Source organism: Gobius niger (genome assembly GCF_951799975.1).
Source record: "Gobius niger genome assembly, chromosome: 13".
Taxonomy (NCBI): Eukaryota; Metazoa; Chordata; class Actinopteri; order Gobiiformes; family Gobiidae; genus Gobius; species Gobius niger.
The window spans coordinates 17,463,028-17,584,923 of NC_136864.1; the positions used below are offsets into that span (position 1 = coordinate 17,463,028).

At 40.8% G+C, this 121,896-nt stretch overlaps 11 protein-coding genes across 13 annotated transcripts; 3 read left to right on the forward strand and 8 right to left on the reverse strand.

The window, feature by feature from the left end:
• Window positions 1–11,073: 11,073 nt before the first annotated feature.
• slc1a7a (solute carrier family 1 member 7a) lies at window positions 11,074–48,482 on the forward strand (the record flags this gene model as incomplete). Of its 2 annotated transcripts, none has more annotated exons than XM_079569956.1 (11): window positions 11,074–11,214; window positions 15,198–15,277; window positions 31,172–31,387; window positions 34,277–34,319; window positions 35,464–35,695; window positions 35,805–35,904; window positions 37,018–37,251; window positions 39,298–39,492; window positions 44,779–44,913; window positions 45,064–45,169; window positions 48,222–48,482. In XM_079569956.1, the coding sequence occupies 11 exons, from the start codon at window positions 11,074–11,076 to the stop codon at window positions 48,480–48,482; spliced, it is 1,743 nt and encodes a 580-aa protein (XP_079426082.1). The 2 variants fall into 2 exon arrangements, with proteins under 2 accessions (XP_079426082.1, XP_079426083.1); XM_079569957.1 differs by having other exon boundaries at window positions 45,064–45,163.
• Window positions 48,483–56,975: 8,493 nt separating this feature from the next.
• Window positions 56,976–64,918, reverse strand: scp2a (sterol carrier protein 2a). The gene is made up of 16 exons (XM_079569960.1): window positions 64,771–64,918; window positions 64,187–64,244; window positions 64,046–64,117; window positions 63,507–63,638; window positions 63,370–63,434; window positions 63,085–63,211; window positions 62,940–63,003; window positions 62,285–62,371; window positions 62,063–62,213; window positions 61,848–61,995; window positions 61,655–61,762; window positions 60,458–60,611; window positions 59,473–59,569; window positions 59,070–59,199; window positions 57,324–57,403; window positions 56,976–57,218 (listed from the first exon to the last, which is right to left on the reverse strand). The coding sequence occupies exons 1-16, from the start codon at window positions 64,822–64,824 to the stop codon at window positions 57,123–57,125; spliced, it is 1,623 nt and encodes a 540-aa protein (XP_079426086.1). The 5' UTR covers window positions 64,825–64,918; the 3' UTR covers window positions 56,976–57,122.
• A 1,591-nt stretch (window positions 64,919–66,509) lies between these two features.
• czib (CXXC motif containing zinc binding protein) lies at window positions 66,510–68,197 on the reverse strand. The gene is made up of 8 exons (XM_079569261.1): window positions 68,088–68,197; window positions 67,915–67,998; window positions 67,612–67,668; window positions 67,450–67,531; window positions 67,353–67,384; window positions 66,837–66,914; window positions 66,684–66,749; window positions 66,510–66,605 (listed from the first exon to the last, which is right to left on the reverse strand). The coding sequence occupies exons 1-8, from the start codon at window positions 68,091–68,093 to the stop codon at window positions 66,528–66,530; spliced, it is 483 nt and encodes a 160-aa protein (XP_079425387.1). The 5' UTR covers window positions 68,094–68,197; the 3' UTR covers window positions 66,510–66,527.
• Window positions 68,198–68,502: 305 nt separating this feature from the next.
• uck2b (uridine-cytidine kinase 2b) lies at window positions 68,503–72,336 on the reverse strand. Its single transcript, XM_079569287.1, has 7 exons — window positions 72,212–72,336; window positions 70,767–70,926; window positions 70,239–70,335; window positions 70,006–70,148; window positions 69,818–69,915; window positions 69,699–69,747; window positions 68,503–69,630 (listed from the first exon to the last, which is right to left on the reverse strand). The coding sequence occupies exons 1-7, from the start codon at window positions 72,314–72,316 to the stop codon at window positions 69,494–69,496; spliced, it is 789 nt and encodes a 262-aa protein (XP_079425413.1). The 5' UTR covers window positions 72,317–72,336; the 3' UTR covers window positions 68,503–69,493.
• A 266-nt stretch (window positions 72,337–72,602) lies between these two features.
• aldh9a1b (aldehyde dehydrogenase 9 family, member A1b) lies at window positions 72,603–75,743 on the forward strand. The gene is made up of 11 exons (XM_079569429.1): window positions 72,603–72,932; window positions 73,084–73,229; window positions 73,311–73,440; window positions 73,728–73,862; window positions 73,945–74,141; window positions 74,343–74,483; window positions 74,567–74,755; window positions 74,831–74,918; window positions 74,988–75,129; window positions 75,228–75,340; window positions 75,430–75,743. The coding sequence occupies exons 1-11, from the start codon at window positions 72,758–72,760 to the stop codon at window positions 75,522–75,524; spliced, it is 1,551 nt and encodes a 516-aa protein (XP_079425555.1). The 5' UTR covers window positions 72,603–72,757; the 3' UTR covers window positions 75,525–75,743.
• A 112-nt stretch (window positions 75,744–75,855) lies between these two features.
• Window positions 75,856–78,721, reverse strand: zte38 (zebrafish testis-expressed 38; the record flags this gene model as incomplete). Its single annotated transcript, XM_079569625.1, has 12 exons — window positions 75,856–76,095; window positions 76,174–76,222; window positions 76,299–76,430; window positions 76,591–76,676; window positions 76,753–76,901; window positions 76,992–77,059; window positions 77,140–77,166; window positions 77,226–77,246; window positions 77,320–77,356; window positions 77,437–77,500; window positions 78,316–78,460; window positions 78,671–78,721. 12 exons carry the CDS (start codon window positions 78,719–78,721, stop codon window positions 76,028–76,030), a joined length of 897 nt encoding a protein of 298 aa, XP_079425751.1. The 3' UTR covers window positions 75,856–76,027.
• Window positions 78,722–79,150: 429 nt separating this feature from the next.
• Window positions 79,151–80,553, reverse strand: prdx1 (peroxiredoxin 1). Its single transcript, XM_079570066.1, has 5 exons — window positions 80,420–80,553; window positions 80,115–80,268; window positions 79,899–80,021; window positions 79,659–79,789; window positions 79,151–79,470 (listed from the first exon to the last, which is right to left on the reverse strand). The coding sequence occupies exons 1-5, from the start codon at window positions 80,523–80,525 to the stop codon at window positions 79,388–79,390; spliced, it is 597 nt and encodes a 198-aa protein (XP_079426192.1). The 5' UTR covers window positions 80,526–80,553; the 3' UTR covers window positions 79,151–79,387.
• A 3,982-nt stretch (window positions 80,554–84,535) lies between these two features.
• On the forward strand, window positions 84,536–87,593 carry LOC306972896 (nuclear autoantigenic sperm protein-like; the record flags this gene model as incomplete). Its single annotated transcript, XM_079569603.1, has 12 exons — window positions 84,536–84,640; window positions 84,763–84,843; window positions 84,907–85,022; window positions 85,257–85,880; window positions 86,053–86,162; window positions 86,397–86,473; window positions 86,544–86,617; window positions 86,698–86,886; window positions 86,958–87,130; window positions 87,201–87,248; window positions 87,317–87,376; window positions 87,444–87,593. The coding sequence occupies exons 1-12, from the start codon at window positions 84,540–84,542 to the stop codon at window positions 87,591–87,593; spliced, it is 1,803 nt and encodes a 600-aa protein (XP_079425729.1). The 5' UTR covers window positions 84,536–84,539.
• Window positions 87,594–89,317: 1,724 nt separating this feature from the next.
• Window positions 89,318–101,527, reverse strand: gpbp1l1 (GC-rich promoter binding protein 1-like 1). The gene is made up of 12 exons (XM_079569366.1): window positions 101,353–101,527; window positions 99,306–100,352; window positions 97,640–97,754; window positions 96,796–96,931; window positions 96,321–96,649; window positions 93,912–93,987; window positions 93,626–93,822; window positions 93,383–93,526; window positions 91,943–92,098; window positions 91,699–91,820; window positions 91,353–91,455; window positions 89,318–89,875 (listed from the first exon to the last, which is right to left on the reverse strand). The coding sequence occupies exons 3-12, from the start codon at window positions 97,697–97,699 to the stop codon at window positions 89,705–89,707; spliced, it is 1,494 nt and encodes a 497-aa protein (XP_079425492.1). The 5' UTR covers window positions 97,700–97,754; window positions 99,306–100,352; window positions 101,353–101,527; the 3' UTR covers window positions 89,318–89,704.
• Window positions 101,528–103,055: 1,528 nt separating this feature from the next.
• On the reverse strand, window positions 103,056–106,327 carry ipp (intracisternal A particle-promoted polypeptide). 2 transcript variants are annotated; one of them, XM_079569975.1, is made up of 9 exons: window positions 105,951–106,327; window positions 105,755–105,879; window positions 104,918–105,137; window positions 104,679–104,834; window positions 104,441–104,608; window positions 104,221–104,358; window positions 104,014–104,136; window positions 103,659–103,879; window positions 103,056–103,579 (listed from the first exon to the last, which is right to left on the reverse strand). In XM_079569975.1, the coding sequence occupies exons 1-9, from the start codon at window positions 106,276–106,278 to the stop codon at window positions 103,355–103,357; spliced, it is 1,704 nt and encodes a 567-aa protein (XP_079426101.1). In that variant the 5' UTR covers window positions 106,279–106,327; the 3' UTR covers window positions 103,056–103,354. The 2 variants fall into 2 exon arrangements, with proteins under 2 accessions (XP_079426101.1, XP_079426100.1); XM_079569974.1 differs by having other exon boundaries at window positions 103,060–103,579; window positions 105,668–105,879.
• Window positions 106,328–113,593: 7,266 nt separating this feature from the next.
• On the reverse strand, window positions 113,594–119,511 carry LOC306972304 (phosphatidylinositol 3-kinase regulatory subunit gamma-like). Its single transcript, XM_079568878.1, has 10 exons — window positions 119,173–119,511; window positions 117,380–117,485; window positions 117,150–117,248; window positions 116,883–117,060; window positions 116,681–116,797; window positions 116,445–116,587; window positions 116,170–116,346; window positions 115,993–116,067; window positions 115,735–115,905; window positions 113,594–115,205 (listed from the first exon to the last, which is right to left on the reverse strand). The coding sequence occupies exons 1-10, from the start codon at window positions 119,225–119,227 to the stop codon at window positions 114,923–114,925; spliced, it is 1,404 nt and encodes a 467-aa protein (XP_079425004.1). The 5' UTR covers window positions 119,228–119,511; the 3' UTR covers window positions 113,594–114,922.
• Window positions 119,512–121,896: the final 2,385 nt, after the last annotated feature.

Sequence of the window (121,896 nt, forward strand, 5' to 3'; positions counted from 1 at the left end):
GAGTGTAAAATGGCTCTACACAAGTGAGGATTGGCAGCTTGTGTGAATTAGACGCAGATCACACATAACTGTTCGTCACACACTTTGTTTACAGTTAAAAAAATGTAAAACTATCAGCTCAAGTCTATCACATTACTGTAAGATCTCCTGACGAAGGTCTCTACAACACTGCAGGATCAATTGTTTTGTAGGTTTTCAGGAGACAGGGTCAGTCAGCTTTGAAAACCTTCCAAAAGATTGGTCCTGGAACTTCCTCGAGAGCACTGTGATTGAAAGTAAAGGCGCCATGCTGACCACTCATACAGCCACTGGGTCACTACAAGGTCAAATATCAGCTTTTTTTTCCTGCATAAAAGGTCCATTCAATTTAGTCAAATGAACATAATGGTTGATGTTCATTCAATTTTGACTAACTTTTTCTGCAGGAAAAAAAACAACAACAAAAAAAACATAATGAACATAATGGTTGATGTCTCGGGGTCTTGTTCACGAGTGAGGGACGGATGGAGCGTGAGATCGACAGACGGATCGGTGCGGCGTCAGCAGTGATGAGGTTGCTGTATCGGTCTGTCGTGGTGAAGAGGGAGCTGAGTCGGGGGGTGAAGCTCTCGATTTACCGATCGATCTGCGTTCCCACCCTCACCTATGGTCATGAGATTTGGGTAATGACCGAAAGGACAAGATCGCGAATACAAGCGGCCGAAATGAGTTTCCTTCACAGGGTGGCTGGGCGCACCCTACGAGATCGGGTGAGGAGCTCAGTTACCCGGGAGGAGCTCGGAGTAGAGTCGCTGCTCCTTCACGTCAAAAGGAGCAGCTGAGGTGGCTAGGGCATCTGTTCCGGATGCCTCCTGGTCGCCTCCCGCGGGAGGTGTTCCAGGCATGACCTAGTGGGAAGAGGCCTCGTGGAAGGCCCAGGACACGGTGGTGGGACTATGTCGCCTCGGGGTCCCCCCAGAACAGCTGGAGGAGGTGTGTGTGGATCGGGAAGTCTGGGCATCTCTGCTGAGACTGCTGCCCCCGCGACCCAGCCCCGGATAAAGCGGAAGAAAATGGATGGATGGATAATGGTTGATGATCATGTAATAATTATATAATTACCCAAGAGATATGGTTAGAAAGAAAAAGCTGCTGTTACCAAGCCACATGATTGATTGTGTGGATCTGTTTTGTTTTTTTTGATATACTTTATTGTCTGTCCCCGAAGGTGACAGAAATGTGTCTTTGACAGGCTCAATACATGCATACACACTTCCATAAAAGCCCAAGGCACATTTAAATCACCATAGCAGCAATGAACAACAGGACTATTATTTGAGCCTGCCGAGAGTCTTCAGCTCACAGCGCAGCGCCTCTCCCCATGCAAAGATATTGTTTAAATGCATTACAAATATTCTTTGCAAAGCATTTAGACAATATCTTTGCAATAGAAATCTGACATTTCACGGTTTTCCTGTTTTCTGCGGTTTCAAAAGGAGAGCCAGAGCACACCCCCACTTAATTACATCTTTACCAAACTAGAAGGAAAATTACTGCCTTTGACCAATGTCACAAGAGAAAAAGAGCTTTGTTATGATACTGTACTCGACATTAAAAAGCTTCTTGAAAAATATTTTGTATAATTAAATCTCATGTCTTGACAAATGGCACCATTTGATTTGGATAAATGGCCAAGATGACAGCTGCTGGTGGACATGTCAAAGGTACAGTGTCTGCATGAACACTTACTGTTAATGGCATTACCAAATATGAAGAAAAATTGTGTTGGTTAGAGGCATTGCCTACTGATTTAAACAAATACTTTTTAATTGGTAAAGTTCTTTGTTGTGGATAAATCAACAAGACAATTTAATTTTTATTGTACTCATCAGTGAACACAGAAATCCTAATTAGCTTAAAGATATAGTTAGTGTTAAGATGTACTTGTTTTTTGTCATCTTTGACCCATCCTTCAATGCTGCTGGGGAAAGCTGAAAGGGCCACATGTAGTGCAGCGCCCAGGGACCCATCTCCCCTGTGGGGCCGGGACAAAGCCCAGCCAAACTCTATACAGAAAGCCCCTTACAGTCCTGGGCCCGTATCAATATGTTCCTATCCAGTGGCAGGTTTACACTGGACTAAAGACAGCTGTGTGCAAAAGCTTATGTGATAAAGGTTAAGCTGTTTGTTTCTTTACTTGATGCCAGGTTTGATGCAAAAAATGTAAAACAGAAGAAGCTACGAATGAACTCAATATGAAATTATGTTTTTCCCCATGAAGGCAGTGTGAAGTGCAGGGAAAAGAGTCCAATTATACAAATGACTGTAATTACAGCATGAACTTGCTCTCGCTCTGGTTATGGTATTAATTTCAATTGATTCATCGAATGTATTTAAATGTGTTTTTCTCATACATGGTTTACATCCACTTTAAAAGTGGACGCATTCCCAAATGGACAAGACGGGGATGCCGTAATTACTTCCCCTCTCTACTTAAATAAAGAGGGTCACTTCATCTGCCATCCAATGGAAAAGCACATCATACTGAAGATGGGCTGTGGCAACAAAAGAAAAGAAAATCTTACCAGAGAGAGAGAGAACAAAATAAAAAATCCATTCATCCATTTTCTTTCTCTTTGTCCTGGGCCGGGTCGCGGAGGCAGCAGTCTGAGCAGAGATGGCCAGACTTCTCGATCCACGTGCACTTCCTCCAGCTGTTCTGGGAGGGGGGGATCGCGAGGCACCATCTCAGAGACATAGTCCGTCCAACTTAAACATAAATTATAAAAATTTAAAAAATTTAAAAAATGTAAGCAATGTAGTATTCATAGACTGACAGCCTACTGCTAACTTATACTTTATAACTTATATGTATTATGATCTACAAGCATTTCAATTCAACCGCCAGAATCTGGACAGCATTGTATTAACTCAAAAACTTAGGGTTCTTGTTTCTCTAATGTTTGCCCCATGAACATTTTCCCCCCACACCCATTTACACTAGTTATCCAAGGCTCCATAACTAAAGTGCACTTGCTTTTATATGCCTTGTCCGTCTGAATAAGAACTGCCTACGAGGAAAAAATAACACCAGCGGCTCGAGAGCTTATCAAGCTAATCTAGACACTGGTTGAAATAGGCCTTTGATAAATGCTCCGGCTGCTCTCCTGGAAACATTAAAAATCCAACCACGTTCACACATTTCAAGCATTTAATGATATTAGCATTTCTATACACATTTTACACAAAAGAATTTCAATACATGGGTCGATTGTACATTTCAACGAGATTGCTTAATAAAAACAAACATTTAGAGCTGTATGAAATAAATACACAAGTGGGGGCAGCAGAGGGAAGGAAGAGGAGAGTTCAGCTTCATGACACCCTGAAGGATGAATGGAGCTCAGCCTGTCTGGTTCTGGTCTTTACGCGTGTGCTTAGACACGCATTTAGCCTCTCCTCCTGTCCTCTTCGACGGAGGTGAAGAAAATCGACCAAGCTCTTCCACGTTTTCCCTATTTAAATACAGTTACGTGAATGTTTACACGATCCAAGTATGGTCACACAAAATTAAACACGTCAGTCTTCTTCGCACTTCGACTTAACTGATACGTCAAAGTGCTTCTAAGGTATTATTACGATGCTTACAATATAGTGCCCCTTTTATCCGCTTAGAAAATCAACATGTTTAAAGCAGTATTAAGTAACTCATGCCCCGAGAGGCCATACACGCCACTGCAGGTCTCGTATCATGTTGCGTTTTTGTTTTACTCATTAATTATCCGCAAGAGTAATCACTACACTGACAGAAAAGACAAAGGGAGAAAGGGATATTGTACATCCAATTACACAATGAAGATAATTTTTTTCACTTAAACTTGGCTGTGAACACAGCTAGCTTTACCCGTTAGCTACTTCTTCATGATTCCATTAGTGTGTATTGGTGGCTCCGACCCGGTGCAGGGAAGTTGCAAGTGTGGTTTTCTGGCCAGAGACACCAGGGGGAGATGAAAGACCCCCCAATCATCCCATCAACACTTGTATTACCCCCAGAGGGACTACGGAAAGGATTTATTAAGGTAAACAAGGTACTGAGTTCGATTCCCACCAGGACGTCGACCACTCCTCCTTATGGGTTGCCCCAGCGGCATCGAAGGTCGGGTTAAATGAAAAATGTATAAAGTATACAAACAAACAAACAGGTATGCATCAACTCATCTAAGCTAAGGTAAGAACATTATCTCAGTATGCAAAAACGGTGGCCTATTCCTTTAAGGGACATATATAACATATTAAATAATAATACTTCAAAAACAAATGAAAGTTGAAATGTCATCGGGGCACATATTATCAGTGCACAGCAAATGTGGGGGAGTTGTTTGAAGCCAGGCTTGTTATAAAAACGTGAAAGAAAGAAGTGATTATGTATAAACTAAATATGAAATGAATATTACAATGATGTTTTTTCCCCATGAAGGCGTGTGAAGTGCAGAGGTTTATGTAAAACGAATACCGATAATTACTGTAATTACTGCATAAACAACTGCTCTGGCCAACCACTGTTTCCCAGGGTGACCATTTATTAGTTCTGTGAAGCACTTTGCTGTTTGGGCATGTAAATAATAATTTTGAATTTTAATTTCTGTCAGGACATGGCATGTTCTCCCACGTAGTTTGATTTCACCTCTGGTTTCACCTTGTTGAGTCATAAAAATCCTATATTTCTTAAAATATAATACTGGCAAATACACAGTAAACCGAAGAGCTGTTTATTTCCCATAAAAGTCAGGAGCATTTACTTTATAAGTCATAAACAATGACTTCATAAATAATAGAGCAAATGCAGCTGATATCACACATTAAACACATTCCCATAAATTATTCAGAACTCTTTCAAGTCATTGGCTGCACAACATGTCACTTTTCCTCATCTTTTCTCATTTGTTTCCATGCAGAGTTGGAGACCAATTTACAATATGTCTTCCAGCTAGGCCTCGGGATTTTCAGAATTCATGTTTGGGTCTTTGGCTTGAAGCAAACCTCACTGTGAAGCTGACACAAGCAAAATGGTGCTTCAAATAATTACCACATACTCTCCCCACAAAGTCAGCATCATATTCAATAAGCAAATATTAAGCAGACGCCATTGGATATTTTCTAAGCAACATCACTGAATTAATACTTGTTTTTTCCAACCCAACACTGAAAATCCTGTTATTCCAAGATAACAGGATTCATTGTGCGCAAACTGTGAAAATTGAGAATGAATGTACGGAGGAACAACTATGGTCACAATACAAGATCTTTGTGAAAAATGAATGCAGCTCTTCATGGAGACACATCACAGAAACTCTGTGTGACCACATCGAATGTGCACTGTAATCAAAGCTAAAGAAGCTCTTACCCATGTGACCAATCCATTTGGGAAAATGATGTCTCATTTTGTCCAGTAAATATTTTTTGCTCACAAGGAGTGAGCAATACGACAAAAAATACCACTACGTCACTACACGTCAATACGTCACTACACGACACGCCGATAACACAAAGGGAAGTCACGTTAAACTACGCGAGATTAGGCTGTCGAAAACTGGAAGAAAAATTCCAGACCGTATGCAACAACCAAATGTGTTTTATTTAGTTTTAATCAGTCACACAAGTTACAGTGTAATCATGAATAAATGCACATCACCCTGAACAGATGAATTAGGCCACGAAATGTTTAAAGAAGTGAACTAATACATTGCAGAGAAAGCAGTTGTATTAGTCTCTCCTGAGAGTCATACCATGTGTGCCATCAACATGGCGTTAGCCACATAGCATAATTGCCTAAGTCATTTTGTATTGTTAAAATGGCAATAAGAGAAGAACAATGTGTTTCCTAAAAAAAAATATTTTTACATGTTTTCCAAAAAATGAAGAAATGGGTTAGGCAATTATGCTATGTGGCGAACAATGTTTCTTATCTTATCACAGTAACAGAAGTTACTGACGATGTATCAAACAGGACACCACATAATTTAAGGCTACATTTGGTTCTGTGATTTTTTTGTTGTTGTTGTTGAATTTAGCAATCTTATTTTGGTGACAGTTCACACCCTGGCTGAGAGATTTCACCTGCCATTGCAAGAGGCCCTTGTAGAATTCAGAAGGGGGCCAAACAATGCTTAATTTGATTCCCCGTTTGGGGGAACGCATTACCCCGATTCAATTTTTTTCAGCGTAACGGATCCGGGAAATATTTTGGAGGATCCGGCAAAAAATGTATCTGATATAAAGGTGTCTAATGAGAGTGTTCCGGCAAATATTTTGGCCTGTTCCCCCAATCCAAAACGTCAGAGCAAAAGTGTTCCTGAAAATACAAATTTACAAATTAACTGGGGCCAAAGTATGAACCATGGTAAGATTATTATGTTAGAATTGATGGACATATTTAAATGTGCACTGCAACATCTAATCTGAATTTGTTCTTTTTGGACAGTGAATTGAACATGATTAAGGAGGCACTGGTGAGACACTTGCCAGAGGAGGCAGCAGGGAAGCTCCAAGCCTTCAAAGACAAATTGCAAAAAGCGCTCTCCTCTGAAGCCTTTCTCAGCAGGCTGTAATGGGCCATAGCCAAACATTTTTGAAATGAAACAAAGTGTATTTGATTCCAATATTTTTTATGTATTTATTTTGTGTAGAGCATATTCAGTGGCTGCATTTCACAGAGCCATTCACATAACATGAATTCATAAAAAAGCATGTACATAAAATACCAGACAACAATATAATGTTATAATATTCACTACATACATATTTGACAGACAAAACACAACAGTAATGAATGTCTGCTTGTCACAAAATGCCAAAGGAGGCGATGGGCATAAAGTTTTCATGGCGTGTGGTCTTTATGATCAGTAATGTGAGAGCATGGGTGTAGGAGTGTGTGTAGTGGTAATAATGGCTTTAATTTGTAATGTGCTTTTCAATGCTGTGTTGACAAGTTTCTCAAAACGCCACAATGTAGTCTTTATTCATTCACTCCACACTGGAGAAACTACTGTTGTAGCCACAGCTGGGTAAGAGTAGTCAGGCTGCCAATCTGTGCTATCGGCCCCTCCGACCACCACCAACCAGTCTCTCATTACGTTCACACAGGCAATGTGGGTGGGTGAAGTGTCTTGCTCAAGAACATACCAGACTGCACATGTGGCAGCCAGTATTCGAACCACCAACCATAGGCCCCTTTATAAATTAATCTACAAATTACACAAAAGCGCTAACATTATTTGACTCATTATCTCTTGTCCTGAGCCTCTCGTGGCAGTCATAGAATATTTTCCACTTCAAATCCCTATTGATTAATTGTTCTTTTTTTTCTAAGTCTGAAGTAATGGCAGCTTTTGTGGGCTAATTTGCTACTTTAATATTCATAAAAGTCGCCCTTAAAAAGTATTTTCCCAGTATTAGTGGCTACTTGGGCTCATACCCCCTTAAGAAACGTGCAGTGGGCGTGTCTTGCAGGCCGCAGACAGATACATTTGAGTTAAGGGGACTATACGGAGTTTAAAAATGTTAAAATTACTTGCACCAGCAATGTCCTAATGTGTAGAATGAGTCCAGACCTGTTCACTGGTCTGGACTCTAAAATCCTGCACTGTCACTCATAAAGGTGTTGATTCGGGTCTGAAGTGCCGTCATGCACGAGCTTAATATAAAGGCTGCTGTTACATGTTAGACCTGAGGTGGCAGTAGTGAGTATGAAAATGACCAAGTTGCATCTAGCCCCTTTAAAAATTAACTCGCAGTGGCACTACCTTTTTACTCAAGAGTACTGTCTAGGGGTGTCCAAACTACGGCCCACGGTTGCTTTAACTGAATATCTGTAATCTATAATATAAAACGCAATCGCGAGTAGGGCGGGGCTCAAGCTCCATAAGGGCGCCGCCATGTTTATTTCCCAGAATTCCGCGGGCGGCCCCCACGTCATGGTCCCTCCGCCCGCGAGCATTGGCCATGGGTCAATATGGACCGCGGTGCATTGCTGTACTGCTGTCCAAGGACAACCCGGCGTCACAACAACGCGAGTGCACGAGATCTGACTGCCGTGCCTGTGTGCCTATCCAAAGGGAGCGATGTGTGTCAGCCTCACTCACCGCTAAACTGCAGCTGTAGACGCTCCGCACAGGTACAGTGACATCCTCCAAAACACATGACATCTGCGTGTCTTTGTTTAAGTCTCTCCTGCAGCGACCTTGGCTGTGGTTCATTATAGATCCAGTGCTGCGTAATGTCAGAGGCGCAGACAAATGCGTGAGATCCAATCCTGGCCATATCCGTCTCCAAAGTTTTGTCTCCGAAAAAAAGTACATGCACTGGCCAAACACGAGCTTCAAATCAAACGCGCTGCTCCGAGTGCTTTAGCCTCTGTGTGAGGAAAACGAAAATGAGACCACCACTTAACGAGCGCATGGCCTGCACTGCGTTGCTTTTTTTTTTTTTTTTTTTTTCACTTTGGTGCTGTACCATTTATTTTCATTTGCTTTCACGTATTGTGAGCCCAGAGGTACATTTTATTATACAGCAGCTTTGAAAGCATTGCCAATTTTATTCTAAGATTATAAATACTGCCTAATAACGACCATTAGGCTATTTCATTTCAAAACCCACTAATTATTTTTTAGATTGCACTTGCACCGTGATGCACCAAGCCACGGTCCTGCACCGTGAACCAAACCGTGAGAGCTGAACCCCTAATATTTATCCATAAATATTTCACTGTCTCCTGAATTCTATTTCCTAAGTTTAGTGAACACATTGCAGATGTAGTCGCTCATTCTGCTGGTGCTCTGGACAACAGGCTCACTCCTTTCTGCAGCTGCAGTGAGTAGGTAACTTTGTACTACACCACACAGTCATTACAGTGGTTCTGAGATTGCAGCGGCTCAGAGCTTTGTCTGGTCAAAGGGTCAGGTCATGAGTACAAATCATCAAATATAAGAAAGGAGTACGGGTTCATAAAACACTCTATCTTTAGCATTAATTATTTTAAACATTTGTAGTGGCCACAGTTTTTGGAATGGGTTGGGAACCACTGGTCTACTTAGTGCGGGTCTACAGCTATACTGAGTGACGGGTTATAGGGACTACAGTGGACATTTCTTTGTAATAACTCATAATCTCAGAATATCACATGTAAAATAAATGAAAATCCATGAATAGAAAGCTGTGATGAAGACTGTTCAAAAAGCATATTCAAGTAAAACGCATAGTTAACATTTTATTGAATTTGTTAACTTAAATACAATGAAGGTGAAGTTATATATCTGACCTCTAGTGTGTGCGGCCCATTTGTTTGTATATTTTTCTGTATGTGGCCCTCAGTGAATAAAGTTTGGACACTACTGGTCGAGATAGCCTATACTTGATTATAAAATTACTTAAGTAGAAGTTAAGTACTGTATGAGTTTCTTCAAAAAGTACATTTACTTAATTACATGTATTTGAGTAAATGTAACTGTGCACAACCCACCTCTGAAAATTACATCATATCACCTTAGGACATGATTTTTTTTAAATTCTTTATTATTCTGAATTTTTAGCTAGCGCAGTACATGGCCTGCAACTGAAACTATCTTCTAGAGTTTCCTCAGGAATGGCTTGCTTAATTAAACCTCCGGACTCAGACCACAATGGAAGCTGACTTACATGGGTGGAAGTATGAGAGTGTGTGACAGTATGTGAGCAGTTGCATGAAAGAGAAAAACAATCCACAGTGGTCAGATCGCAAATCAGTTTTATGTTACGTCACCCACACAACTAATAACTTCTTTCCAATATGCCTTTGTAGATTTGAGGTTCAGGCTAAAGGACTTGATCCTTAGTCCTCAAGTCCTTGGCTTTACCGCCGTCTGAATATACGCTCATTTGTAAACAAGCTTTGAAAAATGGTTCAATATTTCAATAGTCAGGTAATTAAATGAAAATGTGTTATCCTAATTTTGGGAGCAGGACTACACCTCACCTACACCTCGTCCTATATAGGCTACCTCAGAGTCTACCTGGCGTTTACGAGCCCCTCCCTCACACCCTTATTCCACTTCTTTAATTCCTTCTATCGTTTAGGTCAGGGGATGAAAGTTTAAAAGTTTACTTGTGAGTGAGTGATTAAATGGACACTGCTAAAAATAAAAATAAAAAGGGCTTGACTTGTGACTTGTGACTTTGACTCGATTTAACTGGACTGGACCTCACAATATTTTATTGACTCACCTTGCACTTGAAGCAGAAGTGAGTAAAACGAAATATCTAACAGAGAACACCGCAGGAGGCCTTAGCTTTTCCGCTGCCAAACAAACTAAAGAGCGTTCACATGAGGACAAACAAATTATTATTGTGGGTAATCATCTGGTAGGACAGACTTGCAGCAGCGTATAGGCTACGCAAGACCTCGGAAAATGCAGGTCACACTAAATTGTTTTGTTTTGTTTGTGCCATGCCAATTTTTTTCCCCTGCTTCTTTACTTTTGTTTCATTGGACAGCAACAATCCGCCGTCCAATTGTTCAGAGAGCTCTCTAATCCTGCCTAGAGTCGTGCAGCACTGCCCTAATAGGATCGCAGTATTAACCCTGATGACAATGACGCCAGCTGTCGGTACAGCCCCCTTTTGGCCACTGGAGGAACTGCATGAGGGGAGGAGGGGAATGGGGCATTGGATTAGAGGTTGGTGACTGATGGTCAGTGAGGCAGACTGACATAGATTGGATGACAAGAGCAGGTGGAATAACCAAAGACGCAACACAGACGAGGATACGTAGAAACTGCTCTACTTTGGGACTACGTCTGCTTCTTAGTTTCTCTTTTCTTTCTCCCCATTTCAAAATCCATCCTTTGCATCACAATCTTGTCCCATCCCAGTGCCCAACCTTTCCCTTCAAAACCCACCCAATCCCATACCGCTTTGGCCTATGCTTTTTATCTCTATGGCTGAATAATCGCCATCGGACAGGGGCTTAGTTCTGGTTAGGCCTGGTGTGGTCAAGTCGTAGTCCGGACCAGAACAAGCCACAGGGAGGACAGGCGGAGGCAGGAGAGGAGGTCGGAGAGGATGGCGGTGGCTCTGGATGAAGTTTGGGGAAGGGTGAAGAATGTGTGCAAGCAGAACGGGCTGCTCATCCTGTCCGTGCTGGCTGTGGTCATCGGCTGCCTGCTGGGATTCTTTCTCAGAGGCAAACAGCTATCAGAGCAGGTCAGTGGTGGACAAAAGTACTCCAGCAGCCCACTGTGTAGGGTCACAGCATAACCTTTTGAATGAACGGACCTCTACATAACATCATTTTGCCATAAATGTTGGAGGAATATTTTAGTGCTCTTGCATTTTTTATTTTGTAAAGGAAAAAAAAATACACAAAAAGAATGACAACATATTTGAACTAGAAGATATTTGTTTGCATTTTTCACAACACATTGTAAAATATTTGATAGTATTGAGTTTGATGTAGTGGTGGTGGGGTTTCTCATCTGGAATTGGCACAAAAGTATAGTTTTTATATTAATTTGGCAATGGTTTTGCTTAGTGCGGCTTGAAATGCCAGGGTTGAGGAATCATCAGGGCTATAATTCAAAAGCCATTTTACTTAACATAAATAATTCACACTACATAATCAGTCTTTTTCATGTGTAGTCCTCCAGATGTAGCTTGTAATACCCACTAAATGCTCAATTGCAATGCAGGCCTAAATTATTCAAAATCTGCTTTTTGTTCAGCAGAACTATTATTTCTGATCTGATCAAAAAACAAACAATAATAATCTGCCAGATAGCAGTGTTTTCAAATGTAACATCTCCTCTCTTCACATGGCGGAATTGCATATGGCCCGAAGGATGAATTGTGGGAGTCCATTGAAAGAGATTGCAGTCAGGAGATTATCACCCACGGAGACATTAAGTCAACAACATACCGTTCGTGTTACATACTTACATAATTCACTGAATAGAAAGAATTAGTTCCAAGTCACGGCAGCTGATGCTGATAAAAGGAGGAATATAGCCACATGTAGATCAATTCTGATTTGAACATTAAGATGAGTGCAGTATACTGTTTGCAATGCATAAATCAATTTACAGTTTTCCCTTTTATTAGCTTTCTCATTCTACCCTGCGTATATATATTGTGGCATGCAGTATTAATGGTAATGGTAAATGGTCTCAACTTATATAGCGCTTTTCCACCTACATTAGGCACTCAAAGCGCTTTACAGCAAGGATCCACTCACCCATTCATACACCAATGTACGCAGACACTGGGGGCAATGTGGGTGAAGTGTCTTGCCCAAGGACACAACGACAGTGTACACTTTCAGCAGGTGGGAATCGAACCCCCAACCTTCCGATCACGAGACGACCCTCTCTACCATCTGCGCCACCGTCGCCGGCGCCACCGTCGCCCGTATTAAGTTAAATTACTGAAATTATGGACACAGTGTGCATGAAATTTAAATAAATGTATTTTGTGGTCACTGACACACAGTGTAAAATGCTTTTATTTCTGGCTGTGGGTAAAGCAGGAGCCGTACAATAGCTGCCTACAGGGTTGTGACATGTAAAGATAGTCCAAAATAATGATTTAGTTGTTTCTTTTTTTTAGATGATCCTTGATCCTGGGCTTAGTTTGTCAAAGACAAATACACAGGGTCAGAAGGGCTGAACAATAGCATTTACTATTGCACTGATAAGTTAGTGTTGTACTAGTGTTTCTCGTGTCTGTTTGGCAAAACAAAGAAAAAGGCACAGTAGTGGTTTTCAAACTGTGGATGCCACTTTTGTATAAATTACAATCTGATATAAATTGGCCTGTTAAAACCACCACACAAGAAACAGGTTTATACAGGCAGAGGTGCTTTAATTCAGACGTCCACTCTAGAACCAAACCTTTAAATGCTTGCTTTATTATGTGTACTGTATGTATTAGATCATGTCGAAGTGCAGGGCATGTGACTGGTCACCCAAAGCCACGGGGTACACAAAGTCCCTCCAAAAGGTTTGGGAACCACTGGCACAAAGGAAACAATGGAAGACTACCAAAGGACATTCAGTAGTGTTTTTTAGTCTCACCTTGAGCTCTCCTTCAAAAGGAAACGAGGCGCATAAAGAGCAACTCTTCATCCTACCGTTGGCAGTGAGAGGCAGGGGATGAGAAATTAGCTACTGATAGAATTATTTTTCTGCCTGAAACCAACAGCACAATACCAACTGGGTTTTGTGTTTCATTAAAAACAAAGTGACCACTCGCAACTTACAGAAAGCATTTGCTTCATCAGTTACAACTCAGCATCATCATCTTTCTACAACTCGCTCTCCTGTCTAACCATCAGCTGCACATCACTCAACAAGTTCTGCCTCGATGGGAAACGTTTTTCTAACATTTCTGTTCAATCACGGTTAAAAGGTTTAAGATTTGTGTGTAGCTCAGGGGAAAAAAATAATAATTAAGGCAACATTAATATGCCAGTGAAAGTATGATCATAATCAGTGTTACATGTTAAATGTCCCTCATTTCAATAAATATGCTAGAAGCATTAACACAAACCTAATGAAGAGATAACCACTGTGCACAGTTTAGCAGAATTAAATAGGTGGTTTCGGTAATTGCATTCATAACACCATGATCATTACTGATTTGTTTATGAGGCGTATGAAAAACAAGCTTTTAATGCTGCTCGAGTAAAATTAATCTTAGTAATAGGCTGTGCACACAAATGTTAATTTTCCTGTAACAAATGTTTTCTGCTCCTGTTAACAATAAGATTAAAAACTAAATAAAATATCAGGTACATTTTAAATGAATTTGTGTTTGAAGTAGATTGTTCTGATTGCTATTAAATATTTATTGTGAGTCAAATGAGGTTGCAACACATTAATACAAAAGTCTCCACTGGTGAAGTATTTACATCCATCATAAAATCATAAATGAATGTTTTCTGCCTCGTACAGTTCAAGTATACATGCGCTTCCAGTGACATGCAGTGAATGCAGTACTATAACATGTAACAATATCTCTACTCAGGATGAAAATGAAAGATAGCAGATTTTTATGTACTCGTATTCATTGCTCAAGAAGATAACAGTAGAGAGACCGAGAGTTTATGTGATATAACCAGCAAATGTGGCACAGGCGTAGCAGCTCTGTCTGTCGAGCTACAGCAGGATTTACTAAAGATCTACTTCACTCCTCAGGCTAAAAAAACACATCAAAGAGGAAACAGAAAACCCTTCTCTGTGACTTTCACAGTTTGTCATGTCAACAGAGTCTCAGTCTGAGTCAATGTTTAAGCTGCTCAAGACGTTAGCATGCTTCCGTTTAGCAGCAATCAACTGTCAATGGCTTCAACACGATAAACACATGTGTGACTCAAATCTATAAACGCTGTCACATGTTGTACATGTTTGGAGTTTGGTTCAGGGTTTTCTCTTGGAGAGGTCAGACCTGAGCTGCTGAAGCTAAATGCTAACCGGTAGCATGCTAATGTCTTGACCAGCTTAAAGAGACTGGATGCAAGTTGCTCATTTTATGCTCAAAACTGCCAACTCAGGTCTTACGCATAACCGCTGTCTCTATATTAAGCTTGTGCATGACGGCACTTCAGACCCGAAGTAACAACTTTTTGAGTGACAGTGCAGGATTTAAGAGGCAGTTGTGGTGAGTAGGTCTGGGCTCATTCTACATAGGACATAGGACATGGTTGGAACATGTAGGGGGGGAAATACTTAGTTTTAACATTTTTAAACACTGACTCACTGGTTTCATTACATAAATGTGTAATATCACAGTCCATGAGTTGTCTTTCATTTATAACCTGAGTAGAGATATTGCTACACCAAGGCACACCAGACAATATCTCACGGCACACTAGTGTGCCACGGCACAGTGGTTGAAAAACACTGCCCTATAGTAAGTTCACATTGCTAGACTGAGCCCATGCCATCCTTTCATTGTGAACTTGTGTTTGGCTATGCCGCTGCCATGATGGCATGATATCTGCATGCCCTCTATGAACCAAACGTTTCATGCAGCAGAGATAACCAATAGTTGCTATGGACATGACTACCTTAGCAACATTGATCATGAAAATTTAATTCAAATTAAAATGGAGGATGTAGTGGTATAGCAATCAGCTGCCAGTCCAAATACTAATTTACTAAACTTCATTATTGTTTCTTTTTCATTTGCAGGAAGTGAAGTACTTCCAGTTTCCCGGAGAGCTACTGATGCGCATGTTAAAAATGCTGATTCTGCCTCTTGTTGTATCTAGGTAAGTGAAATTCTCATCCATGCTGCCACTGCCTATTGTTATTGTATCATTGGAACACTGAGTTGTATTATGTTGAATGTGTGGTTGGAAACGCCATTGTCAGCCACATCTCTGTCAGCCAGCCTCAGGGGCAGCAGTGTTCACAGGAGCAGCTGAGAGGAGTAACGGAGTTCATTAATACTGTTTTTGCGGCTGAATTTTGTGCTGGAATCAACCCACTACATCGTATGTACTGCATACGTATATATTTAAAGACATAAAAATCCATACACTTTTGTTTTGCTGCTTACTTTAAAGACAACTCCAATGCTTAGTTGGTGTCATTTGCCCAAATCTCTTGCTTGCTGAAATATATGAAAATTGTATTGCTTTTCATTTGGTTTAAAGAGTATTGTTTTGTTCATCAGTGTTTTGTGTTTGACTAAAAACAAAGTGACCACTCACAGTCACTCCACACACACACACACACACACACACACACACACACACACACACACACACACACACACACACACACTCTGTGCCTGATCATATAGGAATGAAAGGTAAAAGAGCAAAATTATTCTCCATTTCAATTTGAATATGCCAAAAGCAATGAAGCCAAACCCAATGAATAGATAACCATAGTGCATAGTTTAGCATAATTAAGGTGAGGCACTGCAGGTGAATAAGGAAAATGTTTTAATTTAAAGGTATCAAAATGAAGCTTCTGTTGTAGATTACTGGCATAAATATAAGGGAAAAATATATTGCAAGTTTTCAGTCATTTTAAGTTTTCATATAAAATGTAAACATTTTCTGGCAACAAAATCTGAATAATAGATTGAGCAAGATTCAAATGTATGGTTTTATTTTGTTAACATGTTTAAAATTTTAGAAAAGCTGTTTTTAGTGGAAAAATCAGATTATTATTTCTGCCGATTTCAAATCCCAGCGTGTGTTAAACTCATCGGTGTGGTGTGACCAGTCGGAGCACAAAACCAAAACTGTGGATTTAGGAACAAACAGAATTTTAGATTCTGAGCAACTTGGGAAATATTTCAGAGAAGAAAAAAAAAAAGATTGCGCTTAATAGTGTGTTGCCTCTATTACCCAGAGCAAAATAAGAATTTATATCTAATCATCTGCTGATGTAAGGTACTAGCCACACTTTTTTCTCTTTATATTTGAAATAATAATAATAAATAATCTTTTCAGCCTTTAAAATAGACCTGAAAATATTAGGAACTTTTTCTAATGATCCTCCAGAATCTCTCTTCTCTGCTACTGGACCAACCCCCGCCATACTGCCACTGGGTCAATAAAAGGTCAAATACATATTTTTTTGTATTAAAAATTCCATAAGGCACCTTTAAGCTCTTTTAAAATGATTTTGTCATGTGGTGAATGTGTGCATTTGATGGAGAGTTGCAGGTCTCCATGGTAACGCTAAGAGGAGGAGACTTAGAGCAGCATGTCTTTCATGTCTGTTGTAGAGCGCCATCATTTACATTTAAAATGTGGTTTAGAACCCAGAATATCAATGAAATATTGTTAGTTATTGATATACTGTGAATACAACAATTAAGAAGAATATTGCACACAAACATTTTTGGGAGTGTTGAGCAGCCTGTATGCCTCACACAGAGGACATATTTTTTCTGAATTGATCAAAGTGAAGCTATAAATCATCAGTTGGACTTAGATGAGGATGTTTCACTTCAATCTCAGAAGCTTCTTTGCTCTTGTGGTCAGAAAGTGTAAGAAGTATGCACAAGTTCTACGTCTAGAATATAGGTTAAGACTCTGGCTCCTCCTAAGGAAGGGTCACGACTGCCATCATCCCACACTTGTTTACTGTAATTAGCAAAACCTTTGTTTTAGGTAATACCGAATATACCCATCTGCATGAACAAAAACCTGTTGTTCCCTTGATCTGAGAAACCCATTGTACAAATATCTCATCCTCCACTCCTTTAAAAAAATATGGGCTTTGCCAACAACCCTGAGACCAACATTTTATAATTCACTGAAACTGTTTCAACAGTGCACAAGCTGTAACCTAAGACCTCACTGAGTCAACTGTTGTTTTTTTAGCATTTGTTATCCAAACAAAGAAAACAGTCTATGTTAATACTACTATGGGTTTGTGTTTTAAATAATGCAGTATATTCTACCTACGCTGCTCTGATGTGGTGCCATGTTCATGTGCAAACAACCTCTGCAGAATTTCAGGTGTGAAGACCTGCATGAATAAAACATTTAACTGTGTTGGATATGTTAATAGACAAATCACTGAGAATAATGTATCTTTTGTCACTCCCAGAGATGCCACGTCTATGTTTCAGTATTTTTATCAGACTGTACCTGATTGCGGCACACTTATAGTGTGGTTAAAAACTGATATTTAGAGTGACTGCAGATGTTGTGAGAGAGGGAATTTAGGGAAAACATGCAAGCTGTCACTGCATTTCCCTACTTTGGTCTATTTTGAGTACAAAGCTCTTAGTTGCCAGTTTGAGGTCAGAGAAGTACAACAAAACCAAAAAACTCCCCAAACAAATCATGCAAAAGCGCCCGGTTACATGCTGGCTGCTTTGTGCAATAAGCTACTTACAATCTATGCAACGGCAAAGTCTGGATGAGAAGTTAATCCTTGGTTCCCTCTGTCTGCCTCTCATTCTGTTGCTGCCCAGCCCATGTATGCTCATATCTTTTCATAGTTGTATATTTAGTAGGCGATAGCAGCTTTTAGGGTTATTTCAGTAAAGCAGGAGATTTTGCCTCAAGTTTCAGCCAAAGGTCGTGGCTCATGCTGCAAAGTGATGTTAATTATGCAATCTCAAATGAAGCAGGTGGGTTCTGGGCTATAAGCTGCTGAATTCAGTAACGTGGAATCAGAAAATGGCAAAGCCATTTGGTATATGCCTTGAGTAAAATTAGAAACTCGTTCAAATATTGCCTGGAGCATTTTGTGTACTCACACTCAATTCAACAATGCAAAAGTCTCACATGTTTTAGTTAAGCTGTAAATTATCTTTATAATGAGCAACCATTATTCCGTGGAATGAAAGCCAAGGACTAATCTATCTTTTAGTTTGTGGGGCAACAGTTGTACTTAGCTGATCCCAAACTAATGGGTTAGTAGTTTGATTCCCTCACTGATCCAATGCTCCTAACTACTGAGTCAAACCTTCCTAATCCTCCACTATACTGTACGCTCCAGTCACATTGTGGGACAGCAGGCACAAGGGGAAAAGGCACGCACACACACACTCACATCACGAAAACCCTGTTCAATGGTGAAAAAAAATGTTCTCCTGGTGAGCTGAGAAAGTGATCTCTACTGCAACAGCACGAGTCTTTTCACACCAAACTTCAACTCGTGCTCAGTACTGTAGGTTGCACAATCAGTCCATCTCAATCAATCTGAATAGTCGCAGTTAGCAAATACAAAAACGTTGAACTTTGAAGTGCGATTAACATGTGTCCATGCAAACTCAGATCTAACCTATTCTGAAATATTTCGTTCTAGTCCTCTGAAATGTTTATGCTCCTGGACATGTTTAAAATGTGCACTGTGAACTGAAATTCAATGTTAAAGATAATCTCATCTTAATTGCTACACTTGCCAGAATAAAAAGTCAGTTTTATATTTTTATCGAACTTCAAAGCTGAACTCTGTACTGTTGTGAGAATCAGTGTCAGGTTGATGTTGTTGACATTTGGCATTTATATTTCCCATTTATTTATTCAAGTGCATATAGCCGGCTGTTTGGACCTGCTGCTGCGATGTGGTACAGAAGGGCTTATCATGGGGATGTGGTATACAGTATCTGCCTATAGCCCGCTGGGCAGTTGATATCCTCCATTCTTAGCCATCTGTGCCACCGTCCAAAGCGGAAACCAGATTATCTTGTGTCGCCGTCATGCACAATCAATGACCTGCTCTTCTTCTCTCTGCCCCTTGTATTTTTATCTTATTTTTTACTTTTGTTTTAGTGATTCAGTTTGCAGACATATTCCGGCACATTTTTTAATTAAACTCAAAGCCACGGGATCTTGTTCATTGCAAAGAGATCTCAAGGTCAAAGGTGACGCTGTTAAATGACATGTGCTACATGCGCAAACATATGGCAGATCAAACAGCGGTCAGAGCTGATCAACGCATCTGTATCTGAAATATGGCAGAGGTGTTAGTGCATTTTTCTGCAAGGCTTCGAGGTATAGAATTGGAACCAAATGATAATTTTCAACATTTCACTTTAATTATTAATGCTCTGGTTTATTTATGTCATAGTGCAGTTTCTCTTCCATGAGAACAGAGTGGACCGTTCATTTGGCCAATATGCACTATTTTTATCTGGCTGCAGAATGAACAACACACAAGCACTTAAGTGCAAATTGATGTCCTTGGACTTTTTCATAAGGTTTGGATGTAGGTGATGTGGCTGTCGGTTTCAAACATAGGTTCACTCAAATAAAGGAAAAAAAACTTTGATAAATAGTATTGTCAGAACCACGTTTCACAGAATTTCACTGTATCATTTTCTTTTTCAAAGACTCTAAAATAATTTGTAAAGACTACATTTTTTAATCTATTCATTTCTCATGTCAAGGGATGGTGTTTTATATCATCATCGCTTATGAGTGCACCAGAAAATGTTTGCATAGCACAGATTTGGTATATATACAGTACTGTTCAACTATTTAAATACAAACCTGCAATTCATCTAATTTCAGCAGGCATGTGCCAACAACATAGTAATAAAATATAATAAGTTAATAATAATAATTACATTTAATCATTTTTGAAAACCAGTCCTAGTTTCAACCATTTTACAGAGACAAAGCACAAGTGCTATCAAATTACAGTTCTTTAGTTTGATGAATTAAAGCCAAGGAATGAACACTTTCATATTTACAGAAAAAAGGTCTCGATGGCAGTAGTTCAAACTCATTGTTTAGCGGATGGGAAGAGTAATTTGATGCGCACTGCCTTCTGTTCCAAGTGCTCCTCATATAGACTACCCAAAGATCCCTGTGGCTTCCCAATGATCTTTGAGCTTATGTTCACGATCCTTTGGAGTTTGTTCTTATTCTTCATGCTAAGGTTTCCATACCACATCAGCATGTTGACAGTGAGGATACTCTCCACAAGGCTCTTACACACCGTTTCAAAATAGCCTGGCTCCATAGATTTAATAATTAGAGCTAGATGATTACCTATTCAGCCCCATTCACAGTAAGTCTCTGACCAACTTGATTATGCCTCCATTAACACCAAGGTCCATAAGTCTGCGCAGTAAAATATGCACCTGCATAGAACTGAAGGCTGACGTAAAATCCACAAAGAGAATTCTGGACTAGTGATCAGAGGCCTGGAGATGTTTGGCTGAGGTGTTGAATAGCTGCATCCTCTGCTTCTCTGACTTTTATAACTGTAAGTTGTCCAAACAGTTTGATACTGTGGACATGTGTTTACTTACAGTTCTCTCCATGGCTTTACACAAGATGGAAGTGAGTGCAAAAATCATTCAATTCCGATGCTCCAGGTTTTTTACAGATGGGCACAAGATTTTACTAAAAACATGTACAATAGGCCAGGATGAATGAGCGTGTGTTTGACAGTACCGATGGCGGACGACAGATACAAATTAGCCCAAGGCTACAATCCGGTGTGGCGTGTTTACATGCATGAGACCCATCATTAAAATGCACTGCCCCGACCAAATAAACAAATAAATGAATGCTGTGAGAGCTTCCATGACAGGGCATGTGTGTGTTTGGAGAAGAAGATTAAAAAGCAGTGTAGAAAGAAACCCTCTTCAACTGATGGACACAGCCTTTCAAGAGTCCCTGTGAGGCCATCAGGCCCGGGGCTTTACCTGGTTTGATGCAAGCTAAACTAGCAGCCACTTCCTGCTCAGTAAGTACAATGGGGTCATATTCTGAAATCAAACTGCAAACATCATCACATGCTATACTGAAATCAATCTTATCATTCATGAAGTGCCAATGTATATATTGTTTTACAATACAAAGAAAACCATGTCAGTCATCATTATATTGAGCACACGTTTAATACTTTTGGGCCGGCGATAGCTCAGAGGGTTGGAACAATTCATGGTTTTGTGATACGTTTTTGTAGGGAATGTTTAAGTTCCTGTTGGCCAGTACAGAGTAAAGACAGCTTCCTGTCAACACTCTAACGTAAATTAAAAATGAAATAGGATTTTTTTTTAAAGAAAGAAAACTTAGACATTAAGCTAAGGAGAGGAGCATTGTGACCTTCTCAGCTGCTCTCACTGTGCACTGGAGAATCCATTAGCAGGGTGTAATGCAGGCACCACAGTGAACACTCAGTTTGTGAAGAAAATAGAGGCTCTGATGACCTTTCTTGGCCAGTGATGTTCTGTTTGTGAACCAGGGTAGGTTCTCTGTGTTGGGCACACACAAGGTCACCCGAGACTACACAGCAGGACTGTTGATGACCAGAGGAGAGGAGCATGCACTCTCCAAAAGTTCACAATAATCGTCTTTTTCCTGGGAATACCCATGCTGCTGTGTGTGCTCCAATCATTTCGAACTTCACAGCAGCCTGGGGACCATGGCCAAAATCTTAATCCATGTGAAGATGATGACGCACTATTCGACATACTTGTTGTTTACGGATACAAAAAAAGTTTATTTACAGATCTAACATGACAGCAGCAGACACAACGCCCTCTTTCAAACAAGCTTTAGACCGTGATCTAAATAGTTAAGCTAGAAAGTTTACAGCGGGTACGTCATACGTCATCTGATACAATTGATGCAATTGGCTATGGCTACGTGCAGACACATTGCTTAATTTACCGATAATAACTTTTGTTTACATATGACTAAACTGTAGCCTAAACAGAGACAATGAAATATTTACAACTGACCTAATAAAGTATAACTTACTTTTAAGTCCTTTATAATAATATGAAATACAATTCTAAATAGTCCACCTGGCCATTTATACTGTATATAAAAATGCTTGGTACACAGTAAACAGTCTCAACTTACAAAGCTTTTTTCCACCTACATTAGGCACTCAAAACGCTTTACAGCAGGGAACCACCCATTCACACACACACACACACACACACACACACACACACACGCACGCACACATATATACACACACACACGCACGCACGCACACGCACACGCACACGCACACGCACACGCACACGCACACGCACATGCACACGCACACACACACACCAATAAACGCAGCCACTGCTTCTCAAACGAGCACTACAATTCTGCATTTACCGTTTTTTTATCACTTTTTATTGTTGGGTGGTTAATGATGATAATGATATTGGGTAGAACAGATTGAGAAGCATTGACTTAATTGTGCTTGAGTAGCTTCCACGCTGTTTACTCAGGGCCTGACGTTGATGGTTTGCTCATTTGAGATATTACATTACAATCACATTTTATTTATTTATTTATTTTTGCTGGCCAGTTCTGTTCCGATCTACAAATTGTTAATTTTTTGTCAAAATTATTGAGTTTTAAATATAAAACCCACAACAAATGTGCCAGCTACCGCACACCTTACCTAGACTGAGAAGTAAACAAAAGCACAGGATGGAGTGGACGCTGCCACCGCATCTCGCCACTACATTCACTTCTGTGGGCTGTGGCCATCAGCTGCATGGGCCAAAGTCGCGTGCCTCTGCGATTTGGTAATCACGGTTATGTAATATCGCAATAGCATTGCAAATGCGATAAATTGTTCAGCCCTACCTTTGACTACAGAAAAAGGATGAGCTCTCCTTCAGTCAGTTGGTCAAAAGAAAACTATCTAAACGCACATTGACGAGTGATGTCACACAAGCTTGTGCCAATGAACCGGGGCGCCGACTGCAGGGCAAAAGAAAAGTGTTCTAATATAATATAATATATAATATATAATCAGTGTGCCTTTGACACAAACAAATGAAGGAGGGAGAGAAACACAAAGTTTAATAAATTTTAATCCGATTAAACACGAAGAAAACAACAGCTAACAGCAACTAGGATGAGACGGAATGACGGTCCCATGACTAAATTTGCTCATTTCACGTCATTGGAAAAATAAATATTAAAAAAAGTTACAACCATCAAGTGACTTGAGCCTACATCATATCTGCTGTGTAAAGCCTTGCGTAGTAGACATTCACATGCTGAGCAAGTGGGCCATACTGAGGATAGTCCAGCTACATCAGGTTCGATCAGGTTTATGAAACATGCACTAAATGTACAATTTGTCCAAATTGTGGAGATGGTTTGGCAGCCTTTGTATTCTTTGTATCACCTTGGTGATTTTAGTAATATGTAAGTGCGGACTATGATGAAAAAAAAATTTTTTTTGTTGACCTGGCTAAGGCGGAAATTTTTATGGTATGGCTGGAGTATTTGGCACAAATAATACACTCATTGCTTTCTGCTCTTTCAGTTTCAATTTGTTAGGTGGTCTGTAAAGTGACTGTATTGCTGGTGGATGTCCGCGGACCACAGTTTGTGAATTACAGCTCTATAGGTACAGAATATGCTGAGGCACTTTTGCTGTGACCTACCTGAATACTGCTGAATACCCACGTGGCACGTTAATTGAGCCCACATTTAAGTCAAAGCCCTACATGTTATAGACCAGGAATGGTGTAGAATGGGATAAAGAAAATTGCTTCAGAGTCAAGGTTGTAGTCATCCACATGACCAAGTTCTTTCCAAGCCTGGGTAGATACAAAAGAAAACGGTTAGCAAACTATGTACACACTCACAAGCACAAACCAGCAAAGAGTTGGACAGTAACATTGGTGGATGAATAAGCTGGGCACATTTCATTTGCAGTGCACATATCAGAGATTGTTTAACAGTTCTGTAGTTTATTGCCAAAATAAAAGCTATCAGAGTGTTTAGAGATTATGCTTAAAAAGTATTGCTTTGGGACGTATAAGGAATAGGCATCTCCCTGATGACTTGAAAGATATTCACTTTCTTTTCATTTTGATCTTCACGGAAACAGCAGTTTTTGATTTGCTTCCGAATTGCAACTAAGCTTTTGCTCTCACAATGCAGTCCATGGACAGATAACAGATCGCCATATCTCCAAAGATTAATGTTTGTAATGCTTCCTCCAGTTCCTCATGTTATGATATTCTTTTCTTGAGGTTGCTCCCCTTGTTAGTTGTAACTTAGTTGAACACTGAACATGGAGATTGACTTCACAAACAGTATATTGTTCGAAATGGAAAGTTATAAATTCACTATTACCATGACCATGTACTAGCTTACCTTGTCTACTCAAACTAACATGAGCAAAAACAGCATGAAAAGGCGACAAAAGAGCAGTGGAACATGCTCCATGTTGTAAAATAAACTAGGGAAACTTTAAATTCAACCAGAAGTGACTGGATTCACCAACTTGCCACATTCATCTGACCAACATCAGCCACATCATTATGTCACCAATTTCAGACCCCTACATGAGACAGTAATTTGACCTTTGTTGAACTTTGTGAGTTTATTTTCGTTGCATGTGAATAGATTAAGCCATTACAGTCGAAAATGCAGCATATTGACGGTTATTATAGTTACCACAAAATAATTATCAGCTGCACCTACTCAGTGTTAAACTGTTAGACTGTTCAGAATATTGTGCAGGACATTCATTGACATCTGAGAGTTCAGAAAATATGCAAAAGTTTGAAATTACTATTTAAAAAGTAATTTCAACCTGGGCCTATACATGACTGATATGTGGTTGGACTTGGAAATCTACTAATCCTACAACTTTTGAACGTTGGCTCAAAGAAAGGATCTGCTATACAATTGGAACACATTTATATGGAGAAGGAGCATGCTTGCTGGCTCAGCGCCAGATTCTTATCAGAATTGATTGATTGGATTTGGATTTTTATTTTTTTATTTTTTTTTTATTGGATTTATCAAATGTCATGTTTTGCAACAGAAAGAAATAGAAATAAAAATTAAAAACAAGAGAAGGGGGAAAGGAAGAAAAAAAAAAAAAGTAAATGACAAGATCAGCGTTTTCAAATTTATGTCCAGATCGACTGCAGCGCGTTGTGTGTGCTGTTGAGATGGTGATCAGCTGTAGGCTAGCATCTCTCGAGGACCTGTACATCTCCAGGACCCGGAGGCGTGCAGGTCGGATCACATCCTGGAAACACACTATTCAATCTTCTCCCCTCAGGCAGGAGGCTACGGTCCATCCAGACCAGTACCTCCGGCCACAAGAACAACTTCAGAGTCACGAACACTAAAAGAACATTCAATCACTCTATATCCAACTCATGAACACATAATAACCTGGTCTAGCCATTTGCACTGCTCTATTGCTCTATGTGTGTGTCCACACTCATATCTGCTGCTAATACTTAATGCCTGTGCATTTGTTAATCCATTCATGCAGTTGGAATGGAATGCCTTTAATAGATTCATAGTGACAATGACAATACATCTATTCTGATAAGAATCTGGCGCAGAGCCAGCAAGCATGCTCCTTCTCCATATAAATGTGTTCCAATTGTATAGCAGATCCTTTCTTTGAGCCAACGTTCAAAGGTTGTAGGATTAGTAGATTTCCAAGTCCAACCACATATCAGTCATGTATAGGCCCAGGTTGTCAGATCAGAAGAGCATGGAATTTTTATCGCACTGGAGAACATTTCACACTGGGAATGGGAGGTAGCAGGGAGGTAGACAGTTGTTGTTTTAAAAAATTCGGACAAATTTACAGTGATAGCAAACTAAAACATGCAGGAGCGCTGCTTGGATATCCTTGTTTTTTTCAAAAATCTAACTTTGGTGCTCTTCAGTGTAGGGATCAGCAATTGACTTTAAAAAGATACAAAACTGAGGCACTCAAAGAATTATTGCAGCATGGCCATTAGATTGAAACATTGCCTACGCGTTTCAGCCGTATAGGCCTTCGTCAGGGCAGTACTTTCTAAATTTACAGTGATGTTTGGGGCTCTTTTGTCAATTTTGAATACTGGTAATTGAAATGATTGCTTAATACACTGAAAGGCACAGAGTCCAGAAATTCTTGATGTAATTTGTCCGTCAGAGGCATGACTTCACCTTTTACCCAGTTTATGGTATACTCTGATATCTGACCAAATGAGATGACATAATAAAAAGAATTGGAATAGAGGTTTTGGGATAAGATAATCCAATAAGCAGAACATATATTGCCTGGAAACCAGACTCATTGCTGTGTGTCCCTCTGTATCAAAAATACAGGGTTATCATGGTCTCGTAAGGCTGGAACATCTACATACAATGTCACACAGGTTTTATCAAATCCATTTTTATTCCCTTGATTTATGTTCACAAATAGCTACAGCTAAGCTAATGACTCTTTCCAAGTCATTATTGAAGACGAAGGTGGACAAAGGACCTGAAAAGGACCTTTTTTTTTTTTTTTTTGAATAATGGCGGGTTGAATAATTCTGCTCTACCTTTCATGGGTGACGATCAAAGGCAGTTTACTTACAGTGTTATAAAAGTGATCAAATCAAATTGGTATTCAATTTTTTAGACTACTCAAAAAATTCGACAAATATTTATTACATTTGCTAAAGAAGGTCATTAGGTTATGCAAAAAATAAAACACAAAAAGTAAATTTGAGGGCAACTGAACTCTCTTACTATAATACTATATTGTTACATGAATATTGACAAGCAACAAATTCTCTCGATTTACTACAGTAACATACCTGACATGGGTACTGCTAGCAAGTCTCGTCTTTGCTAGCTAGAAGCACGCTGACGTTAGCCGTGACTTTTTTAATGTGAAGGATGCAGCAGAAGGACATTGAGGTAGCTTTAACTGCAAATACCACAGTACTGCACTTCAAATCTTGGAGTTTAAATGTTATGTCAAAACATATAGGCTATAAGTAAAGGGTGCCAAACATCACAGAAAAAAACTGAAAGAAGATATAAAACATAGGGTAGACTTGGAAATTGATGAAGATGGCAATCCGGGTATGTATGACGTATACTATCCCCATTCCAGGCTCACATTAAACCCAGACTTTAATGTGTGAACCCGGACTTCATTGTACCGCGAAGTCCGGGTCCGGTCATTGAGGCCGGCCAGCGGCAACCGAAAGAATCCACAGAATCAAAATGAGCAGAATCAAATCTGTCTTCTTGGAAAGGGGCACTTTGCAAAGCAGCCACTTCACACATTCACCTTATTCCGGATGTTTGCGTGGGCGCCGGCGCTATGAATTGTGCCCTCCACTTTTCTCCTATCAGGACTGGAGAAGTCCAGATAAAATCAGTTACTACACAAAAGCAAAGCCGTTTTTAGGCCGTGCAGAGAAACGGTGCAGTGTTGACTAGTTGGTGCAAATGAACATTGGACATTTTACACATATCAATCTACCAAACATCAGATTTGAGCGGCGAACATTTTCCCTCATCCTCAGTTTAAATGAACGGGCTTCGCCCTCGACCGGAAGTCTCAGGACAACGGAAGTGCCGAGAAAAAAGAGGCAAAAGTGGGTGGGGCGGAATAAGGTGAATACGAGGCTATTTATCTCATGAACTCGTCTCGCACCAAGAGCGTGACCCACGCACTAATAATAATAATGCCTTACACATGTATTGCGCTTTACAAGCCTGTACTACCAAGTTTCTCAAAGCGCTAACTGTCGTGTCATTATTGACTCACTCTTAGTGGTGGTAAGCTACTGTTGTAGCCACAGCTACCCTGGAGTAAACTGGAAGCGAGGCAACCAGTCTTTGCCATCGGCCCCTCCGACCACCACCAACCACTCACCCACACACCACATTCACCCAGGCCTCCTGGTGTTCCCAAAAGGTCTCCCATCCAAGTACCAACCAGGCCCTTCCCTGCTAAGCTTCCAAGATGTGACAGGATCTGGCAGAGCAAAGGCAGTATGGCCACTTCTGTTCTCAGGAGTGCCGTTTCTGTGCCTGGCGCAGGCTATGATAATAAATGTAAATTTATGTAAATGTATTAATAAAAATTATCAAAAGTCCTATTTACAATAATCACATTAGACATACAAATTCATTCAGCTTCACAAAAAGTCATCCATGTACACTTATCTTAATGTACACATTACAGAATAAAGACATTTACATACCCACTAATTCTTTCAGTGTTAGAGGAAGACTATTCTCACTGAAGGTGAGGCCTGTGGGGGATTATCAAGTCTCCTCTGGTAGAGGCTCGTGTGGTCCTCTGTGAATTATGGATGTGATGGAGGAGCGAGGGAGTGTAGAACCTTGTGGATATCAGACAGGCCATTTTCAAACTGATCATGTTTTGAAAATCCAATCGTTTAAAAAATTTTTTAGAACATGATAGTAGTGTTTTTAATGACTTTTTAAAGAGACTTTCTATGATTTTAAGTGTTGTGGGCCAAGCAAGAGACCAGGTAGTCAAGCAATAGTCAAAATGAGATTGAATGAAAATATGTTTTAGCAGCACATATTTGGTTAAATTACTTCGAATATGCCAACAATTGCCACCTTTTTTTTTTTACATGACTTTTGAAGTTTTATCAGCAAGAGTTTGGTTTGTTGTTGCTGGCTTCCAGTGTTGGGGGCAACATATTACAAAAGTAACACAAATATATTTATATATTTTATATTTATGCTTTTCTCAGTAACTAAGGAATATAATACTTCCAAAAAATACATATATATTTTGGAATATATTAGCCATTACATTTGAAGTAACTTGAGTTACAAGTGCATTTAAATGTATGAACCAAAAAATGACAAACTCCCCCCAAATAAAATGCAGCACCAAATCAAGTTGGTGTACAAGATCTGCAGTCTGTAGCTAATGTCATCAAAACACAACATCAGAGAATCTCTGACTGCACTTTTGCTCAGTGGCTTTATTACTATTTTCAGTTTATATTTTGCCAAAAGTAACTCAAAAGTAGTGTAGCTCAGCTACATTTCTGAAACAGTAAAACATGTTACTGTTGTGTGCTATGCGCTCAGGTTATTGTATAGACGGACAACTCTGCTTTTATATAGTCACTTATTTGTGGCCGTTTAATTGGCACTGTCTTTGTGGCCATAGGCTTATACTGTTCTCTGAGCTAAACAGAGAAGGTTCTATGAGCAAAGACATGTTCTCTGTTGAGTCTGGCTAAAACTATTGTCCAGTGTGTGTTATCATGATGCATATTGCACAAGTTTGCATACCGTTTTATTGCCTTTTTCTAGTTTACGATGCTGTTTTAGTGTATCTTTCTTTATATGGTGTGACTGATAACTATTGAATGGAATAATCATATTTAACTATCAAACATTTATTAAAACTACTCCAGAATGCAGGAAATCGTATTTTCAGATATTCAAAATCATGTGGTACTTGCTTTCGTGGGTAAAAAAAATTAAATACTAGAAATATTAGAATGACTGTCATGCATGGCATGTTTTGTTAAGTGATATCAGGGTCAATTTAAATCTGAAATTTTGATGGACTAATACAAAGCAATACATGATGAATTGATCATAAAACACAAGTCAAACTTAAACATTGTCTTCAGTGTGGCGGATGTTTTAAACATGTTCCGGACCTGCATGTGACTGAATGCTTTGTTTGATTGTACCTTTTGGCAGGGCCGTAACGATGAAGGGGGCGAACTGGGCATCTGCTGAGAGGCCCCCATTAATCTCACAAAGAAGAAATTCACTTGTTACATTCAGCTCTCAAGAAAAAACACTCAGGGTGTGCAAAATAGACAGGAAATGTGCAGATAATTAAATAGTAAATAGAGGTTTAGGGAGCAAAAAGACTGTTGCGACCAACTTTGCCCTGTGCAAACATCCGCTCTGGTTGCAGTGTTTAGGCGTCTCGGACGCGTGTCTTCCTCCACAAATAACAAGAAGTATTCTGTGTTCCAAGGTTTTATTGGCGTACCTCAATGCCATCCACAATACACAGATTCCAGTCGTAGATACGTCGACACGGTCAAAAGAGGTTTGCCTCCACACTGCCACACCTGAGTGCCCCCGCCTCCCCCCTTATATAGGGCAGGCAATTACATAAGCGCACACACATCGCCACGCAGTGGCAGGAGGAACAAACATGGCTGAAATGGCTCCAACAAAGACAATAAAAGATAAAATAAGCAGATTAAGAAAAAATGTCAGTGTTGGCACTGTCATCAAAGGTGAAGTTTATTTCTAGAGCACAAATACAACAACCACAGCTGCCCAAAGCACTAGTTAGTTCAATCCCATTTGCATTTTGTCAAAGTAGCTCACAGAGGGAAAGGGAAAGAACTCTGGTTTAAAAAAAACTCAAGGTTAGTTATTACTCTTAAAGGATTTTAAACAATTGTGTGAATTTTATAATCAGCCTTGCACAGCAGCCTGCAGCACCAGCGTGTGCTCCGGGGTTTTTCTTTTCTTTTGGATGTGTCCATGGGAAACATGTTACAAAGCTGGTAATATAAATGTAAATGTGGCTCTGTCTCAGTAGTAGCTGAGAGCCTCATTCAAAGCTTTTACTTGTGTACATTGTCGTGCATAGCCCTCTGTGGGCCTCTTTCAGCGGTTGGTTGCAGTGCATTACATCACCATTAATGATCTGTAAATTGCTTCATTCGTTGTTAGGTTTCACCTGGTCTGTTGGGTTTGAGAGACTCTTGTAACAATATGTAACAACTACAACATGCATGGGACTGGTTTATTGCTTATGAGTAAAGTGTTTCAAATGTCATACACGGGAGAGGTATCAGTACATTGGTTCACTATAGCACATTGTTGATATGTTGAGTTGCATTGTATTAAAGTTGGACTTATTTAGAAATCAGTTTGATGCACTGGTTCATTATTCATCACACAGCTTTTCCTGTTTTTCTGCAGTTTGATGTCAGGCCTTGCTGCTTTGGACGCCAAGTGCTCTAGCCGCTTGGGAATTATGACCATCTCCTACTACCTCTGGACCACTTTTGTGGCTGTGGTGGTGGGTATTGTCATGGTGTACATCATTCATCCGGGAGGAGCGGCCCAGAAGGAAGATTCTGAAGACAGAAATAAGCCCATGACCAGCTCTGCCGATGCCCTGCTAGATCTTATTCGGTAAGTGTAGAGTGACAAACTGCTGTTATTTAAGATTCAATGTTTTACAGTATATAGAGACAATTTTTTTATAGAAAATGAGCAGTTCAGTCAGACATTTGGAGGCATGCCAAGAAGATACTGAATATTTATCATGAAACATCCAGCAACTTAACAGCCCAATACTCAACCTCTCTTGTTAAAGCTGAGGTGTCTGACTTGTTAATGTTGTAGAGTAAATTTATTTTTGCCGCCTCAGATTATGTTGGAAACCGCAAAATACAGACCTTGTTGCATTGTCTTAACACACATTTTTGAGCGATTGAAAAGAAAAGTGATTCATTTTGTCACCGCTCAAAGCTGCACACGAGCGTGAAACGTGGTAAGACTTAAAAATGCTAATAAGAGAGAAAAAAGAAAGAAAGTGGATCGCCACAACTTGAGTAGCTACTGCTGCTGTGGTAACCAGATGTAAAATGCTCGCAAGAGGAAGGCCAGGGCTAAGCAGTAATTAAATGATGTGAGGAGTGATTAGTTGAAGTATTGTTAACATTTCTCCAATATCTTTTGTGAGTACTGCGTGTGGCTGTCTCAATGGCTGTGCCAGAGTGACACAAGCCTAAGCCGTGCGTGCCAGTAGGTTACTGTACTAAGCTAATTAGCGATGCTAAAGGTTGGCGGTGTGTTAAGGTGAGCCTGAGTCAATTCAAGTGAGACTCATGAAGACAGTCAGTATGTCAGTGGGATAAGGTTTCAGCAGTATACTGAGAAATGCTGAGGCAGGCATGTTTCAATCTTTAAAAAACACAATTTAGAAGAAAATAAGAAACATCACTGGCATAACATAATTTTGAAAGCACAAAAAAATCTTGTCTAATTATTAAAGTAATTAAAAACATACATTTATTGGCCGATTGTGGGCTTAAAGTGGCCTACGCTTCACTTTTTGACAGAAATAAAACATAAATTTCTGCCATCAAGTCACACATTTTGATTTGCATATCTGAAACGCGAAATCGACCAATGATCATGTGCAGCTCTAGATCACCGGCCTGCCTGCGTCTTCCTGGGCACAGCTGTGCTTGGATTTATCTCGCAAAGCTCCCTTAAAGCCCTCATCCTTCATGCAGCTGACTGACTGACTAGTGTGTGCACGCTGTATAAACATGAACACACTAGGGGTCAAAGTGTTTCATTTCTGCTTTTCAACATCTTGGTGAAAAGCAACTGATTGCCTGTTTCTATTTTATTTCATACAATATCAAAAGGACTGATGAGATTTGGAGTTGGTGTAAATATGAGGCTGTTGTGTTGTAATATACACAGAGGTGGGTCGAGTAGCCACAATATTTACTCAAGTAAGAGTGGCGTTACTTTAAAAATAATTTTACTTATAGAAATTAGATGCAAATTGGTCATTATATACTACTACTACTACTGCCACCTCAGGTCTAACGCGTAACTGCAGCTTCTATATTAAGCTTGTGCATGACGGCAATTCGGACCCGAAATAACACCTTTTTGAGTGACAGTGCAGGATTTTAGAGGCAGTTGTGGTGAACAGGTCTGGGTTCATTCTACACATTAGGACATGCCTGGAACATGTAGGGGGAGGAAAATACTTAGTTTTAACATTTGTAAACTCCGTGCAGTCCCTTTAAATAAAAATTAAAGCAGTACTAAGCAACTTGTTTACCTTAAAAAATCCTTTTCGTGGTCCCTCTGGGGGTAATACAAGTGTTAATGGGATGATTGGTGGGTCTTTCATGTCCCCCTGGTGTCTCTGGTCAGAAAACCACAATTGCAACTTCGCTGCCACCGGGGTGGTGTCACTAATACACACTAATAGAATCACAAAGAAGAAGCTAGCAGGCTAACGGGCAAAGCTAACTGCGGGCTAGCGCCACTTAAACAGTATTTACAGCTACGTTTTAGTGAAAAAAATTATCTCCATTGTGTAAAAAAAAAATGCAACATAGACACCTGCAGTGGCACTTATGGCCTTTGGGGCTTGAGTTACTAAGTAAACAAAACACAAAATACATCTATTTTAGCATCAAAATGAAGATTTGTCACTTACAGATTGACTCACAGTGGCACATGTTACTATTTTATTTACTCAAGTGCAGACACATTTATTTTAATATTACTCAAGTAGAAGTACTGTATGAAAAAACTACTTGCAAAAGTACAATTACTTCAAAAAGTAACTTAAGTACTTGAGTAGCTGAGTATTGCCCCCCTCTGAATACATAATTATACATGATGATACCTGATTTGTGATGAGATTGATGTAATGTTTGTCTGCTTTGTTGTATTACATCGATAGAGTTGTTTACGTGTGTCTTTTTCAAAGCCTCACACTGACAGTGAACTAGCCTGCTTTATTTCATGCTGTTCTATATTCAATTAATCTTGGGAATGTATTGATAAAGTACCTGTACACTGAGTAATATACTGTATATTAATGTATAGCCATATAGAAAATAATTGTTTTTCAGGCAGCATTCTGATGTTGACAAAACTACAAGAAACAAAAGAGTTTCCATAAATAACCCAGACAGTTTCTGTCAACCTTTTGCCCATTTCTGAAATACAGCTACATCTTCTGAAAAACACTCTAGATTTAGTTGTTTTTTATAGACACTATTTGCGGATCAGGCTCTTACTGACAGATTTAGACTCTCGTTCAGATAAAAGACAATTCAAAACATTTTGTTGTAAAAATGTTTGTGGAAAACATAGCTTCATATGGAACCCTAACCGTATGGTTTCAATAGCTGCTAATCATAATTTTGCTCTTGCTCTTTTTCGTATTTCTTGCAAATCACATTATAAACAAATAAACAAACAAACAAACAAACAAAAAACATGTTTAACTTTTTCTTTTGTCTGTGTGTGTCCCTTTAGCAACATGTTTCCAGCCAATTTGGTCCAAGCTACTTTTCAACAGGTATGTTTCAATCCCTTTCCTTTATTGATATACAAATGTTTACTTTTGTGGAGGAGCAGAAGCGAAAAAAATGAACTGACCATATGCTGCACAGTACGTGATGCTTAAAGGAACACTGTGTAACATTTTGCATTATACTGTGACAGTTAATAATAATGGTTTACACTTGTATTACACTTTACAAGCCTGTTTTATCAAGTTTCTCAAAGCGCTACACTGTAGTCATTATTGATTCACGCCATACTCGGTGCTGGTAAGCTACTGTTGGGGTAGACTGACGGAAGCGAGACAACCAGTCTGCGCCATCGGCTCCTCCGACCACCACCAACCACTCACTCACACATTACATTGACCCAGGCTGACTGGTGTTCCCAAACAGTCTCTCATCCAAGTACCATCCAAGCCCTTCCCGTTTATCTGCTGAGATCTGACGGGATCGGGCAGAGCAAAGGCAATATGTCTCTGTTGTTATTATGTATTGCTAATGTTATGTTACACTCCTAATGAGCAGCTACACACAGAAAATGTTAATTGCAGTGGGTTATCACAGAATGGATTTGGATGAGGACTTTAAATGTCATATTTAATAAACTTTATTCAGCTGCTATAAAATGCTTGTATTTTATTTTATTTATTGGGTGAAATGTGACTTTAAACACACATTTCACATGCATCTGTTCCCTGTACCTACATCTCAGTCCTGCAGCTTCTGTGTTACTCTGCCCATTCCCCACATGTGGCATTGGTTGAGTCAATATTTTTTTTATTTTTTTTCAATTCAACCTTTATTTAAGTCCCACTGAGGTTGGGAATCTCATTTATTGGGGAGTCCTGTCCCAGCGGGGCACATTATTGTCCATGTGTTCAGCATCAGCAAACCCTTAATAGACAAAGCGAGAGGATGCAAACTCTACAGACAACCATCTAAAACACCACCAGGAATAACAATGAATCTATGGATAAACAGAGAAAGAAGTCTGCATCTGTAGAAAAAATACCTACAGTTAATACTTGCCACTGTAGCACTATAAAATGAATAGAATCAACTGTAATGTACCTCACCTTTGAGATGGAAGCCTGTGGAAGAGGAATAAATTCTTACTTCTACTTCTAACTAAATTTCTGTCAAATGTGTTCCTAATAGTATCGGACCCAGAGAGTACCAGAGCTCATCCCTAAACCGACCATGGCCCAGCTCTTGGATGAGACGACCACGCGGCGGATTTATATTTATGGCATACAGGACGACAATGGCACCGATGTCCAAAACTTCTCCTTGGACCTCACGCCTCCTCCGGACGTCATCATGAAGACGTCCCCTGGCACCAGTGAAGGCATGAACGTACTCGGCATAGTCATTTTCTCTGCTACAATGGGTAAGAGGCCTTCTTAGTTGCACTGGGTACTTGCTGCGCAGAGAGACACCATTTGTTTAAGTAGTTGCGCAATCATGTATGCTCACAGTTCTTTGTGTCTTTCTTAAAGGCATCATGCTGGGCAGAATGGGGCCTAATGGGAGTGCGCTTGTCAACTTCTGCCAGAGTTTGAACGAAGCCGTTCTGAAGATTGTTGCCATTGTCATCTGGTAAGAGCTGCGCTGCTGTGCCACCCGTAACACAGTCTGTTTGAACCATCATTTTTATTCAGTCATCAGTAAAAGGGTTCTTTCTGATGAATATGTGAAGACTGGCCTTAAATTGGACCAAAATTACACTATCACTCTATTGTACATGAATAATTTCTTCGGATACTCGTAAAGGGGCTAGATGCAAGTTGGCCATTTTATACTCACTACTGCCACCTCAGGTCATACGTGTAACTGCAGCTATATTAAGCTATATTAAGCTCGTGCATGACGGACCCAATTAACAGTTTAACCCAATTAATTGACAGTGCAGGATTTTAGAGGGCAGTTGTGGTGAATAGGTCTGGGCTCATTCTACACATTAGGACATTGCTGGAACATGTAGGGGGAGGAAAATACATAATTTGAACATTTTTAAACTCTGTTTTTTAAACTCCTTTTAAATAGATATCAACTGTTCTGTTTTATTTTTCATACCGATTATAAATCAGCCAATGGTCATTAAAGTTTGCCAATGTTCTCTATCGTATCGAAACGATCTCTTCACTCAGAGAACCGTGGTTGCATTCTGTAACTGTAATGTTTTGGAGCCAATATGAATCATTTTGAGCCAAATGATACAGTATGATATGAAATTGTTGTTAACTAAATTAATTTCCAAGTAGCACACTGCTATGCGTGACAAGGGAACGTTATATCAGTAGCAACCCACTGTGGACGTGAAGCACTCAAGTAATCTTTGTTGTCTGAACTAAATTGTCCTTTGCTGGAGCTTTGAGAGAATGTATACATCTGTCTTCATTGCCATCGGCCAATTAAGATTTTTACAGTCCTTGAAAGATCTCTAGCGACGATTCTTTTCATTCCTATAACAATCTGCTTTTGTTCACTCTACTTAACTCAAGCACTGCAGGTTTGAGTGTTTTATTTGAAGCAAAAGTTCATATTTACTGTGAGAATCCACTTTATATTCACCACTTGAGAAGTGTATTGAAATGAGTGTCACATCTTCAGCGTCTAGAGGAATGTTGAGACACGCTCCATGAAATCACCTTTTCCATATGTTTTCTAAAGCTACTACCCTACAAGCTCATGTTTACTCTTTGGTTATAGGTATTTTCCCTTTGGGATTGTCTTCCTGGTGGCTGGTAAAATCCTGGAGATGGATGACCCCTCGGCAATGGGGAAGAAGCTGGGGTTCTACGCCATCACGGTGGTCATGGGTTTGATACTCCACGGCATGTTCATCCTACCCGCCATGTATTTCTTCATCACCAAGAAGAGCCCCATAGTTTATATAAGAGGCATCCTACAGGCTCTGCTCATATCACTGGCCACATCATCCAGGTAAGAGGCAAACAGCTAAAACACCTCTCTCCTCAAACACTGTATAGTTACTGATGACATACGTTGTACTTGTGTCACTTAAGCGTTTTGGCCCTGTTCAAGGTGTGATGGTCATGACACTTATCCACATTTAGCCTGCACGTTGACAGGCTGGATGTTAACAGCATTGAAATAAATTGCCCATTTTATAGCTTTGATTACACTTTTCAGTAAAACTCACCATCATCAAAAGTACAAATTGATTAAAACGGAGCCTTATATGTTTCATCATTATTTCTTTCACAGTTGAAAACATCCAATTCATAATTTTAGAACACCAAAAGCTACTGTGAGACTGACGAACATTTTAAAAGTGGGGCTCATTTCTTAATTCATAGCAAGCCGAAGAATTCTTATATAAAACCTCCTTTATCCTTCCTGTAGCTCAATTTGGCTCTTCTAATATAAATGAACAAACATGAACAAACTCTCCAGGTTTGATAGACTTTTGAGAGAGAGTATTGTGTTATGTTTAACTAAACTATTTGCTCTTTTCAAATTAAAATAATGGCAATTTTATTAAAACAAATGGAGTTTCTATTTGTTCATTCATTCAAGCGTTTTTGAATATATTATACACACCTTTGTTCAGTACGTCAACTTTTTGATTTCTTTCCTTTATCATGTGCAAAAAAAATTAACAACAAATTAAAACATAACATAGACAAGCATATACGAATATACAAAACAAGATGATATACACACATTGTCTGTGTTGGCAAATTAGCATACACAATTTATGGCTGGCTTCCTTTTTCTTTCCTTTATTCCTTAAGACATTTATACAGTTTACTAACCATTGTTAACAAGTATAAGCATCTACACATAACGAGGACAAGTCACAAACTGTTGCTGTTAACACGTGTTAGGATTAATGGCAAGAATTCTTGCGCAGGGCAAAAAAGATGATAATCATCAGACAACGGGTCGCTGGTGTAGACTGTATAAATGCCAAGGGAAATCTAACAGTAGCCGGACAATCACGCCTTTACAAGAGCGTCCACATCGGCAGCATCGAAAAGCTACTCGCAGCAGAGCAGCCATGTGAGAGAAAATGTCTAAGACATTTAGACATTTTCTTTCCATTCAAATTAGCCATGTGGACTTGCAGTTTCGTTAATAAGCGAACACAAAACTACACAAAGCTGCCTTAATTTAGATCAAAATGTTACAGTAATCCACATTGAGAAACTGCACTGTGTCTTTGCTTTTGACTTGTCCTGTTTAACCTGCGTCTCTACACACCGTGCTGTGCGCTCCCTCCATTGCCTGTTGCTGCTCGCTGCCGTCGCCATCGGCGCAACCTGGGTTTAAATCAATTTTAATTGCAACACAACAGTCTCCACAAATTGAGGATGATTCGTGACATTCATGAAAGATTTTTTGGATGGCAGAAACATTCTCCATGAATGTCAGAAACCGATGCGCTCGAAAAATGCCATTCGTAACGCATCGTGCCTATCTTCAATGAAGGTTCTGAGAGCCTACACAGATGTGTCAACCCACATCAGGGACAAGTCAGAAATGGTTAAGTTTAGGAAAACAGTTTGGGCATGTTGTATAAATCAGTTTGACTGATCAATAAAGGTAATCACTATTTAATTCATCATATGACAATACATAGCACAATACAAAATTAAACACGGACTCAGGTGCTATTTACAAAGGGCACAGTTTTGGTACGTTTTCAGCCAAGACTTAAACCTTGAATTTAATATTTTAAACTCATTTAATTCTTAATAATCACTGTCAAATAATAATGAAGATTAAACAAGCAAAAATAATGTCCATCACCACCATTCTAGTTTGTATGTGGTCTGTATGTGAAAATAGTGTTTTAAATTACTTGAAGCACCGCATTAGTAATCTCACAGCTACTATAGCAACACAACAAGAAAAATACATACATTTGCAAAGTAATTTCATTCCATGTGCAGACTTGTGTAATAACTGGTATTCATGAAAGTGTCTGTAATTGCTGTGTTGTGGTTTTCTTGTCTCGTGCAGCTCTGCCACTCTGCCTATCACCTTTAAGTGCCTCCTGGAGAACAACCACATCGACAGACGCATCATCCGCTTCGTGCTTCCCGTGGGGGCCACCATCAACATGGACGGCACTGCGCTGTACGAAGCAGTGGCGGCCATTTTCATCGCCCAGGTCAACAACTACGAGCTCGACTTTGGACAGATCATCACCATCAGGTAAGACACAGATGATGCTACACCCATTAGTGACGCAAGCAAGCCCCAGTCTGAAGCCTTAATAAATACGAGCAGTGAGCCATGGTACACGATTGTGCAGTTAAAGGAATAGGCCATACTGAGATATGTTCTTACCTGAGCTTTGACGAGTTGATGGTCTTTACACGTGCGCATTTAGCCTCTCTTCCTCTTCTCTAAGGTGTCAACGGGGTGAAGTTAGAAGCGACCAAGCTCTTCCATGTTTCTCCTATACAAATATGGTTACATGAGTAGTTACACGATCCAAGTATAGTCACACAAAATAAAACATGTCGATTTTCTAAGCAGATAAAAAGGGGTACTATATTCTATGGCGTAATAACACCTTAGGAGGACTTTGACGTCCGCACAGTAATATCTTCACTTCTATTCATTTTATTCCGCCCCGCCCACTTTTGCCCCCATTTTGCTTTGTCTCGGCACTTCCGTCATCTTGACACTTCCGGTCGAGCGCGAAGCCCATCCATTTAAACGGAGAACGAGGGAAAATGTTTGCCGCTAAAATCTAATGTTTAGTAGATGGATTTGTGCACCAACATGTCAACACTGCACCGTTTCTCTGCTCGACCTACAAACTGGATTTGTTTTCGTGTAGCAACTGATTTTATCTTGACTTCTCTAGTCCTATGTTAACTGATGGGAGAAAAGGGGCGGGCACAATTCATGGTGACACCCACGCGAACACCCGGAATAAGGTGAATATAATTCTCTGCGCGGACGTCGAAGTGCTGCTAAGGTGTTTTTCTGCTTTAAAATATAGTACCCCTTTTTATCTACTTAGCACCATATAGCACCTAATAGCAGATAACAACATCTTTGGTCTTTCTGCGTGACTGAGCACACCCGTATAGACCAGACAGGTACGCATCAACTCATCTCATCTCAGGTAAGAACATATCGGTGGCCTGTTCCTTTAAGGGGTTGGCAGATCTGTTATGAGAAAAAATCTCAATTTCAATCAACAGCTTTTTGCCCTTACTGGACACGGTGTATAGACTGAAGCTTTGAACCAAAGACGTGATCAATTCCACTGCTACGGCATAATTCAGTGAGACAGACAAGTGGCAGAGACAGCGGTGACAAAGGAACTTTATTCTGTCTACATTGGGCTTGTTTTAGAATCTGCTTTTCAAAATCGAGTAAACAAATACATCCATGTTCTAAAAAGACACAAAATAACCTAAATAGAAGGGAAATAAACACAAATTAAAAACTTCTGCATATACTTATTAATATTCTCGTCTGTACTTTGAGATAATTTCAGAGCAATATGCGAATTAATCTGGTACCACACTTTTTATTTAATTCTGAATTAATAACAAATTTGATGGGATTTATAAATGTAAATGTCACACAGATTATGCCTCACATGAGCTTCTTAGCCTGATCTGGTTTTCGCTAAATCAGTCTGCATGCTGCAGAAATAAAGAGACAGACTGACCGCCTTTAGACGGACACAACTTCCCCTCTCCCATTTCCTCCCACAGGTAAATCACTGAGACATGTCCCTCTCAGGCCAACGTCCCCTTGATTTGATGACTCCTGTGGCTGTAATAACATTAAAAGACCCCGTTCATGGCAGCAGTTTGTGGCCATCGCCTCATAATCCTTTGGCAGTAAAACCCATATGACCTGTATTACTCTCGCCGCAGTCACACCAGGACCATAATCATTCGGTCTCTTCCTCTCTCACATTCTCTCTCACACTTATTGCCCCCTGCTGTCCAGCCCTGTCTCGCTGCCTCACAGGACTGTTCTCCTGGGAAAATATTTCACAAACTGATTAACATTGGCACTGTAATATCTTCAATGTCTCCCATTTAAATCGTTCCAGAAGAGGACCAGGTTTTTCGGACTAAACACGTGGCACTATTGCCGTGAGTGGGCGGGGTTTACATTTGACAACACTTTTATCAATACAGACTTACGAACTGCAAATAACATTTTTAAATAGTAAGGGGGACATTTACCCAGCGTTTTCTCATCTGCAAAAGTGGATCAGCAGCACAGTCTTTTGTGCTGTTTTTCTTTTCTCTTATTTACATGTCTAATTTAGTGCCCTAATTCTGTAATGCACATTTCAACCTGAAAAGACTCACAGAAACGGAATGACGGTATGAGTGTTTTATAAACGAACATGAATTATTATTGGGGCTCAGACCCCGGCGGAAGACTGAACGAACGATATGGAATGCATGGCTTTGACGAATGATAGCCATGATCTTCCCCCTGGACCCTGGTGGTGGTGGAAGAGACCTGGGTTGGCCACTTGATGAGTGGAGTCGAGGAGGAGCCAGGCGGAGAAAGGGGTGGAGGAGGGTCATAGCACGGCTGGGAGACGGCTGAGTGATTGACCAGGGAGCTTAAAAAGGGGATCCTGAGCGATGAACGGCTGGTGAGGGGATGAGCAGCTGCGGTGATTGGCTGTTGTGAAGGTGCGGCTTGAGCGGGGCCCGTGATTGGATGATTGGAGTGCACTGCCGGTGATGAGGTGATGAATGATTGCAGCTGGTAGGTCTTCCAGGTTGAATTTGCACATAAGCTTAATTTCTGTAAATTAGGGGCTACGTCCACAAAAGGCTATCTTCTATTTTCCAGCTTGCACTCACTATTATGCACCTGTCCTTTGTTGTATAGCTACGTTTTGAGACTTGGCTGTGATTGGCTAAAACAGCTGAGCTTGATCCAAATAGCTCCAAATATGCTTCTGAGAGTCCATCCTCTTCTTGAACGATTCATACAAGAGTCTCTACAGACAGATATTGCGTTGCAAAGGGAATTTACACTGTTATATCAATCTATATCAAGGCACATTGAGTTGCCTTGTGTACGAAATGCGCAGTATAAATAAAGTTGCCTTGTCTTGCCAATCTGGCTTTTGTCAGCATGAAAACAAACTGCCATGATAGCAAATCGAATCATGTTATTGATAAAACAAAACAGTGCTTGGCAAAATAACTGCCATGTGATCGACTAAGGGGACAGTCCTCGGGTCACCTTTAGAGTGTCCTTTTCGTGGGTTGACAGTGTCTGTTTCACTGTTTTGGGCAGTGTGGGAGACTGACACAGTTGTTTGGAGTTAAAGGAATAGGCCACCGTTTTTACATACTGAGATATGTTCTTACCTCACTTTAGTCGAGTTAATATATCCCCGTCTGGTCTTTGTCCGTGCGCTCTGCCAGGCAAACGGAGCACATACGCAGCCTCTCCCACATGTCATATAGCTCCAAAAAAGCTCACGATAGAAGCTACCAAGCTCTTCCACGTGTTCCCTATTTAAATAAAGTTACGTGAAGTGTTTTCATGCGAAGTATATTTACCCAGAAATGTAGCATGTCGATTTTATAAGCAGATAAAAAGGGGGACTATATTGTGAGGCGTAATGATACGAGGAGCAAAACGTCCGCGCAGTAACTCCTAAAGGCTATTGACGGAAGTGAGCGGGGGAAGTCTTTAGGAGTTACTGCGCGGCCGTTGTGCTCCTGTATCATTACGCCTCACAATATAGTCCCCCTTTTTATTTGCTTATAAAATCGACATGCTACATTTCTGTGTAAATATACTTTGCATGAAAACACTTCACGTAACTTTATTTCAATAGGGAACACGTGGAAGAGCTTGGTAGCTTCTATCGTGAGCTTTTTTGGAGCTATATGACATGTGGGAGAGGCTGCGTATGTGCTCCGTTTGCGTGACAGAGCAGACCAGACGGGTATATATTAACTCGGCTAAAGTGAGGTAAGAACATATCTCAGTATGTAAAAACGGTGGCCTATTCCTTTAATGCAAAAATAGAAAATAATTTTGACAGGCAAAATAAAAGTCTGGTTGAAAATGAAGAAGAGATATTTCAATTTCTCACCCTCGCTCTCTTTCTCTCCCTGTGGCATTTGGCCGCTAACCACTCTACTCCATCTATAAGTAATTAAATCTATAAACTATAATAGAGTATCCGCAATGATAACACCCGGTCTTAACTGCCAATCAAAGTGGCAGCTTATGGGAAGGTCAATTCTCCAGTCTAATCAATATGGTAAATGTACTTTGTTTTTTCTTCCATGTGGGAAGACTTATTGGGTCTTTTTAATCTATTTATGACTGAAGCAGCACAAAATGAAGGTTCAGAAATGTGCAAACAATATGCATGTGCCTTTTTTGACCCTTGATCCTTTCACGTATGCTGATTATTTAGAAAAGCATTCAGAAAGGACCCATATTTAAAAGGGTTTAGTGAAGTGTTTAGCATAAAGCTTAGATACTCTGAAATTAACATGAAATAATTTTGAATACCCCCGCTAAGTGCTAATGCCCCCTGCTTAGAAAGTGTAGCTTCATTACATTATCAGAAAGACTGTATTCTGCAACACAGTGTTCCTCAAAACCCATTTGCTTTTTCACTGTGCTTCCCATACCTGACGTCACCAAAACCGGTCAATGTGACCTCGGCAAAAAACATCTCTTCACTCATTGGATAAACTGAGGGACCCTTTTAACTTTGAAATAACAAAACAGCTTTGATGTGTTTTTTTATTTTTATTTTTCATGTGCGTTCCCACAAGATAATCAATGTCAGTAATTTATTCAATTGTTACCTATTTCCAGAAATGGCAGACTGAATCACACTGAATTGCAATTTCAGCATTTTTCTTGTAATCCATTGTCTCCGAAACAGCCCCTTTAAAGCAGTACTAAGTAACTTGTTTACCCATATAGCTAATTGATTTCTGTAGTTCCTCTGGGGGTAATACAAGTGTTAATGGGATGATTGGGGGGTCTTTTATCTCCCCTTGGTCTCTGGCCAGAAAATCACAATTGCAGCTGCGGGTTGGAGGCAACACACACTAATGGAATCCTGAAGAAGAAGCTAACCGGCTAACGGGCAAAGCTAACTGTTGGCTAGCGTCACTTAAATAGTATTTACAGCCAAGTTTGAGTGAAAAAAATGATGTCCCATTTCCCTCTGTCTCTTTGTCTTTTCTGTCAGCGTAGCATTTATTCTCACGGACAATTAATGAGTAAAAAAAAGCATGCTAAGACACCTGCAGTGGCTCTTATGGCCTCTAGGGGCATGAGTTACTTAGTTCTGCTTTAAACCAACATTAAAGCATCGAAACTTGCACAAAGAGTATAGATATATATAAATATAGACACACATTTACAAACTAGCCAGCAGAGCCTCAAATCAATATTTGCAACCTACGTGGAAATGCACCTGTGATCATATTGAACCCCGATTCTCTCCCACAGCATCACAGCCACAGCAGCCAGTATAGGTGCGGCCGGGATCCCACAGGCCGGACTGGTTACGATGGTGATTGTGCTGACCTCTGTGGGCCTACCTACGGATGACATCACTCTTATAATCGCCGTTGACTGGGCTTTGTAAGTCAAAGCTATCTTCTTTTAACGTTAAAAATCCTGCATTTTGTGTCGTGTAATGACGTTTAAAATTCAACAATTGTCATGACACTATGTTTTACACATAACTAACTTTTTGGGGGGTTTTGGTTGACCTTGTTTTTTTTCCGTCAGAGATCGATTTCGGACCATGGTGAATGTGATGGGTGACGCTTTGGCCACAGGCATCATGGCTCACATCTGCAGGAAAGATTTTGTAAAGGAAGGCGAGCAGGTGAGGCCAAGTCCATGTGTGATGTTTAGATGTTTTGCACAGCCCAATCAAGGCAAGGCAAGGCAAGTTTATTTGTAGAGCACAATTCATACACAAGGCAATTCAAAGTGCTTCACAGTTGCATAAATACAAGAAAACAAATAGAATCAATAAAAACATCAACATAAAATTAATCAATTACAGTAAAAGGCGAGAGTGCAGATAAAATACTTTCAGTTATATGCATCGGTAAAAAGAACTGTTTTCAGCCTGGATTTGAATATTGTCAGAGTTGAGGCCTGTCTCACATCCTCATGAAGACTGTTCCAGATTTTAGCTGCATGAAACTGAAACAAAGCCTCCCCGTGTTTATTATTGACTCTGGGAACCACCAGGAGACCCCTCCCTGAAGTTCTCAGGGCCCGAGATGGTTCATACGGCTCTAACATGTCAGAGATGTACTTTGGAGCTAAACCTGGACTAATATGGTCGTATTTTCTGGTTCAATCACAAACAGGAGTGGCCTCCACAAAAAGGGTGTGTGTATGCATATTCTTGCTCACAATTAGTTATATATTAGATAGATAGATATTTTACATTGAAGACTCAGGACCACCATTTAATTGATAATAGTTTTTATACCAACATTTGTATTGAGCTCATGGTAAAAAATGTTGATAGAAACAAAGGTGCAAATATGAAAAATGACTAAGGTTCCCCATAGGGAAATTTGTATCTGACCTTTGAAAAAGTACTGTGTTGACTCAAAAATATTCTAAGGTTGTTGCATCAAAAAACTCAAATTAAATAATAACTCAACCTATTCATTTCGCTCATATAGTTCTTGAGATAAAAAAAAAAACAGTGAAGAGGAGAATACTTTAAAAACGAGCGCATCTAAGGCTCAGCTGCACAACCAACAAAAAAACAAACCAAAAAAACGGATGAAAGCTCAAAAACATAATTTCTGTACTGACCAGCTGGTACCCAAGATGACAAACAAAGCCATTTAAAGTTGCGTAACAAACAATATTATTTAATTATAGTTATTATAATATATATATAATAAATAAATGAATGTTTTTTTTTTATATATTTCTAAGTCTTTGTCTGTTGTTGAGAAATGTAAGACAACATGTCCTTGGCCAGAAATTAGTGAATGCTGTATCCATTTATCCCAACTTTTTAAAACTTTTTGGGACAGGGGACCCCCAAATGTAAGCTACTCCTAATGTATGTGCCATTGCGGTGAATCCTGGCGTTTAAAACCGTGCGTAAACCAAATTTAAAGGGACTATATGGAGTTTAAAAATATAAAAATGAAGCGCTTTCCTCCCCCTTCATGTTCCAGCCATGTTTTAACGTGTGTATAATGATCTCAGACTTATTCACCTCAACTGCCTCTAAAATCCTGCACTCAAAAAGGTCACAAGCTTAATATAGAACCTGCAGTTACACCCAAGACCTGGAGTGGGAGTAGTATAAAAATTTACCAACTTGCATCTAGTCTTTAAGGACCACCTATTTTGATGTACTCTCGCCTGGCTAAATTAAACAGTAACATATTAAAATTACTGTTAAAACAACATACTTTGACCAAATTGCTTATGTGAACCATCATAGGAATCAGGACAAGAATTAGCTTCTTTGTACATTTAGAAGGACATTGTGACAAAAACATGTAAAAAGGTTCTTTAGTTATAAATTTAATAAAAATATAGCTTTTACATATCTCGAAACTGAAACTGAAACTTCATAGCACACACTCCAAATTGAGTACAGTGTTAACCTTTCTGGTACTCAGCATGTATGCAAAATTTCAGACGTCTAGGTCCAAGTATGTTGAATTTGTAAACTTTTCAATTTTTTGGTGCTATATCTCATTAGCATTGTGCACAAATCTCTCCAAGTGCCAAATGTTATAAAAGCAAAAATATTTTCACATATGTGTCAAACAAAGTGCAGTAGTAACAACAAACCTCCCAGAAATTGACTTAATCAAAGCAAAATGAAGTGGGTGATTTCTTTTCCATATTTATCTCAGTGCACAAAGGTGCATCAGTCACACCCTTCCCCCGAAACAAAATGGCCGCCTTGTTTACTCAGAAAAGAGCCCCTTACACGTCTACATTCACTGTTGATATGAACTATATTGTTGGGCAGAGACAATGAACCTCTACACAGATGTAGGCCTACCACTGTCACCTGTGAAATCAATGGCCCTGTGGACATTTTAGACAAGTTTGTGTCTAAATGCTAATGTGGCTAACATGTGGCTAACATGGCTCATTTTGAAGAGAATAGTCATTAGGATTAAGGGAACAGAGCTGGAATTGCCAAAAAGTTTGTTTACAAGAAGATTTTATCATTTGTGGAGTATTTTTAGGTAATTTCTGACCGTGAAAATTGAAAATAATACCAAATCTTCCAAAAAGAGTATTTTGTTGAAATTTTTGTTGAATTATATTTTACTTGAGTATTTTGGACCAAAAAAATCCAGTCAACCTATGATTGGACCACAAATAATTTAATATGGAAAAGAAATGCTTAATTTTAATGCTCGATTTTCATGTTTTTTTTATTTTTTCTGTCCTTAATTAATGTTTTGATTTAAGTGATTGTGTTCCCTGACTGGAATAGATGTTTTGGGGAGAAGTGCCTGTTTAAAAATCTGTGCCACATGTCTATATTGGTCGAAATATAATGTACACTGTATGCAAGTAAATGGAACTGGAATCAGTCCCTGATCAGGGACGGCGGTCCTGAACAGGTTAAAAACTAAAATCATATGCAGTAGTGCTCCTACAGGTTGCCCCAGTGGCAATGAAGGATGGGTCAGAACAATGGTATTTCTCGTGGATCATCCATGAGTCATAAGCTTCAGCAATCTAAAGCCTCAGCCAATTCACGGTCAAAAGAGCTGTAATTATTCTGAACTTTTTCGACAATTACTCAGTCACTTTTCACAGGTGTTGGTGGAAGCTACAGCACATTAAGTAATCACGGCTTCACTGGGGACCAAATCGTGCGCTTTCCTCCTTTAATGTTTTATCTCTCCACGATTTTTCCACTTTCCCAGGTGCCTCTGATCTGCGAGACCAAACCCATGATCAGCATTCAGCAGATGATGAACTACCAAAACCAGAAAAACGGCTGTTACCAACCTCCGCCTCCGGGCAGCAAGCACGACCACATGTCCCCGGACGTGGCCCGCCTCATCCAGCTCGAGGAGGGCGTCCGACCCGCGGAGAAGAAGAAACACGCGCACCACCACAAGAGGGATCACAGGGACAAGGACCACTGCTCGATCGACATGAATGGACTGGAGACAAATGTATAGAAATTTATAATAATCACAAATATTTATCAAACAAATATATCACAGATGCCCTACCGGAGCTTTTGGGACGTCCACAGGGTCAAGAGAGGAGTAAAAGGAACACTGTGTCTTCAGCTGAAGGCTTATTGTGGATTATGTCCTATAAAGAGACATTTTAATGAGTTATAATGATCTACTTGCATGTTACTGTTTGTGTGTGTATATATAATTTATTGTTATAACGTTATATATGGTACGGTGGTGGCAGTGTACAGACCAGGCTATTGAATAAGAACATACAACTCTCACCTCAGGCCGATTATAGCTGGGGAACACTGGACCAAAATAGCCTTGTTCTACTTCTAATGCAAGGAATCTGTCCCCACGGACTTTGAAACACTTTTCTTTAAATTCACTTTTGTTTTAAGCAACTTGTTTCTGGTATTTTGTATGCCTATTTTGCTCACTCCCTGTAATAAAAGGACTTTGGTTTGACCTTTGAAGTTTTTTTGTCCCGCTCAACAAACCGTCTGAAGCGCAGCTTAAACTCATTCATCAAAAACGCAATTAGAATATAATACATACTCGTGTCTGCCTTGTTATGCTCTGAAGAAATTCAATGCGGTTTGATATTGAAAATGTTGGCCAAAAGTTCACTCACTAATTGAGTGCCTTGTTGTGCTTCAGTATTATGGGCAGGGGGGTCTTCAAGGTGGGAGTCTTGAAAGCATGGTGTGTGGTCTCAAAATCATATGGTTTATTTGACATATTTAATCTATTTAATTATTCATTTATTTGATAGGGACATTTATGAACAATAAACACGTACCACACTACAACATTTAAAGCCAAGGCTAATTTGCTGTGTATTTGAGTAATCATTGAATTTGCCCTGAAATTTAACTTATTTATTATGGAATTTGGGCCTTGGTCTGAATGTCTAAGACCCCTGACATGAGTCACATTTGCCACTCATTCCTCAAGGGACAATTCTAGCATTGTACAAAGAAATACTCCTTTCATCACCATATGCATTACCAGTGAAATTATAGGAATAGCTTTGTGGTAAAATGTTTTATGCCCATTTTATTTTTTAAGGCAGTACTAAGTAACTTGTTTACCTTAAAGTAAATGCTTGATATACAGAGTCTTCCTAATGATTTTGGTGATGCAGTTTCATCATCTCACCCTGTGCCGCTGTTCATCCCCATCCTGCTTCTGCTTTAGTGAGTCATCCCACTAAACATTAGACGTCTTATGGACGTGCAGATCATGTCTATATTGCGTCCGTCGGTCCAAGACCAATTCTGGACGTCTAAATGACGTGCAAATTAGGTCCACTATTTGGACGTCCAATTATGACCCCATTTGGACGTCAATATGCAGTTCAACATTTGAACGTCAGACTATGTGACTTTTTTGGACGTCATGGGGACGTCTAACACAGGTGCAGGAAAATTACGTTATAAATATAATACTTTTGTATTATTATTCATGACAAATATCAACATTGTTGTCATCAATTTATATTTATTGTGATGATCTGTGATTAAACATTTATTATCTTTTATTATTATCATTTATTATCTTTATATTATTTTACTAATTTAGGTATTTATGTATGTTTATTTATTTTAAATTTGGTGCAATTATAACCTACAAAAATGATTATATTTCCTATTTATGGGTTCAACCAGTAAACGCCGCTCTGATTGGCTGAAGCAATACATCATCATGACCCAACCAGTAAACGCCACTCTGATTGGCCGAAACACCGCGCCGGGCTTTTGGCGCAATTCAAACTTTTTCCCAGACAGAGACGGTTGCTTTTTCTTCATCTCTCCTGGTGAGCCAAATGAACGCACAGCTCTGCCCAGCACGTCAAACTCTTGTTCAGAAGGTAAGTTGAAAGCTTGGTCGAGTTAGTTAATTGCATGTTCATTCATGTATTTTTAGTCTTAGCTAAAAATACATAGCTAAGACTATGCTGTCGGGTCTCAAACCACCGGAATCTGCTGCTGCTATTGGCATTGACCGCGATCAGCTAACGTTCGCTATTGGCTATAGTTAATTTGAAATGACTAAAAACGACCAAACGCCTCAAAATATTCTCGTTAACTGAAGCTTTGTTGTCAACAACCACTGTTTGGCCATGAAGTAACTGCTCTAACCAAAGCTAGGTAAGCTTGATGGCAAACTATCAGCTTAGGTTGACTCTCTTTGGCTAACTCGCTAAGCTAGCGTTATGCTAACTAGCGGTGGTTATGCTAGCAGCTCCCACAAGACAGATGATACGGTTTTTTTTTATATCAAGCACTGGGTGTTTGACATATAAAACACCCATCTGTTGGGACAATTTGTAGCCAGCTGTAGGCTGAAGAGAGGTGGTGGTGGGGGTAATTTTAGGGCAAAAATATTATTTGAAGCAAATTATTTTAGTTTGTAGTTTGTCAAAGTTAAGGCCAGAAACTGCAGGGTGAATAGTGATTTTTTTTAATGTAGAGATATCGATTTGAAACTTTTGCTGTAGATTATATTGCAAGTGTTTGTGGTTCTGGCATGGCTATTGCTCCAGGTAGGTAAACAGCATAAAGCACTGCATCAGTAGTGACTGGCTTCTACTGGTTATGTAGCCCGTGTGGTCTTAGTGTCTGTCAATTTCGTTAAAATCTTGTCTGTCTTTTCTGCTTCCTTTGTGGTTTTATTTTGTAAAATGTACATAGGTTTTCCAATCTAGACTTTTATTTTGATAGCGGCAGCGCGTGCTACTTCCGGTCCCTTTGCGCTCGTCTCCTCAGTTGCGATGAGGAGGACGGAGGGGAGGTGAGCCGCCGGAGTTTCTCTTAATCAGTTAATATAAGAAATGTCACTAAAAATTATATTTATGTTAAAAATAGATTAGATCTTTGTTGGAAAGGTATTTTGGCACGTTTTCCTGCCAGTTAATGTGTGAATCAGAGTTTTTTTTATGTTTAGTACATCTCTCTAAAAAAAAAACGTTACTTATCAACTGAAGCGACCGTTGCTCATGCGCGTGCGGTGTTTTCTCTGTTCAACAGACGCAGTAGTGAAGAGGCTGTACTGGATTTTTGTGTTTTGTTTCACACAGGTATGTGGCAATGTTTATTTTATTTATTTATTTATTTTTGTTTCTTGAATGTATTAATTTTTTCAAATCAATTTTTTATCAGAAATCTAAAAAATGTCATTTGATGGGGAATTTATGGATTATATATAAAGAATTGTTTATTGTATATTATATATTATTGTGTATTGTATATTGTAATTTGTATTTATGTGAGTTGCGATGAGGAGGACGGAGGGGAGACGCAGTAGTGAAGAGGCTGTACTGGATTTTTGTGTTTTGTTTCACACAGTAAAGCCCCCCCTCATCAGCAAACACCTGTGTACGGCTCCATGATCTATGACACAACGCAGAGAGTTCGCCTAGCTGGTGGTCGTGCAAAGTGAAGGGCCGACCCCGCTACAGTTAGTCACCAGCTCTTCTTGTTAATGGTATCGTTTGCCCCGGTGATTTAAATAATTGTAATGGTATTAGGTCCAGCAGTGAATCCAGCATCAAGTTCTGACACATAAATGTGCCCGGTTACAGGTGGAGGTCGCGGCACAGCGGCAGGTCCAGGTCCAGTGAGGGCTGGAGACGCACCAGCCAGTCCAGGTCACAGTATGGTGATGTTTTGAGGAACACCAGCTGCTCCAGGCCTGACGGTGATCTGACCCCCGTATTACAGGCTAAAGCATGGTGAGTTATTGGAAGACCATTTCATCAGAGCACTTAGCAATTCATTGTTTTGTACTGATTGTTAGTTGATGTCTAATTTATATTTCTCTTCTTGTGCTGCCCCAATCTGTTGATACGTTTCCAAATTAAACTTTCTGTGGTGCAGATGTAGTCACCCATGGAAAGGCGGAAGGACACCAAGGACAGTGTCCACAACTCCTTAACTGGTATGTTTCATTTTCTGATCCTTCTCTACATTTGGCATAAAACAATATCTGAACATGTTATTTTGTTTCTTTTTCATCTATTTTGAGAAGTTGACAGCATTTTAGTTTTATAGACCAGCTCTTCTGCAACCCTTGGGTACTCTGATAAGTGTAGTTTAGGCTTGATGATCGTGTGAGGTTCCTAAATATATCATTGAAATTGATATATAATTAATTTATTTTTATTCAGGCTCTTCACTAACGGCCAGATGGCAAAATTGAATATGAAGAGGAAGGGGGGAAAAGGACAAGAAGCCTTTCGAGAAAACTCGTGTTTATGAAGGTAAGTCCATATAATGTTGAAAATGGAAAACAAGTCACAAACAGTACACAAATAATGTACTCTCCTGTTGGCAGAAAAAAATGCAATGCCAATTGTTTACCGTAGCCATTTTTAACATTTGCTGTGATGTTTTTTTTTTTTAATCCAGTATGGTAGGGATGTATTTTGCGTTCAAGTATGGGAATGGTGTATTACAGCAGATTGCTTCATACCACTTGTCTTTTCTGCTCGTACAGATGGAGTCATGAAATTGGATTCAACAGCAACCAAGGGCTCCATAAGACTGTGACTCTGAACACCTTAAACATTCACCACAAAGACGGGGAGGTGGAGATCGCGCCACCGTTTCTCAGGACTGAAAACCTCCAATCAGGGACAGAGGAGAAGGTGGTGAAAGACTGTTGTGGAGCAGAGGAAGCTGCAAGAGGATGGAGGAGGTGCAACCAACCCGTGTCGGACGCCACGCTCTGAAACAGGGACAAACCCAGGAGGCACTGTACGGTTTTAGAAGATCAGATGGAGACTGAAGGCAGCCAGGTTTCTTCCGGGTGCTACTGTTTCCCTGACCTCCAAAAACATGCTGCTCAGTTTTGCCCACAGTGGTGACGCAGCTTGGGACTAACACCTGAACACAAAAAGTGCTTTATTTGTCGTCGTACGACAAATAAAGCACTTACTTACTTTATTCTTCAAGCCAGTTATCCATAACTTTTACTAGTTTGCAGGTTGACCTTTTTTGCCAGTGTTTAATAAAAACGATAATTGAATGGGGATTGAATTGTGATTCATTTGTAAAGGTGTAGGAGTTCAGAAGTCCATTTGCATTATAAATTGTATCATTTTGATCATTATCAGTCCAAATGGATTGTGTTGACTTGATTTCTTTTTACCTGAGACATGGTTTCCACAGTGTTTTGAAAAAGGTAAATACTGTCTTAGATTGAACTATTACTGATTGATCTTATAGTAAGACAGGGTTGTTTACCTGCTTAACTAGTTTGTCTTATAGTGTCTAGTGTTCTTGTGTCTTATTCTAAGAACAATCAGTAATGGTTCCCACCGGTCATGGAATTTCCATAGCCATTTCCAGACTTGGAAAGTAAGGGAATTTGATATTTGTGTAAAAAAAAGTCAGGTAATATGGAATTTTGGTAATGGCGTTGTGTTGCCCCCTAAAGGTGATATATGATCTAGCCCTAAACTTGGTCTGGAAACGGGATCCTGAACATGGAGATTGATTGGTTTAAAATGCTGTGTTTTAAGGTGAAAATGCATTCAGGCGGTATATTGTATAGGTATTTATAGAGAAGGTCAAGGAAATTCCGCGTTTTACCTGCCACTGTCTGAAATACGTGTAGAGCCTATATAGACCTATACAAACGGACAAAAATAAATTTAAATTTAACGTAGAAAAGACGTCGACAACGACCTAATTTGGACTAGAATTCGACCTCATCCGGAGGTCCTGGGAACGTTAATACCGCACGTCCAAAAGACGTTGAAAAAAAGACGTCATCTGGAGTAACAGTCTGCACCTTCAGGGGACCAAAATTGGACGTCCAAAAATGACCCAAAAAAGACGTTGTTTCAACGTGTCTTTGCGCAGTGGGATGGTTCCCTAATGTTAACTTATAGTGGACAAACCTTTTTTCCTCATGGCTCCACCAGATTATATTTCTAAAAATGAAACCAGTTTATTGCAACACTCTTGATGACCAAAGAACCTCAGCCTTCTGTTCTGAGGGAAACCTATGCAGAGAACTGCATTATGGGAGTTATCAGGTGACCTGCTCCTGCCCAAATGACGTCCTCTCTCCCAGTGCGCAGTACACCGAGTGGCCACCAGAGGGCCCCCTACCGACATTCTTGCTTGGGGCCCCTTGGTACCCATGCTACGCCACTGCCAATACACACTAATGGAATAATGAAGAAGAAGCTAACAGGCTAACGGGCAAAGGTAACCCCGGGGGTAGCACCACTTAAACAGCATTTACAGCCAGTTTCAGTGAAAAAAATGATCTCCATTGTGTAATTGGATGGACAATATCCCTCTCTCCCTTTATCTTTTCTGTCAGCATAGTATTTACTCTTGCGGACAATTAATGAGTAAAAATCGAAACATGCTACGACACCTGCAGTGGCGCTTATGGCCTCTAGGGGCATGAGTTACTTACTACTGTTTTAATACTGATCAAACTGATCATCTAAAATTAACCTGGATTTGAGTAGATCCGGTCTAATTCTGTTCACTACTTACTTACTTACTGACCTATGTTTCTGTCCACCTGTCTGCTCACAGCTCAGTGCATATCCTAATGCAGGCTTCCTCCTGCAGCTGTTCTCTATGTCTGATTATGAGCATTTGGCCAGTGGGACGTCCTGGCGGCGAGACAAGGGGGGGGAGTGGCGGGGGGCTAAAGAGAGGGGGCTGGGAGCATTTAGAGCACAGCACGGTGCTGGCAGAAGGCGCACAGGGGAGGGCGGAGGGGAGCAGGCCAGCAGGGAGATGCCGGGATTGGCCTAAAATTAAGTGGACATGTGGAGACAGAACGGAAAACAAGGGAAGTGGGACACAAATGTTGAGGCCAGACACTGCAAACTATGAGGTTTTGGGCCAGCTTGTTCTCTCAACATAAACTTCTATCATCTTGACACAAAGAAATGGTCTATTCTCCACAATGAAGTGAATCAGCAATCTTCATTTGTGGGAACTGTAAAGACACATTACATTGGGATGTTATTAACAATAGCGTTTTCACCACCAATAAAATGGTTCACTCAAGATAACAAATCCAACAACATAAAAATAAATAAAAAAATAACCTGGTTCTATCAATTATTGGTAATTTTGTACATGAGCATTTGTGTGGATTACGCATGGAATACACACTGGAAAAAACTTCTAGGCCTACTGGTATTACTTCTTTCTTGGTGACCAAAAACTCAAACAGAACATTGATAATATGATCTGAGTTGTATTTAAGGGCCTATACTTGTTTGTATTTTTGCTTTTGTTTTCTGAAAGTGGGAAATACATATTATTGTATAGTGTAAAACCTGACATTTGTGAACAGGCAGAGTGTTGTTACAGTTCAGTTACAGCATTACGCTCCTAAACATGTCTGTTTTTTAAATTTGGATGTTGCATCAGGAATGTTAGGGATGAGTTTGCACCACAAATATCAATTTAATCCCTGTTCTATTGTCATATCAGGTACAGTTAAACCTCCTGTTGCGTCAAACAGAAGTTGGAACCTAAACTAACACCAAAATTAAACTAAATCAGCATAAAACAAAGCAGATCTTGAGCTGCAGTTGTCTATGTATTACTCTTGTACAACACACTAATAGCAAGGGACATATACTAAAACATTTTCATTTGTTCATTAAAACATAGTTTTATTTTTCTAGTACAAAATCATTTAATAACCTTCACTCAAACAGTGGAGGCATTTTCCATATAGATCTAAATTAGAGGCACATCAGGATTGACATAATTCTGAAATATTCTATATTTAATTAAATCATTCAATGTCAGTTTATGTCGATAAAGTCATTAAAGACATATACACATTGTCTACTAAGCGCAGAATCTTTTGAGAAAGAAAAAAGAAAACATGTCTCATCTCCGCTGATATGAGTAATCCTAATTGGATGAAAATGGCGTCTTCAAGTCCTATTTCCATCAAGTGCCCTTGCAGGAGGAAGTGAAGCTCTCCTTTTCGTGGAGAGCTACAGCGCATCACTGGGGCTGAAATGAATCTGTTAATTGTATGCCGTTGCATAAGGACAGTGGACCCCCCAAAGGAAGGAAGGAAACGCCTCCACCTAATCTGGCTAATATATTGTGTTCATAGCAAGTGCTAATCAGATAGAAAAGGGATCTGTATAAGCTCTCGTCCAGAGGTTTTCAAAGGAGTCACTCAGGGTCCCATTGTAGTTTTCTCCACAGTCTTAGGTTAGAATTGGGGTCGGAGCTGTCAGTGGAGGAGGATGCAGGGAACAGCGACTGGGTTCAAGTCATGTGAGTATGCAGTGTGGAAAAACAGCGCTAATACGAGTCTGGAAGGATCGCTGTTCCCCAAAAAACTCGCCGTTCTTCCGTCCATTGAGAGCAGCGAGACTGGGGAACCCAAGTCCGCACCAATGTAGCAAAGTCAACAATCCGTTCCAGATGACCACTTTTTTGAAGCCATATAAAATAAACTAGCTTTGACAGTAAATTGGCAGAGGTTTTTGTAAATGCAAAAACAGCTTTGATTTAGCCAAATGTATTGTGTAACATGAAATTAGTTGATTAGTGAAAATCTATGGAAATTAGGTAGTGAATTTCATGTTGAATCCAATAACAGCTGAATGTGCCCGGGTCATCACAGCTTTGCTTTTCCTGGAGCGATCTGGAGGTTTTGCAGCTTCATGGCCATGCCCATGTTCCCGGTGATCTTCAGTTTCCCTTTGAAAAACGCCTGTCAGAAAAAGAAATAGGTTATAAAGGGCTAAAGCAACAGATGGGTCGATATGAAAGTTCACATCTTTTAATAACACCTATAGGCGACAGTTGTATAGCCTACCGTCTGCGCGTTCAACTTTCCAGTCATCAACTCCAAAAGATCTTCATCGCTCGCAGCTAAAGTACAGTCCGCTTTTGTGGCTTAAGGGAGAAAAAAAAAGATCCATGGTTAACAACTACTCCCCTCAAAATCAACTTTGAACCTTTGCCAAAGATTTCCTGTCAGAATGAAACTTTAGCATGAATGAGCTTGTGCGGCATCCCACTTTCAGTGACATGGTGAGAGATTTGTGAATGCTTCTTGCGACAGATTACAAACTGGATTATAATGGAGGGGTAATATATTCGTGTTGCTGCACACCGTTTTATTTGTTAGCAAAATTGGCACAAACTGTGACAATCAATGCTTTGTTTATAACACAAAATCACCTGCTGAAGGTAAACCAAGAAACGCTGATTAGAAGAAGAAAATGCATTTTTCAAGAGTTATCTGTGTGCAGTCGAGAGACCGAAGCAGCAATCAAAGGATTGCTCCTGTACATTGAAATCAGAAAAAGGAGAAAGTGTTTTCTGTGTGACAAATCAAGGGAAGAGGAAGAAGAAGAGGAAGAAGAAGAGGAAAAGGAAGAGGAAGAAGAAGAGGAAGAAGAGGAAAAGGAAGAGGAAGAAGAAGAGGAAGAAGAGGAAGAAGAGGAAGAAGAGGAAGAAGAAGAGGAAGAAGAAGAGGAGGAAGAAGAGGAAGAAAAGGAAGAAGAGGAAGAAGAAGAGGAAGTAGAAGAGGAAGAGGAAGAGGAAGAGGAAGAAGAAGAAGCTACTGCACAAGTCCCTCTGACCACCACCATACATTCACTCACACACACACATCATTCATCCTGGCCTATTGTACATGTTTTTAGTGGTAGGGGAAACCGGAGTACCTGGAGGAAACCTACGCAGACACGGGGAGAACATGCAAACTCTACACAGAAAGGCCCCGTCCAGGTGGGAATCGCACCCAGGACCTTCTAGCTGTGAAGCGGAGGTGCTAACCGCTGCGCTACCGTGCCGCCCGTGCACATCTTAAGGAAGTGGACAGAGGGTCTTCTCTACTGGATGCTCACTGTATCCGCAGTAGTCCCTTTGTGCTGCTGTGAATACTACGGTGCACTCTCCAATTGGGCTGGATGTGGAAAGGTTCCCAAAAGCAGCACAGCGACAAGAACCAGAGAGTTTGAAAATCTTTATAATGTACCTCTGGCATTTTCGGTGCTTTTCTAATGCTGGAGTCAGGATCTTGGTCAAGATTACCTAAACTGGTGGCCAGTTAGCCCAATGTGCATGTTTTTAGAGGAAGTGCCCAAAGGAATACACAGAGAGAATGCATCCTCCACACAGAAAGGCCCAGCTGAAAATATGGTTTAATTAATTACTAAACAGAAAAATACGTCCAAATGTTTTCTTTTAGCCCCGATTAGAAAATGACAGATGGTGTGAAATACTGTCATTGTTGTTGTACATATACAGCCAACATTGGCTTCATTGTGATATGTTTATTGCAATAACAATTTTCCACGGAGATCAGAATTGTGTTGTCGTGCAACAGCTAATCCACATAGAATACTGAAGGTTAAACAAAATGTAAAATACTCAATTTAGCATTCACACCCAAGTATTCTGCAGCTACATAAATATATTGATGAAGATGAAGGTTTTCTCTATCTTGAATCTATTGGGCATCCTCACAGTAACTAGGGCACTGTGAAACTGAGTACAGCTCCCTATTCTTCTGTCTATAATAGACAATATTATACACATATCATATTCCTACCTGGATCATTGCTCACAGAGCCATTGCCATTCTTCACGTCCACAATCCACGTAGCCTCTTTGCCCTCGGGTCCATCCTTTACTTTAAAGGCAAATACTCCTCCAACCTTTTTCACAAGCTGTGCTCCGTCCTGGAAAAGCATTTTCAAATTGGTTTAATGGAGGCTGTTGGGCATTCTACGCCACGATCAAAACAACAACAGGCTAGAGTGAATAACCAGAGTAGTGTGGAAACTTATTGAGAAACCAAAGACCAACTATAACTTTATTCTTTATCAGAAAGTAGAACTGATCATGAACAAAACCCTGAAGACCTGACAGTTCTGATTGTTTTGACAAACACTGTCCCTGAATTACATTTTCATTTCATCATGTTCTTTAATTATTGTATTAACAGTCATTACCTCTTTAAGATGTTTTTCAATCTCTTTGAAGACAAGGAATGATTTAAACTTTTCCAGATTGCTGCCTGCACTTGTGGGAACAGCTGAAACCTGCAATCTGCCAAAGAATCGACTGTGTAAACAAGCCGCACATGTCAAACAACATATGACAGAACAGAAGTACAATACCATGTTATCATTTGTACGTGAGTTATATTATTGTTAATCAATTCATGTATTTATTTATTTAAATCTTTCTTTTACCTGTTGCACTATACCAGTCTGCTTTATACAAGTCCAGAATGAAAACCCTCTGTATTTTTTAGTACAGAGGCTCATAAGTGATGTAGCGGAGAGTCTGGATGAGTAAGGTTATTAAGGAGGAAAGGTTCTTAGCCTTTCTAAAGAGTCTGCGTCACCATAGGTAACGGTGAGTGACAGTGGCTCAGACGGTAGCGCGGGTTGTCCAACAACCGCAGGGGCAGATTTTTGTTGTGTGTACCGCCTGTATGGATGTAGTGAAGCCGAAGGAGCAGATTGATCACTTTCATCGGTCTACCAAATTTGTCCTCTGCATTTGACCCATCCTTCCCTGTAAGGAGCCGTGGGTGACCACAGAGCAGCACCAGATGTGGAGCCAGGCATCAGGACCATCAGGTCAGCATCACCTGGCTGGAGGATTTACCTATTGTACATTTTTATTTCTATTGTACCATGTTTTGTATTGTACCATGTTTTTGTAACAAGTGAATTTCTCCGTTGTGAGATCAATAAAGGATTATCTTATCTTATCTTTTAGTGGTAGGGGAAACCCGGAGGAAACTTGAAAACACGGGGAGAACATGCAAACTCCACACAGTAAGATCTCGTCCAGGTGGGAAACGAACCCGGGACCTTCTCGCACGCTAACCCATGTCAGACACATTTCCTACAGATTTTCTAGTCCAATTACTTTCGAGAGCAAAGCAGAGTGATGAAGTTATGTTGTAGAAGAAAACATTAATACCTGGCTTCATCTGGAAATCCCCGCCTGTAGAGCGTGACCACTACTGCTCCTCCTAAACCAATGTTGTGCTGTAAGCCCACTCTTGCTCCTTTGACCTGCCGCTTGCCTGCCTCCCCTCGGAGCTGCCAGCACAGCTCAGCACACTGGGCCAGCCCTGACAAGAGGGGAGAAAAACAGTCGATCAAAGAAACTTCACAGCATGGAGCTCTCCATCACCTCCTCTCATACACATCACTCTCTCCACTGACACCAGGTAGGGTAAAGTTCACTGATGTGTGCTTTATATTGATGTCTTTAAGCCCGAGCCCTGAGGTTAGAGAATTCAATACACCAATTTTAATCACATTCTGTATGTCTCCACAACAGGGCGAGGAGTGATGCCTAATCTGACAAGTCTCATCCTAATCACAGGACAAGCTACTGGTGACACACACACATCACATCCCATCTACTTAATGAGCTTTTGCATTTTGCCATTATCCCACAAGGAGGAGGTCTTAGGAGAAAAAATACAAGAACCTTCATACATCTGTGTCAATCTTGTAAAATATCAATGATCAATTACAAAGAGAAGAATATACAACCACTACTAGTTAGATAATGGTAACCTTATTCGTGCATTTTATACACAAAGCAACTCAATGCGCCTGGATTTACATTCAAACCTAAAACGATGCACTCAAGGTCGCTATATTTATGTTGCCAAATCACTCAATCTCTCAAAGGCCACTGGTTTCTATAGGATGGTTGTCAGGGTCATTCGATTACCGTATACACCACAATACAAACAATACGAACAAGCTTCTCAAACTGCGCTCGAGCGGGCAGCTGGAGCTCCTCAGGGATATTAGGAAACAGAGAGAGGGTAGGATGTCTGTGTTGCCATGAGAGAACGTCCCAAAGAAGGTCAAGGGCCTTCATAATGGAGCATGGAGGGAAAAAAACATGTTTGTCATATAAAGCGCTCCATAAGCAGGTGAGGAAAGAAAAAAGGCTGAAAAATGTGTGTGTATTGAGATAAATTCCATAACCAATGCTAATAATATGAGAGTAACGCCATCTAGTGGTCACTTGAAGAGGTTACGCTTCACTGAAAGGAGCCATAGCAGAGAAGGTTTTAAGTCATACATCAATGTCAAAACTAATAGATAATACTGGACTATTAAAGCACTAGTAGTGGAATGAATCCCCACGTACCTGTGGCGCCTAAAGGATGCCCTTTTGAGATGAGGCCGCCACTTGGATTGACCACAAACTTGCCGCCGTACGTATTGTCACCCCTGTCAATAAACTCTCCTGCTTTGCCTACAAATAAATAATGAATAATCATTTGCAGCAGTAGTAAGAGTCATATTAGTTCATATGGATTATACACTTAGTCACTGCTCACCCACTGGACACAGGCCCAACGCTTCATAAGTAATGAGTTCATTGGCTGAGAAGCAGTCGTGTAATTCAACCACATCCACATCATTGGGATTGAGCCCAGCAGAATCATAACACTTTTTGGCCGCTGTATGTGACATGTCATAGCCAACCTGTCAATAGGCAAAAAGGCAAATTAGCAGAGGGAAGAAGCACCGCAAGTTGTACAGGCTTACTTACCATTTTGATGCAGCTGTTTTCGTCAAATGTTGAGGACAGATCCGTCACCATCTCCTGGGCCAGGATCTCGACGGCCTGCTTCTCCAGATGGTGTTTTCTGACAAAAGCCTCACTTGCCAAAACAGCAGCAGCCGCACCATCTGACGTGGGACTGGAAGAAAACGGCACAGGTTGTTTAAAGGACATCTCCACTTTCTAAATGTTTGCAGTCAGGTGCCTTACCAACACTGCAGCAGCGTGAGATATTCAAAGACCTTTCTGGAGCCTTTGACTTGATCCAAACTGTACTCCGTCTGGAACTGGGAGTAACTGCAACCATAAACGAATTAATCATCTTAAATGCAGTTAAGTTTAGTTGCTTGGTAACGTGGTTAAACACACAAGCTAGATTAGAGGCTCTGGCTACTCAATACAAGACAGCCACAGTTTAGAAAAGACCCTTTGCGAATGTTCTTAACTAGTTTTACAAGAGCAAGGGAAGCTTTTGAAGACTCAATCTAGCCCAGTCGACAATGGATCATTCCTGACAAATGAGAGCCTAAACACCAGCACTTATCAATACTTTTAGGAATGTTTTTAGTTGGTTTCTTATATTTTTAGGATGTCCCAGTGTTTCCTCTGTAGGAGCCCTCTGCCTCGGGAGCGGTGGCTGTGCGGGTGCTGTCCGGCGAGTGGGGCGGGTGGTGGTGTGCAAGTGTGATTGATATATCGGTATAGATTCGAGGTGATGGGACGGTGTGCCTGGCGTGATGTTTTCAATGTTGTAATCTGCGAAGCACTTTGTGAAACTCTGTATGAAAAGCGCTTTATAAATAAAGTTTGATTGATTGATAGATTGATTGATTGATTGCATGAATTGTTGTGCTTTGTTTCTTACGGGTTGTTTGTAGAATGCTTGTGATTCTTCCAGGCTATTTTGGCAAAGTGCTCAGGTTTAGTTCCTGGAAAAATATAAAATTTGTATATAAATATCATTGAACTACTACTAGAGGGGAAACACCGGTTTAACAGACGGCTTTTACCATATTTCTCCATGTGTTCTCTGCCAGCATTGCCAAACATCTGAGGAGCTGCAGGGGCTGCTGCCATGCCATAGCGATTGATCATTACTTCCATGTGTTTGTCCATTGGATTGGTTCTGTCCATAAACTAGAAGAGATCAGCATGGTGTGTTTACTCCCCTGTTAACTTTGCCCTCCTTCTTTATGTCTACTCACATGTTTATGCAAGAGATTATGACAGAATAACGACATAGGATGCAAATAAAATCTGCTAATTGTAATATTTATTTATGGTTGAATGAATACCTTTGCGGAAAGAGAACCCCTCTCCATTTTTTCAAATCCGAGTGCAAGGACACAGTCAGCAAGCGCTGCACAGTGACATCAGTGATAGTCATGAAAACAATTTCTACACCAAACACAAATGTCAAAATCCCACTAACCTCCCTGAATGAGTTGCCGTGCCATGAACAGAGCAGTGGAGCCTGTGGAGCAGTTGTTGTTCACATTGATGATGGGGATTCCAGTTAAACCCAGGCTGTGGTAAAGTGCTCTCTGTCCACACGTGGAGTCACCTGCAAAATAGACAAAATAATACGAAGACTGAAATGAAGATGACTTGACAGTGTATGGATCCTGGAGGATTACTTTCACTCACTCACTCACTGACTCAAATGTTCAAGCTGCACAGTGTCTTCCAAAGGAGCAACAGGGAATGTCTTTAGAAAAAATAACTATGATGACAGGAGGAGGGGGAGAAGATTTAGGCTGCATAACTCTGTTGTACTCTGGAAGAGAGTCAGAGCTACTATCTTTCTGATAAATCTAGTTTTTGTTTACAGACTGACATGTCCTTATGTCGTTGGAGTCAAAACAGTTTGGACAGATCATGTCTCACACAAATAGCAGAAGTAAAACTCGGTCACTGTCATATTGCGGGGAGCAAGTCATAAAACAATTATGTGAAAGTGCAGGACTTTACCATAAACATATCCAACACATGCTTGCTCAATGGCAGAATACGGGACCTTGGCGTCAGCAAGTGCCTTTTGACCTGGTAAAAAAAATAAAGAAAATCAATTAACATAATCCCACATCTGTTTTATCTGCATTTTACTTTTACCTGCTTCTTTGGCCATGTCTGGATAGTCGAAGTCATCTCTAGCTCCAGGCTTGTCAAACTGCAAGAAAATAAATTATAGCTAAATCAATGTATTAGAATAGAGATAAAGAGCATGCCAAGTGGTTAGTAGTAGCTTTGGTTAACTTTTATCCAGATAGACACAGTTCACATGCAGTAACAGGTTGGGAGGTGCGTGGTTGCTTAACACTGACCCTTAGCACACTCAACATGAACTATGGACTGACAAGAACCGGGACAGCAAGGACAGATAAAGACAACTTCCTTTCCAATAGCAAACAACACACAAGAACACAAAAAACGGAATCAAACTTGTTAGCAAATCGAAAGGGGCAGTCAGTCCTTTATCGTAATAAATATCATTATCGTCAGAATATGCATTAAACCAGGGCATGTATGGTTCTGAAATTGTATTATATGATCTATGCAGAATCTAAACTAAAACTGATATAGTAGAGCAGAAGTACTGAGTGTATGATGTAGTAAAGTAGTTGACAGCATCTGCGTTAGCCAGTTATGCTAACTTAAATCTGTGAAATGAGGTTGTAACACAAAAATGAAAGTACCTTTGTCATTCCGACACCGATTACATACACTTTGTTTGTGTTTGCGGGCGCCATGATGTCTTGTTGGTGGCAGAGGATGGTCCAAAGACGAGACGGTCCGGTCCTGGCTGACACTGTGGGAGACTTGTGAGTGTCAGCCCCAGAACAACGCGACACTCACAAAGATCGTTTACGGAGTGAGATGTATCACTCTGTCAATGTGAAGGAGGGGCAAGTATTCGCTTTATGTCCAAAGTAATGGTTATTAACGGTCAAATGTTATTCCATACAAAGTAAGTATAAACCGGTATACCCAAAATGATGACACAAATATGTGACCTTCATTGTTGGTCATCTTCACTCAAAACAATCTTTGTCTTCTAACCTTTGGTCAGCGAGCTCTAATCTTTCTCATCTTTGCCCATACATATTCATATCTACCCAACCACACACCTATGTATTTTTCTTATTACAATCGATTTTTCTTATTTAAAGGTGGATTATCCAACTTTTTTTATGTAGAAAAAGCGCTATCTCCATTCCGGTCAGTGCCCTCAAGGGCCTGAATCAATTTTATTTCAGGTATTTTAGGGTTCTGGTCTCTTGATGGAACGTAAATGTAACCATAGAGACAGTTCCAGAGAAAACCTACCAGAAACCCCAGAAAACAATTTATCCTGGAGCATCTTCGAGGCCACCAGGATGAAAAGTAAAGGCGCGATGTCACTGAAAGGATAATTACATAGCCTACTAATATCAACTTTTTCTGTTTGAAAGTTGCATAATGCACCTTTAAACACCATCATCATTGTCTTTAAACTACATTGATGAACTACCGTGTTCTCTGTGCTATTTATTGCTACTTTTATGTTTTTAGTTTGTGGGTTCTACTGATTTTGTGTGAATGTGAGCAACAAAGTATGTATCACAAGTATGTATCTTTTCCTTTATTCTGGCTTTGTAACATTTTGCACAAGTGGCAAGAGCAGGGGTAGGCAACGTAATGCCCGGGAGCCAAATCCGCAACCCCTCAATGAATGCACATGAAGGACAGTGTTATAGTATTAAATATTGTGAAATACTTTCCAAAGGGAGGACCACCAGACCCCCAAAAATATGTCCATATGATGTTAGTACAACAATAGCTTTGAGTGTGGATCACTGTAAGCACTAGCTCACACAAAATCATTTGACCAAGACAAAAATGGGCCGGTCAAAACACAAACTTGCCTGACCAAGGACTAGAGAATATATTTTCTCCTCGTGCTCTCATTACAAGTTTACAAAGTTAATCAGTAAAAGTCCATTATCCCATCATAAGAAATAAAGGGCCAGACTGACCTTTGAAAACGTACCCTTAGTGCACCTTCCAAGTCCAAATCATGAACAATGAAGAAAGCATTATTTTTATTTGTTTGTGCCGCAGTACAATATATTATAAAATTATTGTTATTACAATATCAGTATTCAGAACCTAAATACTGCAATAACACTGAGGTCCTTCATCTGAAAGACTTATACTTGTTTCCTCACATAGTTTTGTACAAGTTTTCTTATTAATTTGTGTCAAAAGTGATGTTTTGGTCCTGATGAGGCCTTTTTTAAGTTGTGGTAAAGTTTATGCAAGTTAATTGGTTGCATCTTTAACAAAATTAATTGTATCGTTTTAGAAATATGATTTTTTTCCCCTCATATTCAGCAAAACCTAATTTGTTGCGTTCCTTGTCAAATCCTGGGATCCTTCTGACAGCACCTTAGCATGGTCTCCTGAATTTGTTTCAACACTTTATGAACTTGTGGGTCACTTCGTATATTCCCACTGATTCGCTGACCTTCTCGTCATAGTCAGTCCAGTCCTGAAAAAGTGTTTTGTGATGTGGTTACACCGCATGGACAGACATGTAATAATCCTGACACTGACACAGCAGACTTACTTTCTCTAATAGTGTAATTTCAGGAAAGGGGGTGCCAGACTCTTCTCCCTCTGCAGCGAAACCAGCCTGCAACATTAAAAACAAGAAATACCTGCCATGTAAGGTAAAAATATCAATACCTACATTTGGGAAAATTGTGTGTCATGTTCTCACTTGTGGCTGAAAGTCAACAGGCTCCAAGCCCCGACACTCAAACTGCACCATTGTCTTGAAACGTTCATTATCCTCAGCCTAAAACAGAAAAATAACTCTCGATTTTATTGTCCCTGAGGGGGAAATCCTTTTCATGTACTCAGTGCATGTTTGACGATAGGACAGACAAAACAACAATGAACCCCCAATACACGGGAGTACACTCAGTGAGGCCTGCTGTTAAGAAATGTGATGGCTGAGGGATCAGGCTTCTTTAAAAAAAAGAGCCCTCCCGTATTTAAGCACCCTGTACCTCCGTCCTGAGGGCAGAGGCCTGGGTGAGGCGTGTGAGTCCTGCTCTATGGAGAGTGCAAGGCGTCCAATGATTTTTGCTGCATTGTTTGCTACCTTGGCGAGTTTAGTTTGCTTTTTGACAGTTAAAAGATTAGAAAAGCAAGTTGAACAGTATAATATGACAGGTTGAATAATACACAGTTCACAACATGCATGCTTTCTATTTAAGAAGTCCGTGCTTACGTTATAAGGTGTAATTGTGTCCCCAAGGATATCTGTAAAATATATCTGTAGTTATTTAGAGACACCAACATAGAAATATTGAAGAAAAGTAAAATACCAATAGAATTTTCCCTGGAGCATAGTTTGCATTTCTGCACCATGCTAGCACTTCCTCGTCCACCTTTTAGTGGGGTGCTCTCCTGCAGAAAAATACATTTGAAATATGTAGTTTATTTCAGAGAAAAACATTTCTGTTTTGTTTTACTGTTCAAGAACTTACCATTAGAGTGATATATTGCCATTTGTCTGAGACCTCTCCACAGTTACCACACTTGAGCTTTTAATAGAAGATCACAGGACCACAGAGAATGATTCAGTTGTCTTTGTAAAATACTTATGGATTTATTTTAACATTACACTCAGTTAATGGGAAAAAATGGAAATGCGCCCAAAGTAAATTTTAAATTCTACGGACATTTTAAATCTGGATCTATAGCTCTGACTACAACCTCATGTCAATTGCATCCGTATAACACAAACAGTGATAAATAAATGAATAGCCTGAGCTTTGAGATCAACTTACCTTCAGAAACCACCGAAAGTCTTCGCCCAGTGGCCTCACTTTGGTGACATTTTCCAGCGTAGCTTTGAACTGCAGCCCGTATTTCTGCAATAGTAACAAACCCACTCCGCTTGAATTTGAGAGGGAAATAACAAAGTAAAAACCCACTGTTTACAGTAGAACATGCCACATACCACCATTTTGACGCCTTCACTGACTACTTCCTCTGCTGCCTTCAGGTACAAGCTGAAGTTGTACACAATTATAGTATTGAGAGCAATTGCAAGTTTTTAAATTCAAGCACTTCTGATAATCTGCGCACAAAGGCGTGAAAACAGTCAAATGGATCGTAAAGCGTTTTATGTCGAAAAAACCTTTAATTTATGGCATTATATCGGCAGCATGATGGGAATTGGAAATAACCAGCACGCGCCCTCTAGGGGACAAAGATAGGTTTTGTTACTACGTAAACAGGACAGCAATGTACCATGCAAATCTTACATACTACAGGACAGGTTCAAAGAATGTTGCATTAAGACACAAAGATAAACTTTGGGACGATTTACCTGGTTCATATTCTTTATTGACCAGTAATTGGTTTCATTCAAGTAGAAATCAACAAGTTCAAGCCTGTGAATCAGTCATACAGTACAAATTGCTGGTACAAATCATTCAAACACACTTCTTACAGAGCACAGGACTGGAAATACAAAATAAACCCCAACGGTACAATAGTAACCATATAAGGGGATGAGATATTTCTCAAGGTTCATGTTAACCTGAGGCAACTTTGCAGAGGTGCCACGCGGGATTTTATGGAAAGCCACACACCTGGGATTTTTATTATAAATTGTGGCACTCATATTTTCAAGTTTTATTATGGTGTTGCCAACCTGAGTGTACACATATCCTTTCAAGACTTCATCCTTCAAGCAATTGTCTAACATTATGTATTACAGTTCATTACAGTTCCATTTGCCATGTAACATGTTTAATAACCAGCCACATATATAGTCAGCCTTTAGCTTAAAATTGCTTGGTTTTAGATTATCTTGCATGTGATCACATGTAATGAGCCCACACTTTACATACAACATGTAATATACACATCATAGATCCGCTTAACACTGGACATCAAAAACCAATCATGAAACTTAAATATTAAAAATTTAAAGAGATTGTAACAAAGATCACCTTTCAAAAGCAAACCTTTTTTGATGCACTTCTAAAGATACTTTCAACTCCCCAAGTCAGCGGGATTCAAGTTTTTTTTCTTTCTCCATAAAATAAAGTAGAAAAGGTTTCCCTCTTTTATTCATCATTGGCATGGATTTCCATGAAGCAGCAGAGGGTATAATAATACAACCTGGAACGATAAAACAAGTTTGATGGACCTCCCACAAAGACATAAAGTCTTGCCCTCTATCTCCGCATTAACAAATACTAAACCCAAAATCCAACATTTACAATGATTTAAACCAATATCGAATGTAGTAATAAAAGGCCTTGCAATTCTTTGATTCTTAAATATTGAGACTCCACATTGGCATTATTTACACTCTCCACACCCCTCTCCGCACTGAAGAGAGGTGTAACAGGGTCAATGGGGACGGCTACTTGACTCCGACGTTCTTCTTTGTCGCGGGGTACTGTGGCCATTCATGCACCCATTGTGTCGCTTGTTTGGGCCACCATTCAGAATGTCCTGAATGTGCTGTACTATCAAGTTGATTGCCACTGCAAATAAAGGAAATGTTGAGACAAAACTGAAAATGTTTATTCTCACATGTTGTACTTGCCCTTACCAAGGTTGTCTGCGCCCCGTGGAATGATAACATCTGCATATTTTTTTGTCTGGAATGCACAATAAAACTTTACTCCAGTTACTGTAAATAATTTAAAGCACTTCACAGACAAAACTTACAGGTAAGCAGAATTCTTCAAAGGCGGGCTTTACAAAAGTGATGTACTGTGCCAACACTTGCTCCAATTCTCGGCCCCGCTGGCTAATATCTCTGAGAACTGATGGGGCAAAAACAAAAGTTAAAAAGCAGAACGGTGAGTGATTTGGACAACAGAGAACTTGTGTGTGCAAAAGTGTTTGGCACAAACCTCTGCGTGAGAGGCGTGTATCTGGATCTGTGTCGACAAACAGCTTCATCTGGAACAGCTCTCTGATCTCCTGAGAATAAAACATCAGGATCCCCTCAAACAAGACCACATCGGCGGGGTACACAGTCACAAACTCATCTTTCCTGTAACAAATAACATCAGTGAACAAATGCTCCAAGTAAAGATCACGGCTACAACAGAAATGAATAAAAAGGTTTCACCAAGTTTCTTACCTGGAATGAGTCACGAAGTCATAGACTGGGATCTGAACGGTCTTCCCTTGCAGGATTAGCTTTAGTGTTTGCATTATCAGTTCACTGTCAAAGGCATCTAAAAAGAAGAATGAGGTCAAATTGTAAATTAGATCACACACACTTCACACGACCCGAGTCTGGACTTTACACGTGGGTCTCCTTTCCTGCACGTTTGGTGATTGCAGAATCTCCTACACATAACAGGTGCTTGCTTCAGTCACACACTAAAAGCAGCTGCCTCTAGAAAAGGCCTGCTGACCATGTATATTTAAATCAGCCACGAAAGGAAGTCCTTACATGAGAGCGTCTCATGTAAGGACTTCAATGTCAATGTCTGGGTCCAAAAAAGGGGCTGCTCTTCCACGACTATGAATTCTAAACTATGAAACTATGAGCTGTCATGCAAGTCCACATTTTGGTCAGATGCCATATTAAACATCTGACTGTGGCTGTCCAATATGCAAGCAATGCATGCTACTGACATCGCAGACACAAACTAAAGAGTACCTGGATGATCAAAGTTGTACTGGCCCTTTTGTGCCTTTGCCTTTTGGTCAGGGGTCAACACCTTGTAGAAGCTGTCCTGGCTTAGTATAGCCACCTGTCTCTGGTGATGGTCAATCTTGTTCTGTCCCAGCATCTCCATGATCTTCTCACACACGGATGACTAAAGAAAAAAAAAGTGGTAAAATGTTAAGATACAAGCATGTCCTCTTTGGCTCCCGCCATCAACACTGGACAGGCATTCTACAGTGCAGTGCATTAAAGCGCTGCTCCTGTGGCCAATAGAAGTGTAGGGGGAAACAAAAAACCTTTTCAGCATAGAATACTGTTATCATTTTTGAAGAGCTTATTCAAAGCCTATTAGTAAAGCTTTGATATTACTTGAGCTATGTAATACGCACAAAATACTTGCCAATTTTTTACAACAATTCGACAAAGTTTTGTTATTTAAACAATGGAAACATGTGAAGCATTCCCGCCATTATAACCGAAACCCACAGCAGTGATGAGGCGCATGACAATACACACACCCGTTCCCGTTCATGCAGTGAGCAGGAAGCAAAACACCGGGTATGTGCCAGTGCACTAATCTCTGACATAGTTAGGGGAGGCCGACTGAGGCAAAGAAAATAAGAATTAAGCCTACAGCCGCTGTAGTCGTAAAAAAAGGAAACCTGAATCCTTCAGTAATCCAAAACCAAGCAACTTTTCACACTTCAACTCAGTTGACTACTGTGTAGCCAAAGAAGTACAAAATAAACACTGCAAAACGAAGATGCGGTGGGGCATGGAGTCCAACACATTAAAGGGAAATGTTCACCTATTCAAAAGGCTGGGCAAATATTTATGTCTACATTTATAATACATGATTCCTCATTGGTATAAAAGTGTTTTGTTATCGCTTCCTTTGAATAGCTAACCATGATGTGACACGTGGACGTCTAAAATATCGGATGCTGTCAACTTCCCACCGGCGAGTGTCATACCATTAATAAGTTATCCATCAGCGTGTGCAAAATTGGGGTCAATAAATTGTAATAATAAATATAAGGTAGTGGGTCAAAAGGGAGCCCATGCGTTTGTTTACAAACACAATTATTTCCTGGGGCGTGCTTCCCCCTGGTTTATAAATAGACGTGCAGGATGGCGCTGGTTAGCTTTAGCTGTGTCAACCATTGTCTGGCGGCTAACATCTGAAGGAATTTTGCAGTGATATCAAGAAATATCATACCACAATGAGACAGATGGGAAAATGTGGCGACATTTACTTATTGGTGTAAAAATGGTAAATTAATCAGTCACTGGTCAATCGTCAACCCACACCGCGACGCCACAAAGGCCACGCGGTCCACTCCCGGTCGGCTGCTGACTGGTACTTTGCTGTAATCTGGTTTAAATAAAGGATGTCAATTGAGTTAAACGTCATAAATAAAGGTTATATGTCTAACCTTGCCGCTGGCGGTGCCGCCCGACACGCCGATTAAAAAAGGCTGTCGAATAATCTCGGCATTTTCGGCTCGGTCCCTTAGATGTGTTTCACTGTCCCCGGCCATACTTGCAATGTGCCGGTGGAAACTAGGCCAGCGAAGATTATACAGCATAAGCCCCGCCCACATACAGGCTCTTTTTTATAACGGTCAACTTTTTTATTAAGAGTCATTGATTTAGCAAATAATTAGTTACAATTGCATATAATTAACTATTAACTATCAATAAATCTTATATTATATTAAAATGTGTTAATAAATGGTATGTTATTTTTATTGACGGAGCAGCTAACCAATAATGCTGAACGCTCCTTTGACGTAAACTGACGTCACAACCGCTCTAGCTCCGATGGCCCGCCCACACACACAGGAAAAAAGCGATAACAACATTAAGTGCGAGAAAAGCTGGAAAACTTGTACACATGGTCGCAAAGGAAAGTATTTAACCCACTTGTACGTTTCGAACAGTGTAAAGTTTAATTGTTGAGTGCTGTCAACGCGTTCGTCATGCTCCCGAGGCTGTTCTTAACTATGAGCCCCCGTCCCGCTACTTCGGTGCGGCTGGTTAGATGGGTCTCTTCGGGTTCTGTAAACATCGCTGAGCCGCTGAACTTCTGGGCTGGAGAGAGAAGATGGAGCAACCGAAAAAGCAATGGAGGAAACGTATACGAACCAGCAACAGGCAAGGCAATATTTTAGCAAAAGGCTTGTGCGCACTGACTTTATGACCTCATTCTGAACTTTGAACATGACAAAATAAAACAAACTCGCGATTCCCTACTCGGCCTCCAGGACACAAAGTCTGAATACAACAAAATTGTATTGTTTTGCAGGACGTGTTTTGTGTCATCTAGATGAGTGTGGTGCTGAGGACATCAATGAAGCTGTGAAACATGCCAAGTCGGCTTTCAACACCTGGAAAAAAATGTCCGGGATGGAGAGGGCAAGAACCATGATAGAAGCTGCCCACATTATTGAGGTACGCATGGTCTGATTACTTAAAAATCGACCTAAGTTCCAGCACATATGTATTTGTTTATTGTTTGTACTCGTTGTGCAGAGCAGGAGAGAGGAGATTGCGCAGATGGAAGTCGTCAATAATGGAAAATCCATCACAGAGGCCCGTTTGGATGTGGACTCTGCCAGACTTTGCATAGAATACTATGCAGGACTGGCCAGCACCCTGTCAGGTCTAGATTTAAACTAAATTCATTTGAACATACACTCAGGCACATCATTCTGTGGTCAGACGGAGACCAGACTCCTGTTAGGCGACGCCACAACTGTCTGCATAGCTGTCATCTCCAACACTGTAGATCTAGTGACACTGAGTCAGCCTTTAATCCACAGTATCAATACTAAGAGCTCCATAAAGGAAACAGCAGTCAACCATATTGGACTGGTGAAAACAAAACATAATGATACAGTCATTATGACTAGGTGTTAGTGAGTAACTTCATTCACTTGTATGTTTTAGGTCAGCATGTCCAGTTGCCTGGCGGGTCCTTTGCCTATACCCGCAGAGAGCCTTTAGGAGTGTGTGCTGGCATAGGAGCATGGAACTATCCTTTTCAAATCGCCGCTTGGAAATCTGCTCCTGCTCTGGCATGTGGTATACAACTATGTGTAAAATTGTATTTCAATGTAGAATATAGACATTTTATGAGGTATATTTTAAATACTACTCCCTACAGGAAATGCAATGATCTTCAAGCCATCACCAGTAACCCCAGTGACAGCAGTGCTATTAGCAGAAATATATGCTCAAGCCGGAACGCCACAGGGGCTTTTCAATGTCGTCCAGGGCGGTCAGGAGACGGGAAGAATACTGTGCCAACACCCTGACATTGCTAAGGTGTCTTTCACTGGAAGTGTGCCCACAGGCAAAAAGGTTAGCCTTTATGTTTATGTTTTGACAGAGGTAAGAAGTGTAGCCAAAAATAAATCGAGTTCTGTCTTATCTTAAAAGCTCAAACATATCACTTCAAACACTTGTCCAAATACAAATGGTGCAAACTGATGACACCTGATGTCCATTTTAGAAGAGTAAAGCTTTTGAATCTAATAATGCTTTGTCTTGTTACCTTCACAGATAATGGAAATGGCATCACAGGGGATCAAACCAGTGACCCTTGAACTTGGAGGGAAGTCACCTGTGCTTATTTTCAGTGACTGTGATCTTGAGAATGCAGTGAGAGGAGCACTTATGGCCAATTTTCTGTCTCAGGGCCAGGTACTGATCTATTCTTGCCTTGTTTGTCTTTAAGTATTTTTAGCGCAGACTAGTTGATTCAAAGTAGTTGATTTATGCAACAGGTGTGTAGCAACGGAACAAGAGTTTTTGTCCAGAAAGATATTCTACCCGAGTTTGTGAAGGAAGTAGTGGAGAGGACTAAATTAATAGAAATAGGAGATCCACTGTTGGAGACGACTCGAATGGGAGCGCTGGTCAGCCGGCCACACCTGGAAAACGTTTTATCCTATGTCGATCAGGCAAAGAAAGAGGTATTTTATGCTGAATTATACCATGGTTTAGTTCGATATCCAACTGTTAAACACTGATCATATTTAATTTTGAAGGGAGCTAATGTTTTGTGTGGAGGCGAGGTTTTCCTCCCATCAGATCCCAAACTTAAGGATGGATACTATATGAGCCCATGTGTACTTGGTAGGTTTCAAACATATTGACTCAGTAATAAGAGCATACAATAACATGTATTTTGTTTTATCTTTTAAGGAAGCTGCACAGATGAAATGACTTGTGTAAAGGAGGAAATCTTTGGTCCCGTCATGTCTGTGTTGTCTTTTGAAACGGAAGAAGAGGTGCTGCACAGAGCAAATGACACCACTTTAGGTCTGGCTGCTGGGGTTTTTACCAGGCAAGTCTTAATGAAAAGAAATTACTGCTTAGTTTAGAAGAATAATATACAATGGAAAATACATGTTAGCTAATGTCACCCCTGATCGTGTGTCATAGTGATGTGAGAAGAGCTCATCGGGTAGTTGAACATCTCAAGGCTGGTTCCTGTTTCATCAACAACTACAACATCACACCTGTGGAGGTGCCTTTTGGGGGTTTCAAAATGTCAGGTACAAATTATTGTAGATCTTCCCAATATTTGACTTTACATCTAAAACCCCCATAAGAAATGTGAAGCTGTATTTTTCTTACTCTACAGGTATAGGGCGAGAGAATGGACAAGTGACAGTAGAGTACTACTCGCAGTTAAAGACTGTGTTTGTTGAAATGGGAGATGTGGACAGCCTTTTCTAAAAATCCTTATGTGCAACTGGCCAAAGCCAACAAGATATTTCAGGTCTGTGAATATATGAATATACTTGAAGAAATCACACGTTGCCTCACAGCCAATGTAGCCCGAGTATTTCCAGTTGATAATATCGAATGATCCTCCTCCAGTTGCCAAAATATAAATCATGTTGTTAATTATCACTAGGTAGGCAAATGTTTATACCGTACTTGAGGGGAAAAAATACTTTATTCAAAATAAATATAGTGGCCTATAAATATTATTGCATATAATTTGTCTCATGCAAATATTAACATTCTTGAATTTATGTTTACAACTTAGAACATGTCACAAGAAAATTCAAGACACTTAAAAAATATAGACAACTGAGAAACTATTTTCATACAAAGCAGTATAGCAAAGCAGACAATCACTCCTTTTCTACAATTTCAGATGATTCTTTCGTCTTTTCCTTTTCTGTGTATTGGCAGCAGCCCCCCTCTGAAAAAAGTGTGTGTTACATAAGGAATTAACTGTGAAGTTTCTTTGGTTTTACCTTTGCCAGAGGGCGCGTGGGCTTCTTGAACTGTGCAGACTCTGTTTTCAAGAAACAAGGAATGTAAAGAAGCTGGGACTTTGAAAAAAAAAAAGTGTATAGTAGTATTTTTTTCATACCATCTTCTGAAGGGACATCCTCGTCGTCGTAGTCTTTATTTTGACCATCCTGTTAATTCATATAGTAAATAATTATATGAACAAATATCTCATGACGGAACATTAGAAAATATTTGTGGACTTACCCCTTTGACATTTTTCTCAGCCTCAAGTTTGGTTTCCTTCAGGTAGTTTCCTTCTTGGAGCTTGGCCAGTCGACCTTGTTCCGCCGACACACGCACCCTCAAAGTGTGGAAAGGTGTCTGCACATCGCCAACCTTCAAGAGTACCCAGAATTGTTGTCCAAGTATGGTGTAGATAAACCAGAACATAGAGGGAAAAAGCGGAAACAAAGAGTAGAAGAGATGGGGGAATAGTGGTAGATGAAAATGAATGATATATATTTTGTATTAAGTCGCTACTTAAACCCTCACCGACCTTAAAGTGAACAGCAGTTCCTTGAAACCACAAACTGTCACACTCTCCCTCTTTAAAGCCAGGTGGTTCATAGTCCTCAGGGGTCACTGCAAAGAGAAGTAAACATTGTACAGTCTTTCTGCCATTTGTCAACTGCAGCATCATTGATAACGGGCCTCTTACTGTCGTCAAAGTAGTAAAGCTTCATGGTAAGGTAGACGCTGCTGGGAAGGGAGCCTAAATTCTGCATTAATAAAAAAAGTTTGCGAATCAGCAGCACAGAGGCTCTCTTGGTGTCCTCCAGTGTCACCTGCATCTGCACGGCATCGTTCCTGTAAAATAAGATACACTTTCTCACATAGTATATAAATATAATCTCTACTTGTCGTTATGGTTTATTCATAAGAACGTAAATGCCAAACCTGAGGATGTTAATCTCCGGGCCCTTCTCTGTGTATTTGAATTTGAACTGGTAGGACTCAATAATGCACTAGGAATGATGAATAAAAACAGTTTATGAAATCACATGTGTTCTATTACAGTGACATTTTTAAACAAAGAAGCACTTACATTGGGGTTACCGGGGTTGGTGTAGACCTGAATAAGCATAAAATTGTTATGCAATGTTGTACAGTATGAAACACTTTTCTACTTACCCCAATAAAAACAATCTGGAGCTGACAACAAGAGAAATCTGGTTAACTTAAGTTTCTAATGACACTTTAGATGCATCAACAATATTGTGCTTACATATTGTTTTTCCAAAGCATCAAAGCAGCCCATCATCCTGTAATAAGATTATGATGAGCAACTAATTGTTTTGGTTTATTAACTACAAAACAAACAATAACAAAATGAATATATTACCATTTCACAACTTTGTTTGCTCCAGGCGTGCTGCAATCTTCACGCAAAACTTTAATGCACAAATCTGTTGATATGCAAAGAAACAAAAGCAACTCTCTTTTATTTATTTTTTATTTTTTTAGTAAACTAAAATATATCTGAACCAATACATTTGTAGTGTAGTATTCCCCAAATCCCTATTGTCTCAGTGTTATCTCACATTTATTGTATAGAGTTCGGGAATGTGACGTCATATCGCTAAGCATTATGGGATTAGAAGCAATTGTAAAATAATAGAGATTTTAAAAATTAAAATACTGGAGTAATTGTTCACATTAAAACACTTGGACACCACAGTGTGTTGTTCCACGGCTATTTTCTACACTTTTTACTCGGGCTGGGACGATTCACTTTTGTCACGATCCGATACGCATCACGATACTCAGGCGCCGATCCGATACATATTGAGATACAATATGTAATTATGAATTGTAATATGTTTACCTTAAAATTTGTAAAAAGAAAACAGTCATGTGTCCGAAGTTTATAAACCCAATGCCATTTGACAGTTTTTGAAGTGTTAAGATCGAAAAGTGCATTAACCTAAAACGTAACACCAAGAGCTGTTACTTCAAAACAAAGGAGTGCAGGATAAAACAAACTCCAAACACAAGTATTGAAAGTATTGCAATACTTGAAAAAGTATTATGACACTTGAAAAAGTATCGATACTTGGTACAAAGTATTTGCGATCCAAATCCGATCCGATATTTTGTCTCAGCCCTACTTTTTATACTGTTTTTAGCTAATGCTAGTCAATAGAAATGTATGCTAACAGCTGCAAAGATGGCGTATCTCCATGGTAACTGTGGAATTTCTCGAACTCTATTGTAAGTTCACCTTCCAAGTATCTGGACCTGTAGGCCTCCTCTGGGAAAATGCCCCGGAGGTAAGTGATGGAGGACACAGCCACAGCCATCATCCTTTTCACAAACACAAGCGACGCCTGTTCGGTCTTCATGTCGCCCTGAAACAGGCCCGTCCACTGTGAAAGAAACAAACAAACAAAAACATTTATTATACATTTTACTCGCTTTCTGTCTTCCAGTGGTACCGTCTAAAGCCCACAAGATGGCGCGAGCAGCTCAAACGTTACCAGCAACAAGTGCTAATCGCGACATAAGTATTTCTTACACACGATTTAAAACTACACGATTTACACAAAACAATTTACTTATTTAAAGGGTTCACTTGCCTCTGCTGTTTCCTCCTTGCTTTTCTTGATGCATATCTTGCTAGCAGACATGTTGTATCTTGTCAAACTTGTCAAAGCTGTTAATGTTTTACACTGATTGCGACTAGTTTCGTTTGGCATTAGCGATCCTATCTATATAAGCTTTATGAAATATCCCTAAATCAAGATAAAACAAGTTACAAGCACTTCCCTCGCTGAGCACAACAACTAAATTTTTTTATTTTTTTATTCAGCGGGTTTTGTAAATTCAATAAAATTCCCGCCTTTGAATGCTGCGTTCAAGTTCAAAAATGTACCTACGGCGCTAAGTGATTTGAGGAAAAAAACAATAATAATTCATGGATTTATCTTTCGTTTTTTTTCTATCTATTTACTATTATTATTATCATTCTTATTATTATCATCATGATTATTATCATATTTTATAATAGACCATAAAAACAACCTGCAAAGCATACTATAAACATTTTCCATTTTTTTATTCATTTCAAAGTGTTACGCAGAAAAAACTAAACAAAAATACATTATTTTGTTTTAATGGCACCGTAGCAGGAAAGAATGACACAAAACACACTCGTACATCAAATAGTGGTTCACAAGACTCCCTACAAACAGACAAAATGTATTCACGCCACAAAATAGTCTAGGCACTCCAGGGACTGACATAGTTGTGTTTGTAAAGGCTACAGTAGGCAGCAGATCTTGGCCTTGACCTTATTACTGCTTAGAGAAGAAGTCTTTACTTTTTTGGACGTCAGGTTTGATGGTGTCACTTCCTGGTTTCCAGCCGGCGGGGCAGACTGAAAAGATAAGCTGGGAATGAGTTCTGGCCCAGAAGACAAAACAGCAAAAATGTGCCAATATCATTTAACTGATCTCAAAGGAGAATACTGGGTGGAAAATGTAAGAATATTTGGTTTATACTGTAATTATTTGACATGTATTTCTTGCATTGCAACAACTCAGAGGCTTGTTGGGCTATTTGTACCTTCTCCATGCTTGTCCGTGAACTGAAATGCTTGAACCAAGCGCAGGGTTTCATCAACAGAGCGACCCACTGGGATGTCATTGATGGTGATCTGCCTTAAGATGCCGTTGGAGTCAATAATAAAAAGTCCTCTGAAAAGATACAGGTGACTTAATACAAATGTGCAGAGCATTTTACCTCCCCAATGCACAGATAAATATTACTGCAACATGTAGAAAGAGCAGACGTATAGAACTACACCTGTAGGCAATGCCCTCGTCTTCCTTCAGGACACCGTAATCTGTGGAAATCGTGCGCCGCGTGTCAGAAACAAGGGGGATCTTCATTGCACCCAGGCCACCCTTCTTCCGTGGTGTGTTGCACCTGTAAATACACAAACAAAAGAAACCAACATCTGCTGTGTCAGACATAATAACATTCATGACAGACTGAGCAATTATTTGTTTTGAGAATTACCACGCAAAGTGTGAGAAGTGCGAGTCTGTGGAGGCAGCGATGACCTCACAGTCAATCTTCCTAAAGTCATCTGCAGCATCACTAAAGGCGATTATCTCAGTTGGACACACAAATGTGAAATCCAGTGGATAGAAGAAGAACACCACATATTTTCCTGGTAAAAAAAAAAAAAAAAAAAAAATCCCATTTAATGAATCCAAATATGATCAAACCCTGTCTTTGTGGTGCAAAAATGTTGCCAATTAACCGCCCCACAATGGACTGCTGCATCAAACACTGCTCAGTAATAGGCTATAGTGTTGTACCTCTGTAATCCGACAGCTTGATGTCCTTAAAGTCCATGTCAGGCATCAGTGCTTTGGCTGTGAAATCCGGTGCCAATTGGCCAATTTGCGCCTTGCCAGCAGACATATTTGACCTAGAGCAAGACAATCAAATAATTATTAAGGAATGACAAAAACGCATTATTAAATATAGCCTTTAAATGATGGTTTCAAAATCATGCTGCACAAATAATATGGGTGTGGCTGACTCTCTTCTCTATTTAGTACAACTGAGGGACTAGGAGGTTATAAGCTACTTCTTCTGACAGCACTTTTGTGATTTACTAAAACCCTAAGTTTTCAGCTTACGTCAGTATTCCCCTTAATCTTCAACACTCCGACATAAACCTTCTGTTACAAAACTGATTTAGGCTATTTGCAACACGTTGCTCCTAAAACAATCCCGATAACAGCGCGCTGGTGGCAGTTTTTCCATTACAACCTGTTGAGCATCATCCAAAGTAAATCAATTTAAAGTTGGCTATAATAAATGTAACAGTACTTTACAATCATAAACTAAACAAAAAACATAAGTTAGCTTTTTGTTGGTGGTAAAAAACATTTTACGACAAATTACGCACCTTAACTGACCCTCAAAGATCCTGAGCAGCTGGAGCAGAGTGCGCACGGTCCAGGGAAGATGGGTATTTATATTACAACAAGTTCTCGCGAGACGATGAACAAAGCAACAGACCACAGTTTGCATCAGATCAGACATCAGCCCTCAGGCCTCATCGGAGGCGCACACAGCATGACTTTGCACATTCAGACAATGTTCATGCGTAAGGACACCCCATAATAATGTTTGTCCTAGACCACTTTATTCGAGCTACTTTTTGAAGTAACTCTTGGAGTAAGTTTAAAACACAATACCTTTTTACTTCTTCAGCAATGTTTTAAAGTCACAGCGCGTATACTTGATTAAAGCATTACTGCTTCCATTGTGAATCTGTAGCTAAGTGACTGCTTCATGTTGACATATGAAAGTCAACTGAAAGAAATGTAGCTAATAATCAACTTTTGTCTTTAAATTCATGTGCTTTTTGATGGTGTATTCTCTGCCCAATTACTGCCCAATACTCAATACCTACTCAAATCTAGCCAATTTCGGATTTTTTGAAAACTTTTTCTTCACCTATGCCAAAATGTGTGAAATTATTGTAGCCTACAGTTTGCTATAATCTAGAATGAATCTAAAACAACACAGACACAGTAATATTGCCCAATAATGTATATCATGGGATGTTAAGCAAGATGTTAGTTGAATATTACTTTTCTTCAATAGAATTCCTGAGCTTACTTCCTTCTCACACTGTTTATTCAGTGACTCAGAGCCATCCAACTACCCCATAAAATGACATGCAGAAAAGTGTATGTCATGATATGCATGATACCGGAGAAGTACTTTCAAATTGACCCCGTGAAAACTGATAAAAGACAATTGTTGTGACTAACCCTCTGTATTTTTTTGGATTTAATGTGCATATGAATACTGTGTAGAGTCGATTCACTTTCGTAAGCTTCATAGTGTAGGCAAAGACAAAGGATATCATCAACGGTCTCAATTTTAAGGTGTTTGATTTTATGTTTGATTTTGTTTTGCCAGAGCAGGACAAACTCGCCATGTTTGACAACTCCCAACAGCAAATGGCCCTGGCCCGTTGGCAAGGATGAAGCTCAATCAAAGTGGCCTATACCAGTGTCAGGCCCCATTTCCAACCTGGGGAAATTTGCCCAAAACCCAACATCATCGTTTGACAGAAGGTATGGGAGCCACCAAGACAAAATAACAATGAAAGAAATATGTTTTGTGTCCGTCACTACCAAAACCTGGATTCACAGGAACTTCAAAACAGAATAGAAAGGAGAAGTGAGGCTGTTTATTACTGAAACTCACTTTCCAAACGTTGTGTGGTTTACCATGAATATCATAATAAAACAAAACCAGCGTACACAGTAATTCAATGAAGATCTTGGGTCAAAAATGCAAATGTGTTTACACCAGTCTCTAACCTGAACAATATTTTGTGTTATCTGCTTCTGCCTCTTCAAGCAGTCGCTATAGCAATGTGCCTGCGTTTCCCTTGGCAACCCTTCAAGGGCCCGATAAGAGGAGACACTAATGTCCTCTAGCAGTGGGTTGGTGATCAAATGGTCCCCACTGCATCACTCCTGTCTCATAATGTGCTCACAATTAGAGGATCTGCCACTATAAAAGCAGCCACACATGCTTGAAAGGCTCTAATCTGCCTGTGTTTCATGTGGATCCATCACCTAATAAAGCGTAATTGATACAGCACCACACCTGACTGACACTCTGAGGGTCCGGGATAGACAATGTCAGGCCTGGGAGCAAAATCCAGTCCTCCAGCATTTTCCTCTGGCCTCTGAGAAATATAACCGCACACTTCAGAGTTCAAAACACAGCACAAAATTCACCAAATATTGTCAATTCCTTAATAATCAATCATGGTTAAAAGAAGCCAGATCCCTTGGTCTGATGGGTAACATTATCAAGTCCTATTTGTTGATTGCGGTGCTTCAGTTTAAGTAGGTAAGTAAGCACTCAGCAAATCTGACATAGGTTCATCTACTTTGTTTTTAACCTGCCTGGTATATTATATTGAGTATGTTTTGTCACATAGGTGCTTGATTGGTTTCTACGCCCAGACTTGTTATGAAGAATTATCTCAGAAGGAGCTCAAGAGGAAGCAGTACATTCACAGCAGGAGGAAACAAATTGGGACAACTGTCAGGCAGCATGGGGTCGCAGACTTGCAGTGCCAGTTAGCTGTAGCCTAATTGATAGTGAATAGATAAAGCTGGCCACTTAAAAACAGAATTTCGTGCTGGATTAATTTGATTGAAATACTTGATTATGTTTTAGCGTGCATCATTAGGGATGTATAAATAAATGATATGTTGTTGATCAAATAAAATACTTACCTTTAACTGTTTAAATAAATAAATAAACAAACAAATAAATAAAATAAAATAAATATGCATCTTACTTAAGGTTTAAGGATCAGTTAATTTATAATGTTGTATTTAACTTAGAAGCTCTATTGCTTTTTTTGGTTTCATATATTTGAAAGATTTGAAATACATATTAAAAGGTTAGTGCTAGATCGTATGCTCCGGAGGGACGGTCTGCTGTGAGTTTGTATAGATCTATGAGTTGGTTTGTCTAAAAATACAAATAATCCTAATCCTTAAAGTTAACCCCTTAACTCCCACCTGAACCGAGCACATTTTCTCCAGTTTGGCTTTACCCCAATCCAAGAGCTTCTGGAAAAAAGCTGTGAAAATAGCAACAAAACAATGATGGAAATGTGACAAAAAAGTGACGAAAACATTGACAAAAAAGTGGCGAAAAATGTATGAAAAAGTGGCAAAAATGTCACAAAAATGTCACAAGAAATTGACAAAAAAATGACACAAATGTGACAAAAAATTGACGAAAAATTGACGAAAAAATGACAAAAATGTGATAAAAATGACAAAAAAATACAAAAAAGTGACAAAAAATGTGACAAAAAATTGACGAAAAAAGTGACAAAAATGTGACAAAAATTGATTGAAAAAAGTGACAACAAAAATAACAAAAATGTGATTAAAAATGACAAAAAATTTACAAAAATGAGTTGTTCACCCAACAAAAAAATGTTGGAGAAAAAAAAGTGATGACGTGAGGAAAAAGATCCTCTCGGTTCAGGCGGCAGTTAAGAGGTTAACCATTTCCCTGGCCCTAACCTTAATTTGTGTCATGATATCTCACGTTTTCACAGCAGACTGTCCCTCCGGAGCATACGATCTAGCGCTAACCATACTAAAACTGTCCCTTTAACGAATCTCCCGCGCTCGTTTACGCCACCGGAAGTGTCGTCGAAAGCGTATGAATATTAAGCGCCAAACTCCTGCATCAAAGCAATTCTCACGTGCAGCCGAGGAGGACACTGGCAGTCAGCAGCACCACTTTTAACTTTCTATTTCATCTGAAGTAAGTGGTTTGTTTGTAAAAAAGTTGACTCATGAGAGAATTGAACTGTTTTTAATTGACGCATTTTAACCCTAAAAACATGTAACTTTCAGCTTGTCTATCATGGAAGAAGCAAACAAGTTAATTGGCCTGGGCAAGAAGCACCTGGTAATGGGGAAGGCCGTGGAGGCGGTGAACGCGCTTCAGGAGGCCTGCGGCATGCTGTGAGTCGATTACAATCCGTACTACAACTTTTCAGACTCATTTAACCCATAGTTTGACCTCACGACGATGTCATTTAACCAAAACCTGTTGAGCATTTAGCAATTTGTATTTTGTGTTTTAGAGCAAAAAAGTATGGTGACACGGCAGATGAATGTGGTGAGGCTTTCTACTGGTGTGGCAAAGCGCTCCTCGATTTGGCAAGGTGAGTGTGGTTAAACTACAGTTGGGTTTTTATTTGGGACCATATTGATTTTATTTTTATTAGGATGGAGAATTCAGTCCTGGGTAACGCTTTGCAAGGAGTTCCCGAGGAGGAGGAGGAGGAGGAGGAAAAATCCAAAGACTCCAATGTGGAAATGGAAAGTGCAGATAATCTTGATGGTGAGAGATTCAACACTTTGTGAAAAGCTTTTCATTATAATTCCAGTTTTGTGCAGATTTTAAAAGTACTGAGAATTATTAAATGAATTGTGCCTAAATCGAGGCTTAATATAAAATAACTCATTTGATTTCAGTTTTATTTTTTCTCATATCTGCTCAAGTTGAACAGTATTTTTTTTTTATGCCTGCCAGTGATGTACATTATTTGATACCATGTTATGTTTATGAATTTAGAAAAGACCAGAGATGAGTTGCGTGTTCAAGTCTACGATGCAATGGCGGAAAAGAAGGAAGACTCTGCAGAAAAAGATGCCGCAGATGTGAAAAAGGATGAGTCTACCACAGAAAAAATGGATGCCAAAGTGAAGACCGACGGCGCTTCAGAAATGAGCAAAGATGGCGCTACAGAAAAGCAAGGCGAGAAACCAGGTGAAGAGGAGCAGACCAAAGATGAGGAACCAGGTAAAAAGGAGATTTCTGAAGATGAGAAACCAAGCGAAAAGGAGCAGTCCAAAGATGAGAAACCAAGCGAAAAGGAGCAGTCCAAAGATGAGAAACCAAGCGAAAAGGAGCAGTCCAAAGATGAGAAACCAAGCGAAAAGGAGCAGTCCAAAGATGAGAAACCAAGCGAAAAGGAGCAGTCCAAAGAAGAACCTGATGCTGCAAGCACTACCACTCAAAAAACTGAAGATCAAAATGCGGTTTCAGAAAAGGAAGCCCCGAGCAAAGAAACCACGGGTGAAGGCAAGCCTAGTGCTGAACATCTTGGTGAGGGTGAAGAAAAAACGGAAAGTGTAGCTGCAGAGATGGAGACTGACCAGGAGGCAACCAAGACTGAAACAACAGAGGAAGCTGAAGGTAAGGCTAATTGCTATTCGAGCAGGATTCCAGAGGCATTGTTAACTCTTTAGTCCATCAAATGCATTATATCTGCCTTTTCTGTCTTGCATTATTTATAAATGTGTTTGGGATACAAGATTTAACTTGTTTCTACCTGAATCTTGACGCAGCAGTTGACCCTGTTTTTTAGATGGTGATGAAGAAGATGGCGATGAGGAAATGGAGGGAGAGGAAGAGGCTGAAGAAACGGACGGTGATGAGGAGAAGGAAAAGGCTGAAGGCGAAGACACGGCTGAGAAGGTACTGAAACAATGCTTTGTGCCCACCGGGATTCTGGAATAAATCTCACTCAAAATGACCATGGACTGATATAGACATTTTATGTAACAGTAAATTGTCTCGATTTCTCTAACCTTTTTATTTGCCATCAGTAAGGGTTAACCTAGCTCACAGACTTACCATTCTGAAACTTCAAATAACGAGCGCATTGAACACAACCAATGCTAACAATGCTGTCTGTATTTGGCTTGTTAGGGAAGTGATGATGACGAGGTTGGGAATCTGCAGCTGGCTTGGGAAATGTTGGAAGTGGCCAAAGTAATCTACAAAAGGTTTGTAAAAACAAATTTAAAAAAAAACACACTAATTTATGCAAGTTAATGGAATATAAATTGCGTTTAGGAAGGAGAACAAGGAGGACCAGCTCATGGCTGCTCAGGCTCACCTAAAACTAGGGGAGGTCTCTGCTGAATCAGGTAGTGTTCATTTTTCGTGGCAGACGTTTACTCATTAAAAGCATGGAAAATGTCTAGCTTCAAGTTTCTTCCATTTTCAGGGAATTACACACAAGCAATTGATGATTTCCAAGAATGCTTGAAGCTTCAGCTAAAGCACTTGGAGCCAGATAGCCGTCTTCTTGCTGAAACGCACTACCAGCTGGGTTTGACCTACAGCCTGAACTGCCAGTACAAAAAGGCCATTGATGAACTGGACCGCTCCCTCTCAGTCATCAAGAGCAGGCTGGGTAAGCAAATGGTGTGGTGATGCGTGGTTAAATCTAGAGCTTTTAGTAACTTCAGTTTTTTTGGGAAACAGAGAAACTACAAGAGTTCATAGATAAAGCAGAGGGTCCTGACGCTCTGCCTGAGGAGAGGAAAGAACTGGAGGAGCTAAAAGCCCTGTTGCCTGAAATTCAGGAGAAGGTAGAAGATGCCACAGAGGGTCTAAAAACTGGTGGTACGGACGCAGAAGCGGTCAAGGATGTTTTGGTGAGTTGCATCTAATTATGATGATCAAACTACTTGATTTTGAGTTTTCTAAACCCTTTTATTTTGCCAGGATGGTAACGCTGCAGCTGAAAGCGGGGACAAACTAGCATCTACAAAGGTTTTAATGCTGCATAACAATGTCTCTCTCATGGTGTAGGTTATTCTAATTTTGTTTTTGTCCATCAGGTTGACTCAAGTGAAAAGGCCACCCCCGCCCTAGATATCTCACATTTAGTAAGAAAGAAGGTAAAAGATTTCAACAAGATCTCAGACATGTTTATGTATGATGTTGACCAAAGCTGTGGCCTTTCAGAGGAAACAAGAGGAGAGCCCAGTGAAGGAGGTCAAAAAGGTGAAGCAGGATGACTCTGAAGCAAGTGAAGTTGAGGGGCCTCAGAAAAATGGGACTCACACAAACGGTCACACAAACGGACAAAGTAAAGACATGGAAGTGCAGAGGTAAGAGTCTGTGTTGATGAGCTGCACCTTGACCTAATGGTGCTTTACTGACTTTATTTTTCTTTCCCCAGTAATTGACTGTTCCTGTAGCTGCCGGAGACTGGGTTGGAAGTTCTGCCTTTTGACTTTTGTAAATAACTTGTTCATAGCTTTATTTCTTGTGTGCAATTATCAATAAATGAACTTTATACAAATCTTTTCGCTGGTGGCTTTAAATAATCCATGCTGGTGGTGCAGCGGGTAGCACTCGTGTTTCACAGCTAGAAGGTCTGGTTTCCCCTACCACTAAAAACGAGTGCAACAGGTCAATCCTCCAGCCAGGGGTTTCTGACCCTTCGCCTGGCTTCACATATCGTTGGCCACATAGCATAATTGCCTAACTCTATTTTTGTTTTCGGAATACATGTAAAAAGACTTAGGAACGCATTGTCTCTTATTGCAACGATACAAAATGACTTGGCAATTATGCTATAGGTCCCCATGCACTGACATGCACTGGGTGTCCACTGCTCCTATGTAGAAAACGCATTTCCCTACAGGGAGAAAGCACCTTAAATGTGTGCCAAAATTCAACATATGACACTAGGGGTGACAGTGGCGCTGATGGTAGAGCGGGTCGTCTCATAAGGTTGGCGGTTCGAATCCTAGGCTGTTCGACTGTGGTGTCCTTGGGCAAGACACTTCACCCAATGCCTGTGAGTGGTTGGTGGTGGTCAGGGGGACTGTTGGTGCAGATGTGAGCAGCCTCTAATGTAGTTTACCACCATCGGCATGGAGTGAATTAACCCCCCTCCCTTTCATGTGTGAAGTACTTTGGGTGTGACTTGTCATGTGAAAAGTGCTAGAAAATAAGATTCCCTACCCTAGATTTGACATGTTACGCCCAAAGCAGAGACTGTAAACATGCAATAACCCCTTGCAGTATACACACAATCCCTGTATTTACATCACTTATCTGCGTCACTATCAACCACTTGCACTATGTAAACCTGCACTGCAAACACTGACAACTTTTTTGTTATAGTCTGTTTACTTATTTACCGTTTATACTTTTTGTCCCCACAAAGTCCTTGGTAGTCATTGTAAGATATCACTTTTTTCCCCCTCACATTTCTTGCTTATTTGTGCACCCTGAGTGTTTCTAAGAGCTGAATGTAACAAGTAAATTTCTCTATTGTGAGACCAATAAAGGCTCTTGTCTTAAATGGTGGAAAGGAAACATATGCATTTTTATGACAGAAGTAACTACCGTACCATGGAGCATCTTTGAGAATCTCTCTAAAATTAGAGCCTTTCATACAAAACAGACTGGGTACAGATGGTCCAGGTGAGACCGCAGCAGCACAACACGTAACACAGGGCTAGAGACATGAGGGACGGCAACCAGGAAACCACATCTAATCCCCCCTACTGCTAATGACCGTCTCAAAGGAATATGCTTTACCCTTTCAACCATGCATATTTTCCAACTTGTGTGCAACTTGCCAGACTTTTCCACTCAAAGCATTCTACTGCGTCAGCTGCCAATCTGCACCATTAGCCCCTCATTCACTCAGACAAGGAGGACGAAGCGTCTTGCCCAAGGACATGGCAATACAGTATACACCTGATTAAAAACACTAACCTTCCAATCATGAGTCGACCTGCTCCACCAAGACATACCAAGCAGCATGGCCACTGTTTCTCTATAACGTGCTTAAACATAAACCAAACACCACAGGAGCCAGATTCATACTGAAACAGCTTTTCAGGAACCAATTTTTATTAATATCATTAATGTGTCATCAGCATCATCAATGAAATGAGTTAGTCTGTTTAAAGCAGAACCACGTGTGCATTCATTGCCCTTCTTTTCTTGACAAATACTTCAGTTCAAAAGCAGGAAGTAAAGAAGGAAGGGGAGGGGCAGCAGTGAAGGAGGTGACGCAGGGAAAATGACGTCTGGCAGAGCAGGAATCTCCCCCTTCACTGGGATATGATTGGTTTTCCCTTGTGCAAGAACAACAAAAATCAAGAAATTCAAATGGTGCTCTAAAAACAAAGATGATGAGAGAGGATGTGGGCTTTGCATGTCGGGATACTGTTGGCTGCTGTGTTTTGTTCCATAAAGCCGTGTTAGGATTTGATGCAGTCGTCATCGTCGGAGGTTTGGCTGCTGCTACTGGTGTCGGACTCAGAACCTTCTTCAACATGTGCCTCCGCAACACTCCTCCAGGGGGTGAAGTGGAGGGTCACTCCTCGTGCCCTTGGAAGAACCCCATTCCTCTGAATGCCATTTTTCTTCAACTAAGAAAATAAAACAGATATTAAGAGTTTTATATGAAACACAGTAGATAATGTTCATGATAGCATAGGGAGGTGGAGGTCAGCAAGGGTGACAGTTCCAAAGTTATGAGCATTTCAGGCTTCATTTACGGCCCTTTTTGGTGAAACCAATCTTAAAAACAATAGGATATCGTTTTATCACAAAAACTGGTACCATTTTCAGCTTCTTTGTTCTCTAACTTTCCCATTTTACCAACATATCATTCACTTCAAAGATGAAAAATTATCAAGGACTTCAAATATGACGGGTGAACAGGGAAAACATTTAAAGTGGGTGATACTGATTTGAAACTTTGGCTGTATATTATTTACTAAAATCGAAACAAAAACTATATTGCTGTATTTCTGTAATATGTTTATATATAAAAATAAGGCCTTTTATGCCAAAATGTATATATATTTTTTGCAGACGAAATCTAAATAATGCATGAATCCATGTTTAAATTCATGGTTTTGTTACAAATATTTTTTCAGAGGGGAGTTTGGATAAGCTGGTAATGGTGAATAAAAACAAATGTAATCAAATATTTATAAAATATAGTGAACATCTTATCAAAATCAATTCACTTCACTTGAAATCTGTGTGTGGGCGCCAAGTCCAGTTTAGTTCTGCAGTATATTTGCTAATCATATTTATTTATTTATCTATTTGTATTTTACTTAATTGGTAAATTCATAGTGGAAAATTAAGCTAGAAATATTCAGTTGCATTTGTGTTCATTTGGTAAACTTATTAAGTGAATAGGTTTAATTAAGTGATTGTTTTAAGACCTAATTGAACACTTAAAAACCTCTGCATTGTGGCTTTATGCAAATGAGTGCGCACTGAGGAGCAGAAAGGAGTTTTGAGAGACACATTACACAAGGGGAACTAGATTACGGGCATCCTGCAGGTTACCCGTGTGCCAGGGCATGTGCCAGTCGGGCTGTTGGCTCGGCAGCGGAGGAGAGTTAGCACCAGCTACACCGTGGACTCACCCGAGTTCAGAGTGGCCGTGACGAGGTTTACTAATTTCATTCACTGATCACTGATCTTAAATCACAGATATATCCCACACCAAAGCACAAATAAGGAATGCTTCTTATATTTTATGGTCATGAAGTGGTATATATCTGAGGTATGACCGCAGCTATGAAGATGCACCATTGGACTGCGAAGCGGTCACATGATTTAGTGCGGCGGAGAGCGAGGTCCAGACAACTGGTGGCAGATTTTAATGCTGCAGGTGGACTTTATTCATTCATAACTCAAAAACTAATTGGCTTAAAGGAAGAAATAAAAACACATGTGGATTCCTTGATTCAATGCATTGCATGGTTCTATATTTATAAATGTCTACTGAATATTGTTACCACTAGATGGCGCTAAAGCAGAGGGAGGCTCATTCAGATCATTTTTCACCTCTCAGTTGAGGCTGCATTTTGCGTTGCAACTCACCTGTTCAGTTTTTGTCTGGAACTCCTTCAGCTCATCTTCAGTCAGAGGCAAGAAGTTGTCATCGTTCTCTGGATACTCCTGCCAGCCCATAGCTTTCAGCAACCTATAAACAGAAGTTTCTTCATTTAGTGGTTCTGAACTGGATGGGCCAGACCCAAAAGTTAACCATTGTCATTGGGTTGCAAGCATGTGTGGAAATGACAAAGGTAAGCAATGCCAGGCCTTGGGGGCAAATGTGGCCCTACAGCATAGATCCTCTGGCCCCAAAATGCACACATAAGAGCTAAACATGCTGCACAGGCTTAATTATCGTGATCGATTAGACATGACAACAGGGGCATCTTACCTGTGCTCTGCTTCGAGGGAACTCGACAGGTGTTCAGTGTCAGAGTCACTGAGAGAGCAGGACAGACCATTCTCGTGGACCTCCTCGCTGTAGGCTTTCGGCTCAGGTGTGCTGCTTTCTCCCTGACAAATACACAACACAGAAATTATTTTAGTGCAGAAGTCCATTTGTACTGTTTTTGAAATACTGCCCTATAATTAAACTACTTGAGCAACACATAACTGTAAAAATAAAAGTATCCAACCTCTCCCGATGTTCCCGGGCTGCTGCTTGTGGTCAGCTCTCCGGGACCCTCATCTTTCAGAGCACGCAGGAACTCACTTTTCCGGTCTGGTCCACGGCGCATCAGCTTAAGCCTTGACGGGGCAATGTCTATGGGTGGTGTGGTGCTGGAGGGGTGCTGCGACAGACAACAGGATTTTGCATGTGTGAATAACAACAATGTACTGGAAAGTGATGGATTGTTCCATCACTTGATTAAATATTAAAGGTCCTATATCATGCAAAATCGACTTTTTGGAGCTTTTAGCCATGTTGTTATGCTATTTCCTTATCAAAAACACCCCCAGAGTGGTTTGTGGCTTCATTCACGCAGCTCTCAGTAATCCTCCTGAATCCTGCTCTCTGAGGCTCCGCCCTCTCCTGGTGAACGACTGAGTGTTCAGTTGTGTCGTAACAACGGAACGGAAGTGCTCGACGTCTGTAATGTAATGTCTTAATTCTATGCTTACGGCCTGATTTTAATTTGTAAAACAGCTTTTTCATTATTTCTGTCGTAAGAGAGAAACAAAGAGTAAAAAATGAAAAAAAAAAAAAAAAAAAAAAAAAGGATGTGCCCGAAGTGCTTCCAGGTCAGCTGAGGCCAAAACAAACACATCGCGTCTGAACAGATCAGTCATGTTTGCGCTGCAGCAGTGACGATTGAGCTCGTTACCTACTCTGCACACCTGTTCTTCATTCTTAACTAACGATAATGTCACGGACGGAGAAAAAGAAGCGCGTTTGGCTACGAGGACGAGGAGTTTATATTCAACCTTTTTCAAGAAGAGGCCACTCAGCTGTTTTTTTCTCCGGGATTCAGCGACTATCAGCCAAAATGGTGTTTTTCTGTGATTGTCACTGATGGATGTTTGGGGAACCTTCGCCAGAACCAAAGTGGATTAACTTTTATAACCAACGCGAGTCCCATAATGTAAACAACGATGGACCAGAGCGGTGAGTCAGTCCAAACGCGGGTTAGCTTGTGTGTTAGCATATTAGCATGTGTGTTAGCCATTTATGAAGCTGTGTTGCAGATGTCAACTCCTTATAACTGCATCGTGAAGTAACTTCACTTATTGCTGTTTATTTATATTACAGTAAAGTTGTATGCGCGGAGAGAGGGGGCGGAGTTAACTGAATCGAAGCGTTCTGTCTTCCGGGTTTGAAAAATACCTCCAGAAAACACTTATATTTATCACAAAAATGAGTGCTCCATAATGGTAGAGGTACAATATATCATATAAATGCCTATACTTAACTTTGGAATGGCTAAAATAGCATGATATAGCTCCTTTAAGTCAGTAAATATTATTATGCCCTCCCGTTGAAACAAAATATAATAATAATTTTTGTTTGTTTTAACGACGCGTATTTCATAAGAGGATGCACCGTATGTTTATGCACATAACTTTGCAGGGCTCACCTCTTTTGGGGTGTTTTGCTGCGGGGCACTGTTGGGGGTGCTGAGTTTGGCTGCAGACACGGGGCTGGTGAACACTGAGTCTCGACCTGGAACATGAAGGCCAGACTTGGTGATCTCTCTTCCACTGGCTTTCCACTGGGTGCTCTGTAAAGACATGTCAAAGACTTACACCTCTGTGGGAACTTGGACTGAAGTCACACATTGTCCAATGAGTAAAAAGCTGCAAATGAAATGGGGTCGTACTTTGGTGGGGGCCACAGCAGGCTTGGGGACCAGGTTCTTGTAAACGCTGGAGCCTGCAATGGGAGTTTTGCTGCCGTTGCTGGGCAGGGCCCCAGCAGTGGCAAACCCTGCAGAGAAAGCAGTGCTGGGGTCCTCCTTGGAAACCTTTTTGATAACCAGCATCTTGGAAACCATCTGCTTTCCACTTGGGGGGTTTTCTGGAAATCATATCACAGCTTTCAGCAAACAAGGTCTATCTCTGTAGGTTCTTTTCACATGCAAGTCATTTACAGAATATTGCACCTACCCCACACTCCAGCATGAGGAGCTACTGCTCGCGTTTGAGTTCCAGGCTTTCCAGTTGTTTCAGGGTTGAGGGAAGGCTAAATATATTTTAAAAAAAAGAAAAAAAAGAAAATTGTATATAATTCTGATTGTACCCAAAGTAAACATGCAAGCCTATACAGTAGCAGTTGTAGAAGACAAATTAATTGTCAAAACATTTAGTAGCGTTGCAAAACAAATGGATATATATGTCTGCATTTACTTTCTAAAACCAGACATGCAAACACATATATAGTGAAAAAGGTGAAAGTTCACGGGGCTGTGGCGGAATGCGCGGATTGCGGGCATTTAACAGAACACGTAGATTGTATGATTAATGAGCTTTCATTTTGTTTTAGTGAACTGTTGTTCTACTAATGGTAGTTTCATCACAGAGTAAAGGATTTGTACATAATTTGGACAAAGGACAAAATATTTTTAAATATAGATTTTAAACTTTTATTGACTATTTATAGAAATATAGCATACACTGCAGAATATGCCACCCTATACCATACTAAATAAAATGGTATCGTTTTTTTTCTGGCTTCAGTGGGCGGCTAAAAGCTTACAAATGGTTTGGCATTATTGAATAGTTGCACGTCTCTTTGGACAGGATCAGTTTTAGCAAACTTGCCAACGTTAACATCTCTGATCAGCAGAAACCACGTCAGAAGCGCTCTAATCTGTGAGCACCCAATGACCACACGGTCCACCTGGAGAGGTCAGCCCCCTCCTCAATGACCACACGCTCCACCTGGAGAGGTCAGCCCTCTCCTCAATGACCACACGCTCCACCTGGAGAGGTCAGCCCTCTCCTCGATGACCACACGCTCCACCTGGAGAGGTCAGCCCTCTCCTCGATGACCACACGCTCCACCTGGAGAGGTCAGCCCCCTCCTCAATGACCACACGCTCCACCTGGAGAGGTCAGCCCTCTCCTCAATGACCACACGCTCCACCTGGAGAGGTCAGCCCTCTCCTCGATGACCACACGCTCCACCTGGAGAGGTCAGCCCTCTCCTCGATGACCACACGGTCCACCTGGAGAGGTCAGCCCTCTCCTTGATGACCACACGGTCCACCTGGAGAGGTCAGCCCCCTCCTCGATGACCACACGCTCCACCTGGAGAGGTCAGCCCCCTCCTCGATGACCACACGCTCCACCTGGAGAGGTCAGCCCCCTCCTCAATGACCACACGCTCCACCTGGAGAGGTCAGCCCTCTCCTCGATGACCACACGGTCCACCTGGAGAGGTCAGCCCCCTCCTCAATGACCACACGCTCCACCTGGAGAGGTCAGCCCTCTCCTCAATGACCACACGCTCCACCTGGAGAGGTCAGCCCCCTCCTCGATGACCACACGCTCCACCTGGAGAGGTCAGCCCCCTCCTCGATGACCACACGCTCCACCTGGAGAGGTCAGCCCCCTCCTCAATGACCACACGCTCCACCTGGAGAGGTCAGCCCTCTCCTCAATGACCACACGCTCCACCTGGAGAGGTCAGCCCTCTCCTCGATGACCACACGGTTCACCTGGAGAGGTCAGCCCCCTCCTCGATGACCACACGCTCCACCTGGAGAGGTCAGCCCCCTCCTCGATGACCACACGGTCCACCTGGAGAGGTCAGCCCCCTCCTCGATGACCACACGGTCCACCTGGAGAGGTCAGCCCTCTTCTCACTGACCGCAACCGCGCATCAAACGAGCGCAGAGCGCGCACAGAGCCACGGGCGCCTGCCTGGTAAATTTAGCAATAGGATTTAGCCTCACAGTAAATGTAGCTATCCGTTAGCTTTATAGGTTAGCTCTCACGTTTCATGCAGTTATAATCAAATATAAAGCTACAGGCATCACAAAACTTGCAGTAGTTTGGTGCTCAGTCTCAGCACAGTTGCGCGCTGTGTCGGCGTAACTTTGTTGTGCAGACTGATGCATTAGCGCGCTCCCACTAGCTATGAAGTAAAAGTTCACTTGTCATAATATAAAGTGGTATAACTTTCACCTCAGCGTCAGTGTGATGCCTCATGCGGTTCATTGCCCTCAGTGGTGCGTCTGTTGGAGCGGGGTTAGAGAGTAGACGAGCCTACAGTCAGCCGGCGGATGCGGAAGTGAACTGAGCGAGCGAGCGCGGGGCTCACTCAGCCTGGAGCTGGAGGCTCCTATGGCTGAAGCCACGGGGAAATGGCATATTTGGCCTAACAGCACCAGTGAACATTTTACAAGCCTCAGCCAGTGCATAGATTATTTACACGGTAGACCCCCTTCCCCCCCTTTCCTTTATTTTTGATTGCAGATCTACACGATTCACATGAATGGCATTTTTCGAGGTCAAAACGGCGAATTTCGCCAAAAGGCGACAGATTTGCATGTATGAAAAACTAAAACTTACAAAATCCTCTTCCACAAACTTCAGCTTGTCGTCCTTGTTGTCTTTGCGTTCCTCGTTGGGAAACTTGTCCTGATACGAGGGGACCTTGCGTGGGTGGAAGTTCCCGTTGCGCTGCCTGTGCCCCGCCTGCCTGTCCCTTTCTCCCACTCCTCGTTTGGGGTGACGTCCCTGGTGGTGGTGACCATCCGGGGCTCCACGAGGACCTCCATGCCAGCTGGGTGTCTCCTTCCAACAGGAGCCCCCTGCAAGACCACCGTGTCCCCCTTTGGCCACCCCCGAGTCCACAGAGTCATGCCTCAGAAGCAGAGATGGCTGCTGCCACCCATCACCTTTACAAAGAGCAAACCATAAATCCAACACGGCAAAATAAACTTTGGTGAAGTAAATGAAATAGTTTTTAGTGTTACGTAAATAGACATAACTCTCGTTTTGTCATTGTTGACTGAATGCAGTGAGTTTTTGTGAGACGCGTTACCTGCGTTTCCCGCTGGAGCACGTAGGGAGCCGTTGTTGAAAAAGCCATCAGAAGAATTGTGGCGGCGGCGGCTCACAGACGCTCTACCATCTCTGTGGTGAGGCTCGCTTTGTTTCTCGAGGTTGGCAGCAGGGGACTGGGGACAGATTCAGAGCAACAATAAATCAGTAAAAAAGTAACAAGTGCTGCAATGTACAGGAAAGATATAATGAATATCAGACATCCAGGCAGATATAGGTGGGATATTTTACACAATTGACTTTTGTGAACCTTTGATCTGGTCATAGTGGTTTTCCTGGGTAGTTAACAGCACTTAACTGAAAATGAATGAATTAAAAATAAAAAATAAAACAAAAAAAGACCTCTCAAGCTGCTCAGAGATGCTGGAATACATGGCATACATACAGTACATCTGTGGTGACCGTCCTTTCAACCAAAGTGCTCTTATTTTTGTGCAGAATTTTACGTACGAATGCTTTGAAAATATGGATTTATTGGATATTGGGAAAACCCACAGTTTGTGTCAAACCTGGTGCAGTCCCAAGGTTCGACACTATGTTCTGGTGACGACGATAGTGACGCTTGACTAAGTTCTGAATCAACTGGACCAGAAACAAATTACTTGTTTCTATTTTAAGTCGTTTACGGTCAATATTGCCTCTTGCAATGATTAAGGAGTTAAATAATGTATGGTATAATAAATAGATGATCACAAAAAGCTCATTTTAAATATTAGAAAATACTAAAATGAAAAAAAGCTTTTGGATGATTATTTGCCAGATCTGTCAAAGAAGCCAATTACAGAGTTATAGTTTTTTTTATCAAAACTCTGATCTGCACAAACCTTGGCGGGCTGGGGCGTGGAGAAATTAAGCCAGGCAGGGACAAAGTCATGCTGCGCCATTTAGGTCCAGTGTTTCCGGTCAGTGGAACGAGGCATCAAACCTCATGGCCAGGATCTGGTCAAAAAGTGAAGAGTAGGATTAAATTTATACCTTTGACAGACACTTTCTCGATGTATTTTCATGCACTAAATCACAAAAAAGCTATTTAGTTATTAGATAAAAAGTCTCAACATTATCTTTGCTTGTAATTATAATAGAGCGCAATAAAGTAGTTGTATCTGTGTCGGTCTGTATTAGCTGTAGCGCCATTAACCCCCAGTCCAGGATGTGGAGGCACAAGTGTAGCTGTTTTTAAGTGACTCTTTTATTAACTAATTTATTGTTTGTTTATTTGATTTCCTCCGTCTGTACATTGGAACATTGGGTCCAGAAAAAATTGAACTTGATTGTTTAAAATGGCCAAACAAAATAAACCAAACCAAACAATATATTAGGCTATATATATTTTAACTATATTTAATTTTCTTCTAAGAATATCTGTCCTAAGGTCGTCTTGTTTTGCTTAACAGCCTCTTCATAGGCGAACACCAAAGTACATTTCTGGAAAGTCAAACCATCTGAACCATCATAGGCTTGGAGAACCTCAGGGACAGATGTCTCGCTGGTGCCCAGAGTCAGGACTACACACAGGGGAAACTTTCTGATGATGTGTGACAGGCCTAAACTGTGATTATTAAATCCAGGCTGAAAACACTCCTGTTGGCGGTGCTTATGAAAACGAACTAGACAAATACATTTTGATTTAATTAATATATTATTAATGTATGTAATTCTTTTCCTCTTGAAGTTTAGTTTTATGGACTTCACATTTGTTTTGTTCGATGAAGCACTTTGTAATGTTGTGCTGAAATATATTTGCCATAATACATCAATGATAAACACACACCAGAGCCGGCAGGTGACACTTCTGTTCTCCACCGTTGAACTTGTTAAGGCACAAAGTACATCATTTGCCTATTTAGTACAATAGGCGACAAGATTCACTTGCGACACCAATACACATTAGAATTAGTAATTGGAAAGGAAAGCTAAATATTCTCTTCTGTAATAGTCATGAAGACTTCACTCAGAGAATAGAATCTAAAGCAGATCAGTTGATCCGGTCCCTTCATGGTTCAGCACCTTTAGTACATCTGACATGTTAGAGCCATATGAACCATCTTGGACCATGAGAACTTCAGGGAGGGGTCTCCTGGTGGTTCCCAGAGTCAACAATAAACACGGTGAGGCTGTGTTTCAGTTTCATGCAGCTAAAATCTGGAACAGTCTCCATGAGGATGTGAGACAGGCCTCAACTCTGACAAAGTTCAAATCCAGGCTGAAAACTCTTATTTTTACCCGTGCGTGTGAAAGTATTTTATTTGCACACTTGCTTTTAATTGTAATTAATATTTGTTGATGTTGATGTTTTATGGATTACTTTGATCGGCTTTCTTGTAATTCTATGTAATTGTGAAGCACTTTGAATAGCATTGTGTATTAATGGTATTAAAAGGGTGCTCTACAAACAAACTAGCCTTCATCATTAAGTTGTCATGCAAACTAAAACTACAACTGTGTGTGTTGACCACATTTCTATCCAAGCATAAAGGAATCTTGCGTTACCCCAGAGTGCGAAGCTCTGAAGTCCTCTGCCTCCTGCGTCTGCTGTGCGTCGCTCCTCAGGCCTGTTGGCACTGAATGTGCAGTAAGAGTTTGGTAGCAGCAAAACCCAAAAACTTCCTCTCCAGCTTAGTCCAAAGAGATTCTCCAATGTTCCAAAAGGCTTATCTTGAACCAAATTCAAACCAGTTCACCTGCTCTTGATCAATGAGTGCTTAGAAGGCTGCCATCGTCATTGGTGCATTTGGTCCATTTGTTCTCATGTATCTCAATGTAGATTAAAAAAAACTGCAGAAATTGGCAAAACAACTGACTGAAAAGTGGATTTGTTCTGATAGTGAGGAAAAGCCAAGCAGTTACTTAAGTCTGTGAAAAAGCAGCGTCCTGCAGCATGGACAACAGTTCTAAACAATTCCACCGGATGAAGTGATTGACACAGGTGTTGTCCTGCCACACAGGGTGCCAGTATCTCTTTACGGCGAGATACCTATTACCGAATCATTGTAAGATTTTCTGAACCAAAGTCAAAGAAAAATGATTTCAGAGACAGTCTTGGATTGGCAATGGAGAGCTCCAAAACCGATGCTCACCTCATTTAACTGGTGAAGACTGTCTTTATGTGACAAAAATAGTGCATCAATATTCAATGTCACATGACAAAGAAGGAAGTAACACCTTATGTTACATCTCTGTCATTTTCTGTTTTTGTTAATGAAACCTGAACACTGATGAATAACTCATTCTGTCAAATTTAACCCAATATTTTTAATTTCACATTTGTTGAATATCCATTTAATTTTCTGCAGATTTCTGTTTGAAGCGGTTTAAGGTGTACATCCGAAACTCTTGATATGGCAAAGCCCCAGCGTAGATTCTTCGTTCAGTTTCACTTATTTTAAATCTCGTGAACAGAGTATGAACTTCTTTATCTTCAAGAAAATGGTTTTGTGTAAATGCTATGCATCCATCCAGCAGGCAATGTTGTCGTCTTTGATGAAATAGGATTTTGATGTAGAGTGCAGTTGGGTTCTTCACAGGAACAGCCTGGATCTGCAAAAAACAAAAACATGCATCAATGTTATTTGAGGCATAACACCAACAACAGTAGGTTTATATTCTTTCCTCTTGAAAATTATATTAGCCGGCAGACTCTGCGCCCATTTACTTGAGTTCACTTGACTAATTGAAGGTCCGATCAACTTTTCGGTTTTTAGAGAGCAGGTACAAGCGCCAGGCAAATAACTGTGTGAATAAAAGTATAACTAAACACACGCACCACAGCAATATAACAAGGTAAGTTACAGAAATATCATCATATAGATTGTTTTACGAGCGTTATAACGCTAAGGCCTTAAAACGGGTTAATTCACACAGCGTCGCTGTGGGATGAACTATTACGTAACGACTCAGTATCAATGAGTCGGACACTTTTACTTACTAAAACACGGTGATAGATTTTTAAGTATCAATATACCGTGATCTTAAATGACTTAGAAAAACTGTGTAAACGACATTATACATCAACAAGATCATCGCATTCATGCACAGAAAAACACGTTCCTCATGTAGTGTCACTAGCCAACAAGGAATTACGTTAACTAACGTTAAGTACTGACATAACACGGGGACATAAAACGTGCATCCATGCATTTGATGAAGCAATATATCATATTATCAGCCGGTCTAAGTATTAGTTAAAGGGTAGTAATGTAGCTAACTAACTTTAAATGTTTGTCTATCACTAGTGTTAGCAATTCGTTGATAGCTAAATGCTAGCGTCACTTAGCTAGTTTGATGCCACACGACAACATGTTTGTAGGTACATGAGAAACGGAACGTTTGACTCACAAATTAGACATGCATATACTTTGCACACCATAAGAATTTAAAATGACCAATTCAAGCAATTGTTGAAGTCACACTGTAGAGGTAAACAGACCTTGCTTCGTTGAAACAACACAGTTTCAAAATGGCTACCCTAGCAGCGGCAGCACACATTCATCAACTTGCTAAGTGCTAATGCTAACTTTCCAAGCATTCATTACGTTACCTGCTCTGAAGTCAGACACTCAATAGCAGAACGCTTCTCTTCTGTGTTTGTTCCGGGTACCGTAAACGTGGGGATACTTCCACACCGCCACGAATCGCGTTTATATGTCAACGAGAAGTGTTTGTTTGGGTTTTCAGAGCGCTTACCACTAGCGCTGGCACTAAGAGAGATTCCAGAATCACAATTGAGCTGCATTCAACGCCAAGCATACTTATGCAACGTGGTACTGCTCAGTAGTGATTTAGGAAATATTTTAGATGCAAATACTAATTTAACACATCAATGAGAAACGCAGTCTTTCCGCTGCACATAAAATCATTTGTTTTGACGTCCTTTATGTTATTTTTGAAGAGTGTTTACTGTGTTCTTTTGTCGGCATAGCCACTTTTTAATTGTGTTTCTTGAACATAACTCGACGCCTCCCCGCCAAACTAATCGATACCAGAATCACAACTCCATCAAGTAAACTAGTAAAACAAACAGGCATTTAATGGAGCGTCGATAAGTTACAGCCATCAAAACGACCTCGAGTGTGATTGTTTTGACAGATCGAGCCTTTTCACTCAAGTAAGTGAAATACCCAAGTTTTGATAAACATAGTGCCCCGGGTGTATGGACGTGGTGGTTGCAATATGAGCATACGATGTGCCTACATTATTAAACTTAGCTTTAGGTAGCTTTTATGTTAGCATCGGGTAGTTAGCATCGGATAGTCTTGGTGATTGTTGACATTTAGACCATGCATGGATGCACCTATAATAAAACGATTAAAACAACAATTGTATGTTTGTTTCAGATTGAAATGTTTGCATCAAAAGGCATAGCTACAAAGGTAAGGGGAATGTTTCGTGTAGTTTAAAAAAAAATGTAATCTGACGTTTCTATCTATTATTACTAGGTTGCAACGTGGGGATGGTGTCAACAACATATTTTTCGATCATATAAATCTTCCACAAGCACTCGTGTGTTCTTTCACCCCACACAATTTCACAGATGGCCGCCGAGAAGCAGTTTTCTTAATAAACCAGGACCCGTCACCTGGAGTGTGACCTGTCTCTGCCATGGAAAGGCTGCAAGTGAAAATACTCAAAATGATGAAAAAAGTGGCCTCAGTTTAAAGGCTCTTTCTCAGGGTCCTAAACCAGCCTTGTACCTTGGCTTCGCTGGGCTCATCCCCTTTGTGTCAGTTCCAGTTCTGATGGCAACAACAAATACATTCTACCCTGAAATTGCTTATGCTCAGATGGTTTACGGAGCCTCCATAGTTTCATTCCTTGGAGGAGCACGTTGGGGATTTTCCCTTCCCGATGGTAGTCCTGCCCGGCCTGATTGGAAGAACCTGGGAAATAGTGTGGTGCCATCACTTCTGGCCTGGATGGCATTACTCTGCAGGGACAACTTGGCAGAGGGAGCTCTGATTGTTATTATGGGATTAGGGCTATCTCTGCACTATGACCTTACTCTCCTGCCTGGTTACCCTGCCTGGTTCAAAGCACAGCGTACCATCCTCACTTTGGTAGCTACATTCTCACTGGTAGCGACACTTGCACTTAAAAATATATGTGCTGAAAGAGTTGAAAAATAAACAGTAAAACCATTTACAAAAAACTCTGGATTTTGAAGTACATGAAATAAAATGTATAATAATCCGATGAGACAATTTGTATGAGTTGTTTTTATTTTATGAGTTGATGAGACACAAGACAATATAAATTTAAGTTCATAGAAAGTGCTATTAAGCCCAATTCACATTCATAAGTTATATTTCAAAGATATAAATAAACAACCAACCTTGTAACAAAACAGATTTATCTATTGTTTCAAGCAATAAACATATAAACAGTAAAATGTGTAGTCTTGTTTTCTGATTACTATTGATAACTAAGAAAGCACATCTTAAGTATTAGTAAAGATTAAGAAATTCTACATTATGTCCTGACATAGATCTCCCGATGTGCAGTAATATTTTGTCATTTCAATTGTTAATTGAAAATGATGGCTGTCATAAAACAGCAAGGCCACCATCGCAGCGACTTGTGATCATGTTGCCCACTTCAGTCCAGCTGTCCAGGTGAGGATCATAAATCTCCACGGAGTCCACAGTCACCGGTGCGGAGAAGTCTCTGCTCGCTGCCCGGCCTCCGACAGCATAAAGGAACCCATTAACTGCAGATACTGACGCTCCTGCACGTGCTGTTGACATTGGTGCCACCTCTACCCACTTTTCCTGTAGAGACGAACAAAGGGGTGATACAAGAAATATGAAGAGAATATGAGGATTTTGCACTTCTGAATGCACGGTTTACCTCTTCAGGACAATACTTCTCCACAGTCTCAAGGGCACCTAGAGCTTCATTCCATCCTCCCACTGCGTATATACAGTTGTTGAGGCTGGCAACACCCACATAGGCTCGACGGGTGACCATGACCGGCAAAGCACTCCATCGGCGGGAGATGGGGTCATACATCTCGGCCGAACGTAACTCTGTGCCTTCATCATTGATTCCTCCAACCACATAAATAAACCCTGAAAAACCACAATGCTTTCACCGTTGCAATGACAAGGCTAAGTAATCTTATCTAATCCAATTCTCATGATGTCAGTAAAAATGTACTTCAAGAATTTTGAGCCTTGAGAGATAAAAAAAAAAAAGAAGATACCTTGCAGCTCACAGCAGCCAAAGTAGTATCTTGGAACCGCCATATTGCCAATGACCTCCCACTTGTTCTCTTCTGGGTCATAACGTTCCATAGTTTTCCCGATTTCTGAACCTATCGAGCCACCTTAAAAAAAAAAAAAAAAAGTGTAGTGTAAAGTGTAAAGTGTTTGTGATACTGCTACAATCATAACAATATGGTTGGCCTTACCAAGTGCGTAAAGAGCTCCATGACATGGGCAAACTCCAACTCCACATCGAGGAAAGTTTAAAGAAGCCACTGCAGCCCACTGTTTGGTGACTGGGTCATATCTTTCAGTGCAGTCAAAAATCATCGAGTCTTTCTCCCCTATCAAGGTCAAATGGATGATAATAATAATCTAATACTTTGTCACAACGTAACACGAGTGGTACAGTGTTCATTTTCTTACCCCCCACCACATAAATCATTCCTTCCAAAACCGCAACTCCCAGTCCACTGCGAGCCTGGTGAATGGAGGATACAGTGGTCCAATACTGGTTAAAAGTGTCAAAGCGCTCCACACAGCTTAAGGCCCTGCTGTCACTCCAGCGCCCACCTTGCAGTCTAGTGTATCCCCCTAAATAAAAGCACACATTAGTGGTCAAGTATTTTTGAGGATAAGTATGTTATAAATTAGTATAGAAAACCTATTGCATAGAGATATTTTCGAGCCTTTCTCCTGGGCCTCATCTTTGCGGACTGTAGAGGGCTGTATATCTTGTTTTCTTTTGGAGATTTTGTTACTTCAGTGTATTCCTTTAACAGAGTCTGCAGTGCCACCCGTAGACTAAAGTCAGCAATACCTTAAAGATGACATTTTTTATTCACATGGTTAATTGAGGGTGTATTTTTTTTTAGCACCCACTAAAATGTTATTAAAATGTACCTTCAATATATTTAAAAAGTCTTTGCGGAGAGAGCAAAGGGAAGCGGACTGGTTCCAATACCTCAACAATGTATTTCTTCCTCTTTGCCACATCATGAAGAACCCAGTCCATCGCGGCTGTGAAAACCTGATACTCATCCTCTATTCTCAACTCTTCACTTCTGAGTAGTCTCACCAACTGATCTTTTAACAGCCCTTTGAAATCTTCTGTTGTGCACACCTAAAATGAAACATGCACATCAATTAATAAATGCAAGGTTATCACCACTGAATAATACATTTAACACATAATAATAACAATAACACATTTTTTCGGGCAGACAAACCACTTAGGCCTAATAAATTCAATCATCAGTTTTCTAAATGGATTTCTTTTTGAAGGAACAGGCCACCGTTTTTTCATACTGAGATATGTTCTTACCTGAGCTTAGACGAGTTGATACGTACCTGTCTGGTCTTTGTGCTTGCCCTCAGTCACGCAAAACGACCAAAGATGTTGTTAGCATTTGGCCTCTCGCAGTATATTCCTATAGCTCCAAAAATGGTGAAATTAGAAGCGACCAAGCTCTTCCACAGGCACAAAGACCAGACAGGTACGTATCAACTCGTCTAAGCTCAGGTAAGAACATATCTCAGTCTGGAAAAACGGTGGCCTGTTCCTTTATAGAACCAATCAATGCCTCTAAAAAAACAATTACTTTTCCCATCTCTAATGTTAAGTTATTGTTGAAAGCATCAAAAAAGTTTCACCTCTAAAAAGTGAACATGAATGTAATTTTCTGTGAATTCAAGCATGTCCATGCAGGCAATCTGCTCCAAAAACTGAAAAATCCCCACACAGTTAGACGAGTCCATGTGACCCTTTAGAAACTCTCCACAGATAGAGACGACTTCATTCAGCTGAAGCATGTCTGCCGCCACCATCAACTCCTGGACATTTTCCACAGTGACACTAATCACTCCTGTAAAGATAACACGTTATTAGGCTTAACAACTATAAGCTGTAATACATGTTACACAGATAATGCATTACCTGTGTAAATGAAGTCCAATAAAATCTCAAATATCTCCCTGTCTACTCCCTGGATCTGGACCTCTTCTTTTTCCGACTCTCTCATCCCTCCAGAGAAAAGCGCTGAGAAGTATGGACTACACGCAGCAAGTACCAGCTTGTGTACTCTGAATACATGACCCCCCACATTCAGTCCCACATCACAGAAGTCCGAGCGGAGCCTCATCCTGTTCATCTGCTCCAGGATGAGTCCGGCGTAGCGGTTTGATGCCAGGACAGCCTGCTCCGACGCACGGGCTGCGTCCCCACCACCGCCGCCGAAACTCACGGATGCTGAGGTGGAAGACATGGCACCGGGGCAAAGGGTCTGCTAACATGGGGACCAGACCGGCTGCAACTCTGGGTATAGTGGCAAACACAATGCTTGGATTAGGAAACTGCATCAACAAAACCAAGACCAACATATTACTGCAAATAAAACGTCTATATGAAGAACAAAACAAGGTACAGTCAGACAAGAAGTAGAAAGCAGCAAAAGAACTTTAGCACAACAAGCTATGATAAGAACGTGCCAGTTGTACTAAATACGTCACTTGTTGTGAGTGAAATACTTTTCATGCATTATACATAACAAACTCTTTCAAAAGTCAGTCATAATAACACAGCCATGCTATTTACCCATAAGTTCACTGATGGATGCAGCCAGGGAACTTCCTGCTGGTTGTCAATCGATACTTCTGCATCGACTACACTGGTCTGTGGCATTGAATTAGTCGTAGCTAATCGAGCAAAACAAAAAAATACAAAAGAATATAATAATAGTCTAATAATTGTGGACTAACCTATCTTGGGCATTAATAATTATATAGATGTTTAAATAAGATAATAACGTTTAAGCATCTAATCATGGGTAAAACAAACAAAAACAAAAAAAAACATCCCAAAACATAACTGTGCCCACAAAATACACTAGATGGCGTTGCAGTCCTTTCTAAATCAAATGCGGTCGATCAGCTAAACTTTACCTTGACAAGATGCAACTATGGATGCAAAAATAACTTCCATAATCTTCAGACCACGTGGATCCTGGTAAGTTATCTTAATATTAGAATAAAATAAAATCACAATAACTGCTCGATCTGTCTTTAGTTGGCCTTCATCTAATGTAATTAGCTAACACTTCACCTAAGCTAGTATGAAAATATATATATTTATTTATCCTTTATTGCACTATTGATCACGAAAAACAAAGTTCACAAAATCAATAAATTGTGTGATACAATCTATGTCCTATGGTGCATTTTACACAGTATCACACAGGATAGACTGAACCCACCTGTTTCTTGGTGAATTGTTAAATAAGTAGGATTACATTTCACACACTTGAAATACTAGTTCTTTAACATCTGTCACAAGGCTTGTATTTCGAGCATTTTTAATGTGTCACCCATTACACCCAGTGATATAGGTCACTAGAATATCAGGTGGCACAGGCACCAGCCAAGCTCTGGGGCAGTGCCATTCTGCTGCCTCCATAGAGGTGTCCTGTATTGTTCACTTTCCAGTGTGTCCTGTTTCTCTACAGGGCGTCCAATGTGGTTGTTATAATGACTGAACAAGTAGCTTTCTGGGTATGACCTAAGCCATTAAGGCCTCACTTCACCCTGTGAATTTGTTGTGGTTAGAGAATTAAACACACACACCTTAGCTTTTATCCCCTGAATGACAAACGTATTTTATATAAGCATTATGAAGATGTTATTGCATAAAATGTGATGATAGTACATCATATAGTATATAATAAAAGTGCCCAGCAACACTATAGTCTATATATTATTGGCTCTCAAACTTTTCACTCCAGGTACCATCTAATTGCTCTGTGAGTATAACCAGATCTAAATCCAGTCTATAACAGGATAATTACTTTCAAAACCTGAAATGAATTCAGTGATGAAGGTGAACAAGGACTAGCCCACAAGGACTGCCTCTAAATAATAAACATTGGGTCATTCTGCCAAATTGGTGCCTTTTCAGCTTTGAAAAAAGTAATATAAAGTAAAAGAAAAAGCTGTGTCTTTAGTTTTCTGAGTACCAGGTCATGTAGCCTTTGCTCTGGCCGACCCCATCTTGGAAGCGAAGCAGAAAAAGGTCTGGTTGGTACTTGGATGGGAGACTGTTTGGGAACATCAGGAAGACTGGGTGAATGTAGTGTGTGAGCGAGTGGTTGGTGGTGGACGAAGGGGCAGACTGACAGCCTCGCTGTTAGTCTAGCCGCAAGGCAGCTGTGGCTACAATAGCTTACCACCACCAAGTATGGACTATACAAGCGCTATACAAAACCAATGTATCATTATCATCATTGTCCTGTAGAACTGATTCAGGTGAGGCGATGTATGTGAACAAAGCCACTCACTATTGTCTATATAATATTTGTGTCCATGTCAGTTCTCAAACCCATTTACAAAATGGACTAAATGTTTGCTCAAAAGTGGCTCTGACTTAGGTTTCTGTCCTCACTCGACATTACACGTGAACTACATAACCCTATTTTATCTGGCCTTGGCTGGAGTCCACTGCATACTCTATGAACAGTGGAGAAGGAAAGAGTGGCTTGTTTGAACTCTGAATCTGACAAATTGGATATATTAATCATTCTGGGAACTGAAATGGTTCAACAGGTCAACAGATCGGTGGTCAGTACATTCAAACATTCAACTGGGTGCATTTAAGAGTGGTTTAAAACAGTCCTCACACCTTTATTTAGGCTTAGAACCATGTGCTCTGTCTCGCAATAAAAAAGTACAAGACGGCCAACCAAAACTGTTTCGAATAATGTCACTTGAAGCCTTTTATCCATAAACATATAAGGATTCCCTATGATTTTCAAATGCACAACATCCGATACAAAACTTTTTTCTTCAATGGCAAAGTTGTAAAAGGAGTCAGCTCAGACCAGTGCTGCCCATTAGAAAATTGCATTCTAATTCTAATTCTAATGTAGTGTGGGTTTCCATGCCCTCAGATAGGACTTCCTATGTATAGTTTGACACAGTGATGAATTAGGGCTAGTTTCACAACAGATTTGTATGATTTATCCACTGTGGATTATAAAATCAGGGACATGTCAAGGTGAGCTTTGCAACTTTTTGTCTTTGCGAAGGGCGCTTAGCTATTTTCAAAGACATCATTTTGTATATCACTAAAAAAATCTAATTTCAACTTGACAAAACATAGATTATTGTACATTATGCCAAGGCTAACAAACAGAATAGGCCTTTTCATACTTTGTCCTCTCGGGTCACAACAGCATATGCCACATTATGGTTTGAAAGAATCCATGGCACAAATTACTTTTAGACCAACTTGAACCATTTTAGGGTCAATTCTGTGTGTTTGTGTTTGTTTGACTGCGGGCTGGCTATCTCGCCCTAAATGTAAACACACCACGCTGCACAAACTGCCAAGGCACTAAAACTGTTTGTATGGTAACATTGTGGGTAATGATCTTTAGCGGGCTTCAGGACAACCAATGAATGCTTGAGCTTGTATGGTGCTTGGCAGAATCCCTCGTCCCCGTCCTATAAGCCAGCTATAATGTGCTAGTAAAAAGTGTAAGGGGAAAAAAGTCTTCTCTTATCGATTCTGCCCCTGACATGGCAACTGCGCGCGGATTGGCTGCTGCTGCGCGTGCACTTCGCTTCGGATTGGCTGCTCGTGCCGTGTGAAAATGAGGGAATCAGACGGAGACAGGAGAGGGCCAGGAGGCGATTGGCTGCGGCTAAACTGAAAGCAAAAACCCTGTTCCTGAGCCTGTGGATGGTGTGTGTGTGTTTTAGGCGTGACTCTGAAGGCAATTCTTCTTCTTGCTCCCCCCACTCTGAACACATCCCCCAAGACGTAATTATATTGTGGACTATAAAACCCAAAAGCACCCAAGAATAATAAGATATCTCTGGGTCCTGGCAGGGAAAATAAAGGGGAGATAGTAAAGGCAAAAGAAAAGGCCTTTTCTTTTGCAGGAATAACACTGGTAGATTTCTATTTTAGTTGCTCTTTTGCTACTTTGGCCAGTTTGATTAATGATACGTAGATTATTTTTGATATGCACTAATACAATTAAGTATGGCACCCTTATTCTCTTTGATTCCTTCTTCTTTCTTGCTGAACTGCCTTGAGGACCCAAACAAAAAATGTCAACATAACAACTTTTCCCATCATGAAACGTAAAATGTCTTTGTAGAAGTGAATGGATCAAATCAACCATTCAAATGTAACAAAACCACTCTCAGATTTGAATATGTTTCCCTCTTATCTGGGGACACACATCAAGTTTGTGTAATACTTAAAGCTGCACTACCTGAATTACAATGGAAGTCGGAGTTAGTTTAGCATAACCTCTCAGCTATTGCCTAAATCAGGGGTGTCCAAACTTTTCTCATGGGGGGCCGCATATTGAAGCGTACACGGGGTGAAGGGCCGTAGATCAGTAGTTAGTGCCGCAAAACCTTTGACTAGCAGAGGTTTAAATTGTGCCCCATACCTCTATTTAAGCTTAAAACCTTCATGCCAGCTCAGTCTCACAGTAAAATGTTAGTTGTTCGGTTAGAATTGTATAGAATTATTACATTTCAGATAAAAAAGGTCTGGTGATGTGTACCGGTACAGCAAGAGGCCGAGGGCCACCATAAATGGGTCTGAGGGCCGCATTTGGCCACCGGGCCGCACTTTGGACACCCCTGGCCTAAATACATTTCTACCTCACACCCTTGCACACGTCCCGATTGTTCACTTCAGTTCATTAGAGGCACATCTCAGCTGTAGTTTATAGCGCGGACCGCCAAGCTAACACTGTGCTAATGTGGCCTCTGAATTCTGTGTTCACACTGGAGGAAAATGTGCAATATTTAGACACACAGCAACAAACATGCTTTTAATGTCTCAAATGTTGCCCTTACAATGTAGATCTATGGTGCGAAAAGACGTTTACTCTATACGTCAAGAAAATATATTGATTACCACAGCTTTAAGAAAAAGACCTTGCATACCCTACCTTTAATCTACATTAAACCAACACCAGGCTTTCCGTACAAATAAGCAAGAACCTCATAACTAAATACGCTGTGGCTGGTAAAACTTTTTGTGGCAAAATAAAGTTTGAAAGGCAAGGCCCGGAAGCCAGTGAGAAAAAAGTCCATGTCAAGCCCTGATCACACCCCTTAAGATGTAATTATATCCAGGACGGTATTAAGATAATAGAACATCTCTAGCGTTTGTCCCTTCCTGCTGGATTTGTATTGTAGCCCGGTATAAGCAAGTTTTGGAGTAGGGCTGTTAAGGAGAAGTGGGCACTTGCCAGCCTGTACTGTATTTTCATGCTGCCCTTTAGATTAAAACACTTCTGTGAATACTTTCTATTTCGGTCTCCCTGCACATTTTCTCAACCCACTCTCGCTGTCTCTTTCTGACACACTTGCAGCAGCAGCCTGAGGGTGACTCAGCGCCGGTACAGACTGTCCTCTCTGGTCCATCTCCAAAGAGAGTGCGTGCAAATGCCCACACTGCCTGCCTGCCTGCCTGCCTATTCTCCTGCTGCAGCTCTCTTCTTTGCTGACACAGGTAAGAGGGAGTAATCTCTTCTACGCCCCTGCTGCCTGCATTTCCTTAATCCCGAGTTAACACACACACACACACTTTATATGGCTAAAATAGGCCACCTGTTGTATTTGGTCATGGGGTTGGAGTACTGTCATTATGTCGGGCGATCCATGGGTATCGAGGGATGAAAAATTGGGATGGTTGCCATAGGTTCTAACAATTGAAAACAAATGATTATCTTTCTAATGGTCAAAAGTCCTCAAAATGGCGTCCGCTGCGAAAAGGCCTACAATATTACAGTGTTGAATCCTGAAACACTAACTAATATGTGTGTGGTTCCAGTCAGAAACCAAAGCCGCTCCTTCTGGCTGGTACAAAATGTTTACAGTTGGTCTACATTCCTTTGACCGTGGAGCAGGCCAGAAATCTAAAGTGCGTTTCCTAGGTTGAACATTTTCACTGACTTTACAGCAAGGCCAAACTAAACATGCCTTGCTTTCACATGTCCTGCCATTGTGTTTAGCACTTCCCTTTCGCTCCCATCTGTCCACAGTGTCCTCCAGTACCCTCACCGCTGACCCAAGGATAAGCCCGTCAGGCTACAATGGCTACAGCAGCTCACAGATGGTACGTTTAAGATAAGGGGGCATCACTTAAAAACTACCAACATGTTAATTATTTCTTGGGGAGAGAAAAATACTGTAAAAGCTATGTATCGTGACATGTGCACAAATAAGAAGAGAAATGCTTTAGAAATGGAGTTCTTATTCAAGCGAGGTCGGTATTCGCCCTCTAGCAGATGATTAATTTTAACGGGGATTCCGATCATTGTTCTGATCCAGAGGAAATGCTTCATACTTTGTGTAATTTAAGCACAAACCGGACATGCCGATGATCACTTCAGTAACTTTCTCATTAGAGAATTAAAGGCCCTATATCATTTTTTTTTCTCTAGCAGTGGTATAAAAAAATTGTTCCTTCAGTATCTTCTGAAGCAGACATTTGTGAGAAAAGGCTTTTGTGCACTGTGCATATAATTGTAAAGCGTTTATCAATCACAATTTCGCAGGCTAGTTGTGTTTCTCCATGAAAGATGTAATAAGTGCTCATCTCTGTGAAGAATTGCGATATTAGAAATGCATTAGGAAAGTTAGGAATCAGTCTGAAATGAATGTACTCCCTCCTCCATTGTTTATAAACAAGAGCAATCGGGCATAGGGCCTTGAAGAACTCCCTGAAAAGTCAGATCAACACCAATGCGTTGACCAGAGATGAGTAGTACAGTTACATTTGAAGAAATTGTACTTTCAGTAGTTTTTTCATGCAGTACTTGTTACTTTTTCCACTGTGAGTAAATATTTAAAGGCACAGTGCGCAACATTTTGGTCTATACTGTTGCCATCAGTACAACACATGCTTCTAATGACCAGCTCCACACAGAAAATACTATTACTGCATGCATTTGGATGACCTAACCTATTTAAATCTTAAATTCTGCTGACTTTCGTCGACGTCTCCTTGGCGACGAGCTGGAGACGTACCCACTCCCGGTAAAGTTACAGTCATGTCTTAGGAGAGCTGAGCCGCTCACAGCAAAAACATGTGTTTGTTTGAAGGTATTTTTCAATGATGAAAATATCTGTCATAAAATAAATGCTTGTATTTCAGTTTTATTTATAAGGTGAAATTCTACGTGATGTGGCTTTAAGCTGCAAATGCTTCATTTTGATCTATACAATGGATGTAGTTGGTCTCGTACTCCTCGCCCTGTAGAATTATTTCGTTGTCATACTAGTACTCAGTACACACAGTAAATAACATTGTCTCCAAGTACTTTTTTGTAATTGTTTGGATACACTACTTTTGACTTTAATTTGAGTAAAATTATTTTCCAAGTAACTCTTACTTATTAATATTTTGGCTACTACCTCTGGCGTTGGCATCTATTTCTGGTGACGTATCCTTTTTTTCACTACCTTCTTCAAAGTTCTCTATTGCTCCTGCGCAGCACTGTTCATTTTCAATTACCGAGTATTAAACCCCTTAGCAATGACACAAGTAACACAGTATAGGATTACTTGACAAAACCTTTATCAGTTTATTGTCTTTCAGCAAGAAAATCAGGCTCTCACATTGCTTAGCTTTTCCAGATGAGTATATTCCAACTCACTGTATTTTCATAAGAGGCAGAATCACTCTCCTTCCAATAGACCGTTCTCCAAAATACATTTTATATAGGTGTTTGTTTTTTTTACAGAGTATTGTCATCAAACTTGAAAAAAAAAAATGTGCCAAGTTCAACGCAGATTCCTTTTCCTCTTTAGCTATGTCGTAGGCCGCATGTCATGAAAAAACATTCATAGCTCGAGCAATGCCACACAGTTCAAGTAATGGAGGCAGGATACTTCCAGGCCTCGGTCAGTTCACACAGACACCGAGAGTGCATTTCTGTGGCAAATGTCAACCTCTCACAACAGCGTCGCCTTCACCACCGCCGCCGTCGTCACACATTGCAACATTTAAAGAAATACTGTTGGATTGCACTTTCTTCAAGCTTTCATCTTGTGGCATGTTTATAGAAAAAATAGATATAGAGTATGAAAAGCTTATACTTCTTTGAGTAACAGAATATAACATACAGTACTTCGATTATGTTTTTGATCAGCACATCAGCAGGTGTACGTCAAACTGCCCCGTCCTCCGCTCCCGATACAATTTTCAAAATACACTTGGGATGCGTGTTCTTGCTCATTATTAAGTGCTTTGGTCAATGGGATTAAGTATTCTCCAGGTTACAATCATATCATTCAAGAGGATTACAATGCTACATTTTACCATTCACTGTGTAGTATATATAAATCTGAATGAAAGTGTCAAATTGTCAAAATGCACCGATATATTTTTTACTCATCTGCGCGTAGCATTTACGCTCAAATTAATTTGGTCAATCACATCAATATGACAGCACCGTTTTCATCTCACAAATGCTAACGCAGAATTCATTAGAACTAGGCAAATCGATAACATCTAGGAACAACAACTTTAGTGTAAGTCGAAGTCAAAAGTGCAGCACCTGATGCGAGGGAGCAATGTTTTCGCATAGACAACATCCCAATGAACGGCCAAAACAAATCGTAAAAAAAAAACACAAAAAAAATGTAGAAGCATAAACAGTCTCTCTGGAAATAAAAAAAAATATATAAAAATCTATGTATCAGCTGACATTCAAGTTCCGGTCCCACTTCATTTGTGAATTGCACATTCACAAAAACCGATGGAATCACTGTAGTGCAAAACGTTTTTTTTTTTTCTTTCTTTTTTACACAAAGCACCTGGATGCAGTCGATCTCGCAAGTTAACAGTAAACAAAATGTCCGTTAGTCTCTGTTCCACTGGGGTTACATCTCTGGGGCGGCAGGCAGGAGTCCCGACGGATGCTTGGGAGTCTGTAAGAGTTTATGCTCCGCCGCGTGTGACGAGGACATCTGACTACTGTCCGCAGATTTGGTGTGGACTGGATGGGACAGCCGCACGTCCAGGGCGTCGTTGTGTTGTGCTAGGGAGTGCAGGCGGTAGTGCAGCACCAGGTCTTTGAGCGAACAGTGGGCGTCGTAAGGTTCGGCAAAACCGTATCCGTGAGGCGTGCTGTAGATCATACAATGCTTGACTTCTTCATTTACACTGCAACAAAAAGGAATAAAATCATTACAATTATTGCAATAATAAAAGACTGAGGAGGGCAAATAAAAAACAAAATGATGGAAAAGTCCCGGAGCGCTTTACTTTTAGCCAAACTATATAGATAATTCATATGAAAAAAGAGGAAAAAAATGGTAGACTGCGCAACTCTATTGATGGGTTGCAGGTTCTAGAACATGATGATGTCATCGGACACAACGGGGGCAGGAGCCAGTTTTTCCTATTAACAACAAGTCGTAGCTAAGAAAAAATATATGAATTAAAAAAAATATCATTAATATCAGTCACTGGGTCCATGATTTCTCTGTACAAGACCAAAAATTTCCTCAAAAACAAAATAATTTTCCCTCTATATAGTAATTGTATAGGCTTTTAGAACGCTGTGATGTCACCTGCAACCCAGCAATTGACTAACAAATACACATTATTCAAAAAAATGTATCCCACAAAGTAAAAGATCAACATGCAATGAACATGCAGTAATAATATAAGATAATTTGTATCTACTTACACGACAGAGCAGGCATAGCATCCCTGTTTGCTGCTTTCACGGATCAGGAAAGTTCCAGCTGCTTTCCCCTGCAGCATCTCTTCTGCCTCTGTGCGACTGAGCTCTCCCACAAACCAGCTCTCCTCGTCCTGATGAGGCAGGTTTTTCTCATCGCCCTTCAAAACGTACGTGCTACAATCACAGAAAAAGCCGTTCGGTTACAACACGGTAAGACCTGTTGTTTCCAGAAGCAAGAATCTCACGTTGATGACAACTTACTCGTCGGCGCTGTCGCTCTGCACACCCAGCCACTCATTTATGCATTTTTGCCGAACCCCTTTGTGATTCAGCCAGCTTAAAGGAAACAGCGACAGTGTAAATTTTGCTTGTTTTGTCAAATAATTGCAACAACTTTTTTTTAAAGAATCATGGACGACTGCCAAGTTCCTCCCTTACTTTAGATACTGGTCTCTGATGTTTCTTAGATGGATAAGGTCAGGCCGCAAGCTGTTTATCTTCCTGTCCGTCTCCCGGTAGTCCTCCACCTGGGTCCTTAAGTCTTCTTCCAGATGGATCTTGCTGTCATAGATCTCCCCAAGGCGGCACTTCAGCTTCTCATAATTTATCAGGAAACTGCGGAGTGAACAGCAACAAAGAAGTTAAATGAACGCCGTCGGTATGAAAATCCAGAATTAAAGACTTATTACTTTGCATGTGGTTTTCGTATTTACCTTTCCAGATCATTGTCGAGCTCGTCTGATTGATTGTTCCTCTCAAACTCTTCCCCGTAACGCTCCTGCTCTCGACATTGCTCCTCGAAGATCAACATCGTCTCGTTGAAAGCTTCTATTGCTGTTCTCTTCATCTGAATCTCCTGCCGAAAACAATCAAACACGTATGAGACATGAGAAAGGATTTTTTTTTCCACATTCTCGACGCATTAAAGTGGATTTTTTTTATTTTTTACCTGAGACGTCTTCGTAAACGCTTCGTAAAGCCGATCGAACTCTTTCGATTTCTCGTGATACTGACATTGCACTTCTTTAAGCTTTCTCCCGGCAACATCAACCGTGTCTTCATTCACCTGCCATCCAGAATCAAACATTTTAACACCAGCTCACAAAAATGCTTTTTCTTTTAGATCTTCAAAAAACTGGGCTCTTATTAACCTGGAAGCGGGACAGGGGATGGGTGAGCATAAGGTCCAGCGTCGCATTGTACTCCACTAGCGGATGATTCTGATAGTACCAGATAAGTTCCACCACAGAGTTGAAAGTGAGAGGGTCCGAAAAGCCGTATTTGCCGTCGCGATGGTAAATCTTGATCAGCTTGTTGTGCCCATCTTTCCTGTGATACAAAGACACATTTGTAACGCTTTGCACTGGTTAGGCAAATGCGCAATGGTCGAAGAGTCTGTTTTCCAAGTCGGCGGCTACCTTAACGTCAAGGTGAAATCCCCTTGCAGTTTAGTGGAGGCGTCACGCACCATGAAGGACCCATCGGGTTTGTCTCGGAGCTTTTCATTCACCTCATCCCTGTTGGAAAAATGGCAAAGTTTAAAAAAAAATACAATCATTATATCATAATCGAGCAACAAAGAAAAAGAAAAAACAAAAATGCTCTGCTAAAGTTTAAGAATACTCATGTGCATTTTGAACATTTTTACCTTGTGATGTCTCCCCAGTACCATTCGGCATCTTGCAGGGAAAGCGCCGGCCGAATATTGTTGTTGATACTGGAAGAAACTGGCTTTGCGGATCGAGGTGGCAGAGCTGACAAAAAGAAACACAGTAAAAAAAAACGTGAGTATGACTGTGAAAATCCCCATGCAACCACAAGAACTTGCTCAAATGTCTTTCACTTCTTGACATCACACTGAGGCCAATTGTCTAGAATGCTGTGCAGACATGATACAGTGCCACCCCCTCCCACACCCCCGCTCTGCTCCTTGAAGCCTGTCAAGATTAGACAAGCCCGGGCATGTTTCCAACAGGTACCACGTGCTGACATCCTTTTTGATTCATTACTGTGGCAGAAAAAGTTCAAACTTGTGTGTTTATTCAACTAAATATTGATGTAGGACGGGGTGTAATTGCGTTCAGCTGTTGCAAGGGGGTAAAAAGGAAATGATCTTAAAAGCATATACCGTTTTATTATGTTTCGGGCCAACTCCTGTTATTTTTATAATTATCTCACGTTCTCGCGCGCTGCCAGAGTTTTCCATAAACAAAAAAAAAAACCTGCCTGGGACTAAGCGTTTTCCTAAAAATGAAAAAAAAAAAAAACGGGCAAACCGCATCAAGGGGAGGTGACTGCGATATATTTCAGTCCAGGACAAAAGTGCCTTTCATGGCGCACAAGAGCAGCCTCAGAGACGCAGCGAATGTGTGGTTTTTTCCTCCGCCATCCGCTCTCCCTCTTTTTCTGACCTTAAAATAAACAAAAGGCAGGTGCAGCAGCGCGGTGGCAGGCTAAACGAAAACCTGCGGCCCCTGGACTCAGCAAAATTAAATCTGCACACCTTCCCCCCCACCCCTTCTCCTTCCTTTAGTGTAGTGCCAAAAAAACTACTGGCGCTGAACCAATGTGCGCATGAAACAGACATGATTGTAGAAGAAGCTTGTCACGCAACAGATTTGGGATATTGTGTGTGGAAAAACGTCCAGGTGTCCTTTATTTTGTTCAAGTTGTGTGCACACTTTTTCTTCATTTCAAACAGATTACAGCCTGGTTACGCGCAGATGCGACGCTGCAAAGAAAGCAGAGGAAGGTGGTAATACGCGTCACTTAACAATGTTCGGGACAGTGTAGCGGGCCACGATCGAATGACAAATGATGAATAAAAAATAACGCGCTCGCGAGGATCCCAAGTCATGAGACGAGCTGTCTAGTCTCTTCGCCTCTAGCCTACTTTTTCAGAGCGAGCGCACAAATTAACCACGGCTGGCTTGCAGAGGGAGAGAACAAAGCGGCCGTTTCATGCGCCGTTCATTATCGCCGTCTCGATTGTGTTCTTCCTCTCCTGCATGATTACCGCAACCACGGACTATTTCATCCCAGTAATGTGTTGTAAAGCAATCAGGGTGCGCGGGTTTTTTTTTTTTTTTTGTGGGGGCCAAGTTTGCGCCGATGAGCCGGGACAAAGGAAAAAAAAAAAAAAAAAAAAGACTGACTCTCGAGCGCCGCTCCACTGAAAGGTATTACGTAATTGCCAAGTGAATTGCGCTATGCATGCCTGGGCAATGCCGCTGGGGGAGCACAGCGCCCAGGACGGCTCCATTATAACGCTTTACTGACACCTGCACAGCGTTTAGAGCACCTCGTGTGTGTGTCAACCCGATGGGGAACATTAGCAAAGGCATGTCAGAATGATCAAGCGAGAACTGCGTGGATAAAAAAAAACGTTGTCTTGTTGTGAACGGCTCAGACAAAGGCAGCCTTAGTTTAACCCTAACTTACCTGGTGGTGCTTGATCCATTTCGATGTAAAATAAGCCTTCGGAAGGATAAACCATTCCTGTTTGCAGAATTGAGTCCAGTTTGCTGTCGCTGCGTTTGTGCGTAAAAAAAAAAAAGCACAATTCTTTCTTTTGATTTTAGGCGACTTCAGCGGAGACGCGAGAGTCCTACATCGGTGTGGGGGGAAATGCCAGATGCGCGTTCCTTCGACTCCATAAACAGGCCCAAGTCCAAATAGGCTATTTGTCAAAACTTTGTCTTTACAGGGGGGGGGGAAAGATTGTCGTTGTTGTCTCACGGTGCGCTGAAGCTCTTCTACTTACTTCATCTCGGAAGTGGAGCTACTTTAAAGGGCTGCTCGTCACATCATCTTGGGTGAGTCCAAATCATTTTCCGGAGAGGGTGGGTCATTTTTTGGACAAGCGAACTGCAAGTACATGTACACGTTTAGTTTTATGCGTGTTGCACAGCGCGTGAGTCCTGTTTTAGCCAAATGTTTACCGCGTCGGTTGATGTAGTCGGATTAATGTTTGCGTAAATGAATGCGCATAAGAGATGTCCCCTAAGCTGTTATGGTACAACCCAGATCGTTTCATTCACACTCCTCCAGTTCCACTGAAACAGCTGAAAATACCTTTCAGTACATGAATGGAAGAGCATTTTTCAATCCTTTAACCATTTGGTTGAGATTTCGAAAGTATCCCCATTTGTGGTTTTGTACCTTAAAATGGAAACCAAAATACATTTTACAACAGTGCAAAATCTTGAAATAACTCAACTTTATTCAGCCGTTAAGCTTCCTTGTCTTTGTTGTTAATTACCAAATTTGACATAGGATTTTTATATTTTTTTTAAAGAAGTATAATCTGACATATTACTGAGACACAAAACTTATTTTTTTTAGGAAGCAGGGAGAATTGCTACCATACAAAGCAACACTTGTCCATCCATCCATCCATTTTCTTCCGCTTTATCCGGGGCCGGGTCGCGGGGGCAGCAGTCTCAGCAGAGATGCCCAAACTTCCCGATCCACACACACCTCCTCCAGCTGTTCTGGGGGGACCCCGAGGCGACACCAGGCCAGCTCGGAGACATAGTCCCACCACCGTGTCCTGGGCCTTCCACGAGGCCTTGTCCCACTAGGACATGCCTGGAACACCTCCCGCGGGAGGCGACCAGGAGGCATCCGAAACAGATGCCCGAGCCACCTCAGCTGGCTCCTTTCGACGTGGAGGAGCAGCGACTCTACTCCGAGCTCCTCCCGGGTAACTGAGCTCCTCACCCGATCTCGGAGGGTGCGCCCAGCCACCCTGCGAAGGAAACTCATTTCGGCCGCTTGTATTCGCGATCTTGTCCTTTCGGTCATTACCCAAATCTCATGACCATAGGTGAGGGTGGGAACGTAGATCGATCGGTAAATCGAGAGCTTTGCCCCCCGACTCAGCTCCCTCTTCACCACGACAGACCGATACAGCGACCGCATCACTGCTGACGCCGCACCGATCCGTCTATCGATCTCACGCTCCATCCGTCCCTCACTCGTGAACAAGACCCCGAGATACTTGAACTCCTCCACTTGAGGTAAGGACTCCCCACCGACCTGTAGAGGGGAAACCACCTTTTTCCGGTGGAGAACCATGGCCTCGGATTTGGAGGTGCTGATCCTCATCCCGGCCACTACACACTCGGCTGCAAACCGCCCCAGTGCGTGCTGAAGGTCCTGGTTTGTTGAAGCCAACAGAACAACATCATCTGCAAACAGCAGAGATGAGACTCTGAGGCTCCCAAACCGGACACCCTCCGGCCCCTGGCTGCGCCGAGAAATTCTGTCCATAAAAGTAATGAACAGAACCGGTGACAAAGGGCAGCCCTGGCGGAGACCAACACGCACCGGGAACAGGTCTGACTTACTGCCGGCAATGCGAACCAAGCTCCTGCTGCGGTCATACAGGGAACGGACAGCCCTTAGCAGAGGGCCCCGGACCCCATACTCCCGGAGCACCCCCCACAGGGCACCACGAGGGACGCGGTCGAACGCTTTCTCCAAGTCCACAAAACACATGTGGACTGGTTGGGCGAACTCCCACGAACCCTCGAGCACCCGACGGAGGGTATAGAGTTGGTCCAGTGTGCCACGACCAGGACGAAAACCGCATTGTTCCTCCTGAATCCGAGGTTCAACTATCGGCCGGATCCTCCTCTCCAGCACCCTGGAGTAGACCTTACCGGGGAGGCTAAGGAGGGTGATTCCTCTGTAATTGGAACACACCCTCCGATCCCCCTTCTTAAAGAGAGGGACCACCACCCCGGTCTGCCAATCCAGGGGCACTGTCCCCGACCGCCACGCGATGTTGCAGAGACGTGTCAGCCAAGACAGTCCTACAACATCCAGAGACTTAAGGTACTCAGGGCGAATCTCATCCACCCCCGGAGCCTTGCCACCGAGGAGCTTTCTCACCACCTCGGTGACTTCAGCCCCGGTGATGGGCGAGCCCACCTCCGAGTCCCCAGCCTCTGCTTCCTCATCGGAAGACGTGACGGCGGGATTGAGGAGGTCCTCGAAGTACTCCTTCCACCGTCCGACGACATCCCCAGTCGAGGTCAGCAGCCCCCCACCCGCACTGTAAACAGTGTTGGTGAAGCACTGCTTCCCCCTCCTGAGGCGCCGGATGGTTTGCCAGAATTTCTTCGAGGCCGACCGATAGTCTTCCTCCATGGCCTCCCC

Bases quoted from the DNA above. Each gene is read 5' to 3' on its own strand.
- scp2a (XM_079569960.1), bottom strand. From the start codon at position 64,824: ATGGCGCCCGCAAACACAAACAAAGTGTATGTAATCGGTGTCGGAATG. The intron at 64,118-64,186 runs GTAAAAGTAAAA...TTTTTTTACCAG, and splicing joins AGACATGGCCAAAGAAGCAG to GTCAAAAGGCACTTGCTGAC. The intron at 60,612-61,654 runs GTACGTGGGGAT...CCCTCTTGTCAG, and splicing joins GCATCCTTTAGGCGCCACAG to GGCTGGCCCAGTGTGCTGAG.
- czib (XM_079569261.1), bottom strand. The intron at 67,385-67,449 runs GTATTTTACTTT...TATATTTTACAG, and splicing joins CTCCAGGGAAAATTCTATTG to ATATCCTTGGGGACACAATT. The intron at 66,750-66,836 runs GTGAGAACATGA...TTAATGTTGCAG, and splicing joins CTGTTGACTTTCAGCCACAA to GCTGGTTTCGCTGCAGAGGG.
- uck2b (XM_079569287.1), bottom strand. From the start codon at position 72,316: ATGGCCGGGGACAGTGAAACACATCTAAGGGACCGAGCCGAAAATGCC. The intron at 70,149-70,238 runs GTAAGAAACTTG...TATTTGTTACAG, and splicing joins GACTTCGTGACTCATTCCAG to GAAAGATGAGTTTGTGACTG. The intron at 69,748-69,817 runs GTAAGTTTTGTC...TGTGCATTCCAG, and splicing joins TTGAAGAATTCTGCTTACCT to ACAAAAAAATATGCAGATGT.
- aldh9a1b (XM_079569429.1), top strand. From the start codon at position 72,758: ATGCTCCCGAGGCTGTTCTTAACTATGAGCCCCCGTCCCGCTACTTCG. The intron at 73,441-73,727 runs GTCTAGATTTAA...TGTATGTTTTAG, and splicing joins ACTGGCCAGCACCCTGTCAG to GTCAGCATGTCCAGTTGCCT. The intron at 73,863-73,944 runs GTATACAACTAT...TACTCCCTACAG, and splicing joins TGCTCCTGCTCTGGCATGTG to GAAATGCAATGATCTTCAAG.
- prdx1 (XM_079570066.1), bottom strand. From the start codon at position 80,525: ATGTCTGCTGGCAAGGCGCAAATTGGCCAATTGGCACCGGATTTCACA. The intron at 80,022-80,114 runs GTAATTCTCAAA...GTGTATTTACAG, and splicing joins CACTTCTCACACTTTGCGTG to GTGCAACACACCACGGAAGA. The intron at 79,790-79,898 runs GTGTAGTTCTAT...GTATCTTTTCAG, and splicing joins GACGAGGGCATTGCCTACAG to AGGACTTTTTATTATTGACT.
- gpbp1l1 (XM_079569366.1), bottom strand. From the start codon at position 97,699: ATGGCGCAGCATGACTTTGTCCCTGCCTGGCTTAATTTCTCCACGCCC. The intron at 96,650-96,795 runs GTAACGCGTCTC...CTCTTTGTAAAG, and splicing joins TGCTCCAGCGGGAAACGCAG to GTGATGGGTGGCAGCAGCCA. The intron at 91,456-91,698 runs GTAAGATGCCCC...TTCTGTTTATAG, and splicing joins TCCCTCGAAGCAGAGCACAG to GTTGCTGAAAGCTATGGGCT.
- ipp (XM_079569974.1), bottom strand. From the start codon at position 106,278: ATGTCTTCCACCTCAGCATCCGTGAGTTTCGGCGGCGGTGGTGGGGAC. The intron at 104,609-104,678 runs GTTTTCTATACT...GCTTTTATTTAG, and splicing joins AAAATATCTCTATGCAATAG to GGGGATACACTAGACTGCAA. The intron at 103,880-104,013 runs GTATCTTCTTTT...GTGGTTTTTCAG, and splicing joins TGGCTGCTGTGAGCTGCAAG to GGTTTATTTATGTGGTTGGA.
- LOC306972304 (XM_079568878.1), bottom strand. From the start codon at position 119,227: ATGGTTTATCCTTCCGAAGGCTTATTTTACATCGAAATGGATCAAGCA. The intron at 117,486-119,172 runs GTAAGTTAGGGT...TCTTTTTGTCAG, and splicing joins AATGGATCAAGCACCACCAG to CTCTGCCACCTCGATCCGCA. The intron at 117,061-117,149 runs GTAGCCGCCGAC...TTTGTATCACAG, and splicing joins GATTTCACCTTGACGTTAAG to GAAAGATGGGCACAACAAGC.